At 44.3% G+C, this 102,798-nt stretch overlaps 3 protein-coding genes across 7 annotated transcripts; 2 read left to right on the top strand and 1 right to left on the bottom strand.

The window, feature by feature from the left end:
* Positions 1–1,855: 1,855 nt before the first annotated feature.
* Positions 1,856–42,778, top strand: TMPRSS7 (transmembrane serine protease 7). Its single transcript, XM_086675460.1, has 18 exons — positions 1,856–2,055; positions 3,933–4,146; positions 7,124–7,254; positions 9,851–9,918; positions 11,055–11,248; positions 12,361–12,399; positions 13,136–13,364; positions 14,675–14,805; positions 16,730–16,842; positions 23,416–23,522; positions 26,982–27,118; positions 29,935–30,042; positions 32,666–32,776; positions 33,779–33,895; positions 35,265–35,436; positions 38,156–38,424; positions 40,188–40,324; positions 42,566–42,778. Exons 1-18 carry the CDS (start codon positions 2,008–2,010, stop codon positions 42,734–42,736), a joined length of 2,496 nt encoding a protein of 831 aa, XP_086531586.1. The 5' UTR covers positions 1,856–2,007; the 3' UTR covers positions 42,737–42,778.
* Positions 42,779–51,652: 8,874 nt separating this feature from the next.
* Positions 51,653–84,956, top strand: CC2H3orf52 (chromosome C2 C3orf52 homolog). 4 transcript variants are annotated; one of them, XM_086675458.1, is made up of 6 exons: positions 51,655–51,887; positions 58,633–58,762; positions 69,115–69,242; positions 75,667–75,737; positions 79,014–79,083; positions 83,474–84,956. In XM_086675458.1, the coding sequence occupies exons 1-6, from the start codon at positions 51,750–51,752 to the stop codon at positions 83,519–83,521; spliced, it is 585 nt and encodes a 194-aa protein (XP_086531584.1). In that variant the 5' UTR covers positions 51,655–51,749; the 3' UTR covers positions 83,522–84,956. The 4 variants fall into 4 exon arrangements, with proteins under 4 accessions (XP_086531585.1, XP_086531584.1, XP_086531583.1 ...); XM_086675457.1 differs by having other exon boundaries at positions 51,657–51,887; positions 78,905–79,083; XM_086675456.1 differs by having other exon boundaries at positions 51,660–51,887; positions 78,902–79,083.
* A 940-nt stretch (positions 84,957–85,896) lies between these two features.
* On the bottom strand, positions 85,897–101,636 carry GCSAM (germinal center associated signaling and motility). Of its 2 annotated transcripts, none has more exons than XM_086675454.1 (6): positions 101,469–101,636; positions 94,320–94,364; positions 93,281–93,327; positions 91,070–91,098; positions 89,941–90,178; positions 85,897–86,245 (listed from the first exon to the last, which is right to left on the bottom strand). In XM_086675454.1, the coding sequence occupies exons 1-6, from the start codon at positions 101,495–101,497 to the stop codon at positions 86,142–86,144; spliced, it is 492 nt and encodes a 163-aa protein (XP_086531580.1). In that variant the 5' UTR covers positions 101,498–101,636; the 3' UTR covers positions 85,897–86,141. The 2 variants fall into 2 exon arrangements, with proteins under 2 accessions (XP_086531580.1, XP_086531581.1); XM_086675455.1 differs by having other exon boundaries at positions 89,941–90,175.
* Between the last annotated feature and the right edge of the window lie 1,162 nt (positions 101,637–102,798).

Here is a 102,798-nt window from a genome sequence, read left to right as displayed (position 1 = left end):
TCCGCTATTCATGCTCTCCCTCTCTCTCTATCAAAAGAAATAAATAAACTTTAAAAAAAAATTAAAAATCAGACCGTAGCTGGCTTTCTGTTTGTCTTAAAATTCTGTACATACAGTGCAGACTCCTGTGACTGGCCACCCCTTTCCACTCATGGTGATGACAAAGAGAAACATCTGGATGCTAGTGAAAGGTTGTAAAGACAGATTTTATGCAGTACTGTTGCAATAGGGGAAAGAGACTTCAGAATGGAACTTAGCTCAATTCCAAATACAACACAGAGAGCTGGTGATTTATGGCCAATGAACAGAGTAAGGGGGCCAGTGGGTGGAAAATCACTAAGAGAAGACATCAAGGGTAGGGAGATCCTTGCCTAGAGGCAGGCCAAGGACTTATACATCAAGGGTGGGGGATGAGGAGCTTGATCAGGTATCAAGGATGACCAGATATCAAGGTGGGGGCCATCCTCACTCAATTGACATCAGGATCCTTGCTACCATCGGGCTAGGCAGGCCAAGGTCAGGGCCCAAGGGTGGGGCCTAATCAAAAAGAGGGCTCAGAGGAGCCTGTCTTAGGGCTGACTCTCAGGGAAAGAATCTTTGTCAGTGGCCACTGCCCAGGACATGCAGCTTACTTATACTGGTGAAATGAATCGTTCTAGAAATAAGGGAAATAAAACAGAAAAGAGAGGCAATTAAAGCAAGCTCTAATTTTAGATTTCCCAGTCTTACCATTACAAAGCATTATTAGTCATATGAAAAGGGTTATTAATACATTGCAGACCCAGGGAGTGAATTTGTACAACATGACATTGTCTGTCATTCTGTCTTTATCTCTGACTAATCTTTGACCACTTTCAACAGGCGGTTTCTCATGTGTTTTGTTATGAACAGCCCTTGAGTGACAGCAGAGTTTGTGTCTGGAGCAGTGCTTCTCCTCTAAGTGGCCACTGGTCAGCTTTCCATTAATGCCCAGTGCTCATGGGAAAACCTGCCCGTGTCACAGGGACGGACTGTGTAATACGTGAGCCAGCCTAGCCTTTTCCTTCCTGTATGCTGAGGACAATGTCCCTCACGACTCCCCTCCTCTTCCCGCCCTTGAACCTAATTCAGGTTGGCATACAAGAATGGGGGACAGCAGTGAGAGGATTTTCAACCGAAAACGCCCAGGTTTACTGAGGACTGCCAGCTGGGGGAGAAAAAAGGAAAAATTCCTCTTGAATGGGGATTTTCAGAGCCTGTAGCTGTACAGTCAAGAGCAGAATTGGAAAGTCAGGCTTCTGGAACCATCTTGAATCTGAGCAAGAGAAATAGGAATGGTAAGATTTCGAAGAAGCTGAGCTGAGGGTTATAAGTTAGATTTCTTCGTATTCTTTAGAAGATGCAAATTAACAATCTTAGTATTCTTTGGAAGATGTAAATTAGAAATTTTTCTTTTCTTTTCTTTTAATTTTTATTTTAGAGAGAGACAGTGTGTGTGTGTGTGTGCCAGTGGGAGAGAGGGGCAGAGGGAGACAGCAAGAGAATCGACACTGGGCTCGATCCCACAACCTTGGGATTATGAGCTGAGCCAAAGTCAGATGCTCAACCGACTGAGCCACCCAGGCATTCCCCCCCCCAATTTTGTTCAACCTGATTTAACTTTTCATCTCTGTTATTTATTTTATAGCCAGGAGGCAACATTTTAATGACTTGTAAATATCTTCAGATTGTTGGACTGTGTCCTTGTGAGGCAACCTTGCCTTGAGGCTCGGTTCTGAGGGCCTGACTTGTACAGTTACATTAAGAAATTTGTGGGTTGGGGTGCCCAGCTGACTGCCAGGTCCCTTTAACACTCCCTATATAGCAATGAGGCAGCTTCAGTTTCTGAACTGAACCCGGTAGAGGTAAATTGATTCCTTCCCTCTGAAAGCTAGCTTGAACGCAGCTACCAATTCTTATGTGAGAATGTAAGGGGATGGAAACTGGCTTTGAGACACCTCTGGATGCTCACACGTAGAAAATCTAACCATGGATAAAGAAAACACTGATGTTTCATCCAAACCTGCCGATGTGAATGTAAGTACGGTGTGGGAAGCCTTCTCTCTTACTTGAATGCCATTTTTGCTGACCTTGTTAGTAAAATGAGACCATGTTACTTTGTAAAAATAAAGAGAGCAAAACATACTTTATCTTCTTATAGTACTTAATGGATTTTACCAATGTGAGCTCCTTTCAAAGTGCTGGACTTGGCAATTGATTTGCAACTGTTTTTCTAAAACTCCAGGGAAATTGTACTGATCTCTACACAAATTCCATTTTAAAATTTAATCAGTGCTAACTGAGACTGCCTATAATGTGCTCCTGCGCTTAAAGACCCAACCTTGGCCTTGTCAGCTCTACATGTGCTGGCATTTCTGTGTCTCCCTTTTGTACTTCTTTGGTGGAATATTTGAAAGTAGTGGGACATAGTCAACTCATACTGCAATAGAATATTTTTCTCTTTAGAAACACCATCTTCATGCCTGCAGGACATCACATCCAATGAGGTCTGGTCTAGTTCAATTTCACCAGGAGGGATATAAGCTACATTTCACTCCAGGGGTTGACAAGGGTGTTTGGTAAAAAGAATGAGGGGGCCATGAATAATTCAGAATGTACTTGGCTACATATTATCCCATTAATTGGTAGGGTTAAAGACTGGAAGGCATGAACTTTGAAGGGAAGAGTGAAGGAGAGTAAGAGAGAATGAGAGCTCTTCAGAAAACTCGAAAAAGAAATGATTTCTTTGGAATTGGTGTTCTAGGTCATTGCCTTTAAAAGAATGTGTGGTTAAAAATTATTTCATCACTGGAGTTTAGTTACCTGACATGTATAAATCTGTCCTTCAAAGAAGCTAAACTCTTGCATACATTATTAAAGAATTCACAGCATCAGATGACAGAGGGTAGTGGAGAAATAAAAAAGAGGAGGCGAACAGTTGAATAATGCATTTTTTCCTCTCGCACATAACACTTTGCACATCACCTAATACCAATAATTTTCCGAGTCCTCTATTTCATTCTTTATTTTTTTAAGTTTATTCATTTATTTTGAGAGAGAGAGAGAGAGCACACTCGAGCCAGGGGAGAGCCAGAGAGAGAGGGAGAGAATCCTAAGCGAGCTCAATGCTGTCAGCACCCCACTCGGTTTCCATCTCAAGAACTGGGAGATCATGACCTGTTCTGAGATCGTGCCCTGAACCGAAATCAAGAGTCAAATGCTTATCCAACTACGACACCCAGGAGCCCTATTTCATTCTTTATTTTCAAATAATTCTTTCATTTGCCTTTGAGAGACCGAGTCCCTGGTCCGTTCATTGACTATGGTAAAAGTGCAATGCATGGAAGGAACTGGTTTCTATCGCACAGCCCTGCACGAACCACAGCAACATGATCCTTAACTTTTTCTTTCTAACACCCAGTCAGGAAGCCCCTAGGTAAGAAATCAATTTGTTTCTATCAGGAAGTGACTTATGTTCTTATTTTCCTGCCTCAGCCAGAGGAAATTGATGGTGGGACAAAAGCAATGTAATACAAACATGTGAAACACACATACTCTCACAGCTGAGCTGTGTACACATGAAATGACCCTCATAGAATCCTAACCTCCTGACCTTTGGGCCCTCTGGTCTACCCACCATGACATTCAGGCCCATTCTCTACAGCATCTACTTAGCACAACTGGAGAGTTGAGAGGATCTGGGAACTGCTTCAATGAAATTCATGTAATGTCTGATTTTTCTGATCTTAACTGCACTATTTAATGTGAGTCAATTTATTACACTTACATAAATGATTTGACTGATATATGTGGCCTTTTAGCACAAATATTCTCCTGACTGGGTGGTTCCAAATGGGCTCTAAACTAACATCTCTCTCTGTCTCTGTCTCTGTCTCTCTCTCTTTTTTTTAAAGATATCCAATATCTCAGTTCAGGTGGTCAGTGCCCAAGGGAAGTTGCCAGGTAGACGAGCACCTCGACCTCAAAAACCCATCGGCAAAGCCAAACCGAAGAAGCAACCCAAGAAGAAAGCTCCCTTCTGGAATGTCCAGAACAAAATCATTATCTTCACAGTATTTCTATTCATCCTAGCAGTCACAGCCTGGACGCTTCTGTGGCTCTACATCAGTGAGTGAAATCCTATGTTCCTTTGGGGTTAGGGTTTGTCCTGTGGGGCCAGTGTCCGTGGTGCAGACCCAATGTACCCCTGGGTATGTCTGATAGAATTTCCCAAGTTCCCAGGCCCATAGCCACTCCCAAAACTGTTGAGGTTTTAAGGTGGAAGAAAGCAGCATTGTCTCTCCCACTTTTACGTTTGTTACCACTGCTTGCTTCCCACAGGAGAGCAGAGGAGCAGAGGAGCAGAGGTGGTGGGTAGGAGGACAAGAGCTGAGAAGGATGCTCGGGAGCTTTGGACTAGTTCAGAAATGGAATGCGTGTTTAGCTTTAAGAAATGAATGGAATTCTAAGTTGTTTCATTTCCTCATTCCACCCACTGCTTGTTTCTAGGCAACCTCACATTCCCAGCTCCCAGAGCATCCTTTTCCTCATGCGTGTTTCACTCCACTGTTTTTAGGTTTCTGTTGATCATATAGGTTATGTTCTTGTCCAGCTGATTGGTCCTCTTGGACAGGAGTTGTAACTAAGCTGTTACTTAAAGAGTACTTATCCCTGCGGTAACTGCAGCACATGTTGACTTACGCTAAGCTTCCAACCCCATACATGTTAATATGTTTGATACAAGATATGTGTACCCTCAAGGATATTAAAACTTGAGTTGTGAAGCAAGTTTTACAGGTAAAGAATTAATCGATATTGTATTGAATATAGTTCAGATCACTTACATATATACAAATCAATTACTTATGATTTGCGTGGCACAATGTAAGACATCAAGACATCAATGCAAGACGTATCATTGCATCAATCATATCAATTGCATCAATCAATATCATTGCATCAAGACATCAATGCAAGATATATCTCCTACCTTCAAAAAGCTCACAGATGCAAACAAAGCTCACAGATGCATTTTCTACTTTCAGAAAACCCACAGTTCAGTGCTGCAGAGGGGGTGTGAATTGAATTGGTTGTTTTTCGTTTTGTTTTGTTTTATGCTTAAGCAATTACTTTGCAGTCACAGAAAAGAGGCATCTGACCTGCCTGGGAATAGAGTCCAGAGAAGGCTTTATGAACTGGTTATTCAAAATTCATTTCTCTCGTATCTTGAGCGTGCCCGCTGTGAGCTGGGTCCTGTGATAGGCATGGAAACACAGTGGGAGAGAAGAGAGAATCTCTGTCTTCTAGGAGCTTAAAGACTAGTGAAGGAAGTCGAGTCAATGGGCAATCAAGACAAACACAAAACACACACGACCCCAACCCACAACGAACCAACTCATTTCCCATCAGTTCTCTGCTGGCCCTCAATCTATACACTCACATTGCCTTAGCATTTTTGTATAAAGTTCTGGAATGTCACTCTGTAGAAGCACTTTGGCGGCTGTGTTAAAAATCAGAGAAGTACATCTCAGGAAGACAGACCAGTCTGAGGAATGAGAAACTGGTATAAACAAATGAAAATTGTTCAACAAACAACAGTGCTGTGACCATGCAGGGTGTTGTATGTTGGGCTGTGCTAAAGAGTTTGGTAAATGTAATCTAGTTCGAGGCTAAATTGATCTTGCTTGTATTGTTGTTCTCCTGATGCTTGAGTCTGGATAACACCATTATAAGAAGAATGTGCGAGCTTCTATATATATAGAAAGCCTGGCTTTCACTCAAATTTTAATGAGTCTGCAACAACAACAACAAAAATCTACGAAACACTTCCTTGTTCAAATCAGGCATGAAAACAGTTATTGCTTTCTATGTGAGGCTAGCGAGTCAAGGTGATCCATCCAAGGTCACATACCTTGAAAGAACAAATCTAGGACATCCGCTCAGGCCTTTTGCCCCTGGGCCCCTTCTCCACATCCCCACAGCCTCGCTCCACTGCATGGGGCTAATGTGGCCTTGGATGGCTCCCAGGGAGGTGGCTTCCGATTACTCACAAAGGCGCACCTTCTTCCTAATTCAGTCATCGCTTATGTAACGTTTCCATGTGCTGGGCATTGTTCTAGGAGACAGTATCCTCTCCCTTTCTTCCTCTTCCACCCTTCCTCTCTCTTTTCCTTCCCACAAACATTTATTGAGCTTCAAAGCTACATAAGGGGCGGAGGGACAAAAAGAAGTTACTGTTACTCTTAAAGGACAGAAGTTATGACACAGTGGGGACATGTGTCACAGGAGAGAAATGTACCATGGCCATGGGAGCCTGGGGGATGGTACCAACTAGGAGGAAGACCTTGGTAACAAAAAGAAAAGGCAGAAAGAAGAGCCCCTCACTCCCCCCCCCCACCCCCGCCATCCCCCAGGCTATTCTCGGTCTCTCTAAAGCAACTCCGATACAATAGTGTTCTTCCCGCATTGTCAATCGTTCTGGGCAGGCTGGATGCCCAAACCCACTGTCCACACTGGGCAATGCATTTGAGCAGGAGTGACCCGATGCTGGGCTGAGAACCCTGCTTTGTGGTTCACAGGAAGGATCAATTCTCATGCATTGCACAGAGCTGAAGACCAGCCCAGCACCCTGTGTAGCAGCTACACAAGTCAGATAGGGATGAGCCCCCGGGAGCTCAGTGAAGGTCAGCTGGGGGGCCCTTCCCACTTGTCCCGCTATGCTCACTTCACCTCAGAGCTTGACAGTATCCATTTCTTACCTCCTTACCTTCTACAGACTAAGGATCCATGAAAACTGCATACACTTTTTTTGGCCTGGTAGTGACTCTAGAGCAAGTATAAAGTCAAAGACGCAGACCTTTAATCTTTGAATCTGTCTCATAAGCATTTGCCAGGAGAGAACAGACTATCCTAGGAGATATGGTGACTTACTGCTGATGGAAGTGACGTTATTAACTACATTTAGAGCTTCACAGGTTGTGAAGCAGTCACGTAAGTAGGCGCCTAATAAAACATTTTAGGGGCCTGATACTGACACAGATCAGACAATGCCTCATTGCCACACAGAGGGGAAAGCCCTCTACTCGCTTTCTCTCCTGTCTTACAGGTAAGACAGAAAGCAAAGATGCTTTTTACTTTGTTGGGATGTTTCGCATTACCAACATTGAGTTTCTTCCTGAATATCGACAGAAGGAGTCCAGGGAATTTCTGTCCGTGGCACGGACTGTGCAGCAAGTGGTGAGCTGAGGGGGGGTGGGGAGGTTGGTGTGGGAGGCCTGGGGGAGTGGGGCAGGGGATGAGGGGCCGGGGTGGAGGGCTCACAAGTGTCACAGGTGAGCAGGGTGGATGGAAGAAGTCAGAGGCAAACTTGGGATTTAGCTCATCTTGGCTATAATTGCTTATTTGACAGTTGCTAATTTATTTGGTAACTTATTTATATTATTTATCGCTGAGCGTAAAAACAAGTGGCTCTCTGAGCTCTAGGGTTTCCCATCTGTAAAATAAAGGAATTACATCAGGTGATCTTTAAGATGCCTCCCAGAACTAAAGTTACGCATGCTGATTAATTTTGTGAGCTGTACACATCTATCTCAACCTCAACGCAGTGGAATCTCTTTACTTAAAAAACAAAAAAGCTTTCTCATTATAGAACTAATACGTATTTAACCACTAACATTTTTTAAATTCAGAAAATTATGAAAAGGAATGTTAAAATTTTCTTTAACATCATCTCCCGAGATAGAACCCCTTTTTATTCTGGGCCACGTAGACATAAAGGAGAGCATGATATTGGAATATTTGCAGATAGTTTTATAGTAGATTTTTTTCCTCTTAACACTAGGTTGCATGTTTCTATGTAAGTAAATATTCTTAAAAAAACACAAGTTTAATAGCTACCAAGTTAGCCAATCCCCTCTTATTGGATATTTGTCCTCCATTTTTGTTACTCTGAATAATGCCATACAGAACTGCAACATGGATTGTGTCGATCTGTGATTACTTCCTTAGCAGATCTCCTAAAATAAAAAGATCTATTCATGGCTCTTGGTACATATTACAAACTAGAAAGCTTCTGCCAATTTGTATCTGCACAGTAATGGAGAGGGTGGCCTACACGGTGGGCCCATACTGCCTTGACAGGCACGCTGTGGTGTAGAGTGGGGAAGGGTTGTGGGAGAGCAAGCAAAGACAACAGTGGGCACAGTAGCCCTTATCTACTGAAGAAGGCCTTCTATATACGGGGTATGTGGATAAATACTTTACCTTTAAATTGTATCAATTATTCCTCAAATTACCCCAAAGATTCTTGGTAAGCACTCTGATCACTTTACAGAGAGAGAGAGAGAGAGAAGGAAGGAAGGAAGGAAGGAAGGAAGGAAGGAAGGAAGGAAGGAAGGAAGGAAAGAAGTGTTGCAGGATTTTTTACCCCAATAACTGGGATTCGTTGTCTCACTGCTTCAAAGAATGAAGAGACGGACACAAAGTGAGCAGCAGGCAAAAGTTTATTAGAGTATAAGATTACGAAGAGTAGTATGAAAGCTCTCTCTGCAGAGAGGGGACACTGGAAAGTGAATTGCCTGCGGACAATAGGCAAGCTGTCCTTGTTTTAGAAGGTTCTGGTCCCTCCCTCCCCTCCTTCCCTTCCCCCTTGTTCCTTCTCAAGTTTTACCTTTATTGGCTGGATAACTCTAGGTGCTGGGTTGTCCATTCCTGATTGGTTTGTTTCCATTGTATGAGGGATGGTCTAAGGCCACATCATTCCTTGTGGGTCATAGGTTTTATGGTCTACTCATTTTTAGTCAGGTCTTTTGTCAAATTCCTGAGAGAAATCTGGGGGGAGTAGGTGGTCTCTGTTACATTGTTACGAGGAACCTTATGCCTGAGGGGGTTTGCTGTGGTCAGACACTCCCAGCATTGTTCTAAAATATGTGTTTTTCCCCACCCAGGACCTCAGGTCCTATCCTTTCCCTCTCTGCCTATTTTACCCTATTTTTTACTGTCATAGAGGGAAAGAAGGCAGGCAGGCAGGAGGGAAGGAAAGAAAGAAAGAAAGAAAGAAAGAAAGAAAGAAAGAAAGAAAGAAAGAAAGAAAGAAAGAAAGAAAGAAAGAAAGAAAGAAAGAAAAGAGAGAAAGAAAGGAAGAAGAGAAAGAGAAAAACCTGAGTGCTCGGCAGGTTTAGGTAATGTATTCTGTGTTGCATGGTGACTTTAAACTTCGCAATTAGATGGGTGATTTTGCCATTTAGGAAGGAAGGGGAATATAGGAGGAGATTTGGCAGAGACTCAGCTTGGCTTTAGAAAGCTAAGAAAGGGCAAAGAAGGTAAATTGAAGTAGCTTTCCTTTAGACCCAACGATGGCGCCTTTTAAAAGAGCTGGGTGTTTCCCTAGAGACTGCAGAGTTGGAGGGGGGTGGGGTGGGGTGGTGAACCTGGCCGTGGGCGCCACCTGCCCCCTAGTGGCTACTAGAGCAATGTGCCCTTAAGAATATAAATTTTCCATGCTGTGCATTGTTAGAAAAGAGGTTGGATCAAATCCTTTCTAAATGTACTTAAAGGAGTTTGATTTATTAATTATGGAAAAAATTAACCTTTGGAGTAGGCAGAATACAGAAGTTAAGCTTGATCAGGGTGTCTAAAGACAGCAAAGAATGGATATAGGTAACTGATTATTCTTCACAGATAGCAGAATGGCAGCAACCCAAGATTTTAGCCTTCCGTTAGAATCCAGCTCTTTTCCTTGCTGGCTGTCAGGGCTTGGACCTACAGGGTGCTAGGTGCTGTGAGTGAAAGCCAAATTTGACAGACTTCAGACACCTCGGTTTTTCATTTTCAGGTAAACCTGGTTTATACAACATCTGCCTTCTCTAAATTTTACAAGCAGTCTGTTGTTGCAGATGTCAGGTAATGTATGTCCCTTGCTTTGGGATTTCTGTTTACTGCTGTGAAAAGGCAAAAGCTACGATCTTACCATTCTCAAGTAAGTTCTTGGGGGCGGCTTTGCGTTAATACTCTTTTAGCACAACTGCTGACTCCACTCTGCCCTGCTGTCATGCTGAGTTTTTCTCTTCATCTACCAAAGCCTGCCCCTCTCCCCATAGCTGGGATCCTGGGCACCCCGCCTCTCCCGGTCTTAATACCACTGGGCAAGACGGCCACAAACATGGCTACCATCGGGTGGGGTAAAAATAAAACACAGTCTAGTCTTTCTCAAAATATGTTAAGTAAAAAACTGGTCATTAGAGATTTTCTAAGAAAAAAGGGATCTCAAACTCAAATAATTTTTATTAAAATTTACTGTATTAATTTTTAATTATTTTACTAAAACTTCTTTTTTAAATTATGTTTTATGTACTGTATCCCACCTGCCCCCACCTGCAGAGAGGCACAATCCACTTTGACATACCAAAGGCACTAAGAAGCCTGGAGTAAAGCTATTTGTTTACTTTCTATTTCCCACGTTATTTACTGTAGAACACTTAAGGTTTGTTTTTCATAAAACATGACAATACTTGTGTACTCAGAAGCTCTTGCTCCAGAGTTTGGCTAAATACCAAGTTGGGCTCGATTCCTGGATTTACTACTTACTAGCTATATGATTTTGAGTTATAGTTGATCTTGATTTCCTTATCTGTAAAACTGGAGTAATAGGACCTTGCTCATAAGATTTAGTGGGATAAAGCAGAATTTAGCAATGTGTTTGTACATGGTGAAGTATCAAAAACTATAATTGTTTTTATTTGTAATAATAGTGAATACTGGTTGGTATTCATAAAAATAGTATATTCTCCATGGAGATGCAACTATACACGAATGGTTTTAGATGTGAACCCAACACAGGAAGACACACACCTATTATGCTTTCTCTTACCAATCCCCTCAGTAGGAATCAATGACTTCTTAAAGAACGAATTTTAGAAGTTGAAGGATATCCTTACTGGCCTCCCCTTGACTCTATCAGTTGGGTGATTTTCTATGAAAGTCCTAAAAGAGATACCTAAATATCCTTTTTTTTTTTTTTTTTTTTTTTTTTACTGTAGCAGCAACAACAAAGGTGGCCTCCTTGTCCACTTTTGGATTGTGTTTGTCATGCCACATGCCAAGGGCCATATCTTCTGTGAGGACTGTGTGGCTGCCATTTTGAAGGACTCCATCCAGACAAGTATCATAAACCGAACCTCTGTGGGGAGCTTGCAGGGCCTGGCTGTAGATATGGACTCTGTGGTACTAAATGGTGATTGTTGGGTAATTCCCCTTTATGCATTCCTTCCTATAGCACTCCTGATATTTCCATTAACATAGTCAATATTATAATGAAGTATTCTCTTCCACAATCCCAGTAAAACAGGGTTAGCTGAGGACACTGATCCAGGAAGTTACTAAATACAACGATTGGACAATAGAATACTCAAAATTTCAAAATATATATGAAACTGAATTTATTAAAGTGTACCCTTCCCTATATTTAATTCAATTTCATGAATCTCCAAACTAAGGCTCCAAGTCTTGGAGAAAAAAGAATTTTGCTGAGGTTTATCTTGTCTTTTCCCTCGTCCAGACAGAACTGCACCTATGTTATTTATGTAATGCTGCCCAATGTTCCACAATGACCTGTTGAATAGCCCTGCCAGAACGTGAATGTCATCATTTGATTGGCCCAGTAAAATACTTTAGTTAATTAATTGTGTGACTCCCAAATTATGCAACTTTCTCTCTTGATTTAAATTCTCTCTCTCTCTCTCTCTATATATATATATAACATTATATATAAAATAAAAATATAAATATACCCTTTACTCGGCTTCAACAACTATCAACTCATGGCCATCCCCCTTGCTCTCAAAATACATAAACAACTTCCCCTACCCTCACTGGATTATTTTAAAGCAAATCCCAGATATGATGAATTGCTTTTAAGGACTGAAAATCATTTATATATATATATATCTATATCTATATCTATATCTATATATATCTATATATATATATATCATATATATATATAAATATATATCATAAAAAATCATATATATATATATATATATATACTATGTTTATTTATTCCTGAGACAGAGAGAGACAGACAGAGAGCATGAGTGGGGGAGGGGCAGAGAGAGCGGGAGACGGAATCCGAAGCAGACTCCAGGCTCTGAGCTGTCAGCACAGAGCCCCATGCGGGGCTCGAATTCACAACCTGTGAGATCATGACCTGAGCCAAAGTTGGTCGCTCAACCGACTGAGCCACCCAGGTGCCCCAGGACTGAAAATCATTTTTACTGAGGATAATTCTAACAAAATGATATACTGGAACTGACAGTTTCTTTTCCGTGTGTTTTTTCAATGCAGCTGGGCTTCGGTCAGATTACTCTTCAACCATAGGAGCTGGTAAATTATGACACATAGCTTCTCTTACACTGCCTCCAAATTAGTATCCTTTTTGGCTATAGTTTTCTTTTTCAAATGGTGGTATTTGTTAGTCTTCTTTCAATTACCAGTGATAGAAATACACTCAAACTGGCTTAAGCACTGAAGAAACTTCATTGGCTCTTCTAACTGGGACAGAGGTGGAGAATGTGCTGGCTTCAGGCCTGTTTGGGGCCAGGTTCTAAAATAAAATCTCCTCAGGACTCCACATCTCTGCTTTTCCCTGCTGAAGCTTCATCAAATGTATTCTTCTAATGCAGTGTCCTAAATGGCATCAATAGATCCAAGCTTATAATATATTAGTAGCAGCAATGGTAGAACAAGCCCTCTTCCCCCCACCCCCCCCCCAATAACTTTCCCAACAGTTTTTGCAGAAGTCCTGGTGCCGAATTTACTGTCTCAGATTGGCTGGCAAGCCCATTCATGCACCAGCTTCCTTTACTCTGATTGGCCAGTCTGGGTCATGCGCCCATCTCTGGACATAGAAGTGAGTTTAACCCCAACCAAACCACACAATCAGGGTGTAGACAGTTTCTCAAAGTAAAATCCTGGTGCTATTACCAGAAGAAGGGGGAGCGGACTCTGGGCTGGCAAAAACAGCAGATGTCCTCCAGAGGAACTCTTTGCTCCTCACTCTTTAAAGATGTCTAGAAAAGTCATTTCTAAAACGGAACAAAACAAAGTGCTGTCTCCACAGACAAAGGCTGCTCTCAGTACTTCTATGCAGATCATCTGTCTCTCCGCTACCCTCTGGAGATTTCTGCAACCTCAGGGAGGCTGATGTGCCACTTCAAGCTGGTGGCCGTGGTGGGCTACCTGATTCGTCTCTCGATAGAGTCCGTCCAGATTGAAGCTGACAATTGTGTCACCGACTCCCTGACCATTTACGACTCCCTCATGCCACTCCGGAGCACCGTCTTGTATAGGTACTCAGGTCGGCGAGGGAAAAAACTGTTTTACAGGGTCTACCTTTGGCAGTATCATGTTTCCCTTAGAAACAAACAAAAGAAAAAACTTTTGCGTGCGCACATGAGGTCAAAGACGGACCCACGCCTTACTTAGCATCCCCTGTATTAGCCAGAGCCTGTCAGACACAATGCTTGCTTTTTACTTGTTAGCCTACCAGAGTGAAAATCAGTGTAGCAGGAACTTCAGCCACTTCTTGAAATATTTCTGAAATATAATTTTTTTGTTTAATTTTACTTTTATGCAATCGCTCTCATTAGAGTGTGAGAATTAAATACTCTATGAGGATTGCATACCATGAGTAAAACAAAAATTTTCTCCCTTATTAGAAAGAGAACACAATGTTCACTGTGAAAGTGAGGTCAATCAGAGAAAACAATGTCAATATTTCACAATCTCATTACCCAGAACAAATGCCTGTTATGTTTTTGCAAATATTTTCGTTCATATGTAGATATGTAATTGCACACATATGTACATACACATATGCTAATATTTTTTTATTTACTAGCAGACATCTTTTGGAGTGCTTAATATCTTAATAATGATAGTTATACTTTATTCACAATGCGCTGTTTTTACTGTGGTAAAAAAGCACATGAATTATTATTTTAATAGTGCCTAGGTAGGTATAGAGCAGTGTTTTATGTATATATGTATGTATGTATGAGTTTGTATTTTGGAATTTGTATTTTGCATGTTAAAAATTTCAACAGCGTAAATGGTACACAGTGACAAGTAAGTTTGTCACTGGCTCCCATTCCTCAGTCATTGCTACTGCTTCTTTTCACCCTTCCAGACATACTTTGCTATTATCTCATTTAATCCTTACCGAAAGGCTATGCGGGGTATTCTATAGTCATTACCACCGTTTCACCATAGGGGACCTGGCATTTATGAAGATTAGTTGCTGGAGAATCTTTCAGCCAGTTAAGTGACGGAGTTGAGTTCTCAGTCCGGTTTTCCTTAGAACAGAGCTCATGACTGCAGCCATTTAAATGGCTGTTTATGCCTTGTTTGTTCTCAAGGAGGGTCCTGTGACAGCCATCAGGAAAATTCTTTGGTAGTTACTAGACAAAAGTTTCCATACCTTTATCGGCTCCCCTCCATCATGCCCTGTGGCCACTAATTGACGAAGCTCTGACTGGCCGAGTCTGCCTAACAAGAACTGTGTAGATGGCCCAGGAAACGTGTGGGATTAGTGGTGGAGGGAGGCTCACTCCTCAATAACCTACTATTCATGTACTTTTGTTCTGTTATCCGGTTTCAGAATTTGTGAACCCACAAGAACAATAATGTCCTTTGTTTCCACAAATAATCTCATGCTGGTGGCATTTAAGTCTCCTCAGATACGGAGGCTATCAGGAATCCGGGCGTTTTTTGAGGTCATTCCAGAACAAAGTAAGTCTTTGCTAATTGAAAAAAGTCACCTTGAAAACTATCTGGTATGATACTCCAGTCTTATCTCTCCTGAGGTTGTGTTGTAATACTAGTTATATGAGTCAGGGACCCTGACTCAGGGTCCCGTCAGAGGAGAGAGAGATAATAGTATTTAAACAGAGAATTTAATGTGAAGAACCGCTAACTCAGGATAAAGGTGTTAGCTAGCTAACTCAAAAGGTGAAAAGAAAACTGTAAGGAATTATGTAGGCAGTACACGCAGGAAGCAACCACCACCCGTAGGTCTGGGGGGACAAGGGAAAGCGGCCAGAATGATGACAATTTACAGTGTGGAGGAGGGGTCTGTGGCCTGAAATTCAGACTTCTGAGGAATGGAGTGCCAGGCTGGTGTTGGGGTCTCTTGAGTTCAGAGGCAGGTATTCGCGGGGTCGAGGAGGGGGTCCAGACCGTCGAGGAGCGGGTACCGGACAGTCGACAGCCGAGGCCGGTATCCTTGAGGGAGGTGCAATGAAGTGGAGGTTGGGAAAACTGCTAACAGGGTTCGACTCAGCTACGGGGCCAAAGCAGAGCTGCATGAGGGGGTGGGAAGAGCCATCGTTGCGGGGGCATGACACTCCCAGGAAGAGGAAACGAAACACACGGGAAACCCTATTCTTCCTCCTCCAGGCTTCTAGTCTGCCTGTAGCGCCCCCTATTGACAGAGCCTAGTTGGAAGCCAGGTGGCAAAGGAGAGAAGCCGTTTGCAGAGTCCCCGCTACAGCGTCACGGGAACAGAGTAGAAAGGGGTGGGTTCGGAGCTGAGTGATAACAGCTCAGTACCTAGTGGGCGTGGGGTGGGGGACTGTCTATCGTGAATCCTCCTTAATAGCAATGCATGGGAATGCCATCCTAGAAGAAGATGCGTGTGAAGTAACACCCGGAGATTCAATGATTTTCCTAGGTCAGGTAGTGAGCAAAAAGTGACCCAGCTCCCTTTCATTCTTCTCTTTTTGATGTGGGTTGACGAAGTAAAACAAAACAAGACTAAATAAAAAGAGCCTTCACTGAAACTCTAGTCTTTTTGTAATGTTTGTTGCCTTGTAGCTGGTCAGGTCTTACAAGTGGTGTCCTGGTAACTTCTCTATGAACATCGAGGACAAAAGGATCAGAATGACAGATGTAGGTGAGGAGGGCAGTGGATTTGGCTTAAGTTACATGGTCATGGCTTCACAGGTCCGTCTACATTTTGAGGTAGTGGCTTGTTTTGATAGGTTTTCTCCGTCAAATTATTACAAAACTAAATGTAAAACTGATTTGTTAAACAAAATCGAACTGGCGATTTGAGATGTTGTTGGGTTGAAAATTGTCTCCAGCTCCAAAGATTAAAAATATGATTATCTCAGAAATATTGCAGTGGAATTTGTGAACAAACATTGTGAACAAACTGAGCATGTACTATATGCCAGGGATGATTCCAGGTGTAAGGGAGAGTAGCAAACAAAATAGACAAAAACCAATACTCTCAAGGACATTACATTTTAGGAGAAGGATGACCATGCAGTATGAATAAACATGCAGATTGTTTTATATAAACAGGACAACATGTTATGTAAACTGGGCATATTTCCTAAACAACAAATATACACTCATTTAAACAAATATGCTCAGAAGCTTTAAAAAATATATTTAAAGTATGTTTTTAAGGAGAGTAATAGATCTGTAGTCAAAATACATGATCTGAAAACAAATACAGAATTTGAACAAGAAGTTTAGCTATACCTCTGTATGGTACTATTTCTTTTTTGAAAAATTAGCTTAAATTTAAAAAAATATCTAAGCTTGTTGATCAAAGAGTGTGCATTTGTAGTTAAAGAAATGAATTCAGCGCATTTCCCATAATCCCACGACTGCAAATCGTTGTCTGTTAATGGATATTTTTTTTCAGAATGTGAAAACACAGTATTGGTCAAAGAAATCACTGGCTTTGAAGGGAAAATTTCAAGTCCATATTACCCAAGCTACTATCCTCCGAAATGCAAGTGTACCTGGAAATTTCAGGTAACCTAGTTTTACCACTATTTGAGAAAAATATTGTTATCTTATGTTTAGTAACAGTTTATTTTTACATTTAATTCATTAAAAAAATTTTTTTTAATGTTTATTTATTTTTGAGAGACAGAGAGAGAGACAGAGTGCAAGCCAGGGATGGGCAGAAAGGGAGACAGAATCTAAAGCAGCCTCCAGGCTCTGAGCTGTCAGCACAGAGCCTGACGCAGGGCTCAAACTCACCAGCAGTGAGATCATGACCTGAGCCGAAGTTGGACACCCAACCGACTGGACCACCCAGGCGCCCCATTAACTTTTTACTACAAAAAGAATATTAGTTAATTTTATAACACTTAAACCCTAAGCAAATATGTTACCTAGAACATGAAAGTTCCTTGTAATTTCAACCCTCTGCCTATAAATTAACTGTTCTTTGGGATGGGCTTATTTTTCCAGTTGTTGTTTTGTTTGTTTGTATCAAAAATCCCCCCGGCAAAGACAGGGGCTCCTCCGTGGCTCTGTTGGTTAAGAATTGGACTTCAGCTCAGGTCATGATTTCACAATCTGTGGGTTTGAGCCCCTCGGTGGGCTCTGTGCTGACAGCTCAGACCCTGGAGCCTGCTTTGGATTCTATGTCTCCCCCTCTCTCTGCCCCTCCCCCACTCACACTCTGTCTTTATCTCCCTCAAAAATAAACATTAAAAAATTTTTTAAATGCAAAGACATTGTTACGAGATCAAACAATATTTCTTTCTGTTTCTTTTTTCTTTTTACCTTGGTAGAACTCACCACTTTTTACTTCTTTCACTATCAGCATTATAGTAAGAATAATAAAGAAATAATAAATTTAATTAGGCAATGTATATTTCAGTTGTATAAGCAAACCAAGATGTAAATGTATATGAAATATATACATCTCTGGTCCTTAACAGAGAGTTCAATCTTTTTTTTTTTTTTTGTCTTTAAAATTTTAGTCTATAACTGTTTTTCTTTCTCCAACTTTAGTGTCTCATGGAAGGTCATGAAGCCTTTCATGGAAGGCTCTTTCAGCGTATATGTATAAAATCATTTTTGTGAGGCACAGCAAGTGGATGTAAGTGGCAAGCAGTTTATGGTTTGCATTCATTCAACATGTTATTATTAACTGCCTACTATGTGTCAGGCAGTATTCTGGAGACTGGGATCCGTGATATCCAACATGAAGCTTACCATACAGTAAGGGGAGACAGGTGACAAAAATGTATATAGTATGTTACATAGTGCTATGGAGAACAAAGCAGGCATGGGGCTCCATCTCGTTAACCATGAGGTCGTGACCTGAGCTGAAACCAAGAATCGGATGCTTAACCAACTGAGCCACCCAGGTGCCCCAAAGAGTTCAATATTTTTTTAAAAATTTTAATGTTTATTTATTTTTGATATAGAGAGAGAGACACACAGAGCATGAGCGGGGGAGGGGCAGAGAGAGAGGGAGACACAGAATCCAAAGCAGGCTCCAGGCTCTGAGCCGTCAGCACAGAGCCCGATGCGGGGCTCGAACTCCCGAACCAAGAGACCATGACCTGAGCCGAAGTCCAAAGCTCCACCAACTGAGCCACCCAGGCGCCCCAGAGTTAAATAGTTTTAATAATTTTATTACACCCAAATGTGTACTTAGTCTCAGTGTCCTAATGGCATACATCCTTAACTTATTTTTTTTATCATTGTTGCAAACATTTCCAAAACAACTAAAACCCAAAGGTTCTGGACTCGCTCACCACCAGATTCTTAATGCCTCATCAGGGCAGCAGAATCTCAGTACCTCAAGTGCCTCTCGCAACTTGGGTAAGGAACAGGAGAGACTGCAAATCTGTCTCTTCCATCTCTCCGAAGAGCAGATGGATCTTTTTTATGACATCCAGAACAGGAAAGGCACCATTCCCAAAAGCTCTGTCAAATGTTTGAAATTCTTTTCAGGTGAAATAAATGTGATTCCATAATAAGCCATAAGCCCTACAGTGAAGATCCTCAAACATTGTTCTAGTCAGAATGTAAATTAGAATATCAGATTGTTTCCCTAGGGGTTGAGAGTTAGAAATGCTAAATAAAAAGAATTCTTTATAAGGCAAAAAGCATGCCCCTGGGGGAGTGGAGAATGGGAGAGGGAAGACAGGAAATATTAGGGATAGACTTGGTGGGTGACACCATTTCCCAGAGGTCAAGGTTGGTCCTCTTCAGCATGAGGTTAAATAAAGCTGTTCCTTTCTTGGACCACTTTGAACAGCTACCTAAAATTGTGTGATTGCATATTTCTGCAAATGGAAATCATGTAAAAAAAAAATTATTGGGGGCTCCTGGGTGGCTCAGTCGGTTAAGCATCACACTTTGGCTCAGGTCATGATCTCAGTTTGTAAGTTCAAGCCCGGCAGCAGGTTCTGTGCTGACAGCTGAGAGCCTGGAGCCTGCTTCAGATTCTGTGTCTGCCTCTCTCTGACCCTCCCCTGTTCATGCTCTGTCTCTCTCTCTCTCTCTCTCAAAAATAAGTAAACATTAAAAAATTTAAAAAAAAAAAAAAGGCACCTGTCAAATAGCTTTGAATTTATTGTAAACAACTGGGAAGAATGACCTAAGTGACAAAAATATTGACTCAAGTCATGGTAAAACGATAAACCCTTTAATACACAAGAGTTGATTTCTATTATTCTCCATCCTTCTTAGTGCCTGGTCCAACTTCCAGATGTAACTGAAGAGCAATCAATCCCTTTTGCAAACTCACTTTCAAGCTGACTTTTTTCTTTTCTTTTCTGAGCCTGAGTGGGGGATGGGCAGAGAGAGACACACACAGAATCCGAAGCAGGCTCCAGGCTCTGAGCTGTCAACACAGAGCCTGATACGGGGCTTGAACCCACGAACCGTGAGATCATGACCTGAGTCGAAGTCCGAAGCTCCACCGACTGAGCCACCGAGATGCCCCTCGGCTGAGTTTTTAAGGTCTCATTTACCTGAGCAGGATTAACTCCCGCTCCAACTTAAAGTTCCTCTGATTCTTCTCCCAAGAATAAACAAATATTCATTGAATGTCAGTTTCAGGCATGTAACCATAGGGAACACTTAGTAACAAGGTAAAGTCCTTGTTGTCTCAGAGCTTACAGACTGTGGGGGAAGAAGGTGTGGTGAAATAAGAAATAGCAAAAAGGAGTATTGAGGCTTATAATATGTCACCTGCATTTGTTTAGGGCACACACATTTTTATTTGCTCTTAAAACATACCGCTGATATAGGAAAGAGACTCTGGTCACATTTTATGGATAAGGCAATAGAACTGGGGGCAAGCCATTTGCCAGAGGTTACTCAAATAGAAAGTGACCCAGGCAGCATTAAAAGGAATCATGTGCCCCTCCATTAAGTAAATTCAGCACCCCCTCCTTTCCTGGGTTTCCTCAGCTTCCCTGTTTCATAACAATCACTGAATTGAGTATTTACCTTTCTGTTTTCCTTCTTTTTGATTTTCAACGAATGCATTTTGCTATGGAATATTAGAAGAAAAATGTGGAGTGGGGTTTTGAATTGTTATATAACCGATGCCATCAGCCTAGCACCCACCAGTTTAGATGCATCCCACATAAGCAATATACTGTGGGCCGTGTAAATTCACCTCCTCCTGTCACCTAGGGAATAGGTGGGGTTCCCCAGAGATGAATCCCTCTTCCCTGCTTCTGTGGCAAGCATCTAACCACGGAAGTTCCCAGTGCCAGTGGGAGATGGGTTGAGTTGTATGTATAGAACCACTGGCGAGTGAGAAGTGATAAGGATAAAGCACGTCCTGCATCCTGTCGCTGTCACTGACTAGAGAAATATTTTAACACAGCAGGTCCAAATCAGGAGACTTTCTCCCCTTATTTGGTAAAAGTTCCCAAAGCAAAGGCGTGGGTTGGGCAGTGGGAACAGAGAATACAGGACACAGAAGGAAATAGCATACTTAGCAGGGTTTTTTTTTTTAATTCTTTTTAACGTTTATTCATTTTTGAGACAGAGAGGGACAGAGCATGAATGGGGGAAGGTCAGAGAGAGAGGGAGACACAGAATCTGAAACAGGCTCCAGGCTCTGAGCTGTCAGCACAGAGTCCGACGCGGGGCTCGAACCCACGGACCGCGAGATCATGACCTGAGCCGAAGTTGGACGCCCAACCTACTGAGCCACCCAGGTGCCCCAGCAGTTTTTAATTTTTGTCCATTTGTTGAGCAAAAGAGCTCACGGTGTTTGTGGAACTGCCCTGCTTTACCCCACTTGTCAAGCTGGATAATATCAGTAATGCCTCTTGGTCAGTCTGGGCTCAGGTGTAGACTTGTGTGCAATTCTGTGTCAGTGGAACCTGGTGTGCAAAGAGACTTACTTCCTTTCTCCGTGGAGAGGCTTTGGAGATTGGGGAGTGCATATAAGTCTATTTTACTTTGGAGCGATGGAACACAGTGAAAACTCCCACGTAACCTTCTTGTGGAGGGCTACATTGGAATATATTCTTCCGCTAGAAAATTACACTGATTACTCTAGATATTTATTATCTCTTAGTTGACATCTATTTATTTTTAATGTGAAGAAACAGTAAGATGACAAGACTGGGGGGATAAATCGATGTATGTTCTCAGGAGCCCTTGGCGTTTGCTGCACATAAGACCGTCTGGTTCCCCTTGAACCCTCACTGTCAGTGTTCCAGGTGGCATGATACATTGAGAAAAAGCGGCCTTCAGAGAAATGCAGGGTAACATCGGGAATGTCACTTATTTTTGGTTAGTCTTGACTTCTTCCATAAAATAGGACTCCTACTTCCTTCCTGTGTCGTCGTGTTGTTTAAATGAGAGACATGGGGGCGCCCGGCTGGCTCAGTTGATGGAGCGTGCAATTCTTGGTTTCAAGGTCCTGAGTTGGGGCCCCGTGTTGGGTGTAGAGATTACTTAATTTAAATAAATAAATAAGTAAATAAATAGCCTGAATCATTTTCTCTGCAAGATAGGTTAAGGGATGAGGGCTACAGTATTTAAATACATGTTAGAAAGAAGTACATACAACAAAGACATTGTAACATCAAATACATCACAAATACAAATGACAGCACTACAACACTAAATGTCAGAGCAATAAAAATCGGTTAAAATTAATTTCTTAAAAAAAAAAAAAAAAGGAGGCGTCCCTGGGTGGCTCAGTTGGCTAAGCGTTTCACTTTGGCTGGGGTCATGATCTCGTCTGGGGTCATGAGCCCCATGTAGGGCTCTGTGCTGACAGCTCGGCAGGCCTGGAGCCTGCTTCGGATTCTGTGCCTCCCTCTCTCTCTCTGCCCCTCCCCTGTTTGTTTGCCTTCTGTCTCTCTTTCTGTGTCTCAAAAATAAACATTAAAAAAAAAGATTTAAAAAACTTAAAAACTAAAATCATGACATAACACAATGTATGTGTACGTCATACAATGTCATAAAAAGGTCAGATGTGTGTGCGCACACGCATGCACACTCACGTGGGTGTGTGCCGTTTGGGCAGCCTCTTTCTTGTTTGATCTGGTCTCAGCAGACCTGGGAGTGATTTAGTAACTGCCTTCAGGAATACCCAGGTTTAATATGAAGAGGATGCTGATTCACTTCTGTTATCTAAATAATCTGAATAGTGCTTTAAAGGAACTATGTCATTGTTACTGAAGGAGGAAACTGTGTGCATTCATTAACAAGTGGGTGTTTTCAAAGTTAAGCTCATTTACAAGGAGGAAACTGATACCTAGAGATAATCTAATATGTCCCATGTTACCCAGCTCACTCAAAACTGGGGCCTTAGAGCAGCTCCCTAGCACTGGGCCACCCATTTCCCTCTCTATTACGCTCTCCTCATTCTGGTTTGTTGCAGGGTAGGGGAGGTACTGGTCTATCCCACCAAAGGCCATAGTGTTGTAAGGTTTTTTCCCGTAATACCGGGGATTCATTGTCTCCTCCACTTGGAAAATGAAGAGGTGGACACAAAAGGAACAGCAGGCAAAAGTTTATTAGAATATAAGATTAGAAAGGAAGAATAGTATGTCTCCCCTTCACAGAGAGGGGACATTCGAAAGTGAATGTCCGAGCACTATAGGCAAGGGTTCTCGTTTCATAAGGTTCTGGTCAGCCCTGCCCCTTCCCCTCTCCCTTGTTCCTTCTCAGGTTCTACACTTATTGGCTGGATAACTCTAGGTGCTGGGTTGTCCATTCCTGATTGGCTCATTTCCATTGTACGAGGGGTGGTCTGTGGCCATATTTAGGTCTTCTGTCAAATTCCAGAGGGGAAACCTGAGGACCAGTAGGTGGTCTCTGTTATATTCTTAAGAGGAACCTTATGGCCTGGGGGTTTGCTGTGGTCAGACACTCCCAGCATTGTTCCAAAATAGGTGTTGTTCCCCACCCAGGGACCTCAGATCCTAATCTTTCCCTCTCTGCCTATGGAATCCTATCTTCTCGTATCATAATAGGGCACAAAGAATAAAATGCCCTAAAAGCGGCAAGCTGAGGGAATGAGTTCTGAGTGAGGAAACTTAGCCTGAAACATATCCTTCAGTTGAAACATTTTTCTGACTTAATGTTTGTTTTTCACAGACTTCCTTATCAACACTTGGCGTAGCACTGAAATTCCATAATTATTCAATAACCAAGAAGAGCGTGAAAGGCTGTGACCATGGATGGTGGGAAATTAATGAACAAATGTAAGTGGGTTCCATATGTAAAGAATCTGATGAAAGGCCTCACCTAAAGGTTCAAAGCCTTGGATCCCTTGTCCCCAAAGAGTTTGCACTTAACGATTTACAGAGAGGGAAATTGAGGGATACAGGAGTTAAATAACTTGCTCAAGGTCACTCAGCTCATATGTGATTAAGCCAGGATTCAAATCCGTGTTTTATGGCTCCCAAGTCCTGGCTGGGCCACTGCTCTTTGCTGCTGGGCTATGGGTGTGCACCCTCTATACTTTACAAAAATAGCTTGGCAGATAAAGTCTTTCAAACCATGGAGCCCTGGAGGAAATAGTAAATAGGAGTCCTGGTGATACAAAAATTAAAAACCATTAGCCAATTGTGTGCAGTAGGACAGGTTGGGTCAGTCTGGCTGTATCCTGGCGCATGGGTTGAGGCTGATTAGAGAAATCGAGGTGTCTGAGCTTCCCGAACTGACCCAGGATCTCCTCACTCTCACCCTTAATTTGCGTCTTAGTTATTTTTATTGTTTATTTGCTTCTAAAGTTGTACTAGGTCTTGTATTTAAAAATAGAGAATGTCCTGTCTTTGTAGCAGAATAGCTTCTAAGTTTACTTTGAAGGAAGAATTTTTGTGAGGTTAGCCTAAGGGATTTGCCTGCTAATTCTTTGCTCACTGTTAATCCATGAATGAAACTTTCCTTTTCTAAATGATTTTCCTGAACTGCCTTCTTTCATTTCCTTTAGACGCTCGGATTATGTGCTATGCAGTCATGGGTTCTGCCTTCACTGGAATATATCCTATCTGATTTAAGAGCATTCTTGGACCATTATTAGATGTGCCTTGTATTCCTATTGGAAATGATTTTGAATCAGGGTCTATTGTGCAGGAGACAGAAAACCTGGGTTCAAATTTGAGCTCTGTAATTTAGTACCTATATTAACTAGGACAAATTACTTAACCTCTTTGATTTTCAGTCTGTAAATGAGGTAATAATTCTTACTTGTTAAGGTGGGATTTTTTTGGTAAGGATTCAATGAGCTAATGCATACCACACACCAAAAGAAAATATTAGTCATTATTATGATGAGTGAGATTGTTTGGGATAGTTGTTGAATCACTGTGTTATACACCTGAAACTATTGCAACATCGCGTGTCAAAAAAAATTGCCTTGGAAATTACTTTGGATGGATAAATACTATAGAATGTGCCCCCCCCCCCCACCAAATTTTATGAATGCTGCATTTTGATACTTAATTAGATAGAGGTTGAAAAAACAACTCTTTACAATTCTTTTATAAAGTTGTATGGGTAAGATAGAGCTATCATTCAGAACTAGATACTATTTTTTTTTCCTTCTAAGTAACAACTGCTACCACCTAGGAAGGGTTGCTGTCAAAGTATGAGCAGGATTTTCTAACAAGGAATCAGAATCAGGAACTCTCTCTGCTTAAATACTTTCCCTGAAGGGCTGGCTCTTCAGTTTGACTGAAGTTTGCCTGGCTGAAATCCTATCAGATTCTTTTGATGTTAGTTGCACCCTTAGGATTTAAAATGCCAGCCCTTCCCATTATCAGTTCTTTTCATCTAAAAAGGAAAGGCTGTAATTGAACTAACTTCTGACACCTTGCTGAAAAGTTGCCTAAAGGCATTGGGTTTGTAAAGGGGAAGCAGAAAAAAGTAATGCCGCCACCAGGATGCCCAGTGATTGTGAGTTCAGAGAACATGGGAATAGGGTGTAGCCGCTCAGGGCAGCTACAATGCAACATATGACCCTAAAGGAATGGATGTCCTTTCGATGAAGTTTTGCAGAGCAAAGTTCACGAAGGGAAAGCTGTTGGTGCACTAGAAAGTACCAGGGTTTATTTATTTATTTATTTTTACAAGCAAAACAAAATCATATGTAATGGTCTTAACAAACAAGAAACAAGCAAAAAACAAAGCAAAAGAAAATGAACAGAACAGTACAACCCAAAAATGTCAAGACAGTTATGAAGAAAACTTGGGAGGGTTAATCTTTAGATTTAATACCAGGGGGACTTGTGTCCTAATCCTGATTCCACTTTCTTGCTCTTTCGAACTTTAACACGTTACTTCACTTATTTACTTCTTGGTTTTCTTACCTGTCATGTGCCTGTACCTGTAAACTGACTCTTGTTGGGTTTCTCCAATTTCTCACTATTTTTGTTGTTGTTGTTGTTACTTTGGTTCCCTTAGCTACCACTGTGCTCCATTCCGTACTGTTCCTCTCTAAACTCCAGCCAAAACATGTGTTCAAAGAGTCCTTGACTCCTCCTTAACATCCCGGTAAGATTGATCTTCACGAGAAAGCTCTAGTAAATGCTAATGGAGAGCACAAATAAAATCACTATGAGACACCAATAACAATAATCATGTTTTCAGAACACAGGAATCTGATCCCAAGATGACCAGCTGGAGTAGAATCTGGCCCCAAAAGGTTAACGTGGATGCCAGGTGCCTATCAGAGCCTGGCTCCCATTTGGCAAAGTGACCACCTACCTATGGCTGTTATCTCTTCCTCTGTTCCAGGAGCTAGTCTACCAGCCCATCAGGGCCTGAAATTTAACTAACTGCAAAAGATTCTTCCTGAAATATAAATGAATACTTTCCTCTTTTGAACCTTAAAGTCATGGGTTACCTCTGTGGTCCTCCGGCAGAATGCCAGCGTCTGATCCCTGGAACTTTTGTGGTTCCCACGTGTTTTGGCAGCTAGGAGTGATTGGCATTCACAGATTCCACTCCTCAACCCGTGTGTTTGCTGTTTCCCTTTGCGACCTTGCAGGTTTCACCCTGGAAAGAACTTTGCCTACACAGAGCAAAGATCTAACTTATCATAGGCCCCCAGGGTAATAATATTTCATGTTCTACTAACCACAGTGTTCGTATAATAAGAATTCCTAACAGGAGAGACATTTCCTCTTAGGACAAAAGGTAAGAAAAGTCAAGGTAAGGAAATATTGCAGCCAGACATTACTACTTTGAAATTTTGCCAACGACAAGCCTCAGAGCGCACCTCAGTTTTCACTTTAGTTTGAAAAAATATTGCATGTGCTTTACTTTAAGTGTTTCTGGGATTCTTTGCATATTTTCAGCCTCAGCTCATGGATTCCACTCTGCTCCATAGGTAGGTTTGTGGGCAAAAGCAGGCACTTCTTACTGTTATGTGGTTATTTATGCAGAAAAAAGAGAAGACCCATACTTCTTCTGTTTATAAGTGTTTGTGAGCAAAACAACAGGTAGCAGTCAATAGTACCGCAGCTGTATTTAGCAGAGTAGAAAATCGAGGGGACAGAAGTTACCCAATCACAGAGGCTTAGATAGAATGGACAACTACTGTTAGCTCTGCCATAAGCATCTCTGCTTACGAAGCCCCAAGTACCAAAGTATTAGTGAGTTCGCGGTCAGTGGGAATGCAGCTGGCAGACCCTCTTCCCTGACTCTTGTCTCCTCAGGTACTGTGGCTCCTACATGGATCACCAGACGATTTTCCGAGTGCCCAGCTCGCTCGCTCACATTCAGCTGCACTGCAGTTCAAGGCTTTCCGACAAGCCACTGTTGGTGGAATATGGCAGTTACAACATTAGTCAACGTAAGCCTGGGATTGGCTCTTTAGAAAATCTTAGTACATGGTTAAACAGAGGCTAATACTTTATAACTCTAAAACTTGAGAAATTATGGAATAAAAACTGATTTATTTATGGGGCGCTTGGGTGGGTAAGTGTCCGACTTCAGCTCAGGTCATGATCTAATGGGTCGTGGGGCCGAGCCCCACGTCAGGTTCTGCACTGACAGTGTGGAGCCTGCTTGGGATTCTTTCTCTGCCCCTCTCCCACTCACTCTCTCTCTCTCTCAAAATCAATCTATCAATCAATCAATAAACAAACTTTAAAAATGGATTTATTTCTGCTATTTACTATTATATTTTATAATAATACGTAAATAAATATATTATAAATATGTGTTATATAAAAATGTATAATAAATAATACATAAAATTCTGTATTTATTATGGCTACAGTTTAAATTCTAGAAGAAATAATAGAATTATTTGTTACAATTGAAAAATAGTTTCTTACATAATTTCTGAAATATGAGACAAGCTCATCTCTTTTTTTTTAATGTTTATTTATTTTGAGAGAGAGAGAGAGAGCGCGAGAGAGCACATGCGCACACAAGCAGGGGAGGGGCAGATAGAGAGAAAGGAGAGAGAGAATTCCAAGCAGGCTCTGCGTCATCAACAAAGAGACCCATGTGGGGCTCGAATTCATGAACTGTAAGACATGACCTGAGCCAAAATCAAGAGCCAGAAACTCAACAGAATGAGCCACCCAGGAGCACCCCCCCCTCCTTTTTTCAAATGGGAACAAATCCATTTCTTGATTTATTATTTTTGCTATTCATAAATCTTTGTAAATATGATGTTTATAAAACATTTGGTGGATCACAGGGCAACTGTTGTGACTCACTTTGGCCCATGACCCATATGGACAGCTGATCAGCCCTCAAAATGTTGCCCTTCACACCGAGAACCACTGGAACAGTAGCCAGGAAGTGGTCAGTAGGAAAAGCAGTGTTTGAGGGAAGTCTTTAGAGCTGGAGAGAGTAGATATTGACTCAGGAAATTCTCCACCCATTTTAAAAGGGGGCAAGTAAGGGCTAACCATTTAGAAGGCCATAAGGATAAGACTGACAGAAAGCTCATTTAGAACCTTTCTTCTTTGCCAATATACCTGCTTCTGGATCTGAAGTATTACACTTCTGAATATCAGAATATTACAATTTTCAGCAAGAATTTAGGTGAATAGTGAGCCATTTTATCTATTTTAATTTTTAATGTTTATTTATTTTTGAAAGAGAGAGAGAGCATGAGCAGGGGAGAGGCAGAGAAAGAGGGAGACACAGAATCTGAAGCAGGCTCCAGGCTATGAGCTGTCAACATGCAAGGCTCGAACTTGTGAACTGCGAGATCATGACCTGAGCTGAAGTTGGGCGCTTAACCCATTGAGCCACCCAGGTGCCCCATGAGCCATCTTACTTTTAATTGTTTCTTCAAACTATGAATATATGTTTTGTAATTTTTTTAAAAACATTTATTTATTTTTGAGAGACAGAACGTGAGTGGGAGAGGGGCAGAGAGAGAGGAGACACAGAATCTGAAACAGGCTCCAGGCTCTGAGCTGTCAGCACAGAGCCTGACGCAGGGCTCGAACTCACGGACCTCGAGATCATGACCTGAACTAAAGTCAGACGCTTAACCTACTGAGCCACCCAGGTGCCCCAAACCATGAATATTTTCTAGAAACTCTCCATCTTGTGCCAGTGAGATAGTGGTCGACCTGCCCATGCATTTTTCCCCATTCTTTTGCCCAAGGGGAGTGTCTTTGTCAATTTGGGCTATTCTACCACAGACTGGGTAGCTTGTAAAAAACAGAAACTTATTTCTTACAGTTCTGGAGGCTGGAAATCTGAGATCAAGATGCCAGCATGGTCAGGTGAAGGCTGTCTTTGGGTCACAGACTTGTATCCTCATGTGCGGAAGCAGTGTGGGAGCTCTGTGGGGCCTCTTTTGTGGGACCTCTGCGGGGCCTCTTTTATAAAGGCATTCATCTTATTCATGAGGCCTCTGCCTTCATCACTTAATCGCCTCCCTAAGGCCCTACTTCCTAATATCATCACAATGGACACTGGGTTATCAACATATGAATTTGTGGGGACCACAAACATTCAGACCATAGCAATGAAGAAGGATTTATTGTTCCTAATATATTTAGCTATAAGCCCAGGATTTATCAGGCAGGGAATGGATCTTTGATGAGTAGCCTGGTTGAAGTGGAGTGGGAGGTAGAAGGCAGGAGTCCGGAGTTTTAAGGACAGTCGCTAATCTCTGTAGGTCCATGTGTCTAAGATCAGTGGTTACTAATATATTTGAGGACAGAAGTCGCTTGATAATGGAATTAGAAGCAGACTCCTCAGAGTAATGCATCTGATTGTACGGGACTCAGAGGCACCAGAAGGCCATTTATAATTCCCTGGGGAGTCTAAAGACTGCACATCAAGCATGCTGGACTCTCTAAAGTATCTTCCAGCTTTCACTTTCTCCAAGTCAATGACAAAGCCGGTTTGCTGAGTCAATGAAAGAGGTAGTAGAAGTTTGATTGGACATGTGACCTGGATGCAATGCCGACCCAGAGCTTCTGGTGGGTTAGTTTACTTTCTTTGCTCTCCTAAATTCACCTTTTTCGTCTTTCAGTTACCACCTATAGCTTGGTCTGATGGAGCAATTGTGTAATTACTATCACTATATTGCCAATTCCTTGATCACCTAACACGTCGTCATTCTTTTTTAGTGTGGTCTGATGACTTTTAGGTACTCACACAAGATTTTCTGTGTTTTATCATCTCTAGCCTGTCCTGTTGGATCTTTTAGATGCTCCTCTGGTTTGTGTGTCCCTCAGACCCAGCGATGTGATGGAGTAAATGACTGCTTTGATGAAAGTGATGAGCTTTTCTGTGGTGGGTATTCAAAATTTACTATGGCTTTCTTATGAAGAAATAACTTTTCTGGGCCATGGTATCTACTAGCATATATATGGGTCTTTGTAGCTGTTATCTATTGCCGCATAACAAGCGACCCCAAAACTCAGTGGCTTACAACAACCATTTATTCTGGGCCATGCATCCAAGGGTTGTTTAAGATATGACACATCTAGCCTGGGCTCAGCTGGGTGGCTCTGCTTTAAGCAGCAGATCCCCATAAACATGGTTCTTTCCAGGTTGGGGTCAGGTCTACTCCTTATGCTCTTTTCCTCGTTGAACTGTTGGGCTAGCCATGGCAGGGTAGAGGTAAAGGAAGGGCGTGCAAAAATACATGGTTCTTCTTAGGTTCTGGGCTTGGAATTGGCACACCATCACTTATGTTATATTCCATCAGTCAAAGTGAGTCATATAGCTAAGGCCATAGTCAAGGGTCAAGGAAGTTTATACTGCACACTCTGGGGGCATGGCAAGGATTGGGAGTGTATAATACTACCACAGGGAGTGAGAATTTGTGGCTAATAATGCAACCAATCACAATCTTAAACTAACTATCCTATTTTAAAGAATAGATCTTTTATCTAGAGAGAAGCTCAGAATCTGCAGAGAGTAAACTCCTTGAGCATGTTCATTTATGGAACATAGTCATTGTGAATGAAAGAATTATTATTATTGCTATAATTACCAGTGTAGTTTGCATCAACATTGCATCTGCAATGACTAAAGGGTGGGGTATTGAATATTCTTATTTTGGATAGAGATTCTCCTTCTGGTTTTTCATTACTATTTGCACATCATTCTTGAGTCTACCTCTGGTTTCAGGGAGTAATATGGAGAGGATAGTTCACTGGACCATATGACACGATTGGCAACACTTTCTCCTAAAGATCTGGAGTTTAATTCAAATACAATTGTGATGCTATTTAATTTCTTCAAATACAATGTGTGAAGCTATTTAATTTCTTTCATATTCTTGGAGAAATGTTATAGTTAATATAACATAACTAACTGAAAACAATTCTAGTCATGAAAAATAACCTATGGTTCCACACCTTTATTTTGTTTTTGGCAAAACAGAATAAAAATCTCTTAACTTATGGCTCATTGACCTTTTCAATCTACTGCATTTTCTGTTGTTTAAGAAAATAAATACTGGCCATTATACAGTGACTGAGGTTGCTGGTATTTTTTACACTATTATCATTTCCTGCTATGATGCTCCAAACAAAAGTGATTATTGTTACTTTATAAGAAGGACTGTTTCTGGTAATCATTTATCACATGTGATTATCATAATCATCGCAATGATTATTTATCATTGTGCCATTTTAGAAACCATTCTCTAGGAGTCAGCTAGGTACTCCCGGAAGCTCAGTGAGCTATTTCAGGGTAGCAATATCCAACCTTTGCTACCCTCAGCCCCCAACAAGAGATGCCGCTGGAGAAACAGGAGCAGATAACAAAAATGATCACTTTTCACAAAACCAGAAATGTCTAAGGAATCATACCTTCAAAGAGTGCTTGCTAATATAACTGTGCCTGTCACTTGTCCAAAGGCAGTTCATGAAAATATTCCAAAGAACAATTGTGGTAAATTTACAATGCTGTTTCCTAATTCAGGAAATGGATTCCTTGGGGCAAAATCAGTTTTTTTGTTTTTAATTTTAGAGACAGCGAGAGAAAGTATGAGCAGGGGAGGGTTAGAGACAGAGAGAGAGAGAGAGAGAGAGAGAGAGAGAGAGAATCTTAAGCAGGCTCGACGCTCATGACTCCCCAGAGTCATGACCTGAGCTGAAATCAACGATGGAAATCAAAAGTCAGATGCTCGGGGCGCCTGGGTGGCGCAGTCGGTTAAGCGTCCGACTTCAGCCAGGTCACGATCTCGCGGTCCGTGAGTTCGAGCCCCGCGTCAGGCTCTGGGCTGATGGCTCGGAGCCTGGAGCCTGTTTCCGATTCTGTGTCTCCCTCTCTCTCTGCCCCTCCCCCGTTCATGCTCTGTCTCTCTCTGTCCCAAAAATAAATAAACGTTGGAAAAAAAAAAAAAATTTTAAAAAAGTCAGATGCTCAACTGACTGAGCCACCCAGGTGCCCCAGGGCAAAATGATTTTAACAAGAGTTTTCCTTACACACAGTCTTTTAAGATCTCACATTTGTTCATCTAGGTAGCAAACCTTTAATGAGCACCTACTTTGTACTCAGGGACTTGAGGTGCAGAGATGAACACAACAAAAACCCTCAATCTAAGGACACTCCCATTTTGTTTAGAAAGGTAGAGAAGTTCCATTTAGATAACAGCTTATGACTTTTTGTTTTCCTTCAAGGAAAATCTCACGATGCATTTAATTGTAATTAGGTAAACAAATTGCCAGAGTTTAATAGATTTATGCAAAAGCAAAAATCCGATTTGACAATCTCAAAGCACTGGGAATTACAGCAAAGTTTCAACCTCTGCTTTTCTCATGCAGGTGTCAGTTTGACGAAAACACGCTTTTTATTTTATGTAAGTCGTCTTAACCATCTGCCGCGTCGGAGGGGCGCTGCTGGGTCTCAGAGGCTGGCTGATGTTTCAGGCTCATGAGCTTTCTGTCTGTTCTCATTCCAGTGACACTTAAACCTGCTTGCAACACCAGCTCCCTCAGGCAGCATGGCCCTCTGGTCTGTGACGGCTTCAGGGACTGTGAGGATGGCCGGGATGAGCAGAACTGCACTCAACGTGAGGGAGCGTCCTCTGCACTTTGATGTGTTTCCTGTACATTCTTCTAAGTCAGAACCGAAGTACCTCTGCAGGGTTGGGCAATTGACTTGCCCCGGTTTTCCCAGGACTTCCCCTGTTCCCGAGGAATCCTTTTGGCCCCAGGATAAAGGGGACAGTTGGTCACTCTAACTTGGGTGGAGTATGTGTATTGTGTGTGTATGTGTCCATGTGAATACTGGAAGATTTTCATTGCTTACTTGCTTTTAATGCTGTTCGAGACTAACAGATCCTGAGGATGTGATACGGTGGGACTTGCCAGATACCGTGATAGGACATGTCCTATTCTGGCCCCTACAGAAACACATACCACGGGGGATGTGAATAAATGTGCTGTGATTCACAGAGCCCGCCCATTTCCCCCCTACTGGTATAAAAGGATTGAATATGGTATTGATTTTTGTTCCAACTTTTCTTGGAGTACAAGACAAAGTAACTTTTTTTTCTTAATATTTATGTTTGAGAGAGAGAGAGAGACAGAGTGCAAGCGGGGGAGGGGCAGAGTGTGAGAGGGAGACACAGAATCTGAAGCAGGCTCCGGGCTCTGAGCTGTCAGCACAGAGCCCGACGCAGGACTTGAACCCATGAAACATGAGATCATGACCTGAGCCGATGTCAGATGCTCAACCGATTGAGCCACCCAAGCGCCCCAAGACAAAATAATTAATAGCAAAGAGGCCGTGGCCTAAAGCTACCGATATAGCGACCTTCTCTTCATCTCACCTCTAGTGGAAGAAAGGAGAGACCATCTGATTGCTTCTCAACAGGTGCACCTGCCTTCTTCTACTGAGGTGAGGGGACTGGTCACTGTTAGGGTTGCTGCATCGCCCTCAGCCAGGCTTCCCGGAGCAACAAATACCGATGCTATGTCTACACCACTCTTGCAGGATGGAGCTGAGTGTCATTCAATCAAGTCTGTTTCTGGGCAGGAAAAACTTCTTCCCTCTTCTGTTCATTTTTTAGGCATTCCATGTAACAACAGAACTTTTAAGTGTGGCAATGATATTTGCTTTAGGAAACAAAACGCACAATGTGATGGGACTGTGGACTGCCCAGATGGAAGCGATGAACAAGGCTGCAGTGAGTAGAAATATGTTCCTTCTGACTCCCTGTATTCCTTCCTCAGTTCACCAGTTTTTCATTTGCATTCCCTTCTTAGTGTAAATCGCCCTGGCAAAAGTTGCCACGGGTTCAGGGAAGAATAGTAAATATTGGTGAACTGCATCTGAAATGGTTTCTCAAAATTAAAAATTCTGGGGGTGCCTAGGTGGCTTAGTCGGCGAAGCCTCAGACTCTTGATTTTGGCTCAGGTCATGATCTCACGGTTTGTGGGATCGAGCCCCACATCAGGCTCTGCTCAGACAGCACATAGCCTGCTTGGGATTCTCTCTCTCTCTCTCTCTCTCTCTCTCTCTCTCTCTCTCCCCCACTGTCCCTGCCCCACTCGCAAATGCTCTCTCACATACTCTCTAAATAAATAAATAAATAAATAAGCTAAAAAAAGTTCTAGAATGGATTCTATCTGCTTTTTTGATAACAAGCATTAAAGCACCTGATGTTTGTAATGAGAACTTCCACATTCTAATAATTCTAATTAAGGGAGAAGTTCGTAAATAAAAAAAAAAAATCCATTAGAAAAGATATAGATATGGGAACACAGCAGATGACTGTTATTTAGGCCTTGTGTTATGATCAATGCCAAGGGCTGCTTCTTTCTTTAACTATCACCTGAGAACTGTAATCTGCCACATGTTATTATGTGGTCTCTAATTGTCCAGGTGGCAACTTGTTAACTATGCATTGTTGTCAATACTATTTACACTGGAAAATAATTGCTCTGATAACTAGTTTTTCTTAGTACATTTTCATTTGTCTTGGACTTAGAAATTCTCTCTCAAATGCTTCCTCTCAAATCAGCACCACTCCAAAGACGCTCTCAAATTCTATTGCTTTTCAACGTTTATTTATTTTTGGGACAGAGAGAGACAGAGCATGAACGGGCGAGGGGCAGAGAGAGAGGGAGACACAGAATCGGAAACAGGCTCCAGGCTCTGAGCCATCAGCCCAGAGCCTGACGCGGGGCTCGAACTCACGGACCGCTAGATCGTGACCTGGCTGAAGTCAGACGCTTAACCGACTGCGCCACCCAGGCGCCCCTCTATTGCTTTTCAAACTAATCTTTTCCTCTCTAATAAAAGGCTACTGTTCATATCAGGGCATCTGTTGCTAACAAGTCCCCTCCTCCTGTCATGCGCTTTATTATATGGAGACTCTCGGTCCTGACCTGTTTTCGGAGTGAGTGGTTTATTGGTGCCTTTTCTCTAGATAAACAAGAGGTTTCAAGTTGCTTGCCTGGTATGTCAGTTCCCAATGTAGCTTGAAACCTGGATTAGTTTCCAGTGTTTCTTCCAAGTCTGCTTTAAAATCATGTGAGCCTTCTTTCCTAAAGGCTGCAGCAGGAGTCTCTCCACCCACCACCGCATCATTGGGGGAACCGACACCCAGGAAGGGGGTTGGCCTTGGCAGGTCAGCCTCCACTTTGTGGGATCTGCCTACTGCGGAGCCTCGGTCATCTCCAGGGAGTGGCTTCTTTCTGCGGCCCATTGTTTCCATGGCAACAGGTAGGGTATCTCAATTCTTACTCTATGATGGCACCCTCTCTCATCACAGACCACGCATCTGCCCTCAAGTTGTGGAAGGAAGCTGCCCTTGGAGACATTCCATTAGTTCAAATGGTGTGTGTGTGTGTGTGTGTGTGTGTAGGAGTGGGGAATGGGCACCGGACTTGTATTTAGAGTGGAACAGTAAAGATTCTGCACCCAATTTCCAATGTGGTGGTTGGCAGGAGGGTTCCCACACCACCAAGCAATTCTCTGACACCAGTTGACTGTCTTACAATTTGACTCAAGTTTGACCCTATCTACGTGTTAGATAGGGTCAGATTAAACCTGGTAGGACCTGGAAGACTGTCCTTCCTTCCCTACTTCAGCCAGTGGTAAGTCCAGGTTGTCACCAATCCTTCTGGCCCACTGGCTATAGATTGGTGACTCCAACCATCCGTTCCTCGGTTTGATTGATTTGCTAGAGCAGTTCATAGAACTCAGAGGAACGTTTTACTTTCTAGATCACTGGTTTATTGTAAAAGGGTATAATTCAGGAACAAGCAGATTGGAAGAGAGGCACAGGACAAGGTTTAGGGAAAGGGCAAGGAGCTTTCACGCCCCCTCCAGGTGCACCGCTCTCCCTGAATCTCCACGCGTTCACCAACCCGGAAGCTCTCTGAACCCTGTCCTTTTGGGTGTTTATAGAGGCTTCATTACAAAGGCATGATTGACTAAATCGTTGGCCATTGGCGATGGATTCCACCTCCAGCTCCTCTCCCCTCCTCAGAGGTCAGCAAGTGGGACTGAAGGCTCCAACCCTCAATCACAGTGTTGGTTCTCCTGGCAACCAGCCCCCAGCCTTAAGGTGGGGTCCAAAAGTCACTCATTAACGTAACAGCGTAACAAAAGACAGCTTTGTGACTCTAGTCACTTAGGAAACTCCAAGGGTTTTAGTTCTGTGCCAAAATGAGATGAAGCCCAAATACAGTAAAACCTTGGATGGCGGGTAACTTGCTCTGCAAGTGTTCTGCAAGACAAGAAAACATTTCTAAGAATTTTTTTTTGATTTACCATTAAAATGTTTTTAATGTTTATTTGTTTTTAGAAAAAATTTTTAATGTTTATTTATATTTGAGAAAGAGAGACAGAGCATGAGTAGGGGAGAGGCAGAGAGAGGGAGACACAGAATCTGAAGCAGGCTCCAGTCTCTGAGCACAGAGCCCGATGCGGGGTCGAACTGACGAACCATGAGCTCATGACCCGAGCTGAAGTTGGATGCTTAACTGACTGAGTCACCCAGGTTCCCCTAATGTTTATTGATTTTTGAGAGAGAGAGAGAGAGAGAGAGAGAGCACGAGCTTGAGAACTTGCGCATGAGCAGGGGTGGGGCAGAGAGAGAAGGGGGCAGAGAATCCCAAGCGGGCTCTGCCCTGACAGCCCAATTTAGGGCTGAAACTCATGAACCTCGAGATCATTACCTGAGATGAAGTCGGGCACTTAACCAACTGAGCCACCCAGGTGGCCCTCTAATAAATTGTAACTTGATAAATGAGCAATGTCTCGCAATATGAGTAGTGAGTAGTACGTGATGCCAAACATCACATGATCACAACTGAGCCAATGGTTTTTTTTCTCTCTGCCTCCCTCTTTCTCTGTGGGATTGTGGGTAATCATCTCCCAGGCTCAGATGCTCCGTCTCAGGCTGAGGTGTTTGGTAGAAAACAGTGATTTTTCAGAAAGTTGGACGGTGCCCACAACTGGCACTGGTGTATTTTTTTTGTCACTTCAAAGCACCTGTGGACAGTCCTTTGCTTTTCCATACAAGAGGAAGCTTGAGAATGCTTTGCTTCATTCTAGGCCAGGCTGCCTGCAGATATAGACCCTTTCCTCTGCTGCCTTATTGCCAGTTACATTAAATACAGTAGATGACAAGAGTATATTAATATGTACTGTAGTCAGCATATACAATGGCCCCCATGCAGAAAAAGATTCCGTTGAGCCAAGAGACAGCAGTGATTCCATTAGTGATAGTGAAAGTCATCCTACACAATAACCCTCCTGTCTCTTGTCTCCCTCATACCAGCCATGAAGGTTTTTAAAGGTAAGTGCAGGTGAATTTGTTCAGAATTCGAATTCTGGAAGGGCTGACAAAGAGTGGGGCCCCTTGGGAATGGCCATGCTTGAGCAGTTATAGCAGTGACCTTTAAGGCTTCTGGCAGATGACAAGAAGGAATTTCATTAAATTCCTGCTTATAGCACTTTGATTTCTAAACTATTTTGGAATTCATATCATTTGAATTTGGCAAAAAGATCCCCAGACGGCTGTCTTACGGGCCCTGTCTGTCCCCATCAAATGCCTTTGTCAGCATGAAGAGGAAGAATGTCACAAATTAATTCCAATCACTCACATTCTTGACCTGTGTGCGGTTCATGAGATATCAGGGGCAACAACAGAATTTCCAGCAATTTCTTAGGATGAGTGAGGGGATTGTCTGGAATATAGAGACCATGCACCACCCCTGTGACATCTTACTTCATCTCTTGTTTTACTAGGAGACCAGGGAGGCTGAGAAAAGTTGTGCTTTTCACCATGTCGGTGGACAGGGCCAGGGACTACAGTAGGAACTCAAAGGCAGGCCTCCTTTCCTCAGCCCTCATCTGTCTGCAGATGGCTTCTATCCAAACCATGTATGGCTCTTCAAGCCACTGACTTTGTGCTCCATTCCTTTCCCACCAGGCTGTCAGACCCCACGCCATGGACTGCTCACCTTGGGATGTATGTGCAGGGGAATGCCAAGTTTGTCTCCCCGGTGAAGAGAATCGTGGTCCATGAGTACTATAATAGTCAGACCTTCGACTATGATATTGCCCTGCTACAGCTCAGTACGGCCTGGCCTGAGACCCTGAAACAACTCATTCAGCCAATATGCATTCCTCCTGCTGGCCAGAAAGTGCGCGGTGGGGAGAAGTGCTGGGTAACTGGCTGGGGCCGAAGGCACGAAGCAGGTGTGTGTATGAATGAATGGTCATACCCTCCAGATGATACTAACTTTTGCTGATGTAGTGCTATGGGGTTCACAGAGAGTTTTGTTTTGTTTTTTTTTTAATAAAGTTTATTTATTTATTTTGAGAGAGAGAGAGAGAAAACATAAGCAGGTGAGGGACAGAGAGGAGAGACAGAACCCCAAGCAGGCTCCTCGCCATGAGTGCAGAGCTCGATGCGAGGCTCGAACCCATGAACCATGAGATCACGACCTGAGCTGAGATCAAGAGTCAGACGCTTAACTGACTGATCCACCCAGGTGCTCCACGGAGACGGTTTTTGTATATGGTCTCACTTGAGCCTCCTGATGATTCTGAGAAGTAGAATGGAGGAAGGTGTTACTATTCCTGTTTGGTGATGTTCTTCCCTTATCCCCAAAAGAAGCAAGACCCACCTCATGAGGGGGGTGGTCTATAAACAAGGCAAGATTGGATCGATAACATGGGCCCTTTTCAAACTTTGAGGGGTTTGTTAGGTTTTCCACTACAGAAGAGCAACTCCTCTTTACCTTGAGGTTCCCTTTCATCCAAAGAAGTGATTCCTTTTCTTAAAGAAGAGAAGGACACCCACACCCACACCTCCACCCTCCCTCCACCCTATTGTGTCAACTCACGGAGGACTATCTTGAGGACTATGCAAATATGTCCTTCACAAAGGTAAGCCTTCCAGGTAGATGAGAGTCAGGGCTGAAAACCAGCCTGCCTTCAGCTCCCCAGACGGCACATTCGGTCCTGAGGGTTACATCAGCCTAGAATCGGTCCACCCAGAGGGTCTGCCTCTTTATAATTCCTTCACTGGAGCAGGCATCTTTATCATTATGCACAAAGGTCAGACCGGTAGGAAAGTCCCTGCATCTGCTCTGGCCAAGGCTTCTCGTGGTCTAGGCTTCATGGTTGATTCTGAATATGTAGTGAGGGGAAGAAGCCACAGCTTTGTGAGCACCTCCCCAGAGGTTAGTGCTAACGCTTTCCCTTATCTCCCACACATCTGATTCCTAGGCAGCCATTTCCAAATGTTGGATCTTACCCTTGGCCTTGTCTTGACACTCTCCAAAGATGCACTGTGGGCAGCTTCTCAAGGGCTCAACTGCCTTCATTTAGTTAATGTGGTCACAGTAGCCTGCTGGGATCCCAGGGTCCTAATGAGGGAGGGCAGCTAACTCTGGCTCGAACACCTACAACCTATCAGGACTGTGCTCAGGGCCTCAACCATATTATTCTGTATCGCAGGAGGAAAGAGTCTATTCAACCAGCTTATCATGAGACATTTTCTTTATAAGCGTGAGTGTGCCCATGTTTATTTTTCTGAATCATCTTAGACAGGTTAAAAAGGAAGTGAAAGGGCTATAGCCAAACTGATGTGATTTATGGTTCCTGGGAGTCTCCCATAGAACAGTTTATGTTGCTCCACTTAAGGGGTGGGCCTCTCGCCTGGCGAGTATTGGTAACTGCTGTGACTCACAGTTCTACCGAAAGCAGGAAGTACGTGGTTCAGGGGCGCAGATGATGGAGTCAGACCTTGGGTCAGAATCCTGGCCTGTTACCTCCTAGTTGTGTGCCATTGGCCCAGTCCCTCTCTTTCTTCCTCAGCAAAAATGGGGAGTATAAAAGAATTTATGTAAAGAATCGCCATGAGGATAAAAGGAGATAATGTGAATAAATGGTCTGATAAAACCCTGAATAACTGTAATCATCACCATGATTTCCACTTCCAATGTGTTTTCCAGACAATAAAGGCTCCCCTGTTTTGCAGCAAGCGGAGGTGGAGCTCATTGACCAAACGCTCTGTGTTTCCACCTATGGGATCATCACTTCAAGGATGCTCTGTGCGGGCGTCATGTCAGGCAAGAGAGATGCCTGCAGGGTAAGCCATGTTACCTTTCTTGTGCCTAAGAGGTTGCACTTTCCACAAATGCTTTCACGTTTCATTTACGTGACACGGGGAAAGAGCTAGGGCAGGTATGTCCCTTAATTCAGATATTAATTATAATCTCGTTGGCTAAGATCAGGGAAACGTGGTTAAATGATTAGGTCTAGAAAACTCAGTTTTCTAGTTCCTGTGTATTTTCCTGCAACATTTAGAAAATGAGGTTAGGATTTATCATTCTGCCGTGATTTATTTTCTTATAACCGAAAACTAAACAACAAAGCAGTTCTCCCTCTCTCTGCCTCACGCTCCCTCGATGGCTCGCGGTGTTTTAGGGTCCTTAAGGGCCACTTACCTTCTAACATTCCAGGGTTTTATTCACTTGCTCCATTGATGCATAGGCGGGGGGATGGGAAAGAGGGGCAGGAGAGGTGACAGAGGCCATTCATTTGTCTGCCTCTGGTTAGGTGGCAAAGTAGGAGTTCATCTTCACAGAGACGTTTCTCTGAGTCTCAGATTCCAATCTACACAGATGTGGAGCTATACGATTGCCAGAAAGTGTACAGCTGGGTCAAAGGATGAAGAGGGTGGTGGCAGCTGTTCCTACGTCTCTCCACGACCTTAGCCATCAGGCCACAAAAACTCATCTTATTATAATAATGAATTTGCCTCCTGAGCTCCTTTTTTTTTGTGGCAAGCACTGTGCTAGATCCTTTACATAAATCCATTCAAATCATTCTTTCATGCCCATTGTACAGTAGAGGAAGCTGGAGCACAGAGAGGGTGAGAAAATTACCCAAGGTCACACAGCTGGTAAGCAAAGGCCTGAGCTGGAATGTGAACCCTTCTCTCTCTAATGCTAAAGCTGCTGTGTTTTGGCTGCTTCCTGATATGACCTGTTCCACAGGCCACCAGAGCTTATAGGTTAAATTAGACTGAGTAGAGTTGATATGGTGACAATTAAAATAAAAACAGCCCACTTTCCCTACTAGTCAGAATTGACCTAATCACGGCTAGAATTAGGGGGTAGGATTCAGGGGTGAAATTGGAATGCTTTTTTGTCTTTGCTTCTGGCTGAGTTGCAACTTTGCCTGTCCTCCAGACTACACAAATTAAGCCCAGACGTCATAATTTAAAACATTTTTTTTCAACGTTTATTTATTTTTGGGACAGAGAGAGACAGAGCATGAACGGGGGAGGGGCAGAGAGAGAGGGAGACACAGAATCGGAAACAGGCTCCAGGCTCTGAGCCATCAGCCCGGAGCCTGACGCGGGGCTCGAACTCACGGACCGCGAGATCGTGACCTGGCTGAAGTCGGATGCTTAACCGACTGCGCCACCCAGGAGCCCCACCCAGACGTCATAATTTAAAGGATGGATACTGTAGGAATGGTGTTTAAACTTTGAATTATTTTGGTCTTTGCTTTGTGGAGTTGAGATATCAGAAGGGACTCTCAAATGGGGGCGATTTGTCTGCGAGGGCTGAGGGCCGGTGTTCCTTAGAGTTTTGCCTCGGGTCGTGGGGCTTAGCTAACCAGACAGGACCTCTTCGTCTTTCATTGTCAGAATCACCAGCTAACCATGGATTTTCATGGCCCAGAGGCAGAGGTCCACTTCCCAAGATAGCCATGGCTCACGAGGTTGCTGTCAGGGCTAAATGACCCAACGTAGTGCTTGGCACGTTACTCTAAATAAACGTTAGCCATTATTACGTTACTACAATGACTGCTGCTGCTGCTGCTGCTACTAAAGCTATTTCCACGACTATTGAGGTTTGTTTGTTCTTTGGAGTATGTGAGAGTTGTTTCCCCTACAAAAAAAATTTTTTTTAAATTAATTTGGTTTTTCTTGAGAGAGAGAGAGAGAACAGGGAAGGGGCAGAGGGAGAGGGAGAGAATCTTAAGCAGACTCCCCGCCCAGCACAGAGCTTAACACAGGGCTCCATTTCACGACACCGAGGCGCCCACCCCTGCTCTTAAGAAAATTCTAAAGATATTCTTGGCCTAAAGATTTAAGTTTCTTACAGTAAATGCAGTGTTTTGATTTTAGGGAGAATAATTCCAGAATGACATTAGCAGCTTCACGTTATTTCCTGACTCTTCCCCAAACTATGTAATAATTAGCCAAGTGAAAACTTTCCGAAACGAGAGTTTGAATACAGTCCATTAGACGTATCAATGACAAAATCGATGATCATGGGACATATGCGCTTCGTACTTATATTATTTTCTCATGTAGGGAGATTCGGGTGGACCTTTATCTTGTCGAAGAAAAAGTGATGGAAAATGGATTTTGACTGGCATCGTTAGCTGGGGACATGGATGTGGAAGACCAGACTTCCCTGGTGTTTACACAAGAGTGTCAAACTTTGTTTCCTGGATCCGTAAATATGTCCCCTCTCTTTCGTAAAAGTACAAGTTGGGGTTTTGACTATAATTTCTGTGACAGATTCTTTTATTTATTTATTTATTTTTTTTCAACGTTTATTTATTTTTGGGACAGAGAGAGACAGAGCATGAATGGGGGAGGGGCAGAGAGAGAGGGAGACACAGAATCGGAAACAGGCTCCAGGCCCTGAGCCATCAGCCCAGAGCCTGACGCGGGGCTCGAACTCACGGACCGCGAGATCGTGACCTGGCTGAAGTCGGACGCTTAACCGACTGCGCCACCCAGGCGCCCCTGTGACAGATTCTTTTAAAAAGAATGTACTAATTATCAATAAAATGAGACCTAATTTTTTTTCTTCTGTAAATTTCAGATTACATACACTTGGTATTTATTGAAGACAAAGACATTAATATGTATTTTATTCCATGAAAAATTGCCTCAAGGATAGAGCTGTATTTATTTATTTTTTTTATTTGACAGAGAGAGAGAGAGACAGCTAGTAGGGGAGGGGTAGAGAGGGGGGATCTTAAGCAGGCTCCAAGCCCGACATGGGGCTCCATGCTGGGCTGCACGTGGGGCTTGATCTCAAGAACCTGGGATGGAGACATGAGCTTAACCGGCCGAGCCACTGACACGCCCCATAGCTGTATGCATTATTTTTAAATATTTTAATTTATTTTGAGACAAAGAGAAAGCATGAGGAGGGGCAGGGAGAGGGGGGAAGAGAGAGAGAGAGAGAGAGACAGAGAGAGAGAGAATCCCAAGCAGGCTCCATACTGTCAGCACAGAGCCCAATGTGGGGCTCAAACTCAGGAGCCACGAGATCATGACCTGAGCGAAAGTCAGATACTTAACTGACTGAGTCACCCAGGCGCCCCTGAGCTTTATTCATTCTTAAGCATCAAAAGGCCATTTATTCAGGAATGGAAGAAAGGTAAAGTGATAAGAGGGGCACCTGGGTGGCTCAGTCAGTTGAGGCCTCTGACTCTAGATTTCTATAGGTCATGATTTCATGGTCGTGGGATCAAGCCCTGCATCAGGCTCCATGCTGTCAGAGTCTGCTTGGGATTCTCTCTCTCTCTCTCTCTCTCTCTCTCTGCCCCTCCCCTGCTGGCTTGCAGGCATGCTCTCTCTCTTTCTGTCTCAAAATAAATAAACAAATTTTAAAAAATAAGAAATGGGTGAGATGCTCAGGAATTCGTTCTTTAATTTATGTTTCTATTCAAGGTATAGATATTTATAAGGATTTAGGCAAATCTGATTTATTAAAATAAAAAATTCCATTAAAAATGCCTGATTTCAGGGCGCCTGGGTGGCGCAGTCGGTTAAGCGTCCGACTTCAGCCAGGTCACGATCTCGCGGTCCGTGAGTTCGAGGCCGGCGTCAGGCTCTGGGCTGATGGCTCGGAGCCTGGAGCCTGTTTCCGAATCTGTGTCTCCCTCTCTCTCTGCCCCTCCCCCGTTCATGCTCTGTCTCTCTCTGTCCCAAAAATAAATAAAAACGTTGAAAAAAAAATTAAAAATAAAATGCCTGATTTCAGTGTTCTAATAAAATTAAATGCACAAAAATGTCTTCTTTATAAATGCACATAGACATAAGCTCAGTTATTGACAAAAGAAGTACCTTTATTGTTGCTTTCCAATCTGATTTTATCTAAACACATCATAATGGAGTTTCTTCAGCCCTGACACGTGGTAATATTGTATACAGAGAAACCAACTAACCAACCAACAAAGCTGACAATAATCTTCGCTAAAATCATGGAATGAAGCATCATGGTAGTTTGAATGAAAATAAATCCATGGGATTCAAGGATTTGTGATAATGCTGGTCAACAGTTGAACGATAAGGGAATTTTTAGATGATTGTTTTGAAAGTTAAAAGTTTTCAGAAATATCACCATCTGGCTTCTGATTTTTTTTTTTTTATAAAATTCCAATGACCAGGACTTACTTTCACTTTCAGGGCCTCACAGTACCTAGTGTAGTTGTAAACCTGTAGGACACGTTCAGTACGTCATAGTTATTGATTTAGTTGATCTTGGTTTAGAGGGTCTCATACTTGATCTGGGAATAGGCTTTCCACTAACAGAGGCCAGACTGAACAATACCACTGAAAGGTGAAAACAGCAGGAAGGAGAATTGTATCAGTTGTTGTCCCCAGGGACAGTCAAAGGAGTCATAACAATACTACTGTTAAGTAGGGTCCAGAATAATGAAAATAGTTTTCATGGGGCCTCAGGAGATCTTACTGGAGAGAGACAGAGAGAGAGAGAGAGACAGAGAGAGACAGAGAGAGAGCAAAAGGGGTCATCCCCCCAGATCAGATAGAAAACCTGAAATGTGGATTTAATTTCCCTGAAATAGTGAATGTATTCCAGTTCACAGAACATATTTTGATTTGCTAAAAGACCATTTTCCTCAGATAAAAGACACAACGTTCTATTTATTTATTTATTTATTTATTTATTTATTTATTTATTGTTTATTTATTTATTTATTTGGAGAGAGACAGAAAGAGTACAAGCTGGGGAGGGGCAGAGGCAGAGAAAGAATCTTAAGCAGGCTTCACAGTGCAGAGCCTGATGCAAGGCTCGATCCCATGACTGTGAGGTCATGACCTGAGCTGAAATCAAGAGTCAGACACTCAACCAACTAAGCCACTCAGGTGCCCTGACACAGCATTTTAATAATTCTTTCTTTCTTTCTCTTTCTTTCTTTTTCTTTCTTTCTTTCTTTCTTTCTTTCTTTCTTTCTTTCTTTCTTTTTCTGTCTTTCTTTCTCTTTCTTTCTCTTTCTTTCTCTTTCTTTTTCTTTCTCTTTCTTTCTCTTTCTTTCTTTCTTTCTTTCTTTCTTTCTTTCTTTCTTTCATGTTTATTTTGTTTCGAGAGATAGAGAGACACAAGCAGGGGAGGGGCAGAGAGAGAGGGAGACACAGAATCCGAAGCAGGCTCTAGGCTCTGAGCTGTCAGCAGGGTTCAAACTCACAAACCATGAGATCATGACCTGAGCCAAAGTCAGATGATTAACCGACTGAGCCACCCAGGCGCCCCCTGATACCTTTCTGAATAGGTCCCCAAGGATTCAGTAAACAAGCTAGGGCACAGTACAATTCAGAGTGCACCACTTAATTCACAAAGTGGGACTTAGTTCCTAAATCCACTGTGTAGAAGAACGAATCAGGCTGCTGCTTCTTAAAACCTAGGTTTATTTTGTCTGGGATTGCTATGACCTAGGCAGAAGGTGAACTGTACTTTTTTTTTTTTTTAACATTTTTTTAAGTTTATTTATTTATTTTGAGAGAGAGAAGGAGCACGTGAGCAGGGGAGGGGCAGAGAGAGCAGGTGAGAGAGAATCCCAAGCAGGCTCTGTGTTGTCAGCACAGAGTCGGATGCGAGGCTTGAACCCACAAACCATGAGGTCATGACCTGAGCCGAAATCAAAAGTTGTATGCTTGACTGACTGAGCCACCCAGGTGCCCCTGTACTTTGTATTTATGGTCAGTTCTAAGGAGATTTGCTATTCAACAGTATACACCCACCTTGAGTCAGTTTGTGGTCTCAGTTAGGAGATGGAGGGCCAGCACGATCTATCAGATTCATCACAGGGAGTTTTTCAAACCACATGTCCATGCTACCCCTCTAAGCTTGCACAAATGTGAGTGTCCCGTGTTCCTCAGTAGTGCAGGGGTGGGCGGGGAGAAGGTTCAGACACACCAGCCTAACTCCCTTGGCTCTTTCATGCCCAAATGCCTGGATGATGTCACTTCACTCTTGCCAAAGGGTAAATAGAGGCAAATCCAAATTCTGGTTTGGTTGGCAGAGTGGAACGGCCTCCGGAAATCAAGACAGGAGCATTTCTGTGTATCAGACTATTGGGGACTCTTGGCCTCCTTCACAGTGTCTTGAAATCGGCAAAATGCAGCGTCACAAACCAAATGTTTCTCAGTTGTTTTCTGCTTGATTAGTCTGAGTGGCTGAGTCCTTTGCTGCTGTTCACAGAGTCGTAGTGTTTGTCACCAGACAACATATGGATACGTATTGTTGTGTCTTCAAGTGGCACCGACCTGTTTGAAGGTTACGAGATGCTTTGGCGCTTTGGTGATCTCACTTGGATGATGTGACTTTATTTTTCAGTTTATACTATCATTTGGGAAAATATTTGCTCTCAAAGGAGACATGAAGGAAGAAGAATGTGTATGATAAGAAAAGCAAAACTGAAAATGTTATACAGGTCAGTGAGTCTTGGCAACAAGTATGTTTTAAGTTTTTAATTTATTTACATTTTACTCCTTGAACAAACTGAAGCAATTGAGTGACTAATAATTTGAAATTATATTACAAAGAACTATTCGCTCAAGAAGAGTATACTTGGGGCGCCTGGATGGCGCAGTCGGTTAAGCGTCCGACTTCAGCCAGGTCACGATCTCGCGGTCCGTGAGTTCGAGCCCCGCGTCGGGCTCTGGGCTGATGGCTCAGAGCCTGGAGCCTGTTTCCGATTCTGTGTCTCCCTCTCTCTCTGCCCCTCCCCTGTTCATGCTCTGTCTCTCTCTGTCCCAAAAATAAATAAACGTTGAAAAAAAAAATTAAAAAAAAAAAGAAGAGTATACTTGAAAAAAACACGTTGGCATAACTTTACGAAAGAACAATACCCTTTAAAAATCTACCTGTATAGAAGGGGATTTTGAAGAAATGGGAAAAACAAATCCATGTAGAATTTGGGTTCTCATTCACAAATACCTAACTTCTGTCAAGAATTGTTTGATCTAGGGGCGCCTGGGTGGCTCAGTCAGTTGAACGCCCGACTTCAGCTCAGGTCGTGATCTCACAGTCCGTGAGTTCCAGCCCCACGTCAGGCTTTGTGCTGACAGCTCAGAGCCTGGAGCCTGCTTCGGATTCTGTGTCTCCCTCTCTCTCTGCCCCTCCCTCACTCACACTGTCTCTCTCTGTCTCTCAAAAATGAATAAATGTTAAAAAAAAAAAAAAAAAGAATTGTTTAATCTAAATTTGGTTGTACCTCAAGGGAGAAACATTTCTTTCTAACTCACTCTGAATCCTTAGTTTCGAGTCAGACTGACTGACAGGATGAAAAAGTCCTCAAGAAGAGATTGGGACCCTTCTCGTCATTCTAGGTCAGCTCTCTGGAGAGTAAGAAATTTGCAGTTACCAGAAATCAGGAGTAAGTTTCAAGTAAGAATTTAAGTAGTTCAGGTAATATTGGGAGGTGCCAACAAGTGTCGGTGGTCGAGAAAATGTGACAGGACGGGGGTACCTGGGTGGCTCAGTCGGTTAAGTGTCTGACCCTTCATTTTGGCTCAGGTCATGATCCCAAGAATGTGGGATCAAGCCCCATGTTGGGCTCTGTGCTGAGCGTAGAGTCTGCTTAAGATTCTCTCTCTTTCTGGGGGCCTGGGTGACTCAGTAGGTTGGGCTCTTAATTTCAACTCAGGTCATGATCTCATGGTTTGTGAGTTTGAGTCCCACATCAGGCTCTGCACTGACAGCGTGGAACCAGCTTGGGACTCTCTTTCTCTCTCTCTCTCTCTCTCTCTCTCTCTCTCTCTGCCACTCCCCCCCCCAAATAAATAAATAAATATTTTTAAAAAAAGATTCTCTCTCTTTCCCCTGCCCCTGTCCTCTGCTCATGCTCTCTTTCTCTCTAAAATAAGAAAGGAAGAAAAGAAAAAGGAAGAAAGGAAGGAAGAAAGAAAATGTGACAGGACAGGAACACAAATCAATGTCAAAAGAAAATATATTGAATCAAGAATTATTCCTGGCTGCTAAGGGTTGGAGGTGGGTGCATATTAATTATAAAGATAATTACAGAAAGTAAGGGATATTTACTGAGACCCTGCTATTTGTCAGGCCTAGGAATAAAGGCTTTATTCTAATCACTTCATTTAATCGTCTTTACTCGGTAGAAACCGTTTTATAATGAGGAAAGAAGCTCATATTAAACAACTTGCCAAAGTACACATGTAGTGAGAGTGCGAAATCTGTTTGTCTTCAAAGCTTATATTTCCATAGGGACGCCAACTATATGCAAGAGTTAGGTTAGTGGAATTCTAGAAATGCACCCTAGTCTAGATTAGAGAATACAGAAACCCTGCTTTGCAGAACTCAGAAGGCACTAGGAGATCTGACTTAGAGTGTGTTTGTGACGGTAAACAGTAGCTTTTTGATCCTCTGGTGCGTAAAAGAGCTTATAAATATCTATTCATGGAGAAACTGGGCTTGGGAGACAGCTACAACTCATCTGACATGGGGAGAGGGTCTTCCAGTGAAACTGATCTTCTGTAAACTGCAGGGCCGTGGGGAAGGTTGTCTGGGCCCCCTGGTAAGGATGAGAGGGGATTTGAGACGTCTTGCTGATCCTATTTGGGGTCTCAGAGCCTGGGCCTAGCAAACCAGCACTGCTGAGAATATCAAACTAATCAACATTTATAGAGGGCACTGTGCTAAATCCAGAGCTAAGTACTGGGGATACATTGATACCTCAAGGAGCTTAAACAACAGAGGAGGTACACAAGAGAAAAAAATGACTCATGCTTCATGTTAGCCATTCTGGCCGCTTTACTGATTCTCAGACAGGAAAAGTCCAACAGGCTTCAGTTTCAGGTCCCTGTCTTGAATGTCCCTCTTCTTTCAGCACAGCACAGCTACTGTCCTTACCACCTTTAACTCTTTGTTCAAGTTTCACTTTGTAAAAAATGAAGGACTAATTTAGTTACAGGTGTACCAACATAGTGATTTGATATTTGTGTAAACAATCACAATAAGTCTATAATGTCCATCCTCACACAAAGCTATCGTTCTTTGTCTCCTGATGAGAACTTTTAAGATCTACTCTCTTAGCAACTTTCTTTTTTTTTAATTTTTATTTCTCTTATTTATTAAAAAATTTTTTTAACATTTATTTATTTTTGAGACACACACAGAGAGAGAGCATGAGCAGGAGAGGGGTAGAGAGAGGGGGGGACACAGAATCTGAAGTAGGCTCCAGACTCTGAGCTGTTAGCACAGAGCCCGACGCGGGGCTGGAACTCACTAACCTTGAGATCATGACCTGAGCCGAAGTCGGATGCTTAACCGACTGAGCCACCCAGGTGCCCCTCTTAGCAACTTTCATGTACGCAAGACACATGCTACACTGCAGTCACCGTGCTGGACGCTGTACCCCCAGGTCCTACGTATCCCACCTTCTGGCTGAGGCCTGAGTTGATGGCCCTATTTACAATTGCACCTCCTCTTTCCCCTTCACCACTTGACACTCCAGCTCCCTTAATCTGCCTTATTTTTCTCCATAGCACACATCATTTCTAATATTCTAGAAATGTTGTGTAAGTTTCTTTCCCTCATTAAATAGAAGTGATCGCCATGGCAGTGATCTTGTTTTATTTAGCTACTTCTTCAGACATACCCCAAGCATCCAGAAGAACATCTGACATATAGCAAGCACTCAGTGCTGTTTGTTGAATTAAAGTGGACTGAATCTGTGCCCCATTCAGCACAGTATAGCACGTACTGGTAACAGAGAAGAGCGTGGAAAACTTCTGGGGGAGCACGCAAGTCAGGGAAGGTTTGGTGCTAAAAGTATGCATTAGCTAGAATTTAGAGATGGATGGGAATTGTCCGTGCAGAAGGTGGGTAGGAAAAACACTGCAAGCAAAGGGAACATCATATACAAAGACGTGGGGGTGGCAATAGAATGGGATATGTGAGGGCCAGCCCGGAAGAGGAATGTGACCAGACCAGACTATCGAATGTCTGAGAAGGAAGACAAGATGTCAGTTACCGTAGGGAAAGACAGGGTGCAGGCTCCTTTTCTCTTGGCGCCCCAGATTCATTTTCTTCTCTGAGCTTTAGGAGGCTGACCCCTGACTTCTGTCACCAGTTTCTGGTGGGAGTCACGGAAAGGAGAGTGGCAGGTAGGGAGAAAGGTCACAGTATTTATTCCCGTCTGTCTCCTCCTTGCTGGGCTACAGTCCTGGAAGTGGCTGCAACTTTTTTGTGACCATAGAGCCCATCGGGAGCTCCCTCCTTCAAGGCTCCAGTCCCTTTTAGGCCCGTGGGTAATGATGGCTTTCTACTATGGCTTGTCCTTGGGTGCCCTAGCACCCCTTCTTGGTTCTCTTAACCTTTGATCCTTTGTTGAAAAGCTTTTTCGAAAAATCCCAGCTGTGTGAATGCAGCATGATTCCTGCAGAATGTGCCAGCTAGAGCGAAGAAAGCAGAAGTCAGTGCAGACCGGCAGCTGAGCAGCTGCAGTCAGCATGACCCCCTCGAGCAGGCAGATGGAGTCCAGACGATCTGTTACCAGGCAACTGACAACTAGAGACCCAATATTGAGGAAGTGTCTGAACAGTAGGCAGCCTTTTGGACACAGGTCGACCTCTTCTGAAGTGAAGCTTATTTACATGCATCCTGTCCACAACTCAAACTGGTCTTAATACGTGTGCTGAGGGCAAGCCCGCTCTGAACAGAAGCTCGAGATGATCAACACACACCTTGCTTAGCAAACAAAATCCCAGGCTCCCCGAACTAGACGTTCTGCGCGAGTGCGTACAGCCTTCCCAGTTGCTTGTTGATTCGATGAATGAACTTGCGCTAGGCAGAGAACGCTGGGGCAAGCCCGGCAGCAGACAGCTCCTGGAGGTGGAATGCTACCTTTCCTCCGTGGCACGGCGGTCCGGATCCATCCGGGCCGCAGCTGCCACCCAACGGGCCCTGGGCTCAGCTTCTGCTTCGGATCTGCGTGAACAGGGAAAGGTAGAGCCGGCAGCGCCCTGAACAAACCAGAAAAACAGCCCTCTTCTGCTCTGCTCGCGAGCCCACGTAGGCGCTGCGGCTCTACCCCGGCGGGGGCCAGGGGCGCCTCCCCTTCGCCAGTGCCGCCCCGCCCCGCCCGCCGCCCGAGGTCTGCCCTGCCGCGCCCGCGGGGGGCGGAGTGTGAGCTCGCCGTGAGGCCGCTCTGGACTCTGCACCCCTACGTGTGTGCGCCCTACTTCCCGCGTGTCAGCCGTCCTCTGCCTGCCCATGGAAGGGGCCGGATCCCCATCGACGGGGGAAGAGCTGGAGCTCTCGGTGCTCGGGGGGCAGCCCGACGAGCAGAAGCCTCTCAACGGAACCGTCCAGGTCATCCCTCTCTCGGTCGAGGAGCCCCGCGCAGCCCAGGTAAGGCCTGCTGGGCTCCCGGGGCGGTGTCGGAGCGCGCTCTGAGCCCGGCTGTGGGCCTGGACCCCGGCTGGCACCCTCCCAGTTGAGCGTTTCCAGCCACCTCTCCCCGCATCGCGGACGCGGGGCGCTGGTGGTGCGCGCTGGGATCTTCTGAATGGAGCGGATTCCGGAGTGCGCTCTAGCCGGAGCCGGCCGGAGTCCCTGCGACCCCTCTGGCCCCTCCGACCGCCATGGAACTTGGGGAATCCTACCCCGGAGGTGTGTGGCTCCTCTCTTCAGAGAGAGAATCCCCAAGGATAGAGGTGGTTTAAAAAGGTTCGGTAACTTTAAATTCAGTGTGTGTGTGTGTGTGTGTGTGTGTGTGTGTGTGTGTGTGTGTGTTGTGTTTTCCAAGTAAGGAGAACTCGAGTGATAGACGGAGTCTTCTCCCTTTCTTTCATCGGCATCTCCTGGCCTTACCTTTACTGCCTTGCCACTTCCACCCACCCTCCACCCTCCCCCTCTGCGCATCATCCCCCAGCCGGCTCACATCCCTCAGACACACACTTTTTCTTTTCCCAGACTTTAATTTCTCCTGAAGACAGGGGACAGGGGAGTGAACTTGCCCTGCTCAGTTGATGGGAAGTGATTTCAAAGTTCTTGTCCCGAAGAACTAGACTAATGGCTCATTTGCTTGGGCCTCCTTTCAATCTCTAAAGGACCTCTTTTCTGCTCCAGCCCTAGCAGTGACAGGAACATGATTCATTCTCATCAAATACTCGTAAAATAGCAGAGGCTTTGAATTCACAGCCATCTGCCGTCTGATGAACCCTAAGACTGGCTTGAGGTTTACAGAGCGCTTGGAACTCCCCATGTATATGGCTCCAACTTGATCTTTTTTAGATCTCACTTCTCCACTCCCACGCCTCGCCTTTGACTACTCTCAGCTGTTGATTTCAGGGATAAGCAAGGAAATCAAACGGTGAAAGCATTGCTTTTGCATGGGTTCCTGGAAACACTGTCCACTCTGCTTTTAGAAGGACCTATCGATACCCCGGGGAATGATTTGGGGGATTTTATGAATGAGAGATGAATACCACAGAAGAATGAGGGTTGAAAGAAAGATGGTCTGATATCTGTGCAAGTGGCTGCCACCATGGGCTTCTGCCTCAGACCTCCATGGCAGGGTCCAGGAATGGATTTGGGAATACTTGCCACATGTTAGATAGATCCAGGACTCCCAGTGACTCCAGGGACTGAATCCAGAGATAGGAGTTTTGGTGACAACTTCACCACTAAAAGGTGTGCCCTGAGGCAAGGTGCAAAGGTCTGTGTTCCCAAGGGTCAAATGGTAATGTAATGTGGTTAACTGGGCTTCTCTGGGAGGCCTGGGAATGCCTTGCTGAAAACAGATGAGTAGAAGCCACACTCACGTAGGGCATCCGTATTCTATAATTGTTTATTTAGTACCCAGGAGAGATTGCTCTTTCGTGTTCTAATTACTTCCTCATCAGCCGGGTATACACGGAGAGCCTAGACTTCCTTGTGAATTAGCTTTGTAGGTCACCAAATAGTAAGAGCTATGGTGGTTGACAGAATGGTGTGGAGGTGAAGGGTTACCTGAGCACTCGGAGGGCATTCAAAAATTTGAACAGGAAATATCAAAAAATGAGAAAATCCTCCTGTAATGTGTTAATCATTCTCTTTGGTTCTGTAGAATAAGTTAAAGTGTATTTTATTTTACTAAAAGTTTATTTATTTTGAGAGAGAGAGTGAGAGAGAGCGCATGGGGGAGGGGCGGAGAGAGAGAGAGAGGGAGAGAGAGAGAGAGAGAGAGGGAGAAAGAGAATCCCAAGCAGGCTCCATGCAGTCAGCACAGAGCCCATGCGGGGCTCGAACTGACGAACCATGAGAGCGTGACCTGAGCTGAAATCCAGAGTCGGACGCTTAACCTGCTGAGCCACCCAGGCTCCCCCTGAAGTGTATTTAAAAAAAAATTTTTTTTAACGTTTATTTATTTTTGGGACAGAGAGAGACAGAGCATGAACGGGGGAGGGGCAGAGAGAGAGGGAGACACAGAATCGGAAGCAGGCTCCAGGCTCTGAGGCATCAGCCCAAAGTCCGACGCGGGGCTCGAACTCACAGACCGCGAGATCGTGACCTGAGCTGAAGTCGCACGCTCAACCGACTGAGCCACCCAGGCGCCCCTGAAGTGTATTTTAAATTGAAAAGTCAACTACTGTACAATCCTGTAAAGTGCTTGGGCGTGCCAGGCATCTGAGAATTTTGTGTGTAGGGTCTCCTTCAACTCTATGCTAAGATTTCCAATTTTGAAATGCAGCTTAAGCCCATGTATTTTTATTTGTTATTTTATTTTATTATTTTTTAAGCCCACGTATTTTTAGTCACCATATGCTTTGTACATATCATGTGCCACATACTTCCCATACATAAATGCTTCTAATTACCCCCAACAAACTTAAGAGGAAGGTGTCAGTGTTCTGATTTGACAGATGAAGAAACTGGAAGACTGAGGCTCAGAGAAGTTACCACAATACTCAGGTTCACTCAATGGTGGCTCTGAGATTTGAACTCAGGCTTTTTAGGTCTCAAACAACGCTGTTTTTATGGGTTTATTTTATTGATAATTAGGGAGAGAAAATATATGTGTAATTTATACTCACTTATGTATAATTGCCTAAATTATATGTTCCTAATTTCAGTAAGTTTGGGCACTTAAGTGAAATATGAGTATTTGCGTAGCATATCTGGAATGAGGAGGGAGTTGCAGGTGGATGGGTGAAGAGGAGGGGACAGTTTTGGGACAGTTGGGAAGAAGACACCCCGTGTCTAGGGTATCTTCCTATTGGAAGGTCTGATCTGGGAGGGGATACAGAGGCAGTGGAAAGAAATTCTTTCCCCTTCTTGAAGCTTGAGGGAAAGGAATGTAAGCCACTGAGTTTACTTTGCCTGTTGTCACTGTAAACATGGTAATATAGTTGGGTCAGAAATGAAAATGAAGTTATGGGTAATAGATGGAGATTGGTTTTCTTTTTATGGCTCATCACATGGGCTCTGACCTCAGTTCCCAAATAGAAGTCCCGGAGACATTTTAAGGGACAGCATCATTAATAATGCAATAAGTTGATAGTTTTGAAGTAGGCAAGACTTCAAAATTAGCCCCATTGCTATGCATTGTTCAGAATTTAGGACAAGAATCAGCTAGATTTTTTATGTGTGGACAAGTGAATTAAATCCCACAATGAGATTACAAAGCACAGATTTTCCTACGCGCTAAGAAAAATTTTCCAGATACGTACATTATCTGCTCCTAATTGCACCAAAGAGAAGAAAAGCTGTTTGTATCCAAGAGATAGTCTTGCCATTGTGGCAGGGCCTTATGTCATGTGTTTGGATGTGACTATCTGGGGGAATGTTTAGAGGGAAGCTACAAAAATTCTTGAGCCATAAAATGCAGATCATAGAATGTAAGATGCAGTTTGCAAAAGTCTCTGGAAAGCACCCTGCAGAAAAACCTGCCTGTGGCTTCTCCTCCTGGCCTAGAATTTGGGCGTGAGAGAATGAAGATGCCAGTGAAGGAGGCAGTATGTCTTTGTGACCTGGTTTTTAGGGGAGTCTCAGCGCAGGGAGCACTCACCTGCTGTATCAGAGTGTCTTCACCCTCAGGGCACCGTGGAATCTTGGGGGTGGGAGTGGGGGTGAGGGGGACCTTCTAAAGGATACACAAGTCTTGGTTGATGCTAATGTGCAGAGAGCTGAGAAGCACTGTCATTTATTTTTGGGTTGGGAGTAGCTGACCGACTACTTTATAATGGCTTAGAGTCTGTGAAGGTTAATTTTGCAAAGGATGGTATCTCTCCCCGAGGGCTGACGGCAGGACCGTGAACTGGCTGTGTGTTGACAGCTTTGGGCTGGACACGAAGAGGCATTTTGTTTTTTTTTTTTTTTTGTTTTTTTTTTTTTCAACGTTTATTTATTTTTGGGACAGAGAGAGACAGAGCATGAACGGGGGAGGGGCAGAGAGAGAGGGAGACACAGAATCGGAAACAGGCTCCAGGCTCTGAGCCATCAGCCCAGAGCCCGACGCGGGGCTCGAACTCACGGACCGCGAGATCGTGACCTGGCTGAAGTCGGACGCTTAACCGACTGCGCCACCCAGGCGCCCCACGAAGAGGCATTTTGTACAGGTGAGGGCTGTGTAATTCTGAGCTGACTTCCCCTCTGAAGTCAGAGTAGTGGGCCCTTCATACCACCAGGGTCCTAGTTTATTATCTGTAAGGGAAAACATCAGTGAAGGCAACAAGAGGCCAGAGAGATGCATTGACCCTCATTCTGTGGTTCATTTGAGACTTCAGCCCATTTCATTTTGTACTAATCTTAGGCTCCTGGCTGCTTCTTGTAGAAGGACTGAAAATGGCAGGGCATATGGGTGGCTCAGTTGGCTAAGCATCCGACTCTTGGTTTCAGCTCAGGTCACGATCTCTCATTTCATGGGTTCGATCCCCATGGCAAGCTTTGTGCTTGCAGTGCAGGGCTTGCTTGGTATTCTCTCTTCCCCTCTCTCTGCCCCTCCCCCACTGTCTCTCTGTCTTTCTCTCAAAATAAATAAATAAACTTAGAAGAAAAAAAAAAGGACTGAAAATGGCATGGGGTCATTTTGTTCTCAGGGGCTCCATAAGGAAGATATAGTCCTGTTCCCTGAGAAGTTAAAGGTTCCTTATACTGAGACTTCTTTTCCCCCATGCCTTATTGAGCCCTTGGCTTTGGTGGCTTTGGAGCAGTTTTCAATTTTTGGCTGGCACTGTCCTTGAACTCCAGAAGCATACTTACCTCAAGAGCGTTTTCTTCTGTCCAGACGTTCCCTTTATTGGTCCTTCATACCCAACCAGAGGAGCCAATGTAAAGTGCACTCAGGGGCTCCACAACGTGAGCTCTACTCCAGAATTTCTCCAAGTACCTTCTTACAAATTGTAGAACCCTCTACAACGAAGCCACACCCATGTGTTACGTGCCTACTGCCCGACTGAGGCACAAGTGTGAGATGTAAGAACAAGGAAGTTCAAGAACCACCCCTCCTTCTATCTGGTTTCAGTTTACCTTGGAAGATAAGCTGGTATCTTGAACATGAAACCAGACAAAGCAGGGGCAGATGAGCTGTGTGGACAGCTCACGTTCTGGGGGGCTCTGTCCTTGGGCGACGTGGCAGGGAGGCCTCCACAAAAGGAGAGATCTGACTTGGCTCCTGAAGAGTGATGAGGCTTCAGGACAGAAGTCTCAACCCTGATAGAGCAACTGATTCAGTCCGGGAGGCTCAAAATTACAGACGGGGGCCTGCCCTCACCTCGTGGCAATCTGGTCCCCTGTGTCCAAGTACGGCCTCGGGGTGTGTAGTTTAAATTCCTGATGTGCAGCCGGCCAGGCTTGGGAACCTGTCACTGAGAAAGTCTGAACTGTAGTCCTAAAGTGAACGATTTCCTTTTCTGCTGGCCACCAGCACCGTCATGATGGCAGAGACAGTAAACAAGGTGCCTGTTCAGGAGCGAGACTCCAGAAATGCCTGCTGCTGCTTTGTGAGATGAGAACACTGAGCAACGATTGCTGTCATTTGTTGAATTGCTAATCTTTGTTTAGCAGGGGCTTTGTGTGCGCGATCTCTCGTGCACGCGATCTCTGGTTTCTACCACAGCCCTGTGCGCTACACTTGTTATTTTTACAGTTGAGGATGTCGGGGCTGGTGAGCTTCAGTAGCTTGCTGAATGAGGGCGTCGCTCTGCTTTTAAGTGTGGGAGGGGAATCCCGATGCAGAAACACACCTTTTCCCCATCGCAGTCCTTGGTCTCTGTGTGGGAATTACCCAATGGCTCAGTGGGAAGCAGAAGAGTCCTGGGACCTTGTAGGGGCAGGTGGTGGCCCTGAGTGGAAGCACCGTGGCAGCCAGGCCCACTCGTAACCTGGAGCTCTGCACGATGGCACGGGGGGCCATGGACAAAAGGTGCCAGCTTTGTAGGGACACACAGCGGGCATCAGCCCTGGCTGCTCTCTGTACCTGCCTCTGCCTCTGGGAGATGGGCCAGTGGCCCCCCTGCGGGGCTGTTAGCATGCAATGAATTGGTGTTGGTGATCAATAAGCCATGGCAGTGGCTGCCTCACTGCCGCTTATTTCCTGCTGTGTCTCATGTCCTTCCTTTCATTTCCCTTCGCAGGCCCTAATTACACGTTACAGGTCACAGCAGTAGCCTCTTAGCTTTTGCACACACCATTTTGCTCTGAATCTTAAGTCTACTCTTATGCTTCAAAACCTTCCACAGGTCCCCAGCTCACACCAAATTAAGTCCAAACTGCTCTGACCACATTCAGAGCCCTCTCAGATTGCCTCCAGCCTTTCACTCTCTCTAATCTTAGTTGTTATTACTTGCCACATTTCTGTTAGCTGAGGCTCTTGGCCGGGTCCGTCACCAACCCACACGAAGGATGCTTGCTCTCTCCTGGCTTTGGAATGCCTTTCTCTGTCTGTCCTTCCGAATCCTGCCTAACCTCCCCACCTCAGGGCCCTCTGGGTGTTTTCTCCCTCACTTCTGTGTGAGGTTCCATTCTGCTTCTTTGTAAACCTGACTTCTTGGAGGGGAGCCCCCTGGAGGGCAGGATCCCACTGCCTTCATTTCTGTATCACTGGCCCTTGGTAAGCATTCAGAAATGCTTGTTGAGACCAGTGACTGCCTCACAGTGTCCCTCTGCTTTCCAGGCTAACAAGGAGAACCCTTGGAGCTCCTGTAATAAGAAATTGATTGGAAAGTGCAAACTGTGGATGGTCATTGCCTCTGTTTTCCTAGGTCTCATTGTAGTGATCATCATAAGCTTATGTCTTTTTGGAGGTAAGAGGACTTAAGTAGGACTAAGTTGATGCATTTTAAGAACTTATGTAATGTTTATGACTTACACTTGTTTCTGATATGAAAGATGTGCTGATTGCTGTTTCTTTATAATATGAATTTAAAACTGGTTTGGGATTTGGTATGAGTGGCAGCTATACATGTTTCTTTGTTTGCTTTATTTCATTTTTTTTTTTTTTGTGGTTTGTTTTATAAGCTCTGAAAGAAGCGTGGAGACCAACATTTTACTTTAAACTCTGCCCACCGGATCTTGAAAATTTCTCAAGTGTTAATTTAAACACTAACTTATATTTCATTGTGTCTCTGCACCTGCTGTTTGAATATTTTTCCTTATCATTTGTTTGCTAAAATAATTATTGTACTTCATCTGATATACCTGGGACATTATTATAATGATAAATAATGAATAGCCCATTTGAAAGCATCTTTAAAACTTCAACAGAACCATGAATGTATAAAATGTCATGAATTTATTTTGGAAATAACTGTTTATTATATTTGTGTTATATGTGTTTACAAAACAAAACTTACATGGTGCTAACTATATCCTTTACATATATTATTTTAGTTATTATTTATTATGAAAATGAAAATAATCCATATGCAGTTACCCATGAAGCCCATCTATATTATTAATATTTCATTATACTTTCTTCTATCCTTTTCTCGCATTTTTAAAATAATTTGAGATAAAGATTTTTTTTAATCATCTTGTGGCCTACCTTTAGGATTTTTAATGCCATGTTGAGACCATTTTGCCAATTCATTAGAAATTATTTGTGAGGGGCGCCTGGGTGGCTCAGTCAGTTGAGCATCCGACTTCAGCTTGGGTCATGATCTCATGGTTGGTGAGCTTCAGCCCCGCATCAGACTCTCTGCTGTCAGCACAGGGCTCACTTTGGATCTTCTGCCCCTCTCTCTGTCTACTCCTCCCCCACTCGTGCACTATCTCTCTCTCAAAAATCAGTAAACATTAAAAAGAAAAGAAATTATTTATGAACACTTTTTTAAAATTACTGTGTGTGATGTAGTCTTCCACACCATTTTAAAGTGTTTTTAAATAGTTGCTAATTTTTTATGATTATTGATATTAAGGTTTTCATGATGCATAAATATAGGACCCTCCAGTGGACAATCATTTCAGTTTTAAAATAGGAAAGAAGAAAATTGTTTTTATTTGTAAGTGGGGATGATTGCAGGGGCAGGGAGTTGGGATACTTCTTCTGGAGTTGGGATACTCTTGTATCCTGCAACTTTGCTGAATTCATGAATCAGTTCTAGCAGTTTTTTGGTGGAATCTTTTACGTTTTCCACATAGAGTATCATGTCATCTGCGAAGTTGAAAGTTTGACCTCCTCCTGGCTGATTTGGATGCCTTTTATTTCTTTGTGTTGCCTGATTGCTGAGGCTAAGACTTCCAATACTATGTTGAATAACAGTGGGGAGAGTGGACATCCCTGTCTTGTTCCTGACCTTAGGGGGAAAGCTCTCAGTTTTTCCCCATTGAGGATGATATTAGTGTTAGGTCATTCGTATACGGGTTTTATGATGTCGAGGTATGCTCCTTCTAGCCCTACTTTCTTGAGGGTTTTTATCAAGAAAGGATGCTGTATTTTGTCAAATGCTTTCTCTGCATCTGTTGAGAGGATCATATGGTTCTTGTCCTTTCTTTTATTGATGTGATGAATCATGTTAATTGTTTTGTGGATATTGAACCAGCCCTGCATCCCAGGTATAAATCCCATTTGGTCGTGGTGAATAATTTTTTTAATGTATTATTGGATCCTGTTGGCTAATATCTTGTTGAGGATTTTTGCATCCATGTTCATCGGGGAAATTGGTCTATAGTTCTCCTTTTTAGTGGGGTCTCTGTCTGGTTTTGGAATCAAGGTAATGCTGGCCTCATAGAAAGAATGTGGAAGTTTTCCTTCCATTTCTATTTTTTGGAACAGTTTCAAGAGAATAGGTGTTAACTCTTCCTTAAATGTTTGGTAGAATTCCCCTGGAAAGCCATCTGGTCCTGGACTCTTGTTTTTGGGGAGATTTTTGGAGTTGGGATACTCTTGAGGGTGATCTGGTTTCCACAAGGATTTGGGTTGAGTTGGGTTCTTCTTAGTAAACCCAGTCTTGGGTGAGAGCAAGATTGAGGATCCCCTGAGTCTCTCCAGAAGGCATCCTGGGATTTTCTTCAGGAACTCCACTTGCCCTTCACCTCATGTTCCTCTTCCCGACCTCCTCTTCTCCTGTCTCAAGGGTTTAAAGTCCCTGAAGGAATAGGAAAGCTGAAAGATATATGCCAACCTCCAGCATGTTTCTCAGGCAGGCACCATGTTTGCTTAGTTACTTATGGCACAGTTGAGGTGGGATGGGTGATCCTTGGAGGCCATGGGCTGGTTTTGAGGTAGGTGCTACACCCCTTCCATCATGCTGAGGACAGCAGTTTTGGGGTGGGCCTTCATATGCCCTCTTCCCATTAACTCCCACACATGGATGTTGAACTGAGGTTGAGCCATGCAGCCTTGTCCCATCACAATTAGGTGGTGCTACCCTGAATGTTGGCCGATTTGTCTCTTGGCATCTGGGGCCTCTAGCAAAGGATGATGCTTCAGGTCCAGTTGGTTTAATATTCAGGATTTAAAGCACAAGACCCAAGAGCTGTCTTCCATTCTCAAAAATCATCCAACCTCTTCAACTCACAAACAGTGATCTGCAGAGGCAGGGATTGCATTTCCCTCCACAGTTTCTCAGGGGACACGTGAGTTATAGGATAATATTCAGGGAGGAGCTCTATACTACGTGTAGTGCAAGCTTCATTCTCAGTGTGGTTGTAAAATCGTATTTAAAAATGTTAATGCTGTAGAGAGATTTGCAAACTTTCACATTTTTTAAATCAGAGCCCTACTTTTACTTTACTTGGCACCTCAGCCCTCAGGGGTTTGGGCCTCTGGGGAGAGTCATAATAGGTGGCGGTGGGAGTTTGCAATAGGGAAAAGGGGCAGGGACAGGGCTCCCTCCATGACGGCCCCGGCCTCACCCAGAGCGAGCTCTGTAGGTACTTCTGGGATGACAGTATTAAGAATTGGTCATTGCCTAATTGCCAAGCCCCAGCAAAGGAATCAAATTCATAGAACTTCTGGGCTGTGTGTGGAAAATACTCCCGCTTGGAAAAGCACAGTGTTAGGAGAGTCAAGGGCTGCACATATGGCTGTCTGGCTTCATTAAGAAGTGAGGTTCCTCAGGGGCCCCTGGGTGGCTCAGGTGAATGAGTGTCAGACTCTTGGTTTCAGCTCCGGTCACAATCTCGTGGTTCATGATCTCATGGTTCTCGAGATCGAGCCCCGTGTGGGGCTCTGTTGCTGACAGCGCTGAGCCTGCTTGGGGATTCTCTCTCCCTCTCTCTCTGCCCCTTCCCCTGCTCTCTCTCTGTCTCTCTCTGCCTCTCTCAAAATAAATAAATACACATTAAAAGCTTTTTTGGAAAAAAAAAAAAAAAAAGCGAGGTTCCTCCCGAGCTGCTTTTGCCATTTTTTTTGCCTCCTTCTTCCCTTTCTCCTACTCCTCAGTGTCCTGTCTCAGGGCTCCGTAGTACACAGACTGAGGCTCAGAGGCAGAGGTGTTAATGACTGTGGAGCCAGAGTGGACACAGAAGTGGACACGAAGCAGGTCCCACGATGGAAGGGGTAACTACCTGAGGAGGGCACAGTGGGGTACCCACGGAGAGGTGTCCACTGTGGAGGTGTACCTTGTCACTAACGTTGTTAAGAATGACCATCAACTATGGTCTGTTTTGTTCTTGTTAATTTTCTGCAGGTTGTGCACCCTTTACTGCCTGCCCCTCGGGTGGGCTGTCCAGCCACTTTGCCTTTGCCCTGCCATTGAAGTGGTGGCAAATTCAGGGTCATGGCTCTGCTTATGGCACTGAGCCGGGGCTGCCCACACACTGTGCAGGAGAGGCTAGCACTCTGCCAGGCTTATGGTAAACAGTGAAATCTTTTTAAGTGGCCGCGTTTGGGAGCAGAGCCCAGGGAATTGTGTTGCGTCTGGAGGCTTGGTTTTGTCTTAGCTCTTGAGGGAAGAGATAATGATGGATTCTTTTCTTCTCTCTAAAGAATTGTAAGTTCCTTGATATAAATGGTAAAGGGGGGGGAGGCTCCCCCCCCCCCCCCCCCCCCGGGCTCAAGGTCATCTTCTTTCTGGATAATTTGGAGGATCATTTAAGCACCCTCCAGGGTTCTCTTTGATTTGCCCCAGCCAGGGAGGGGAGAGACCTGAGGAACACCCTACGAATGACACTCTGGGTTGGGCAAAGTATTTTAAATGTTACAAAAGCCAAACTGTGACAGGTAGGTGGACACTTGGAAATATACTTTAAAGGTGATCAGATTTAACACTGTGGGGACCCTTATGTGATATCCTCCAGCATCACGGATTTCTGCCTGACTTCTTTGTTCTCTTTACATACAGGCTTTTCCGTGAGTAGGAATGCTGTGGTTCCAAGATACTAACTCAACCTGACCTGAACAAATTATGCATTTTCTCCAAGGTTCGATGTCTTCATCTTAAAATGAAAACATTTGGGGCGCCTGGGTGGCTCAGTCGGTTGTCTGACTTTGGCTCATGACCTCACAGTTCTTGAGTTAAAGCCCCGCGTCAGGCTCTGTGAGACGGCTCAGAGCCTGGAGCCTGCTTCAGATTCTGTGTCTCCTCCCTCTCTGTCCCCTGTCTGCTGGCTCTCTCTCTCTCTCTCAAAAATAAATAAACATTAAAAAAATTTTTTTAATGAAAACATTAGTATTTAACTCATAGGGTTGGTTTGAGAATTACATGAGAATTACACCTACCGAGGCATAGCCAAGTGTCTGTACATGATGCTTAGTATATAGTAGCCATTCTTCCTGTTGTCCAGGCTTGATGTCTTGAAACTGTTTTTGATCCCTTCTTCTCTCCTATATCTAGGTAATTGTCAAAGATGTAAGCAGAGACTTCAGCAGAAGTGGCGTGTGTTGAATGTTTTGTTGAATGAATTGCTTTGCCTTTGAGTTGGGTATAAGAGCCACATTTTACACTGTCGCAATGTGTCGGCAGACAGGTTGCATAGGGCAGTGCTCCCCGGTGCAGGCTGACTCATGGGAAAATCCTAGACAGACAGCATTGGCAAGTTATAAACCAGCAAGGCTTTTGGGGGCAGGAACTTAGTAGCAAATCTGTAGGCCCAGTCCCTTGAAGTTTCTTTGTGTTTTCACCTCTTTCTCTTTCCCTCAAATCTCATATGTTTCTCCACCTTCCCAACACCAACCGCTTCACTTATGCTCTCCATGGGATCCTCTCCAGCTTCTCCTAACCCTTGGATCTTTAGATAGCTCCATGTCTGCCTAAGCATCTTCAGGGTTTTTTCAACCTGAGCCTCTTCAAATGTGTTGGCATTGTCTGTCTTTCAAAATTTTCTTCCCTCAGAATCTTGCTGCTTCATTTTAGGATTTTTTTTCTCGTTCTCTTTTTTCACTGGCAGACTTCTAGAAATAGGGGTCTGCATTTGGATCTTGCCTCCTGATTGCTCCTAACCCATTGGTTCCTTCTTCCCAAGGTTACCTGTAATTGCTTGATCATGAAGCCCAGTGGCCTTTCCCTCATCTCTGCCCTATTTGTAGCCTATTTGAGTGCGTTGTGCTCTTGTGGGTCTACAGAACTCCTGGGCCTCGTGTCTCCTGCTGTTTCTGCCTTTGGCCTCCACATGTGGTACTTGAGGCTTGTCTTCAACCTTCTTACTTTTCACACTCTGCATCCTTTCCCTTGAGGAACTCATTTACTCCCAAGGCGGCAGCCACCCCTCTTGGAGCTGACTCCTAGATCTGCATCCACACTCTTTTCCTGAATTTGAGTCATACTCTTGGCTGGAAAGATCTCCGCCTGATTGTCTCCATCATTACACGAAACCACTATTCGTTTGTGTCCCCTTCCCCCGTTAGCGCCCTCTATGGTTTCATGAGACCCTGTTTATTCCAGCTCTGCTACCATCCATTTGTGCAACTTCAGGCAAATTCTTCAACCTCCTTAGCCTCAGTTTCCACATTTGTAAGATCTAAATGATTTCTGAATCTGAGTCTATAAGTGGATTCTGATACTACTGCTTACTAGCTCAACCTGACCTGAACAAATTATGGATTTTCTCTAAGCTTCAATGTCTTCCTTTAAAAAATTTTTTTAATACTTACTCATTTTTGAGAGACAGAGCATGAGTGGGGGAGGGGCAGAGAGAGAGGGAGACACAGAATCCGAGGCAGGCTCCAGGCTCTGAGCTGTCAGCACAGAGCCCGACGCGGGGCTTGAACTCACAAGCTGTGAGATCAAGACCTGAACCGAAGGCAGATGCTCAACCGACTGAGCCACCCGGGGGGCCCCCAGTGTCCTCATTTTAAAATGAAAACATTAGGGGTGCCTGGGTGGCTCAGTCAGTTAAGTGTCCAACTCTTGATTTCAACTCAGGTCATGATCTTGTGGTTCGTGGGATTGAACCTCACATCAGGCTCTGGGGTTGACAGGGCGGAGTCTGCTTGGGATTCTCTCTGCACCTTCCCCATTCGCATGCATGCTTTGTCTCTCTCTCTCTCAAAATAAATAAAAACTTTAAAAAAATAAATAAAATGAAAACATTAATATTTAACTCATAGGGTCGATTTGAGAATTACATGAGAATTAAAGCTGCAAGTGTGCAGCTGAGTGTAGGTAATGGTTAGTACAGTAGCTATTCTTTCTGTTGTCCGGGCTTGACATCTTGGAACTGTTTTTTGATCTCTTCGTCTCTCCTGTGTCCAGGGAGTAGTCAAATCTTTTTTGTTGTTTTTTTTTTTAATTTTTTTTTTAACGTTTTATTTATTTTTGAGACAGGGAGAGACAGAGCACGAACAGGGGAGGGTCAGAGAGAGGGAGACACAGAATCCGAAGCAGGCTCCAGGCTCCGAGCGGTCAGCACAGAGCCCGATGCGGGGCTCGAACTCACGGACCGCGAGATCATGACCCGAGCCGAAGTCGGCCGCTTAACCGACTGAGCCACCAAGGCGCCCCAAAGGGAGTAGTCAAATCTTACCCAGTCTCATCCGGTCATTCCTTGGCAGTGCCTTGATAATGCACTGGCAAGTGCCTTTATCAGTGACTGTCCACTTCCTGCAGGCTGCTGCGGTGGGTCCTTTGTATGTGTTGATTTCCATCTTTCCCATTTCCCACAATGGAGCGGTTGATATTTCTGCTGAGAAAACAGCTTCAGAGATTTACGTGACTGACTCGGGTCTCATGAGTAATAAATATTGGCCAACACCAAGGTTCAAACTAAGTCTGGCTACCATTAAAGCCGGCTCCGTCTCCTCCATCTCAGGCTTTCTCCTTCCCTCCCTCCTTCCTTCCGAGTTCCACTGCCTGCAGTCAAAATCAGTCTCTCCCAATCTTGTGTTTAGTGGCCTGTCTGCCTCAGCCCTCCCAGTTCCCTTTCTTCCCATCCATCATCAGATTTTCCTCCACTTCTTCCTGGGAGACGTTTAACAACCTCCATCATCTCCTGAAGACATCTGGCGTTTAGGGCCTCCCTCTGAAGCCTCATTTCTTATATTCCAGACAAAGATCTGTTTTGTGTGTCTCCAGCATTCTTTGTATGTTTTGTGACTTTTTTTGAAGTTTATTTATTTATTTTGAGAGAGACAGAGACAGTGTGAGTAGGGGAGGGGCAGAGAGAGAGGGAGAGAGAGAAAATCCCAAGCAGGCTCTGCACCGTCAAGTGCACAGCCTGATGTGGTTCTCGAACTCACGAAACTGACCTGAGCTGAAACTGAGAGTTGGATGCTTAATGGACAGAGCCACCCAGGTGTCCTTATTTTGTGATTTTTTTTTTTTAAACACTTTTTCTCTGTCCAGATGAAGTCTCATTAGTGGCATAAAAACTCTCCTGACTGGATAAGTCCATTGTTAGTATTGTTATTTTAACAGACACAACTATTTTAGCCAGGTGTTGATACAGATTCATTATTTGGATCATATAAGTGTATGTCATTTGAGCTCCGATTAGAGACCTCTTTTGGTGTCTCTTCTTAAGAGTCTTTGAATTCAGCAGTTGCGTGAATCCTGAATTCATTTTCTGGCTTTCCCTGGTCCTTTCCAGGGCAGTGATATCTGCTATGGAAACATAACCTGGTGGTTGTGGAGATCAAAGGTACCCATCACGGCATTATTACAGTGGAAAGTGAAAATGCTAAAAATGTGATGTAAGGAAATGGTGAGCCAATTATGAACATTATGCAGCCATTAGAATAGTCTTCGGCAAGAATTCCAGACACCAGGGGAAACGGCTTTTGTTACGTTAACAACAACAACAACTAACAACGGAATCAAGACAAATAAGCAATAGTCTTCTCATGGAGACTTAAAATATGTTATATAAAATATGGGGGGCAAGGCGCCTGGGTGGCTCTCAGTTGGTTGAGCTTCTGACTTCGGCTCAGGTCATGATCTCAAAGCTCTTGGGTTCGTGCCCCATGTCGGGCTCTGCTGAGAGCTCAGAGCCTGGAACCTGCTTCGGATTCTGTGTCTTCCTCTCTCTCTGCCCCTCCTCCTCTCACGCTGTCTCTCTTTCTCGCTCAAAAATAAATAAACATTAAAAAAAATTTTTTTTAAATAAAATATGGGGGGAAGAGTTGTTGATTAAGGGGTTATTTGTAATTTTTTTCTTGTTTTGCTACAATTTCCTGTACTTGGCAAGTTTGCAGCTATGAAGACGTAACTTTATTGTCAGACAAATGAATGTAATGACTTACAACAAACAAGGGTGCAGAGATAATTCCTTGTGTTGGGGGCCCTCAAGATGACTCCTAGATCCAATGATTTGCCGGGAGAACTCATGGGACTCAGCATACAGTCATAGAGATGATTACGACTTATCATGGCAAAATGGTATAAAGCAAAATCCAGAGGAAACTAGGCACAAACCTCAGGACAGACACACTTACACGCTCTAGCAATGAGATGTAACAACGCACGTGAAGTGTTGTCTACCCGGGAAGCTCATTAGAGGCTCCAGTGCCCAGGGTTTTTATTGGGGTTGTTCCCATAGGCAGCCTTTGCCTGGTACCTACCAAAATTCTAGATGCCCAGAAGGAAAGGAGGTGTTCAGCATAAGCCACACTGTTTGTACCAACCGTTTGAGGCACCGTGGGAAGAAAGGTGGGAACCCTCCCCACATCCACCTTCCCAGAGGCCAGTGAGGGGCCAGCGTGAGCAGGCCTTTCTCAGCTGGTCATCTCGGGCCACGTGATCTCTTTTCTGCACGTTCCCTCGTTCCTCGTGCCTCCCGTTTCCTCAACTCCGTCAGGGAGTAAATATCAGGATTCTTACTTCTTCTCACTGGCCCTTCCATCATACACTGATGGCCTTTTCAGAGTCCAGTAAAAGAGGCCACTTCTGTTATGTCTACACTTTGGGATCTGAGAGGACGGTCTGAGGCAGCGCGGACACACGTTTCTACCGCCCACGCCTTTCTCAGGGCCAGAGGGGTGGTTCCTTCGCCCGGGGAGCAGAGGCAGCACCATGAGTGACAGCTTCTAGCTCCTGGCGCCTGGCTTTGTGTGTTTTTCCTTTGGCTTTAACTGCTTCAAAATCAATTAGCTCACCGTCATTAGAGTGCAGGCAGCCACACGTTTGGCCAGGATGCAAGGCCCTGGGGCTCTGAGTACACTTTGGCCTCCCTTCTACCAACAGAATGCGTTGACCTTTCTCTTGGGTGGGACAGACTGCAGAGTGATGGCTTCGTGCCCACCTTTTGTCGTCCTGGGTGATGTCAAGACCCGGCTCATGTCTAGTGCCCGTGCTGTTCTGGTCCGTGATGTGATGTCCCTTTCTCAGCATGGTCCTTGACAGCCCAGAATGGAGGGGACTCACTGAAGTTCCTTGCTGCCAATCCCTGTCCCCCATCACCCACCGTTTACCGGGCAGACCCCCTTCCAGCACCTGCCTGGACACCCACGTACATAGCTAAGGCTGCAGGTTCAGTTTAACAAAGGAATTCATTTTCTTCCCACTCACCCCCACCGGCTTTGCCCCGTTTGTATTCGATGGAATCTGGGACCTCTTCTGCTGTAAAACACACAAACAAAATTTTTGTCATAATGGAGGCAAGTCCCCTCCATTTGAGATTTTGATATTACCAAGAAGACACAGCACTTCTGCTTGTGCCTGCTTACGGTGTCTGGGCTTTATCCTTGATGAATGCTCCTGGCTTTCTGCAGCGGCCGGTGGAACAATTTATTATGTTAAGCTTGTGTTTACTTTTACTTTTTAATCCCCGCCCTCTTTAGCAACTTACATCGATGAAGATGAAAACGAAATACTTGAATTATCATCAAATAAAACATTCTTGGTCGAGCTAAAGATTCCAGAGGACTGTGTTACCGAGGAGGAGTTGCCTCACCAGCTCAGGAAAAGGGTAATTATATCTTAAGCATTATTTACAGAGTCCTTAGCATTAGAATGTGGGTTCTTGGAGAAGAGCTGGCATTGGGCTCTCAAGTAAGTAGCTTCAGGCTTGGATTCTTTGTCTGGGTTTTGGCAGAAACTGATGCTTAGAAATGGGTTTTCTGTAGTGTAAAGCCCGACAGAAGAGCTCTGGTCTCCAGCTAAATGCATCCTGGAGGACAGTGTTCCGTTTCCTCACTCTGGTCTTACATTTGATTCAACCTGTAGTGTCACTGAGGGTCTTTGATGTGCTAGACAGCTTGCCAAGTGTCAGAGCCATAAGGTCTGTGCCCTCAGTGGGGGTTCACAGTCCAAGAAGAGGAAGCAATTCAATAGTTCTAAAACAGGGCGATATGTTCTATCGTGGAGATGCATATAGAATATTTTAAAGGCACAAAGGAGGGGCCTCTAAACTACCTGAGGTGAGGATGAAGGCTTGGAGGGCCTTTTGGAGGAGGTGATACTCGGGATGAGTCTTGAAATATGAGGCAGGAGTGTTCTAGATAAAAGAGCAGAGAACACTGCACAGCAGCGTGTGGTGGGGATTTGCAGAGGCGAGGTGTGGTTTTCTTATTCTTTGGCAAGGCACCGGAAAAAAATTTTTTTCTTCCCTCAAAGTATCCAAAATTTATTTTGTTTTGTATCTATTCACAGATCTTACAAATTGAATTACTATGTACGTATTGATTTTCAGTGTCTTTTGAAACTGTAACAGAAGTAGGATTTTTTTTTAACTTGTTTGATTTTTGTTTTTTTTAAATTTACATCCAAGTTAGGTAGCGTCTAGTGTAACAATGATTTCAGGAGTAGATTCCTTAGTGCCCCTTACCCATTTATCCCGTCCCCCCTCCCACAACCCCTCCAGTAACCCTCAGTTGGTTCTCCATATTTATGAGTCTCTTCTGTTTTGTCCCCCTCCCTGTTTTTATATTCTTTTTGTTTCCCTTCCATTATGTTCATCTGTTTTGTCTCTGAAAGTCCTCATATGAGTGAAGTCATATGATTTTTGTCTTTCTCTAATTTCACTTAGCATATTACCCTCTAGTTCCAACCACGTTGTTGCAAATGTCAAGATTTCATTCTTTTTGATTGCTGAGTAATACTCCATTGTATGTATGTATGTGTGTATATATATATACATACACACACACATACCACATCTTCTTTATCCATTCATCCATCGATGGACATGTGGACTCTTCCCATACTTTGGCTATTGTTGATAGTGCTGCTATAAACACAGGGGTACATGTGTCCCTTCGAAACAGCACACCTTTATCCCGTGGATAAATGCCTAGTAGTGCAATTGCTGGGTCATAGGGTAGTTCTATTTTTAGTTTTTTGAGGAACCTCCATACTGTTTTCCAGAGTGGCTGCACCAGCTTGCATTCCCAGGCACTGAAAATTTTTAACGTTCGCTGACATGGTCAACCTTTCATTTGAGCCCTTGTGTGTGGTGATGGAGAAACACTGGAGGGTTGGTTGGGTTCACAGCCAGACCCAGGAAAGTATAGGCTAAGAGAGTGTAAGCAAGACCAGCCTGGCACGCATTACGTGCTTATCTGCAGTTGATAGGTTGAATGGTGTGAGTCACCCTCCTTTGGTTTCCCTTTGATTCCTAGGAAGGCTCCCACAGGAGGAGATTCCTTCTCGGTCACCCCCAACTTCGTTTCTGGGTACTGAGGTGCATGATATTTGATTGCGCCTTTGGTCACAGGAGTTTGTGCTCTGGGATGATTATCTGGGCTTCTCTTCTTCCTTCTTTCCCTTGTTTAAATCTTACCTGCAAGCCCCCTTCCCTCCTTTTCTTCCACCTGATTCCAGAGCAAGTGGCCGAGTGAATAGCCTCCTGCCTTTTTCCTCTTGACTGTTTTTTTCATCAAGGGGTTTTGCATTTGCCGAGCAGAAATGAAATGATTCAGCATCTGCACATGTCACGTGTTACAGACTGAATTCTTGATGTCAAAGGGAAATGGATATTAATCATTCACCTTAGAGCCATATCTCTGGCACAGAGCCGGACATGAGCAGATTCTGCAGGTATTTTTATTTATTTATTTATTTATTTATTTATTTATTATTATTTTTAAAAAATTTTTTTTTTCAACGTTTATTTATTTTTGGGACAGAGAGAGACAGAGCATGAACGGGGGAGGGGCAGAGAGAGAGGGAGACACAGAATGGGAAACAGGCTCCAGGCTCTGAGCCATCAGCCCAGAGCACGACGCGGGGCTCGAACTCACGGACCGCGAGATCGTGACCTGGCTGAAGTCGGACGCTTAACCGACTGCGCCACCCAGGCGCCCCTCTGCAGGTATTTTTAGCTCATCACTGTGTAGTGCCAGAACAGAGACTGGCATGATCCCTGGGGCAAGTTTACAGGCCAGTTTGAGCTGGTTCCTTCTGGGATCAGTGGAAATCATTATACATTCCCTGTATACCCACAGGTGCATATGAGATGCGTATAAACAACTCCGTAAAACATTAAAAAAAGCTTTTTTTAATGTTTAATTTTGAGAGAGAGAGAGAGAGAGAGAGAGAAAGAGCATGAGCAGGACAGAGAGAGGGAAACAGCAGGGCTCAAACTCAAGAACCAGAAGATCATGACCTGAGCCGAAGTCAGACGCTTAACCTACTGAGCCACCCAGGCACCATCTCTGTAAAACATTTTTTTTAAAAAAGAGCTATCTGGTTTGCAAGATGATACAAGTTAAGGCACAGTGAAGTGAAAAAGCTACTGCCTTCTGGTGTCCCAACCAAATATGTCCAGGAACAAAAGTGAGCAACTTATAGATATTAGTCTTTTTTTTTTTTTTTTTTTTTTTTTTTTTGAGAAAGAGAGAGGGCACACCAGCCAGGGAGGAAGAGAAAGAATCTTAAGCAGGCTCCGTGCACCCAGCACCGGGGAGCCTGATGTGGGGTTCATTGTGGGGTTTGACGTGGGGCTCGATCTCACAACCATGAGATGATGACCTGAGCTGAAATCAAGAGTTGGACACTTACCTGACTGAGCCACCCAGCTGCCCCATGAGATGTTAGTCTTACTGTTAGGTCAAGAACTCCTTTCTTTCATTCACTCAGGCCAACTTCTGGAAGTTTCCGGATACGGAAGGTAAATGAGAATGAACAGTGGAACACCATGTCCTTGCTTTTGCTTTATTGTCTTGCTTCTCTAAACAATTTTCCTAGCCTCTCGCCTATCCTACTGCCAGAGTTTTCTTCTCTTGCAGGTGGGGCCCTGATTCTGCTTAAGCCAGCCTGTTAGGTGCATGTTGTGTTAGCCCTGGCCTGTGTGCTTGATGCAGGAGTTAACAGTGGCTTCTCCAGTAACACAGGGAAGCTGTCTCCCTGGTCCCGAAATAGCGACTCTGCCCAATTCTGGTAGCTCACTGGGCGCCTCGCTCAGGGTGCACCCAGCCTCGTAGGCACAGCGTGGGACACCAGAGCAAGGGGTGAGAGGCCCCTCATTTCACTTCTTTGGGCCAAAGTAATGTGGTTAACGGCTCCCAGATATGTGAACATGTCGTAATGACAGCAGGGGACGTGTCACCAAAAAGAATCAGAATCATAGAGCGGACACTAAAAAGGATCTGATATACCATTTCAGCTCTTAACATAAAATTTTAGCTTAAAATTTTTTTCTGAGGGGGCCCCTGAGTGGCTCAGTCGGTTAAGTGTCTGATTCTTGGTTTTGGCTCAGGTCATGGTCTCACGGTTGTGAGTTCAAGCCCTGCATGGGGCTATGCGCTGACGGCAAGGAGCCCTACTTGGGATTCTCTCTCTCCCTGCCTCTCTGCCCCTCCCCTGTCTTTCTCAAAAATAAACATTTAAAAGTAAATAAATAAAGGGTGCTTGGGTGGCTCAGTTTGTTGAGCATCCATCTGCAGCTCAGGTCATGATCTTACAGTTGGTGAGTTCGAGCCCCATGTTGGGCTCCGTGCTGACAGCTCAGAGCCTGGAGCCTGCTTCGGATTCTGTGTCTCCCTCTCTCTCTGCCCCTCCCCTACTCATTCTCTCTCTCTCTCTCTCTTTCTCTGTCAAAAATGAATAAACATTTTAAAAAATAAACAAAAATAAATGTATTTATTTAAATGACATTTTTTCTGAGAGTCTACTATATGCAAAATAGTACTAGGCCCTAAGGATTAAAAAGGAAGAGGAGAGAGGAAACAGAAGGCTGGAAGGACATAATCTCTTCCATAATAGGTGTGTGTGTTTGTGTGTATGTAAGGAAGTGCGTGGAAAGAACACCATCGCTAGCATTTCCCCCCCCTTCTCCTCCTCCTCTTTCTCCTCCTCCTCTTCCTCCTTCCTGTTGTTCTGTGCAACCCTGTGAGAGCCACCTTCTTACTTCTTGCATGGACCTGTTGGCAGCTTTCTTTTCTCTGAGGCTCAACAACTGTAAGATGACCTAGTCATTTTTTTCTGAAGTTCTTATCACTTTATGCTTCTTTCCTCCTTGGTATTCAGGACACTTTCCTTCTTGCTTCATCCTCACTGGGTAGTGTGGTAACATGTGAGGAGGAGGGGATTTAGTGTCTGTAACACCTAGGACTGGATTCTTTGTGAGCAGAGTGGCCTTGGGCAGGTTTCATGACCTTTCCGAAAGCTGTGTCCTTTATTAACGAAAGGCGAAGAGGTAGTAATGCCTCTTATGTCAGGTTCTTGTAAAGAGCACGGCAAAAGTGACAAGATTGGAGGCATACAAACTGTAGGTGCTCTGATCCCCCCCGCTCCACCTTCAGGAGATTGAATTGGCACCAGGTGAATTCAGTGGGCACGTTTGTGGAAATGTAAGCGCCTGGAGATTCTGTTGGGAAGTAGGTGGGAGACAAAACGAGCGGAGCTCCCCTCAGGGCACTGCTTTTAGGCTAGGATTCCTATCTCTGAAATGTGAGGAAAAGGCTAATCGAAGGCTTGGAGAAGGCATTTGTCATGTAACACCAGCTAGCGTTTAGACTATAACACCAAACATTCCAGATCCAGAAGTTGCAGATACCGCCAAGGAACAGGCAACCCAAGAGAAAGACAGGAAACCGATAATAATTCAAAGGTGAGAAATCCCAGAGTTCGTAAACACACATGAAAAGATTCTCCAATCCCACTAGTAAAAATGCATATGGAAAACCATTTTGTACCCCTTAGATTGGCAATAATTAAAAACCCCAAAACCTGGTAACGCTAAGTGCCAGCAAGGCCGCGGGAAATGTAACACACTTGCTGGGATGGAGAGCAGTGTGGCAACATTTAGGTGGGCTGGAGACGCATCCCTTCTTGGACCCAGTGATTCCATTGCTCTGCACAGACTCAAGGGAAACTTTTACACGTACAAGAAGAGCGGCGCAGAAATGTTCAAGGGTGATTGCTTGGGCATGGTTTGTGATAAGAGGAGATTCGTGCCAACAGTGCATGTGGCCATCATAGGGGGATGGAAGGGTCGGTGTGACCATTCAGTGACCATTCAGTCAGTGGTGAATCCGCAGGAGTTAGGAGTTAGCGTGAATGACCTCCGTCTCTACGTACCATCATGGGGAGTTATCAAATGTAATTTGGAGTGAAAAAAAGAAGAACGTGTAGACTATGGCACCTTTTATTTGCATAAAAACACAAAGTAATTATGAATTGTTATGTTACGCAAGGAACTATTACATTTGGAAAAACATGGCGTGAAAAGGATACGCGCCGACTTGTGGACAATGATTCGTACTGGGGAAGGGAGGGAGGAAAAATAGTGTGTAGGAGGCGGTTTAGCTTTGTTTTGTTTTTGAAATAAAGGGCTGAACTAAGTACAGGAAAATGTGAAGTCACGAAACCTGGGTATTGGGAACACAGCTGCCATTTTTTGTGTGCGATTGCAGTATTTCATGCATAAAACGAGGACTCTGTATCTTTGCAATTAGAGGCCAGCTCCATTTGGTCCCATTACCCAGGGGAAGGTGCTATTCCTGTGGCTTCCGTGGCTGTTTCTCCTCACAGTAAAGCTCTGTGGAAAGGAGAGAAGAAGCCCTTGTCCAGTGGTGTGCCAGGCCCCGGGTGGCCTGTTCTGCCACCGTCCCAGCCCCTGCCTTGTTGTCTCCTGCCTGGGGTCTTGGGGTTTGTTGGGCTCTGGCTGCAGACCACTCCCAGCGTGAAGGCTACAGGGGTCAGCACAACACGTAAGAGATGTTGAAAATCCCAGCCTGGTCACTTGCTCCTTTTAAATGAGTGTTAGCTTGAGTTTCAGTTGGGGTAGGCCCACACCTTCCTGTTTCTCGGTCCGGGGCCTCTGGATAAGTGAATTCCTACCTAGTGTGGAATCTCTGTCTATGAGGGTTTTGCTTTGTCAGGTGATACAGACGCAATATGATCCATCTGTAACGCGTGTGGTTGTTTTCCTTGTTCCTGTTTTTTTTTAGCTCACAGATGTGTACAGTTCATCCCCGTCTCTGAGTCGTTACTTTACTTCAGTGGAAATTACGGACTTCAGGTAAGAATGTGAAGCATGCCACGTTGCTCTTTCTCTGGAAAGCAACCCCCATCACCATTTGTCTAGAAGGACTTCCTGAGTGTCAAAGCACAAAAGGAACTGATGATGGGATGTGATGGCTTTGGCTTTGGAAGGGTTTTTGGAAACTTACTAGCTCAACTCCCTGATTTTAAAAAGGAGCGAAGTGAAGCCCTGATTAATTATATGACTCAACAGGGTCGCATGGAAGAGAGGAGAAGCCACTCCCAGGTAAATCATTCCTGCAGATGCTCCAGTAAGCTAGGGGTAGGAATAGAAATAGATCTCAGATAGTGATGGGATGTAAATGGTATAATCCAGATACTAGCTTTTGCTTTTGAGGAACACAAGGAATACAGGAGTCCATGCTCCTTATACAATATTAAAAATATAAAGACATCTCATACAGGAAAAGTCTACCGTTTCCTTCCACCCCACCTACTACCCCTGGATATTGCATGTTCTAGTCAATTCCATACACATGGTATGCTCTGCTCCCTTCTACTGAACGGGCTGCCATCAACAGTTTGGTGTGGTTTCTTCTATTCATGTACTTACCATATATACTTTATATATTATACATGTATAGTAAATACATGCATATATATAGTATTTCTTTATATATCTCTTAATCCTAAATATTTGTGTCTCTATCTATAGAACCTAGATAAAAGGTGTATGTGTGTAGGGGTGTCATCTGATTATTTTTTTGTATCGTTAGGAGAAGATTTACATGACAAAGCTTTCTTATCCACTCACTATTCTTAAGATATCTCTGGAATGTGACCATCACAGATAGTATTACCTTAAAAAAGAGATAGTATTATATTGGGATTCCTGCTTCTCAAACTATAAATTTCCCAGATCATAATCTTAGTACAGGGGGGGAAGCATTAGTACAGGGGGGAAGCTACCGAGGTGATAGCACAACGGGATAGGGCCAAAAGGGACCTGAAGTCTGAAACTGCATACAGTGGCGGGTTGCCTTGACAACTCCATCCCTCTTTCTTTATGGACCCCCCACTGTGCATATCACCTTACGGTTACATCTTTGACATTGCTCGTTTTAATCACAAATTACTGGTATTAAAATGCCGATAAAAAAGCCCAGCACATTTTCCTCTATATACTAGCCCCGACTTGCAATTTAAAGACAGAGCTGAGAAAGGAAAGACACTCAGCCTGAAGGGTCTTTCTGAGAATCCAGCCCCCATATTATGGGTTTAGAGGAGGTGGGGCTGCATAATGGGCTGGGGTAGACATTGGAGGGAACAAAACAAAAACATTAGAAGGTTGAACCAAATGTGGCTAGAAATCTGAAGATTAAATGTTAGAGAATTTGTTTTTACGAGTTATTTGAAAGAAAAATCTAAGACTTTAGGATTTTGGGTAGAGGAGCTCTGTACGGGAAGCACTTTTGTTGCATTTTAAGAGGTCCAGGCAGCGTTTTAACAGTGTTGGGATGAGTAAGAAACAAAAACCATTGTCCCCCAAAAGGTGCTGCCGCTAGCGGGCAGGAGACAGCCAGAGGCCCCTGGCAGCCAGGTTTGTGTCTACACGGGATAGTGACCTCAGTCCTGCCCCAGCCCAACAGGAACCTGCGAAAATGGCCTTTGGTTCGTCAGTTGCCAGGCGCACTCTAATAGTGGGCAGCTGAGGCGAAGCCCACATGGCTCTGTTTTTCCTGAAAATCCCTCCTTTCCCCTCAAGATCTAGCCTTAATGTAAACTCCCCCAGTGGGTGACCTGATGTGGTGGGACTAGGTTGGGCTAGCCAGGCTGGGTTAGGCAGGGCAACCCTCTCTTTCAAAAACTTCTGGTCTAGTCTTCTGAAAGTCAGCCTGTGATCCTTTCCATAAGCCAGCCTGAGACCTTGCCCACCTGTGGGAGTGCAGGGTGGCTGTACGCCTTGATGTGCAGCTTGATGTGCTATCAATGGTCAACCTTGATGTTGACCATCGATAGCAATAACTGGCAGGTGGAGCACGGGGAACAAGTAATGACACCTGCACACTTGTGTCTCTGGCCGAGAGCCTGAACGTGCATTTTGCAGCCCATCCGTAGCAGCACACGTAAACCGAGAGGTTCTCCACAGTCTTGACGGTATTTTGTTCATCCGAACTGCGGAGTTTGGCACACTGCTTGGCTGTCACGGGTTATAAACCGGCAGCCACATGAATACGAGAATAGTGGCCTATGTGACCTCTGGCCACAAGAGGGGGCTCATTCCCCGTCCTTAGCAGGACCAGCGTTCTGATCCAGGCTCCCGGGAGCGGCAGGCAGGTCAGTCAAAAACTGCCCTAGGGTGAGAGTCTCAGATGTGGCCACCTCTTAATTATTTTATTGCAGGCTCTTAATCAGGGCCTTCTTGAACCAAAGTATGCGGATAACTTTGAAAAACCTGTATGTCGAGGTAGCATTTAACCAGCCAGGGTAAGCTACTAATTAACCGAAGATAGCCCTATGATTATTTTCATTTTGGGACTGGAAAAATGTTCTAGGAAGATGAAGACCCCTTTTCCTTAGGTCCCTTTCCTGAGAGTTGCAAAGCTGAGAGCCTCGGGAGGTGGAAATTGGACAGAAAACAGGTCTCACTTTGGAGCTGTGATATGCTGCCGCTACACAGGGCAGCCGGTGGGAATTCGGGAATTCTGGAGCCAGCTGGTGGCAGGGAGCTTTGCGTCCTACCTCAGACATTTTGCAGGTTAAGGAATGAACTGGTTAAACCAAACAGCTGTGGCAGTCACTTGGGGCAGGGAGAGGGTGGAGCGTGAGGATGTGGAGAAGGGAATACAAGAGGAGAACAGGGCTTCCCTGCCTCAGGGGATAAAAGATTGGTATTGGGGCAGAGGATGGGCCAGCCCTTGGATCGTCCTTGACAGTAGCTGGAGGGTGACTCTCCCTTCAAGGGCCTCTCCCAGGGGTCTCCTAGAGGATGGGTTTTAGGTGGAAGGAAGTGGTTAGGGTCATCTCAACTTTCTGCGGCGAGATTACAGAAGAGGGTTCTTCTAGGACAGTGTGCCCTTTGCCTTTTTGTACTGGAGGAACATGAGGAACTAGAAAGAGGGTCCTGCTAAAGTCAGCTTCCTGGGTTGCAGTGTGATGCTGTTGATCTGTGTTGCTGTGTCTGTTTGGCGTGCCTTTCAGCAGTGAAAATGCCACCGTAGCCTACCACCTGCAATTTGGGGTTCCTTCAGAAGATGACAGTTTTATGAAGTATATGATGAATAAAGAGTTGGTGCTGGGCATTTTACTACAGGATCTCCATGATCAGAGAGTGTCCGGTTGTGAGACTTTGGGGCTTGATCCAGCATCCCTCTTGCTCTACGGTAAGTCGAAGAAGTCAGGAAGGCAGAGTTGTGACCTTCAGTAAGTGAACCAGATGGAGGGCAGCTGGTTTGGTTTGATTTCTGCGCAAGTGATGTTCACGCTCCATGGAGGAGGTTACACGGTCCTGCCTCCATGAGCAGACAGAGTAGGTGGGAAAAAATAATTAAATTGTAAAGATGAGGCTAAATGTTTCCCTGTTGTAGCTCACCCACATTTGGAGTCCCATATCCCACTTTGCAACATCATTGGTGAGCTTCATGAAAATGCCACGGTTTCACAAGAGAAGTATTGAATTTGGAACGAATGATACCGCTAAATCATTGAAAGATTATCTCAGTATGAGAAACCGATCTCCTTTTTCTGTTGAAGGCCACTGAGTCTATTACATTAACAGAGGGGCATGAAAGGGCAAATCAGTCTCTTTGGAAAGTTAATCAACTTACTCATCTACTTTTGAAACCAAGAGTGGAATGAGAACATTGGTATGTTACTTTTCATCAGCACGGAAAACACCCTGCTTGTCAGAACCTGAGAATTTTTAAGACTTTGCACAAAACCCGGTGAAAAGGAAGGTGGGGAGGAGAAGTAACCACAAGCCTTGGAGACGCGCCTCCATTGCGTCTGCACTGGGAGCTTCGGCCTGACCTCTGGTCTCACTTCCCACCCTGATCCCTCGCTTGGAGGGGCCCGGGCCCTTGTTAGTTAGCCCATAATGCCGACCGTCTTGTATATTTCATCATCTGCGATCCGCCGGAAATACTTTCTGCACACCGGTAGTAGTAAGTGCCAGTTAAATGAGTGAAAAAGGCAAATTAGGAGATGTAGTTAGCACCAGGCACGGTGCCAGCCAGCCTAGAATCAGAAGAGCAGGACAGATTGGCAAGTACTCCTGTTCCTACATAGTATGAGAAGGGGTGTTTATTCTACTGGCATTTCTTGATGACGGGAAGTGAAAGTAGGCTAATCCTTGTTTAAGACGGTGTAGAGTTATATAAAGCAGTTCTTAAAGCTTGCTTTTTCCCAAATAAGTAGAATGAATGATATTCAGAGGGCCAAATTTAAGCTCACTGAGATGAATTGCTTCCTCACAGAGCAGTTTTACTTACCTGAATAAGTAAAGTGTGTCTGTGGGCCAGACAGAGAGCATCCAAGTGTAGGGTGAAGAGGTTATGCACCCCTCAACAGGAATTTTAGAAAGGGAGAGAGAGAGAGAAGGGAGGGAGGAAAGAAGGGAGGCAAGGAAGGAAGGAAGGGAGGAAACCCTTCAACCCCCTGCTGTATGAAGAGGTGAGAGAAGGGAGGTGCAGCTGCCTGAGATGCGTCTGGTGGCCGTTGCTGTGTCATGAGTGATCTCGATTTTCCGAGCCCCCTCTGTACTTTGGTGGTTACCAGCTCTTTCCAAAGGTAGGCAGGGAAAGTAGAAGAGGAGGGTGAGAAAAAATTGAGAGGGTTATAAGGGTGGGAGGGCCACTCAGAGGGCGGTGGCTTGTGAGCCTGGGGAGAGCTTGGGAAGAATTTGAGCTCAGACAGATGGCCTTAGAGACATATACCCGGGGCCAGACGGCGGCAGGTGCCCAAAGGATGCAGCCAGGAGTAAGCAGGAGATTGTATCATTGTTCCTCTCAGACCTTTCTGCTGGGGGTGGGGGGTTTCTATGACCCCGCGTCCACTTTCTAGAGCGTGCATGTGCAGTGTTTGAGCCATTTGATACCCTCAGGAGTGTATCAGTCCAATGGGAGACAACGCAGTGACTATTTGGGAAGAGTGAGGAAGGAAGAAGAGAGACCCCGAAAAGGCAGGCAGGCTAAGGGAGGGGACGAGCTCAGTCAGGGATAGGTTGGCTGAGCAGAGGCCCTTGGGAGGGACCCAGTGAGACCCCATGTGTTCTTAGACCAGTTTTCCATGTTCACCGCACTGTGGGTCTGAGGGTTACCCCACCCGCCTCCCGTGATCCTCTGGGCAACCAGTTTCCCACAGAGATGCTGTTCCAATTCTGCAAAGAGCAATGATTCTTCTTCTTCTTTTTTTTTTTTAAGTTTATTTATTTTGAGAGAGAGAGTAAGAGAGAGAGAGAATCCCAAGTAGGCTCTGCACAGTGTGGAGTCTGATGGGGGGCTTGAACTCACGGATTGTGAGATCATGACCTGAGCTGAAGCCAGGACTTAACTGGGCCACCCAGCCACTCCAAAGAACAATGATTCTTAAAATTCTTTTTCCAGGGGCACCTGGATGGCTCAGTTGGTTAAGTGTCTGACTTCTTGATTTTGGCTCAGGTCATGATCTCACAGTTCGTGAGTTCAAGCCCTGCACTGTCAGTGCAGAGCCTACTTGGAATTCTCTCTCTTTCCCTCTCTCTCTGCCCCTTCCCCAGTCTCTCTCTCTCTCTCTCTCTCTCTCTCAAAATATGTAAACTTAAAAAAATATTTTCCCACGTAATAAGAGCTTTTAGGATTGATTCCCTTAGCAACTTTCAAAGGTACCACACAGCAGTGTTAACTCTAGCCCTCATGCTGTACATTCCACCCCCAGAACTTATTTATTTTACAATTGGAAGTTTGTGCCTTTTGACCACCTTCACCCGGCCCTCTCCCTCTGCAACCCATCTGGTCTCTTTTTCTATGAGTTTGTTTTTCCTAGATTCCACGTGTAAGTGAGATTGTGCAACATTTTGCCTTTCTCCGTCTGACTTTGGTCACATAGCATGCCGCCCTCAAAGGTAAAGGAACTGCTTTACTAGATCTCACCTCCCCCTTCCGCTATTTTTGAGCTCCTTCACTTTATGGGTGTTTGGGGGCCTGGGGATGGGGCGGGGGTCAGTCTGTTTTACAAATGTAAAATGGCAGCACGAGTTATTTTAGACATCTTGACCTGGGGTAGTTATTTTGTACTGTTTTCGCATATGTGAAGGACTCAGCTAGACTAAATGAAGGCAAAAGCCAGATTTGTGTGAGAGAAAAGAGGAAAACGCTGCAGGCAGTGAGAAGAGTGAATCCTGTTTGCACATTTTGGGGGTAAACTGATGAGCTGGTTGCCGGCAGAGGAGCCAACGTGTGCGTTCCGGTTTTGACAGGACTGCTTGGTATCTAGGAAAATCGCTTAGGTTGTGTATTGATTTTCCAGGAATCTTGGAAAGTTTAGCCAAGAGGCACTAATTCTCAAGTGGGGGCAGTTTTGCCCCTCCACCGCCCCCTCGGGGTAGCTGGTAATGTCTGCCGATGTTTTTAGTTGTCACGACTGGGTGCGTATATGAGATACTAGCATCTAGCATCTAGATACCAGCATCTGACCATCTTACAAGGCACAGGGCCCCTCTCTACTGTGGTAGAGGTTTTTCCTCTGTGGGGGAAAAAAACAAAAAAATCAAAACCTCAAGGCAACCTGGCTAGACGCATGCGTGACAACATCCCTCATGACCCTATAGCATGAGACCACTCAATCAGGCTGCATGTTTGTGTGTGACCATATAGGGAGACAAAGAAATAGAAAATGTATATAAAAAACTATGCTACCTGCCTTTCGGGGCTCAGTGCTTTGGGTACGAACCCAGATAAGCGGCGCCGGCATGGGTGAAGTTGCTTCCTGGAAAGAAAAGCCTCAGTGTCACGACTCTCTGTGAGAGAATCCTGCTACACTACTGCAAAGATTTGTCCAGCCCCAAATGTCAACTGTGAGGACCCTGTGGCAGTGCACGGACCCTCCATGTGATGGTCCTCAGGTCCTTGCATGGGCATCTCCACCTTGGTCAGGCCAGGTCCACACCATTTCCCTCATCAGACTTGCTCACAGTCTATTGTATACCATTTAACACACTGAAAATTTAAAGGCTAGTAGATATCTATTAGCTAGAGGCTAATAGATTATGAAAACGGACATCATTTAAATGTCCTCAGCACCCAAAAGCCTTCAACAAAATGTTATCGTGAATCATACCCAAATGAGCAACGGGTTATCTGCGTTTTGAAAAGCATTCTAGGGCACGTGGGTGGCTCAGTCAGTTGAGGTCCCACTCTTGATTTTGGCTCAGGTCATGATCTCCTGGTTGGTGAGTTCGAGCCCTGCAACCGGCTCATGCTGATGGTGTGGAGCCTGCTTGGGATTCTCTCTCTCTCTCTCTCTCTCTCTCTCTCTCTGCCCCTCCCCAGCTTCGGGGCTCTCTCTCAAAATCAAATAAAAATAAAAATTTAAGAAAAAAAAAACGAAAGAAAAGCATTCAGAGATACATGTGTGTATTGACTGAAGAGAAAACTTCCTCTGTTAGGGATTTATAGGCATTTCAAGTTTACATAAGAGTTTATTTTCGAACCCAGTGAAATAAAATGAAAGCATAAATCTGTACAATAATCATGATTTAAAAAAAATTAATGACTTCCGTTTGTATTTTCTTTTCAGAATGAAGCGGTGGATACCAGTCTGTATCTGAAAGCAGTGCTCCACTGAGTTTGGGGATGAGAGAATTCATGTCATTTTCCAGAAGGGATCCTGTGAATTAATGTGGAAGGACTGGCAATGGCCTCTCCCCCCCATTCTGCGTTTATGAGGTCTGGCTCTGTCTCCAGCAAAACAGCACCTGTGAGCTACTGCGGCTGGGTTCAGCCTTGACAGAGGCAGGAAGCCCGCAGTGGGGTTGGGGGTGGGGTGGGGTGGGGGGTAACAGGGTAGGTGGGCGGAGCTTGCCACGTGGGGCTACTGCTATTCTTGGAGCACTAGTTGCCCCCACCCACATGTGGACACTTTCTCTTTAGTGCAAAGGTGACCTTTGAGGAGGGATCTCCTCAGGTGGAAAGAGAACACAGTAGGTAGGCAGGGGTGAGGGACAACTGAGCCCCTCGCTCTCTGAAATCCCCTCCCATTCCCCCACTCCCGATGTGATATTTGATGTACCTCCAAGCAAGACTGTGAGGAAGGCACTGGACAAGACCAGAGCGGCAGAGTTCTGTGTCTATTTTGTGACCTGCAAACCGGCCTTGGCCACATTATCCGCTGTCGCTGTGTTATGTATGGCTACGGAAATACCACGCGTGTTTATTTCCCGTCTTATTGCTCCCGTGACTCCTGAACCCCACTTTTGGAAAGTGGGTCTCTATAAGCTTGGGGTTTGAACACACAGCTATCGTTTGGGATAGTTTTGCCAATTTACAGTTTGTCACACTTCCATCCGAGAAACATTAAGGCTGCCTAGCCCTGTGCTGTAGATACTACGCCCGGGATTTTTATTGTCCAATGTTACTGGCCTTCCTATAAAACTCCGTGTCTTCAGGCAATGATGGTTTATCTTATTGAAGATGGTTTGAAGCAATTTCCAACTCTCTGTTGGAAAGAAACTGTTGGAGGCTTAATGCCAACTTGTTTGCAGGCTGAGGGGAGCATTAGTGACTGTGTTGATCATCTGTGGGTACAGAATTGCCTAGCACGAGGAAGCACAGTATTTGTTTTGTGGGGAAAATTGATTTGCTGGAAACTTTCCAAGAGAGAGTGTTGTGATCATATAATAAGAGTCTTAGCCCCGGTGTCTCAGTTAAATTGTCTGTGGGTGGACATCAGTATGAGGGGCTATTGTATATGGGGTTGTGTCCAAATGTGCGTGTCAGGCCAGATTTGCCTTGGTCTTTTTGAGATCCAGGACTCTGGAAAATGTGAATTTGCTTTCTTATTTAACTAGAGGGTGCATTTGTTGTAAACTTGGTGTGCCATTTTGAGGATAGTTCCTTAAACTAGCAATATAGGTGAATTTCCCTTCTTCCTCTTTATTTTTTACATGTCAAATGTAAATCTTAGTGTGTTTGTACTTTGTAGAATGTAATGAGTAACTTTAATGGAGAAGGATTTAAAAATATTTACAATAAATTATTTTTGCGTGATCATTGTCACATTACTATTGCTTCGTAGCTGTTGACTCTCCAGGGCCATGATTTCGGCTGGCATTTTCTTGCAGTTAATGGTGTTGGAACTGATTTTTTTCATTTCCCTGAGAGCAGCTTCCCCTTCTGAGTAAGACTGAGCTGGATGGGCTGGGGTGGGCTGGGTCCTCCGTGCCAGTGAGAGCGGGGAGGGGCCCTCTCTCTATCTTCCAGTTCCTCCCAGGGCTCTCCCAGTAGGACCAGGTGTCTCAAGGGCCTGGGGCCAGAAGGAAGGACCTGTTCCTGTGTGGAGACAGGATGGTGTGGTTTTCCCTTCTTCTGAGAGGCAAGTACATTTTCTTGGGTTTTGACCCCTTGTGAATCACACAGAAGACTTTCCATAGGTGTGGCTCTTTGGTTCATGTGCTGTGGAAAGAGTTGAACTTTGTGACTAAAGCATGTTGAAGTGTCTGGAAAAAAAATGGCACTTACGTATACACTATTCTGCAACTGGAGATGAGTTTATGGGTCGCCACACATCTTAACGGTGAGCACAATGCCTGGTGCATGATAAGGTTTCAACAACTATCTGTGAAGCAATTGAAAGATTTAAGAAGAGAAACCGGGGCGCCTGGGTGGCTCAGTCGGTTAAGCAGCCGACTTGGGCTCAGGTCATGATCTCTCGGTCCGTGAGTTCGAGCCCCGTGTCGGGCTCTGAGCTGACAGCTCGGAGCCTGGAGCCTCTTTCAGATTCTGTGTCTCCCTCTCTCTGACCCTCCCCCGTTCATGCTCTGTCTCTCTCTGTCTCAAAAATAAATAAACGTTAAAAAAAAAATTAAAAAAAAAAAGAGAAACCGATCTTTTCTGGAAGTCACTTAGGGACAGGAAAGAGACAGCCAGATCAGTGGGATGTGCCGCTTCTCCTATTCCCAAGAAAAATTCTACCCATGTGTCCAATTCTTTTTTGCCTCTCAATTTAACTTAGTTCTGTAGATTTTTTTTTTAATGTGCTTTGCAAACAATTACAAGAGAGACCGGTTACAAGAAAAGAAGCTGCTGGTCTTGTTAGGCATTGAGACTCTGCACAGACCAAGTGGGAAACAGCAGGAAAAAAACAGCCCGGTGTGAAAAATAAAGACAAACTGTAGGCTTGTGGGCAGTCAGAGAAACGAGTGGTCAGCATACACCAGTGGGGTTTGAATAAATAGATTTGCTTTCCTTTACACGTGTTTGTGTCTTGTGAGGATGAGGTTCACGTTTTGTCTTTTCTCTTTTAGATGTGGGCTCTGCGTGGACTCCTGCTCCATCCAGAGTCTGGTCAGTGCTGAGAAAAACGAGAGAAGTGTCTCTGAGCCGTCCCTTCTCTGCTCCCGTTACTGTTTCATTGCTTTAAAATAACTAATTCATGCTGTCACCGCGCTGATGGCAGTGGTGTCCTCAGACATCCTTTCACCTTTCGGTTATCGTTAGAGACCATGTATTCTTAGCCTCAGAAGGTAGTCCCCTCATCGTCTATTTAGGAAACCGAGGTCTGGAGAGAGCGAAGAGTGAGCTTAGAGTTCCACCATTTTGGGGGGCAAAGTCCAGCCCATGGGACAACTGCACACCATCAGTGGCCTCCGACTTTGGCAGGCACCCCAAGGTCCTGCTCAGTTCAGGCTTGGCTGATGTCTGGGAAGCCACAAAGAGCACAGGCGGTGAGGGGGGAAGGGATGGGTTGACAGGTGTCACCATCAGACTGTAGAAGACTCTCTGGGATGGTAAAGACCACTCAGTGCTTCCCCAAGTGCCTTGCAAAAAGCACCCTCTGTCTAAAAGGGGGAAGAACTTATACTGACCCATTTAACAGATGGCAGAACTGAGGTATGCTCAGATCAAATGACTTTCAAGTTGCTTTCTGAACACAAGAGGCTGGCTTGAAAAAGAACAGAGTCAGAGAAATGTGAGCAGAATCTCCTTCTCTCTGAAGACTCCTGCGGTAACCTGGGGACTCATCTGTCCTGTTCTACCTATGCCCTTCCATTCCTGCGAGTATTCGAAGCACCCGTCACCTGCGGTTGTCCTAAAAATGTCAGCGTTTGCATTTATTGTCAACGGTAGATTTTCCTGACCCTGCCCTTTTCTTGTACCTCTCTTCTGTTCTGAATAAGAATTTACTCACGGGTTAAGGGATTATTTATAGATGCTACTCTGAACATAAAACGGAAACCACCAAACCTGCAGTGGCTGTATAAAACGTGCCTCTGTGTACTGGCCATGTACAGGTGTGAGACCGGCAAGGGGGAAGGGAGTTTTCTGATTATATCTGTGCTCCCTCAAGGAGCAGTTTAGATCTTCAACCTCAGTATCTTATCCAGAACACAGGAATTCTTTCCCTGATGGATGACCTCTACAACCTAAATTGTGTAACATATTGTGTGTGTGTGTGTGTGTGTGTGTGTGTGCGCATTTTCAGGAAAAAGGGCTTCACAGCTTTCATCAGAAATCCTGAAATCCATGGAAAACAGGATCAGCATTATATACAGACATAGTAGGGATTCCAAAGCCCTCCCAAAGGGCTCTCCTGATCAAAAATAATTCCCTTTTGTAATCCCTCTAAATGTCACCATAAGAACAAATTTCTTTGGTTAAGCATTTATGCTTAATGTATTGCTGATAAAAGGTGTATACTATTTGGGACAAATAATACTTTCACGGATAAGACTCAAATTTGTATAACTTCCATTGTACTAAAAAGTTATAAACCGGTCAACTTCAGTAAAGGTCCAAAGTCCAAATGAAAAATTCCAGTATAAAACCCAGCGATTGTGTTTCTCTCCCTGGAGGAGAGCTGGGTGACCCTGATCATCAAGCACATCAATACGTGATTTTCCTCAGACATCGTGAAGTTTTTTTGTTTCTCTTTGCTCTTTGAGATATTTATTCAGGGTCTGTGGTAAATCAACTACATACATTAGATGCAGCCCTCCTGTTGATGGGTGTTAAACTGAGCCTTCAAGTTACATGCTCAAGGTCCTAGAGGGAGAAGGAGGTAGAACCAGGATTTGAATCATTGATTATCTGACTCTAATGTCCACACTCTTTCCCCTAAGTGAACCCTGGCCAAGGGTCAAAGTTAGAGTTCCATGTGAGAGAACTTTGCTGAAAACAGGAAGTTAGCAGAGGACAAGATGCCCAGATGTGATTGGCTCTTAGCTGAAGCCCACCAACTGGCTGAAGTCTCAGCAAACCTGTGTTGGCACATCCAGCCTCATGGGACCAGATTTATTATCCTCATTGGCATTTAGCACATTTTAAATAGCAGTTATTTAACCTTGGTTAGTTTTGGGGCCAAAACAGTGATTAAACACATAACGTATCCACTACCTTGTCAACAAACTTCTTGCTGTTTTAACATCCCTAAAATTAGGACAATGGCCGTGGCTTAAAACAGGAAGTTGAGAACACAGGTGTGAATATAGAAATAGGCTAATTTGCTAATTATTCTTGGTCTCATATAAATTGTGGTTTAATATTTTCATGCCAGTTTACTGGTATCAGCTCTTATGAGTTACAAAACCCAAACACATTTGTGTTGAGTTTCTCTCCAAATATGATCATTTAGGCCTGGGGTCTGCAAACTTTTTTTTTTTTCCTGAACAGGGCAAAAAAATAAATATTTTTGGCTTTGCAGGACCTCAGTGTGTGTCAACAACGACTCAAGTCTTCTGTGTTTGAGCAGCCATAGACAGTATGAACATGTATAAGCATGGCCGTGTTCCAATAACAATTTACTTATTTTAAAAAAAAGGCACTAGGTCAGGTTCGGCCTGTGGGCCACAGTGTACTGACCCCTGTTTTAGGGAGTAGACAGAATTCTAGGAACAATGAGAAAAAAATTAGGAAAAATAATCAGAACATACAGAGAAAGGCTCATTGGAGAAGGGGTATGTGTGTGGGGGTGTTATTTTTCCCATGTAGACATTTTATTATTATTTTATACATGACATATGAATTAATCCACATATACACCATACAGTTAAATAGAGGCTCTTCTATGTAGTATGTTGGAAGAGTGTGGAATCGGGAGCCAGGAAATCGGGCTCTGGATAAAGTTCTGTCAGTAACTTGCAAAGTTGCATTGGCCTACTTATCCTCTCTGAGCAAAAAAGGGATGGTGGCATTAGAGTGTCTCCATAGGTCTTTCTACTCTACCATGCTCTAATGCTATGATTTTCTTATTAAGATATTTCTAGGGAGAAATACAAGGTTTAAAATATGGATTAAAATTATACTAAAAATTATACAAAAACCTGGCCTAGAACTTACGGATTCAACCCATGTAACCGACAAAGCCATGAGGGCCAACAAGTCAAAGGACACTATGCAAAGACCATTGCTGAGTGGTATGGAGTGAGAGGAACGCACCCAGCCTCCCCCGCCTCCCCCTGCCCCCTGAAGGCTCCAGGTGAAGAGTTGGGCCCACGTGTGGAATGAGGAGACCCCCCTGGCATGCTTAGTATGATGGGTAATGCTTCCTTGTGACTTCAGGAGGTAATTATGTAGACATTTTATGAGAAGAACCTGGACACAGGAGCAGACTCTTTGTGATGCTCCCAGCTGTAGAAGACCAAGAAGCCCCTCCCACCACTGAGCAAAGCAGCCGATTCCCAAAGCCATTTGGAATCAAAGATGGCCACTCCCTTCTCAAAGAGTGGTGTTTAGGATAAGTGGTTGGTCTTTGTAGGATGAATATTGAGTAGGATCTAAGGATCCCTGTGGTTTGTAAACCACATTCTGCAGAGATCCCTGTAGAAAGGGGTGGCGTGTGTGTGTGTGTGTGTGTGTGTGCGCGCCCATGCGTGTGCCCCTTAAGGGCTCTGTGCCCCATGCCTGCTTCAACCAGATCTCTATACCCCCAGCTTTTATTTACTGGTAATTAGACAAGTTCTGGTCTATTTCATTTTAAACAAGAAACCCGAATCTCAGAAGGTAACATAGGTGGATGTGGCTGACGCAGGGAGTGGAAGGAGATTTTACCAGGAGAGAGAAGTTCATATTCATCTTCTGGGGAGGGCAAATGCCTTGGGGAGGAAGGCACATGGAGAAGTGCATACGAAGTCTCAGTTCTTCTCAAGAACTCCCTGGGTCTCTTGGTGTTGGGGGAAATGTTCTCATAGTATGCCCCAGAGATCCCTGATGACCTTCTTCCGAGGACGCTGTGATTGATGAGGGTGTAGGAGAGTTCTTCTAAGGAGCTCTGGTCAGCATTATCCTGCTAGTGAAAGAAGAGCCTCATCAACAGTGGGTTTCTTGCCATTCCCTTTATACTCTAGGCTCAACCCAGACCTGACCCTGGGCAAAGTCTGTCTTCCATGACCATCTTTCCCCCCATCTCTTAGATGTTTTTCCTAAATGGCTGTCCCTACTCCAACCCCTAGCCCAGGCCACCAGAGAGCTCATGCTTTCTGGAGTATTCTGCCTACTCAGGCATGTCTTCTCTGCTCCATGTTCCAGAGTGACCCCTGACCACTCCGTATAATTCCCAAATCTCAGGCCCTGAAGGCAGCCTATTCATACATAACAGAACAATCTGAGGATACCTTCACTTGGCTGGGTTATGATATTTAACCACTCATTCTAGAGACTTTGGCATTATTAAAAAGGGATACCACTCAAGAGAGGTTCCTAGTCAGCGGCATCTCAGGAGATAAAAAGCAAAGCAGCAAATCTAAGAGGGAGAGCCTGGATCTGGGACGGAGGCTTGGTTTTGAATCATGTCTTTGCCCCTCTTGTCAGTTGTCTGGCTTTGGGAGTATATCACTCAATCTCTCAGTTTTCTCATTTGTAAAACAGAGGAAATCATAGTGCCAATCTTAGAGGGTTGCTGTAACAGTTACGTGGACACTACAGGCAAAGCCCTCAGCACACTGGTGCCAACAAAGGACTCCGTATATATTAGTTCCTTTCAATAAGACGTATAACAACAGTGGTGGCGGCTGCTGCTGCCCTCGGGCCCCGTACAGGGTCCTGGGCTAGCAAGCATTGGCACCTAAAGTTTTTCTTTCATATCGAGCTTTGAAGGGGTCTTGGAGGCCAACTTCTGCCATCCGGGGTGTCCGCATTTCCGCCATCATCTCAGAAAAAGGTTCAGAGATGTTTGCATTACCTGGATGGGAGCAGATGACATTTCTGTATCTGGAGAAAGAAAATACACTCAATGAATTTCAGGTCACGGGGAGATTTGAGGACAGAGGCGGGGCAAACACTCGGATATAAGCAGCCAGAGAGCCACATGATAGCCCATCAGGCTATCCTGACCTGCAGCACACCCCTGGGGAGTGACGGCACTATCTAAACAAGATACAGCAGAGCTGTGCTGGGGCTGAGAGGCTGCATGGAGGGAAACACATTTGGTGGGGTATTGGAAAGGAAATCACAATTCCCTCCATCCCTCATACAAAATTCATCGCAGACCCGCCCTGTACCAGGTACTGTGGAGACCAAGAAAAATCAGAAACATTTCCTGTCCTCAAGGGGCTCACAGGCTAGCGTAGGGGACAGACCAGGGCCTCAGAGGATCCACAATGCAAAGGAGGGCTGTGGTGTCTATGCAGGTGAGGGGATGGCCGTCATGCGGGGGCTGGTGCTCAAGAAAAGCTTGACAGAAGGAAACTCTCTCTCTTTTTCTTTCTTTTTTTTTTTTCTTTCTTTTTTTTATTTGAAGAGGCAGAGAAAGAGCATGAGTGGGGGAGAGGGCAGAGGGAGAGAGAGAATTTTAAGCAGGCTCTATGCCTACGTAGGGGCCCTACTCAAGGCTTGACTTGGGGCTTGACTTGGGCTTGATCCCACGACCGAGGCATGATGACCTGAGCTGAAATCAAGAGTTGGATGCTCAACGAAGAGAGCCACCCGGGTGCCCCTTCAGAAGCAAACTCTTAAATTGAACCTTCCCATTCCTGAATTTGCTAGCAGATACAAACAAAAGCAGGCCAGTTTATCAAAAACCAGTTTATTTAAAACCAACTGGCTCTGGCCCCTCAGTAAAGAGACAAATGGACTTGCTCCCCCTTCACAAACACATCAGCTCGATCAGCAAATGTGAGCTTTCCCACGGAAGCTGCATGGTGCCATCCTACACAGAAGGTGGGTAAGCCCTTGCAGGCCACTTGATTTATTATTATGGATTTGCATTTCCTCAGGACTGACATCCCGGATGCTCCTATCTCCATAAATTCCCATGGCCATCTAGGACGTCCCTGATTATCACTACAAAAAAAGTCTCCGAGGGGCGCCTGTGTGGTTCAGTCGGTTGAGCGTCCGACTTCAGCTCAGGTCATGATCTCAGGGTTCATGGGTTCGAGCCCCACGTCAGGCTCTGTGCTAACAACTCAGAGCCTGGAACCTGCTTTGGATTCTCTCTCTCTCTCTCTCTCTGCTCCTCCCCCACTCACGCTCTCTCTCTGTCTCTCAAAAATAAAAAAGTAAACATAAAAAAAATTAAAAAAAAAAAAAAAGAAAGAAAAGCCTGCAAGTTTTGGCATTAGAGGTCTTATTTCTACCGGGTTTGGCTCTGATGGAGATTGGGGTTTCCAGGAACCCATGATTCCCCTGGTGACGCTAGGGATGGGAGGGCCATATTATTCCTTTTTCATACTTTACAAAACTAGTTGATAAGACTCAGAGTGAATGAATTAGGCTCCGCTCTTTCAACCCAGGAAGGCAAAGTCAAAACTCCTTCATTTTTCTTCTTTAGAAATCCAGTGGTCTGTCCTCATGCCTATGCTTTCTCTCTTTCTCACACGTGATGCTATTCGCTACCCTCTCCTTCTCGAATTCCTTCTTCTTGGCTTCAGTCCTGTTCTGTCTCCAGAGACCGTTGCCTCACCTCCTAAGTGATCTTCCAGCATCTGTTCTTGCCACTCCCTGACACAATTAGTTCTCTGCACAGCCACCCAGGCGATGTCTTTTAAGGCTAACACCATCACACCCACCCTTCTTTAAAATAGTCCTGCGGTTCTCAAGACAAAAGCCCCAGTCCTAAGCTTGACCACAAGGCCATGCCCCTCCTGAGTGCTCTCTGTGCCCGCACTGGCCTCCTTGCAGTCTCTTGGAAGCACCTGGCACCTCTAGCTCTCCAGTTATTGTTCCCAGTTAACCCCTTCAGCTTCCAGACCTCAGGGAGATACGGAGTCACCAGCTCCCGATTCAATGAGCTCACAGTCTAGTGGAGACGGAGACCAGCAACTGGACAAATGACTCAGACTGATGTGGAAGGTATTACACTGGAAATAATGCCCAGGGAGCTTTGGAAGCGTGGGGAAAGGGCAGTTGGAAATGTAAGTCTATCAAAGGTAGCAAAGAGAAAGCAATGACTTACTCTCCTTATCGGAATCTGGCTTTGCTTCAAAACTGTGTGTTTTTTTCCTGAAAAAAGAAAAGGAAAGAAAATTGGTTCAGTGTTCAGCAACTCTCCAAGGAAATTACACTCAACTCTAAAACCTTATCTTTGAGTCTTTCATTTGTTAAAGGTATACCCCCTTCAGCATAGAGGCAAACGAAGATAGATAAAAAGAAAAAGGAAGGATAAGATCAAGGAGAAATCTACACCTTTGTGTGTGTGTGTCTTTCTCCTCCCTTCTCCTTTTTCTAAGGCTGAGGTGGAATTGGTTTATAAATGGAGAACCATGATGATGTTATAGGTAACTATTTGGGGGATGTTTTCTTCTAACAAAATCTCAATTTCTTTTATATCATGTGAGATAAGGAGGCAAGATTATTTCCAGCTCTAACCCCAAGTTCAGTCTGTGATCTCCAAGCAAACAAGCAAACAGCTCCCATATGAACACAGAGGTAACTGCTCTGTAGAGATGACGCCCCCACCCCAGAAAAACACAGTATAAATGTAATGGATGCTCCTTATCATCTCCAGAGATGATGACATATACTCCAAGGAGCATGACTGTGTGTTCTGCTTTGCTTAGATGGCCTAGTTAACGTCCTTATCAGTCATTTAGGGACCCTAAACTATTTTTAGGGTCTCTTTCACTCTCAAAGCTTTCTCAGTGCAGAGGATGAATTATATGACCACCCTGGCTGTAAGGGACAGAAATGTATGCTTCTGTACATGGGGATTCTGGGGCTAGCAGTGGGATTCAAGGGTCTTTCTCTGCATTGTAGCCAGTTTAATTTTTGCTTCTGAGGCTTTCCTGTTTGAGGAGCGCTTATCAAGACTATTGTTCCTGTTTCTCACCAAACTCAAATTGTCACTTCCCTGACTGACTCTCAGATGACTGTGTCCGGGTAGTGACAGGCTTCCACTGTGGCCACAGACAGTGGGCAGTTACAGGTGATTTAAAGCAAATACCACATTGAAACCACACTTAGGGAAATAACTCATGAAATAATTCTCCACTCACCACGGAAGGCAGAGACAACCTTCAGCAATGTAGCAGTCCCAGCATCTAAAATAACAGATGACACAAATCACAATGTTGGTTTCTGCAGCTTTGTTAGGTGACTCTCTTCCCTTTGCCATTTCTGTGAAAAACCTTTTTTCTTACCCCAAGACAGTATTTATTGTAGATGACTTGGACACATTTAGCATGCTAGAATGACTCCTTCCTTCCAGGACATTAACTGACCTTTTGAAATATGAAGATGATGCTTATCAACTCCTAATCAGGGAAGGGACTTTCGGCTGTATTCCCAGCAAAGGGAAAGGGCTTGCTCATGACTGATTTTAATGATTTGCTTGGACTCTTGTGATGAAGGACACGTGAGTTATCTCTAGGAAATCAAGGTATAAGTACATGGACATTTTAGAGATTTCTTTCAGGTATAGGTTATGTAATATTTATACAGAGTTCTACAGCACTCTGAATTTCTCCGATTTATACCATATTATAATTGTTCTTTTGAAAAAAAAAAAAAAAAAACCTCAAAACAACACAGGCCCAAAATGGTGTCACTTAGACTGAGTTCTCGAACTGGTGCTTAATACATAATTTTTCTTGGGGGGGGCACAATTGATTGAGGGGCAGAGAGAGAAAGAATCCCAGGAGGGGAAGAAGGAGAGAGAGAGAGGAGAGTGGGGAGAGAGAGAGGGAGAGAAATTGGGCTCACTCGAAGTGGAGATCGTGTTTTACTCAAAGTGGGTCTTGGGCTCACCGGATGTGGGACTTGAACTCACAGACTGTGAGATCATGACCTGAGCCAAAGTCAGATGCTTAATGACTGAGCCACACAGGTGCCCTTTAATATATAATTTAATTGCAGTTTCAACCTCCTCCAGAAATGTAGTCTTAACCAGTTAGCCAGGAGTTCTTTAATCTATGCCAATGAGCCTGTCACTTGGGCCCTCTCCATCCCCCCAAAAAAGTGAGATAATCTGCCTGATAAAGACACATTGTTTTTCCCCTTAGAAAGTGGCCTCGCCTGGAATAATTCTTTTTTTTTTTTTTTTTTTTTAGAGGTAGAGAGAAAGAACGTGCTTAAGGCAGGGGAGAGGGAGGGATGAAGGGAGAGGGAGAGAGAATCTTAGGCAGGCTCAATGCCCAGGGCAGAGGCCCACATGAGGCTCCATCATGAGCGGATCCAAAATCAAAAGTTGGATGCTTAACCAGCTGAGCCACTCAGGCACCCCGAGAAATAGTTCTTTTCTTTTGCTAATAACTTTTAAAAAATGTTTTATTATTATATTTATTTTGAGAGAGATAGAGCATGAGAGGGGAAGGGGTAGAGAGAGAGGGGGAAGAGGATCTGAAGCAGGTTCCATGATGACAGCAGAGAGCCCGACTCGGGGCTTAAACTCGCAAACCAGGAGATCATGACCTGAGATGAAGTCAAAAGCTTAACCAACTGAGCCACCGAGGTACCCCGCTAATAACTTTTTTAAAATTTAGTTTTCTTCACTTTATTATTCTTTTTAAATATTTACTAATTTATTTGAGAGAAAGAGAGAGGGAAAGAGAAAATCCTAAGCCGGCTCCACGCGGTCAGCACAGAGCCTGACTCAGGGCTCGATCCCACTTTGTTGACATCCTACACTAGAACATTAGTGTCATAGAGCTGGGGACCATATTTATTTGCCAGCACATGCCACAGTATGGAGCACACAGTAAATCTATTTTCCATAAGTATTCCATAAAGGAATGAATAGCCAAGAACAGAGCATCTCTAACTGGCTCAGATCCTCAAATCTACCTCCTTGATTCAAGGCATAGGTAAATCAACAAGACTTGTGATCTATTTTATGGCAGAAAGGCCCAGGATCTTTTTGTGGTCAGATATCCAGCCTGAAGTCTAAGTATCATTCTGGGCATCTTTCTGAATTTGAGTCATAGTCAGCTACCTACATAGTTAAATGTGAGGGTCCTTTATAAAGTACTGCGTGTACCAGTAACACTATGTAAAGTGTAAAATGCCACTCAGAGATATCATCCCTAGTGATCTTCCCAAGGAGTTCCCTTGGAAAGGGCAGGAGAGGAGAAGCTGTGGGCGTCAGCATGGCTGAGTGTTCTGACAACCCCTCGGGTCTATGTGCCATCAGAAATTGGGGGCTGAAAGGCGTTGGCTGTAGTTATTCCTCCCCTTTGGGCTACTTTCGGCCATTTGTTTATATCTCCTGTTTCTGTGGCTAAAGAAACGCTAGAAGGAAACCAAGGAATCTCACCAATTGCTAAGAAATCTGGTTCACGGAGCAGATTTGGAAGATGAGAAAAGACACTCAAGTTTGAATTACTCAGTCAGTGTCTCTGGAAACCTTGAGCCAGTTTCTTCATCGGTAAAATGAAGAAACTTCCCCTGCTTACCTCATGGAATTGTAAGGGTTAAATAAAGTTAAATGCGGGCAAAAGTTATTTTTAAACTGGTTATTTCCCCCACTCAACTTTTCTGTAACATATTCTTGCCCTTCGGCTTGGATGCTTTGGTCTGGGATGGGTTCAGAGAACCTCCCTGAAGGAGGCCAGATGCGTCTCTATGACACCAGGCTATGTGCCAGCAATTCCAGGCTCCTGTCTCTTACACAAAACTTCTCTGGCCCCCTGGTCCACCCAGTCTCTCCCTTGTTATAATGGCCATGGCCCTTCTGGTCTGTTTCATTCTTTGGACTGTGTGCTTTGACATATGTCCAATGATATCCCCCAAATATGTGACTCTGAGCTTGCACTGAAGAAATGTATGCTGCTGGGGGCGGGGGGAGTCTTTGGGCGTCTAATTCCTAACAGAAGCTTTGGCTCAGTGGTAGCTTTTTAACTGATATTCTTTCAAAAGCTTCTCCTGAAACCATAGGAAAAGTGCAGATAACTCTATGGGCCACAAAACAACTGATTTTGCCACCCTTTGGGATTCTTGGACCCCGAGACACTAGTTTCATATTTGAGTGATTGCCTGACACTCAAAGGGAGTAGTCAGAAGAGTCTCGGTTTAACAGCATCAGGATAATTGCAAGTGTCTCTCTCCACAAACCTTTCAACAATCGTGATGATGTGGGAGATGTGGTCATCTCAGAAATAGAAACTTTGAGCTTCAAATGGAATGGCCAGGATGGAGCTTGAGCACAAAGGGACTTGAGTTAAACGAACAGAGACAGCAGGAAACAGCGATCTTATTTCTAGTTGCTGGGGATCACACTAGGTTCCTAGTACATCTCCTCTCCAAAGGTTCAAAGTGTTTTTGTCTTGTCTTCACATTTACTGTTATTACAACTGATGCTGGGTCTAAGTAAGGTGCTCCGTGTGGAGTATGTGAAGTTCAGGACCTGACAGACTTCACTCTTCATGGGCAAAGGCCGGGAGATTTCTTGGATTTGTTCTCACCTGGATGTTCTCTGTTTGAAGGTATGATTTTCCAGACCAGGGTATCTTATGAGTATTCTGTTGCCCCCTAAAACCCAATCTATCAGGAATGAGCTAAGTACTTCCTTTCCAGGCTTCCCACTTTAATTCACAAGTTTTCCAACCGCCGTTTGTGTGTAGCCCCAGAATCACCTCAGCTTCTGCTTGTTGCCCTCAGATCTGTTCACAGCCCCTCCTCAATGTACATGGCAGCCTTTTATTTGACGTTTTCTCCATTGCCATGGCAACAGCCCACCAACATTCTCCAACAACCTCCATACACAACCAGTCCTAAATCATTTGTTCCCACATGGCCAGGATTCCTTATGGTGACCATGAGAGTATCAGTATATAGAGAAGTCTATCTGCTGGGCACAACATTCAGGACTGTATACAGGGATGGGGAAGGGTACTGGCTTTGTCTCATGTAAATCATCGTCTTTTACAGCACCAAGGCTGAGAACAGGGGACAAGAGGAGAAAAAAGGATTAAATAAAGAAAAATCTATTCATTGTTTGGGTTAGGTTTCTTCTGTATAACCATTTTTTTCCATCTGTGGAGAATTGAGAGTATAGAGAAAAAGAAACAAAAAAATACTACTTATGTTTGTTTATTACTTTCTCTCAACCTCTCTCTCTCTCTCCACACACACACACACACACACACACACACACACTTACTACATGTATGTAACACATGCATTGTATATATTTCATTTAATCTCAGACTAAATCCATGAGGTAGATATAATGATTCTATTTTTTTTTTACCAATGAGAAAACTAAGGCTGAAAATGTTAAGCAACTTGTCTGAGAACTACCAGTCAGTAAGTAAGACTCTGAGCTCCTCTCATAGAGAACTAGGTTCTCTCACTCTGCTCAGTGAGGGTGGGGATGGGATTTCCATGGCTTTTGTAACAAATCCGGTCTGGAGAACCATGATGAGGGTGTGCTGATTGGATGGTGAAGTTGAAAATCACATCCCAGTAAATATAAATATAAGACTTTAAAAAATTATATTAAGGGAGACAGTTTATTTATTTTTATTTTTTTAAGATTTTTGATTTTAAGACGGGGTGTGTGGATGCACAGAAAGTGAGAGACAAAATCCTGACATAGGGCTCTACCCTGTGAACCATGAGATCATGACCTGAGCCTAAATCAAGACTCCTGGATGCTTAACTGACGGAGCCACCTGGACACCTCTAAAGGAGATATTTTAAATTAGCATGGAAATGAAGATGCTGAGGCAACTGATTAACTACTTGGGGAAAAAATGTGTGTGTGTGTGTGTGTGTGTGTGTGTGTGTGTGTGTGTGTATTTGACACCATATAGTGAATGTATGGGGCTGCATGTAAAGCAATAAAACAAACAAAAAATTATACCGTGGATTTGTCTTAAGAAGGGGAAAGAATTTTAAGCATAAATTGGTAGAAAACAAGGAGATTTCTAGATTTAATTCAGTTATGTTTAAGAAATAGTAAGCAAACAGGGGTGCCTGGTGGCTCAGTCAGTTAAACATCTGACTTTGCCTAAGGTCCTGATCTCATGGTTCGTGAGTTTGAGCCCCACATTGGGCTCTGTGATGTCAGCACAGAGCCTGCTTCAGATCCTCTGTCTCCCTCTCTCTTTGCGCCTCCCCCCTACGCTTTCTCTCTCAAAATAAACATTTAAAAAAATAGTAAGCAAACATAAAATATCTGCATGGCATGAGATATACAGAAAAAATATTTTTTGTAATAAGAGAAAAGGGCTAATTTCTTCAAAGTACAAATAGCTTGTATTAACAATAAAACAAAGTAGACCATACCTATCAAAATAACACCAGCATTCTTCACAGAACTAGAATAAATAATCCTAAAATGTGTATGGAACCAGAAAAGACCCCGAATAGCCAAAGCAATATTGAAAAAGAAAACCAAAGAGGGAGGCATCATAATCCCAGACTTCAAGCTCTATTACAAAGCTGTAATCATCAAGACAGTATGGTCATGGCACAAAAATAGATGCTCAGATCAATAGAACAGAATAAAGAATCCAGAAATGGACCCATAAACGTATGGCCAACTAATCTTTGACAAAGCAGGAAAGAATATCCAATGGAATAAAGACAGTCTCTTCAGCAAGTGGTGTTGGGAAAACTGGACAGTGATATGTAGATAAATGAACCTGGGCCATTTTCTTACACCAGACACAAAAATAAATTGAAAATGGATGAAAGACCTAAAGGTAGGACAGGAAACCATCAAAATCCTCGAGGAGAAAGCGGCAAAAACCTTTTTGATCTTGGTTGCAGCAACTTCTTATTCAACACATCTCCAGAGGCAAGGGAAACAAAAGCAAAGATGAACTACTGGGACCTCATCAAAATAAAAAACTTCTGCACAGAGAAGGAAACAATCAGCAAAACTAAAAGGCAGCCAATGGAATGGGAGAAGATATTTGCAAATGACATATCAGATAAAGGGTTAGTATCCAAAATCTATAAAGAACTTCTCAAACTCAACACTCAAAAAAAAAACAAATAATCCAGTGAAGAAATGGGCAAAAGACATGAACAGACATTTCTCCAAAGAAGACATCCAAATGGCCAACCGACACATGAAAAAAATGCTCAACATCACTCATCATCAGGGGAAAACAAATTAAAAACACAATGAGATACCACCTCACACCTGTCAGAATGGCTAACATTAACAACTCAGACAACAACAGATGTTGGCCAGGATGCAGAGAAAGAGGAACACTTTTGCACTGCTGGTGGGAATGCAAATTGGTGCCGCCACTCTGGAAAAAAGTATGGAGGTTCCTCAAAAACCTAAAAATAGAACTACCCTACAACCCAGCAATTGCACTACTAGGCATTTATCCAAGGGATACAGGTGTGCTGTTTCAAAGGGACACATGCACCCCCATATTATAGCAGCACTATCAACAATAGCCAAAGTGTGGAAAGAGCCCAAATGTCCATCGATGGATGAATAGATGAAGAAGATGTGGTATATATATACAATGGAGTATTAATCGGCAATCAAAAAGAATGAAATCTTGCCATTTGCAACTATGTGGATGGAACTGGAGGGTATTATGCTAAGCGAAATTAGTCAGTCAGAGAAAGACATAAATTGTATGACTTCACTCGTATGAGGACTTTAAGAGACAAAACAGATGAACATAAGGGAAGGGAAAGAAAAATAATATAAAAACAGGGAGGGGGACAAAACAGAAGAGACTCATAAATATGGAGAACAAACTGAGGGTTACTGGAGGGGCTGTGGGAGGGGGGATGGGCTAAATGGATAAGGGGCATTAAGGAATCTACTCCTGAAATCATTGTTGCACTATATGCTAACTATCTTGGATGTAAATTAAAAAAAAAAAAAAAATAGTGGTGTCTTTGAGCTCCCTGCAGGTGTTGAGAGCTCAGGAGAACATCCCCTCCCAGCCCTCAGAAAGTTGTTCCATTTCTGAAGTCATGGTTGACTGCCCTGACTTCCCTTGATAAAGTCCTTCTGCCTTTCAGCTGTTCTCCACCAGCTGCTCGCACTGATTCTGGGGAGAAGGCCAAACCCATAAGGAATTGAACTTAGTGTCTGACACCTAGAGGCGCTTCATGTTTCTCAGTTCTTTACCCAGTTCCCTCCCCTCACCCAAAAACCTCTTTTTCTCTTTCTGGCTGCGTTCCTCTGCCCCATCTCTCCTGCTTTCCCTTGGGGAGTCTGGACTCACCTGTTTTTCCTCAGCAGAGAGTTCCCCATTTTCTCAGGTCTCCTGGTGACTTCCCCTCAGCCAACCTGCAGCTCTAGCGAGGGCAGCTCCCTGACTTACAGGCTGCTGTGGAGCTCGGCCACCAGTGCAGAGAGCTGAGAGCTGAAATGAGAAGTGTTCCTCCCTGCAGCAGGGAGGAGGACCCCAGGAGGAGGAGAGTCTGAGGCGCACACATGAACAACTTCCTAAAATGTCAGAGATGGCAAAGGTGAGCAAATTATGCCACCCTAAGGTACGCCTCTTCAGTGTGTTGATTATTTTTTCCCCCAAAGTTTATTTATTCATTGTGAGAGAATGGGAGAGAGCATGAGCAGGGGAGAGGCAGAGAGAGAATCCCACGGAGGCTCTTGGCCCAGAGCATGGTGGGGGACTCAGACTTACAAACCGAGAGATCATGGCCTGAGCCGAAACCAAGTCCGATGCTTACACCACTGAGCCACCCAGGCACCCCTGGCATATTAGTTATTTTAAGCTGGTTATGACATGGGAAACAAAGGCAAAAGGATATGCAGATAAATTTAAGTTTCCTTAGAACCTGCAGCCCATCGACAAACACTTGAGGCAGGCAGAGGATCATATTTCTCCAGGAACTCCTATCGCCTTAATGTTAAGGCTTTGCTAGAGGGAAAAACAACCTTAGCTTGACTGACAAAAGCGAGGCTTCCAGTATCCCTTGAGTCTTCTTCAGCATACGAAAATCCTTTGGAAACTTCCCCTTGCCTTTACCTTCCCCAGCTCCAAAGTATATAATCAGTCCCTCCTCACAATCCTGGGGCAGATCTTCCTGCCCATGGGTCTTTCCCCCCGCATTTTAACAAAATCACCTTTTTGCACCAAAGACGTCTTAAGAATCCTTTCTTGGCAGTTGGCTCTGGACCCACACCCCCTGCAACTCCAAAATCACATCAGTTATTTTTAAGAAGCTTCAGACACAGGGACACCTGGGTGGCTCAGTTGGTGAAGCACCTGACTCTTGATTTCAGCTCAGGTCATGGTCTTGCAGTTTGTAAGTTCAAGTCCCACATCGGGCTCTGTGCTGACAGCTTGGAGTCTGCTTGGGTTTCTCTCTCTCTCTCTCTCTCTCTCTCTCTCTCTCTCTCTTCTCTCTGTGTCTTGCTCCCCCCCTCCAAATAAATAAACTTAAAAAGAAACTTCAGACATAAAACAAGCTCTGAAAATCAAGTGGAAATTACCCAACTGCAACAGACATTTACATTTACAAGGGAAATCTCCAGGTGTAAGGGTGTCAGGTGGGGGGGGGGGGGACGCTAAATCTCCAGAAACTGTTACT

Source organism: Puma concolor, chromosome C2 (assembly GCF_028749965.1).
Source record: "Puma concolor isolate L17-30 chromosome C2, mPumCon1.1.hap2, whole genome shotgun sequence".
Taxonomy (NCBI): Eukaryota; Metazoa; Chordata; class Mammalia; order Carnivora; family Felidae; genus Puma; species Puma concolor.
This window is presented reverse-complemented; position numbering and strand designations above follow the sequence as displayed.

Bases quoted from the DNA above. Each gene is read 5' to 3' on its own strand.
- CC2H3orf52 (XM_086675456.1), top strand. From the start codon at position 51,750: ATGGAAGGGGCCGGATCCCCATCGACGGGGGAAGAGCTGGAGCTCTCG. The intron at 51,888-58,632 runs GTAAGGCCTGCT...TCTGCTTTCCAG, and splicing joins AGGAGCCCCGCGCAGCCCAG to GCTAACAAGGAGAACCCTTG. The intron at 58,763-69,114 runs GTAAGAGGACTT...CGCCCTCTTTAG, and splicing joins AAGCTTATGTCTTTTTGGAG to CAACTTACATCGATGAAGAT.
- TMPRSS7 (XM_086675460.1), top strand. From the start codon at position 2,008: ATGGATAAAGAAAACACTGATGTTTCATCCAAACCTGCCGATGTGAAT. The intron at 13,365-14,674 runs GTACTCAGGTCG...ATCCGGTTTCAG, and splicing joins CGGAGCACCGTCTTGTATAG to AATTTGTGAACCCACAAGAA. The intron at 35,437-38,155 runs GTAGGGTATCTC...CTTTCCCACCAG, and splicing joins CATTGTTTCCATGGCAACAG to GCTGTCAGACCCCACGCCAT.
- GCSAM (XM_086675454.1), bottom strand. From the start codon at position 101,497: ATGGGGAACTCTCTGCTGAGGAAAAACAG. The intron at 90,179-91,069 runs GTAATGCAAACA...TTCTTTCACTAG, and splicing joins TGTCATCTGCTCCCATCCAG to CAGGATAATGCTGACCAGAG. The intron at 86,246-89,940 runs GTAAAATCTCCT...CGTTTTTCTCAG, and splicing joins ATATGAACTTCTCTCTCCTG to CACTGACCAGACTCTGGATG.